Genomic DNA, 122,306 nt, shown 5'->3' on the forward strand with positions numbered 1-122,306 from the left:
CTGTTTCTGAACATGGTTCTTGTGTCTGCACGCCTTTCGTTATGTCGTGGAGTAAGCGTGTGCTTTACGGGCCCTGCGAGGACTTTGGGTTAGTGGCTGTGGTGCACCCTGAGGATCAGGGCTGGTTGTCAGTTCTGACAGGACTGAGAAGAACTGAGCATTTGCAGCATTCATTGAGCTTGTCTGTGAGTATTTAGGACTGAGACTAATACTAGAGTAGGCAGTAGAAGCTATTTTAACATGTACCTTCCACACTCAGTCTGGTCAACTCAAAGCGCTTTACAGATCAGGTCAGTATTATTGTTCCTCTTTCACTGTTAGTGAAAACAGTTGTTGAGATGGAGGGAGTTTCCATTTTACACCAGCAGTAAACCCAGAAACTAGATCAGAGTCCAGTTGTCATGTGTCCCCGTACAGTGCTCTACAGGATGCCGTGCTGGCAGCATTCTGGCCATGATTCTTCCTTATTGGAACATGTAACACAATTTATGTAGTGCAATTAATAAAACTAAATTGACAGGAGACTGAAGAAGTGCATGCAAGTTCCTGGATCTGGGTTGTATCATGGCATTTGACAGACAAAAATCCACATTATAATGGATTTTCTGTAACAAATATTCTAAAATGAAAACAAACACCTGGCAAAGGCTTTCTCAACCTTTCTGTATCTGTTTTAGTAAGACTAGGATTTTTGGGAGTCATGACTGCTCTTTCTGCCTGGCAATCACTGCAGCGATATCCAGTTGGTGAGTGAAGTAATTTGGGGCATCTTGCTACTCTGCTACTCTTGCTACTCAGAAATAATATGACAAGACATATTATTTCTGCGTAAAGAAATAATCTCCTTTTTATAAAGGCATCACACCGATTCTTTAAACCTTTTAATGTCATACTGAAAAATGACCGCTGGGATCAGTGGATGGTTGAATGGGTTGATGGTGGAAATGTGCTATGGTGGGAAAACTGAAATTCTAACATAGGGTTGATAGTTCCTCTGTACCAGAATAGCATGGATGTTTCTGTGGAGAGATGACAAAATGCAGTTTAATTACCATCCAGCCCTCTCCCAGAGCCAGGGTGGCAGCCCATCCCCTGCATCAATGCCGAAACAAGAAGTGCTGTGGGTTTTGACTTACGTATTTATGCTATGCTCATTACTGCGGTATTTAAGTTAGGTCAGTCAGGCTCTTTGGCTGAAACCTCTCCTTAATTAAAAACATACATATGTTTGCGGGAAGCAGAGGGCAGCTCATTGTACTGTGGATGGCCTCCTACCTTTTCCGTACTCCTGCCTTGCACAAGAAAATTGCTAATATTCCACACCTCGGTACGGAGCCAGCAGAGCTCATTAACGCAGGCTTACATCTCACCCAGTAGGCAAAGCTGGCTGGGAACAACTACCTTATCGGCTGCTTTAATGACTGGAAATTAGTGGACTGTAGGTGATCCTGCTTGGGACTGTAAGTCATGTAAACTTCTTTATGTGCTTCAGTTTTCTCCTCTGCAACTTGTTACGAAGATTGCTTCATGTGTGCTTTGGGATCTTCTGGGAAAGCGTGGCCTATGTTAAATTACAATGTCAGTGCCTTTTTGGGGATAGCCTTGCTCTTCTGGAGAATTAAAGGCTAAGAACCCAAAGTGGCAGGGCTGGATGTTTCGGTGGTCAGTGCCCACAGTCAGGCCAGCTGGCCACACCAGCTCTGTGCATTGCCTGCTGGAGACATTTAAAGAGTCTGGCTTTTCTCGAAGCGTCAAAATTGGAGCTTGTTTCCCTCCCCTTCCCCTTCCAAACACAGCTTTGGTTGTAGGTACTGAAATCTTTTTTCAAGTTCTAGGCACAGATAGGAAGCTTTTTCACCCTGGCTCCCGTCCCTCATCTTTGATCTTCTAACACGCTCTGGTTCACGTGAAGGAAACGGGACTCTCTTGCCTCTCACGGGCCCTGTACATTCTGTAGCTCTGGTAGAAAACATCTGGTGCTCCTATTTGGTCTGAAACAGTATTTGTCTTGGGGCCCAAACAACAGGGAAATACTGCTTTTTTTTTTCATGAAGTACAGCTGGCTCCAATTTGTTACAGACCCTGTTCGTCCAGGTCAGAGAAAACAATAACTCTTCACACCCCTGACCACAGTAAGAAGAGTCTGGTGGCGCGTACTTGGAGCAGCAGAAGAGGGGAATAATTTTTTGACATACAGTGCAAAATAGTAAGCGAGTCAGAAGTAATTTTGTTTTGCAATGTGCAAAGACGGAGCTTGGATGGTTTGCAAATGACTGGTGCTGGTACACATGATGCTTTGACAACTGGAAAAATGCCGTTGCCCCATTATGAGTGATCTTTGTGTTTTCCTGAGGAAACACTGAGTTACACAGAGCTATAAAGAGAATTACCGGAGATGTTATAAAATAGGCTGCAGCTTCACCTGATGAATAGGGTATAGGACACCGTGCTGGGAGCTCTAAGGCTGGCTTTCTTGACTTGAATGTGAATGAAAAGGAATGCATGAACTGAGTGAAGTACAACATGATAATGTCCAGAGCCTGGCCACCTAGGTTCTGCACCCAGCTGTGCTGCTGCTTTAGAGTGGGCCTGGGGAAGGTAAACGAATTCCTCCCAATTTTGATTCCCAAGCCTGCAAAATATAGGTGATGTTTGCTCACTTGAGGTCAGTAGGCATAAAAGTTCCTTTATTTTTGCAAGCCTGGCTAAGTGCAACTGTCAATGGTCCCAATCTTTAAAAACGGACTAAGCAAAGGGCAGCCTGATCTTTAGTCTTGATTCAAGACAAGCAACAATCTTTAGGGCAAGAACAAAGAAAATGAAAATAAATGTGTGTACTGTGCTGAGGTGGGAGGGCTGCTTGGAATGGCTTATCCACTACTTAACCTCTGTGTTTTTGCTGTGTTGTTCCCTGCCCTCCCCCCCCCGCCCCGGATGTTTTTAGTGACAAATCTCCCTTCACTCTCTCCATGCTCTTATCTTCCTGTATTACTTTGCTTTTATAGATGTTCGCCACTGAAATGTAGATGTCGACCAACATATTTCTGTTTCAGCTGGATGATCACAGATATGTTATTTTTTCTCTCCATGACTCATTTGCTTCATCGTCAGATGAAAGATCGGCGATAATTTACTGACTTTAAAAAAAGAGCTATTCCAAGTTCTCCACTGCTAGTGTGATCTTGTGTAGGTCATTGGGACAAACATGGTATCAGAGGACAGAATTTCAGAAGGCCTTCTCTTAACAGATGCTGAATTTCTCTGAAAATCAGTTTGCCTTTGGGCTTACGGATAGGGAACAGTCTTTATTATGAGAATTACACTGTTTCTTCGATCATGCAGCATGGTCCATTTTACTGTGTTGCATTTGTGGGGAGTGCTGTCCCACGTTCCTCAGAGTCATTGCTACTGCAGCAAGGAGGTTTACTTTAAAAATGTAGAACAACAGGAGCCAGACAGTGCTAATGATTCAATTATACTGATGGTTGAAGTTTAAGTAACAGTTAATGCACTAATTTCAGTATAGGAAATACACTAAAAAAGCAGTAAGAGCTCCTCTTGATCTTCATAATTAATGAGAACTGCCATGATCTTTCAACGTATTTCCACCCACACTTTCTTTTATGTTAACAAGTGTATAGGAACGCACAGCAGTCGGCCTAGTAGAAAGCCTTCTTTCAGAGCGCTTCCCGTCACACTGTACAAGCCACGTGTGTTCCCTTGAAGGATCCTGGAGCCGGATCCTGCTCCTGCTGAATCCTGGCCAGCAGTTTAATTTCTTTTAGTGAAACAGAACTAAGTCAGGCCTTCCGACAAGAACGGACCTAACATGCATTTGATCTCCGTGCACCCAAATAAGCATCGCCATCTGTGCTGAGCGTTTCTGGAAGGAAGATGAGTGGAATTCATATCACTTAATTTCAAACATCTCATTTGGCCTAATTCTCAACTACCCCTGTAATTCATGGGTGGAAGCGGGCATTGTTAGAGAGCAGTTAATCCATTTTAGATGTTTGCAATATGAGGAGGGGAATTGCAGCCCAGTGCCTGTTTCTCTGCCCTCATTATAGAGACAGTCTAGACAGTTGGCTTGGATATAGATGTCTGAAGATAGATGAGAGGTTTCTTTCACCTTAGGAGGTACAACAGAATCTGCTGGATATTAGAGGCTTTGCAGTGGCCCTTGCTTGGATAACGAATGCCTGAAAACATGACGCCACTTGGATGAATTGTTGCAACTGTGCAAGATCCTAACAATTTAAAAGCTGTTTACAAGATGTTTCTGAACCTCAGTCTTGGCCTACAATGGGTAAAGCCTAAAGCAGTCACTGATCCTCAAAATAAGAAGCTCTTTCAGCAGCTCTGTAATCAAAGGGGAAAAACAGCTTTTCTTTAAATCCCAGCTTTGATCTTGTTTCTCCCACCAGTGCTGGAATTTTGTGCTCTGCCACCAAATGCAGCAGGCTATTTATAGTGTCGGCTTGAATGAATAGTAAGAACTTGCGCTCTTGTTGGGGCTGCATCTTTGAGATGATGGAAATCACCTAACTGCAAGTTGACTAATGAAGTTGCACAGCATTTTCAAACATAGTTGTTTCTGCCACCATTTGGTGCCAACAGTACTTTGTCAGGGCAAAGGGCTATATTTGGCAGGGATTTCTAGGCATGTGGTAGGGAAAAGGCTGAAAAGATTCAACTCTAAAGCTTTTGTTGACTTCTGGGGTCCTGACGTCAGCATTTCATGTGGCCTATACATGCTCTCTGTAGCCTTCAAATGTAGCTGCCTTTGGGGAACAACTGCAGGATCAGGGCTTTAGGAAGTGTAACCTATTGGTACGTGACAAATCAAGTGTCTCATCAGCTTTTTGCGAAGAGGTGCTTCATCTGCTCCGGGTTAATAAAATGGAAAGATACTTGAATGCTTTGGCCATTTCTTACCTGCTTGTCCTTATCCAAACAATATAGATAACAGCAAAACACAACATGTTTGCTCTTTTTGTTTCCCTAGATGCATGTGTGAGTATTCCCTTGGTTTTTAGGTTACTTTGTGTAATGCTTCAGTTTGTCAGGATAATTTAAAAGAAAACAGCTGTGAAGCTCTTTAGAGATCCCAACAGGATCTACAAATACTCACAGGATCAGAATAATGGATCAGTCAAGTGGAGACAGTTTTGACTGTCTGCGAGAAGCCACTTTTCAAAACAAAATACATCTCATATCCATGAAATAGGAGGGTGATATATAGCAAGAGGTTTGTCAGGCAAATGTGATAGCCCGGAAATGTCAGAGATTGCATACCAGCTTTCTACACGTAATGGTCAAATTGAAAGTCATGGCTCTGCTCACCTGGGTAAAAGTGACAAGTCCTCACACGTGCATAGGCTGAAACGTGTCTCCTGTGCTTCCCTGTGTCTGGGGTCATCGGTGCAGGGTTGGTTGCCTGCACGCAGCCCCTGTGAATAAATAAATGGTTATTGGGAAATAGTAGTGCCATTCTGCAGAATGATGGGATTTCAACATTTATTTTCATCTTGAACCTCTGTTTGTGAAAAGCAGGTACGACAAAAGCTGAGGGATAGCTTTGTGGGAGAGCATTTGATGGCAAAGACGCAAATTCAAGTCTATGGGTGACATCACCGCTAGCGCTCTGGCCCTGGATGATCTTTCCTTCTCTCCCTGGAAATTCCCCTGAGCAAGTTTAGTCAGAGAGGCACATTTGTCAAAATGATTCAAAGAAATGACGTAAGAGCTGTGAAATTTTTCCAGCTTCATCTTATTGAAGCCAGTGGGCTCGACTCTCCTTTCGGTTTTGCGTCAGCTCTGCAGAACGCACGAGCGCAAGGGAAAGCTGACTCCATGGTGCGGGTCTGCCTCTTCTTTAGGGAGCGTGCAGCGCCTGGCACAACGGCCTCGGATCACAGGACGCCTCGAGTCACTTCTATGTAAAATATAACAGTCATTACATTAGGTGACTATTTGCTCACCGAGCCCTTGGGACGACCAAGTTCTATAGGAGAAAATAAAATGACTTGTAAAATTCAAGACTTCTGCCACTGAAATGGAGAAGCAAGGAGAAACATGCCAGCTTGCAGCGTAGCGTGTCTGTCCTGGGCTCCTGTCCTACAAAAACTTGAGGCTGAAGATGGGAAACGGCATTGAGCTGCTGCGTGCACCAGGCAGGCAAAATACAACCCCAGACTTGCTGACCTTCTTTGTCATGATGTAGACGTAGGGCTGTAAATTAAACATTTTTATGGAAGTTTTTGTAATGAGAACAAATTAGTGTATATAAGATACAGCATAAAATTCTGCAGCTGATCAAAAATGAGAAGGTTTAACTTATGAGCTTTGAAATCCTACCCTGAAGCACCTGAAAACATTAAAGAGGATTTTTTTTTTCCCCCCAAAAAAAACTTCTTTAAATTTACACTCCTCTTTCTCACAAAAAGCATGGCTGCATGTAAGGCTTCTCATTAGTCTCTCTGGAACTCACAAAGGGAGGTCACCATCATCGCTCCATCGCCGTTTTGGTGAGGAAAGAAATTCGGACCTAAGGATACGAAGCGGCAGAGCTGGCAAACGGGGGGTGAAGCTGGACGGAGAAGCGAGACCTCCCGCTGGAGTCCAGAGTCTGATTCAGTATGCACCTGCTCTTCTCCTGGTGACATGTTGTCTCCCTAGGCAACTACAGGCTAGAGAGGAGACAAAAAATCCTGTATCCAGAACCGCAAAGCAACGACTTGAGCTTGGATGTAGGGAAAATAGCAGGGAAAGACAGTGAACTAACAGTTGAAGCAGAGGCGTCGGAGTCAGGTGCTTCGGGTTCTATTTTTGGCATGGACCAGCCATTTCACTTCGCTTCGCTTTGGCTTCCGCTCTGCGAGACGGAAAATGAAGATGCTTGCGGCTGCCTCGTGGGGCTGGATTGTCTTGCTGAGGCCAGAGCTGTCAAAGCTCATATTCTGGATGATGCTTAGCTGCCCTCAGCTTCGTTCCCTGCTTTGTTGCCTGCATCTCCTTCACCTGCGTCTCCCTTGTGCTTTCCTGGGCCCACACGGAGGGTGTGGAGCAGAGTCACAGCACCAAATATCACGACTGTTGCCGGGTGGGACCCTCTGTCAGTGCATGGCCAGGGACCTTCCGCCATAGGGTCTGATGTGCAAAATCACTGCCTGGAGGGTGACACGGGGCGTCTGTAGCGCTGGTAAAGTATGTTGGATACAAGCGTGGCCCTTGTATGAAGCACTTCCACTCCTGTCCAAAATCAGGATGCAGCCTCAGGGCAGAGGCACTAGCTGTGACCCCACGCCCTGGTCTCCATGTGATGTCAGCCCAGGTACGGCTCTGGGCGTAGTCAGCAGAGGTGGTGAGGGACCGGTGGTGATTTTCAGCTCAGCCCACTCTTCCTTGGGCTTTGCATCAACCGGTTTCCAAGGCTGCAGGTGCTTTCCCTTTGCTGCGTTCCCCAGAAAGTCCCGGGTAATGAGGGCACTCGCCTTTCTTCCAGGAGGCACGTCCAACTCCTCCTGCCCTTCTCCCATCAATCAAATGCACTACCGCCTGAGTTCAGGTGTGCTTGGAGAGCTCCTCCTCTCCAGAGACCAGACCCAGAGCTGTGAGGAAGGGAGGCCGCACCTCTGCCGAGCAGAAGGTGAACTTCGTTATTATTCCTTTTCTAAGGAGTGAGTGCTACGGGCTGCAGGCAGCCAGGAGGAGCCTCCGCTCTGCTATCCACCCTCCCACCCGCCTTCCGGCGGCGGCGGGGCCCAGCAACCAAGAGGATTATCAGCGCGGGGCGGCCGGGGGCCGGCCCCTTTGTTCGCAGGGCCCGGCCGCGGCGGTCGAGAGGAGGGGGTGAGCCGCGCTACCGGCCCCGTCGTCATCATCATCCTCCTCCTCCTCCTCCTCCTCCTCCTCTTGCTGCTCATCCTCATCCTCCGCCAATCCGGGCCGCCCGCCCGGCTCCCGCCTTCCCGGCCCGGCAGGGAGTGGCCCGGCTGCCGCCGGCCAGCGGCTGCAGCCTGCGGCGGCTCGGGGGCTGCGCCAGGGTAAGGGGGAGCGCGGGGGGGGGGGACACGGACGCGCCTCTGTCCGCGCCGTAACACGGGGGCGAATGGAGCCGGGGTGGAACGAGCCCCCGGCGAGCGGGGTCTGGGGCGCGGTCAGCGCGACCCGCCGCTCGGGCTCCCCGGAGGAGGCTCGTCCGCGGCGGAGCATTGTCTTCGCTCGGGGAGGGTCAGGCCGCGTCTTCTCCGGGGCCGCGCTTTGTGCAGGGGCGGGTGGGGGTCCCGCCACTGCCGCGCCGGCCCCCTCGGCCCTTGGAGCCCCAGGGCCGGGCACCCACCCGCCGGTGGGGAGGGAGCTCGGGTGGGCGTGCGCGGCGGCGGGCTCTGCTCGGCTGCCGCCCGGCCGGGCGCACACCCACCCGCGCAGGGCTGCAGCCCTCGCCGGCACCTCCGCGGCCGAGTGCCGGTTCGGCAGTAAACACGGCCGCCGGGCCCAGCACACGGCTGGGAGCAGCCGGGGAAGCGGCGCCCGATGCCGGGCAGAGGGAGGGCAGGGCGGGTGTCGGCATCGGCCGCCCAGTGCCCAGCGAGCTGCGGCTTTGGAGCGGGAGGAAAACCGTCTTTTGTCTCTGCGAAGCTGGACTGCTTGCTGGGCTCGGTCTCCTCTCTGGATATTTATTCTTTAATGATCCAGCTATCGGCATTAACTACGTACTGCAGGATTTGCTGGGGTTTTTTGTCTGTAGCAAGGAGATGTGCTTCTGAGGAAGGCCCGGCTGGGCTGGGCTGCTGGCATCCGCGTCCTGCTCGGGTTGTGCGGGGCAGGCGGAGCGGGTCTGTGCCCCGTGCACCTCCTGAGACAAACCCGCAAGTGGCCTGTTTGGGGGAGCATCCCGCGATGGAGGCAGAGGCACGCGTTGCTGCTCTGGGGTATGGGGCAGGCTGTGGCGGCGTTTGGGAAGAGCCGGGAGACAAAGCACTGTGTCAGCACTGACTGCTGTTTGCTGCCCTGCTGTTGAGTGTCAGTCCCATAGGCCTGCAAACCCTGTCTTGGAAACTCGTCCTGCTGGAATGGATGTCAAGTTTCCCTAGCCCATCCATTACTGTTGGCTGGAGTTTCCTTGAGGGTGACTTGCAATTTGAGGAGAATTGGTCTATGAGTGGACAGAGGTATATTTGGGGTGCCTTGCTGGCCGCAGCCTCTGCCCCGCTGCCTGCTAGGCAGCGTTGCTCTACCCAGCCGTGCTCCAAAAGAGCCCCTTCAGTCAGCACATGTCAGTCCTGCTCCACCGTTGCTGGGCAGGTGATGCTTTAAACACGGTGGGTTTCTTAAACTTAGGTCTGGAATTTGGTATTTTAAGAAATTGCCTGCCTGCTGTTATAGCCTGCTGGGACTAGGAAGGAGGGAGTCTGCATCAAACAGCTGTGTTGTCACAAAAAGGTGTCACAGTGCCTGCCACTGAGAGCACAGGACTTCAAAGGCTCAGCTTTGAGACGAGCCACAAGTTAAAATGTTAGTGCCAGCCATTACAGGCATGCCAGAGAGAAGCTGTGCTGGAACCAGCCTGTCATCTCAGGAGCACTCGTGTGTGAGGCCTGCCTCCAATTAAGGGAAAACCGGTGTGTTTCAGGAGATGCTTTTAAGATAAGTATGGTCTGGATTATCTACTGAGGCCGAGGGCTGGTATGTGCTTCTCTTCTGCTTGGCTTCCTGCCCCTCTAGCCTTGGAGGCTGCCCTAATTTACTCCAGCAAGTAGCAGTTCTGGTGTGTTTCCTCTTTTTTCCCCACTTGTGCTTTTGCTCTGGCAGAAGAAAGGGTGAAGGACCCAGAGGGGGAGTTTCCAGTGTCAAGGGATGCGGCTGTGTGAGGGTGTGATGCCAGTTCTTCTTCCCTTGTGCTCCTGGGTGGTTAAAAGGGTAGGGGCACGGGTTCCACCTCGTGATTGAGGTTGCTGGTTTTATTTATCAAAACGCTTTCTCTATCCATGAAACTCAGGGAAATTAATACAGTTTTTTCAGGAGGAGTCGTAATTCTGGTGAGGGCAAAGGACAATATATAAAGCAAGTTCCATTCCCCTGATATGTGGTGTCGCTACCACTCTGCAGAGAGAACACAATGCGTGGTAAGGCTTATATACTTTTAAAGTTCTGGGAAAGCCCAGGTACAGGTAGCTAGACCTGAACAGAACTTGTTGCTAACCTATGTTAGATGTGGGTATGCCCTTACTTATAGAGCTATATATAGGTATTTATAGAGTGCTCTATTTTTCGTGAATACCTTTTATAAATACCTTGTGACCCATTTCCCCCTCCATCTCCGAAGGGGTCTGAGCGCAAGAAAAAGCAAGAAAGCATGTTTTCTGCTGATCGACTGTCAAGTTAAAGATACCCAACAATCTCTGGCTGTTCTTTTATTGCTGTTCTTGTGGTACTTACAGTAGAATTTCAGGCCATGTTTGCCTGGGAGAGCACCCTGGCTGATAGTACTGGTGATGCCAGACCCCAGCAAGACTAGGGCTTTGTTGTACTGGTCAGTTTTTTAAAACAACCACATTAGGTAAGTTGCTGAATAAAGACGACAAAATGTCTAAGGTCATTCCAGAAGCCCAGCTTAGAGAAAGGAGTTGGACTTGGTCTTCCTGAGTCTTAGTCTAATGCTGCCTTCTCTATGTGGCTGTCCTTCCTGTCCTGCGTGAAAGCTGGACGTGAAAGCTCTGTGGCTGATGCTGGCAGAGAAACACGGGAGTCTGTCAGTGCATCCACGTACAAAGTCTCTTTCTGCAGTACCACTGCGCTCTCGGAGCATTCCCCGCTGCTCTGCTGAGAGGACCCTGTGTGCTGTGTTTGTGTTTTGTACTTTGTTGAGCTGCGATGCTAAACAGGACAAAGCAAATTCACTTTCCTCATAGTGGGATTTAATTTCTTGCTCTTATATGATTGTGCAGTAGCTCTTGCTGTACTTACCAGTGGGAAAAATGACTTCATTGCATGTGACACTGAGTCTGGCACCTTAAACTGCTACTTAACTGCTATTCCTGAAAAAATCCTACAGAAGCCCCATTAAAAAAACAAACAACCCATAATATTTCTGCATCAGACGTTTTGGAAATCATTCCCATGCAGTGGCACTGTTTTTATTATTTCCTTCTAAATGAGTGAAATTGTGTCTGTAAAATAGCCATGGTTGTTTCAGAGGCAGCATAAGCAAAGAAAGGTGTGTGAAGAAATAAAACCAAGTGTTGTCATATTTCGTTGTCACAGTTTACATCTTTTTTTTTATTTCAGTATGATGGAATAAAATATGATGCTGACTTGAATTGGCACTGAAGTTAGGTGGTATTTTCCTTTCAATGATTTATTTTTGTTATGCCAGTGTTTACCCCTGGACAGTTGCAGAGAAATGCCCTGCTGTGGAGTCCGAGCCAGCTGTGAAGTCCCCATCTCCCTGTCCCCAGCTGTGCTGAAGCACAAAGGGAATCTGCAGTTTGTTTGGTTTATTTTGAGAGTTCACGTCTGAACTCTGATGTTTACTCCCTTGATAACTCCATTTGTGCCTGGGAAAGCCAAATGATTATTTTTAAAAAGTATTTATACTCTGTGTCTGTAAAGTAAACACTCAGAAAGACTTCACAAGTCCTTTGATGTATTGGATATTCAGAGAGACAGTGATGCCTAATCGAGTTGGGCAATTATTAATCTCTGCCACTGTCTTTTGAGTAATCTTGGGGAAAAAGCTTTTCCTTCTCTGTATCTCTTTGTCCTAGGTACAAAATGGGTGATGCAGTTTTGACCTCCTTTGAGGTCTGCGAATGAAGTGCTCTGTGGATGTTGGATATTTGGATCTTGGAACTCTTTAATGACTTTTTGGTCCTTTTTAATCCCTCTCCAGTGCTCACACACACAGTTCTTTTAAAAAGGTAATGCAAATAAAATTGTATTGCTTGTGCCAGAGCTCTTGGTCAAAATTAATCCTATTTTATTTTGGTGAATAAGTTGCGTTGTGTAGCAAAGACCACATAGATACTGGTTACATTGAAAGGACTTCACAAAAATCTGGGGTGGCAGAAACTTCAAGAGGTCATCTGATCCATCTGGCTGTCCCAGGTTGGGTCTATCTTCATCTCTGTCGTTCAAGGCAGAGGTTTGAAGATTATTTTATTTTTTTGAAGAATAGTGTGGGCAATGAGGAAGTTTCTGTAACCTCTCTGGACAGTTAGAACTAGTGTTGCAGTTAGAACTGCCTAGCGTGTGTCTTCCCATTTGTTTTATTTGTGGTCATTGCCACTTTGTGTGCCTGCTTGTCACTATGCAAAGGTGTTTCATTGACAAAACCAGCACAATTTCTTTTGCAGCGTGAACTTCTTTTGCAGCACAACGTCCGAAGGGATGGAGGAAGGCTTCCAAATCCAGGCACCAGCTTCTGGCACAGTCGCTAACAAAGGCTTTCTCTGGCTGGTCTGTTCTTTTTCTTCCTTTGACATATTCCACCCCCCCTTTATTTGTTGCATCATGCTCTGAAAACTTCTGTGTCCGCCAATTAGTGCTGGAAACTTTTCAGTAACCCTGACAGGCGCAAAAAGCAGCTGCCTGTTGAGACAAACGGCACTTTCCCATCCCTTGCAAATGCTCCCATTCCTGACCTGCCAGCGTGTCCCCTGGATGCGGAGGCTGTCCTGGCTGGGGAACAAACCTCCCTAGAAAAAGAGGCCTCTCCTGGAAGATGTGGAGAGGCACTTAAGTCATGAGATGTGTTTAGTGGGCTTTTTAGCCTCATAATTGCCTGTCAGATACTGTGTGCTGTACTACCTCAGTGGCTCCTCTCAGCCCTCCGCATGAAGCTTGTCCTGGTGATTAAAGTCTGCTCCTTAGCTATATTTAGCGTATAGCTATTCGTTTTATAACCGAGATCCTTACTGTGCAAACTGGAGTAGGTCGGTCTGCAACCTTGAATAAGTGCTTTTTCTGTTTTCTTTCTTTCTCTGGACTTCTGTTCCCCGGCTAGTAAGTTTGGGAAGTTCTAGCTGATGACCAATCCACCAGCCATTCCTAATGGAGGTTTAGTGATGGACAACGTGGCACAAAAAGGCAGGCTCGTGTGGACTGTGCTGCTGAGGCAGAGGAAGCTGATGTTTTGCCTTGCCCAGGTCATCTTGTATGTGTCCATTTACATAGGCTTTTACTGGGATCTACGAAGTAGCTTTTTGAACTTGCCAAATCTCTTCCATAACAAAAACTTATGCTTATATGTGTATATATATTTATATATATTTCTAGGAAATGATGCTGGCAATAGCAATGCCTCCTGCAAGCTTAATCTTGATGTCTTCAAGGCATCTGCAAGAACTTTTTCCCTTTTTATCACTGAATCCCCTCCAAGCATGTTGGTTAGACAGTAAGATGTGGGAGTACCTGACACACTGACATGGAAATGTCAAATCAAATGGGTGCTTTTGGGTGATCACATGGTTCAAGTTTATGGGCTGCTATGATATACTCTGTCTTAGGGTGCCAGAAACATTGATTGCTATTGTTAGAAGAAGTGACAACTTGGTTTTTGCTCTTCTTTTTTGGTTGAAAGAGGACCAGTCTGCATTGGAGACATGGTGCCAGCGTTCTGTATTGTAATGTACTCAGGCTGCTGCTTGTAGCTGCTCTGTGCCTGCTTGGCTAGATGAGATTGTATCTTGATCTCTGTACAAAGTCACGATTGTGGTCTTGCCTGCATTAGAGGAGAGATGAGTGAGACTTGTGGTACGGAAACAACCCGTTTTGGTAAGAAGTGAAGGAGCAGCTAGGGACACGTGGTGGCTCTGTAAAGCTCCGGTTAGAACATGTAATGCTGCAGTGTTCCAGGAGAATGGTGGGTTGATCCATCTGTCCTGCCTACCTGCATGCAGGCTGGGTTCACCCTGTCAGCATCACTCTTATCTCCAGAGATGCAAAATGTTAAATCCCATTTTAGCACAAATCCACCTAACCAGACCTGTTCCTTTTGGCTGCCGGCATCTATGCATCAAACAGTGCTGTACGTGTGCTTCCCAGTGGCACGGTAGCGTATAGATGGAAATGCTGATTAAAACCAGGCTGTGGGGCCGTACAGCTCTTGCAAGGTCTCGGCTGCTGCTGGAGGAGGCTGGGGTTAACAGCCTTTCCCAGATGTACGCAGCCCGTGTTGTGACAGCCTCTCTTGTCCCAGGTGGCCCAACAAGTCCTGTTGGAGCATGGGCAGCACTTTGAGCATGTTCGGTCTCCACTCCTGCTTTGCAATCTGACTGTGTAGGATGGTGTTTTCTTTTTTCACTCCTTAGAAACTGTAATCTCTAACCTCCTCTAACCTGTAATCTCTGACCTCATAGGTGGCCATCCTATGGTGCTGTTGTGGCTTAGTGCCTAGAGGCTTTGAGCTAGGGTCTCTGTTTCTCGCATGTGGTGCAGCCAAAGTAAATGATGGCCTCTGCAAGGCAGATTGTAGAATCATAGGATCTTTGGGTTGAAATGGTCCTTTTAAGGTCATCTAGTCCAGCCACCCTGCCATGAGCAGGGACATCTTCAACTAGAGCAGGTTGCTCAGAGCCCTGTCCAACCTGACCTGGGAGGGAACAACCTGTGCCAGTGGTTCACCACCCTCATGGTGAAAAATTTCTTCCTTATAGCTAGTCTAAATCTACCCTCTTTTAGTTTAAAACCCTTACCCCTTGTCTTAATGCTACAGGCCCTGCTAAAATGTGTCCCCCCCATCCTTCTTAGCCCCCTTAAATGGGGCCTTAGATGGTAAGGTGTGTGTGAAGGGAGCCGCGAGGCAGGAAGGGATAGCGTAACAATGTTGACAGATAAGACCCAATTTGATATAACTTGCCAAAATGATTACAGTTTTGGTCATTGGTAGAGATCTAATTTGAGTAAGAGACATGTTCCTTCTTGTACTGTAAGGTTTGTGAGCTGTCTAAACTCCTAGCTGTTCTGAGCACCTTCGTACTGGGGTTGCAGGTGGTAAAGTAGGAAACTCGGTGACTAACGCATGCTGTCCGAAAGCAAACTTCCTAGATTGCTGGCCTCCCTGTGTCCACCACTGGTTATAGTGGGAGTTGTGTAGGTACGTCGGCTGAGGTCTGGGGAAATGGCAGTACTTGTAGAGAGGCTCAGGAGAAAGCAGCAATTAGTGCACGTAGCCCAGGGGTCAGCTTCTTAGAGGGAAGCTGAGTGTAGGCTGGTGAATCAGCAGGGAGGAGGAAGAGGATGCTCCAGGGAATAACTGCGTCTGGCGTTGCTCTGCCGCTGCCAGTGCAGTGATGGGAATCAGTGTGAGTAGCGGGGATGGGGCTTACACGGTTCCCTGGTGTTCTGGAGAGAGAGTGGGTTTGCTCCTTCCTAGCATCTTTGGTTTGGTGATCTCAGATCTTTCAACAGGTACCAGTGGTGGAACCCTACCACCCTTCTATTCCCAAGCTTGGTACCGTCATCATCCCTCGATCTGGCAAGGAGATTCCTGACCACTGTGGAAGAAGAAAGCAGGAGTCCTGGCTGTCAGTGCTGCAGTTCAGCTGAGGTGGTGGTCTGTATGTCCTTTTCAGCTTACCTCCTGTTGTAGCTCAGCTTACTCTTACCAGTCAGACCGTGAAGGTGGGTTAGTCACTCTTTGAGCTTTTGGGAAGAGTTGCTTCGACTGAAGGAATGAGATGATGTTAGCTCATAGTATTTGGCACAGAGTTTGTCCAAGACCATCGCGTGGGATGTTGCATGCATTTTGGGTTGCCCATGTTTAAAACAGACTGAATTCAAGTGATGGAGGTTTAGAGAAGGTCTCCTAAGATGAACCAGGAAATGGTGAGTCTTGTATCTCGAGACGTCTCAAAGGAGACCATTGCTTGTTCAGAATGACATGGTGGAGGCAGAGAAAGGGCAAAGCTGTCTCATGGGGGTTGGACACAATGGGAGAGTGTCGGAGTTGTGCAAAGGGCAGAGTAGGTACGTGGGCAGAAGGTTGGCTTGAATAAATCTGGACTGGCAGCTGGTGGGGGGTTCCCAGCCAGCAGAGGCTGAAACTATCACTGCTGAACTTGCAGGAATGAAAAAATCTTGCGGGGTGGTTTCATAAGTAAGCGAAAGGGGTTACATCAGGTGCCGGGTTGGCCCTTCCTATCCTGCAGCCCCACCTGAGGTTTCAGCAGTTTGTGGAGAGGCAGGGTCAACCTTCCCTTAATGTGACATTGTTTGCATTGGGGTTCTGAGGGGTTTCTGTGCCAGACATCACACCGACAGCACCAGTGGCCCAGGGCAAGGCTTTGCTCTTGTTCCTGCTGCGATGACCAGGTTTCCGCTGCATACCGAATTGCATTAAATGTGTGATTGCGTCAACATGGTGTCTTTTCCTAGTGCGCTTGAGGGTGTGTGTAGATATTGGAGCACAGTGGGGGCTGCAGTGGCAAGCCCAGTGTGTCAAAAGGTATTTCCTATTACACCAGAAACAGGTTGCATTCCACTCCCATTTTCTTTGCTTTTAACCAAATCATCTGCAAGTTTAAACTGGTACAAATGCACTACCATCAGACAGGCTGTCATAACACTGCACTGCAAATGAAAACAAAATTCCTAGTTTCAAAAAACTTAAATGTGCAGAGAGAAGGAGAAGAAACTTGCAAAACTAGTTGTTTCTTATTTTCATCTCTCTGTTGCTCTAGCCTTTCAAGTCACAGTCTACAAACCAAGGCTGGCCTGCAAAGAAGTCTTCATTGCAGGTGCAGGCTGTAAAAAGGAGGGACAAAATGGGGGCAGGAGGGACCTATGTCCTGGTTTTGTTTCATAATCAAAGTTGAGGGCAGAGGTTAGATTATCGAAATGCACAGATCAAAATCTATATGTTAACCTGAGCTCCAGTGAGTAACAGATTAAGTGCCAGAGTGACCTTTAATGCTATACTAAATCAAGCAGTCAAAACCCAGTAAATTCCAAAAGTTGAGATCCTTCTGCAGCTCCACACAGGGTGCGTAGCGTGGCTGAGTTATTGTATAGCTCATATTTAATTAAAGAAATTGTTTCTGCAATAGTAAAATACCAAGCTATTTGAATGGAATATGGCTATCGTGTATCACCGTCCTTCCCGCACTCTGCCTGCTCTCCTCACGTTTCTCTTCCAGATACTGCTTATGGTACAGTTTCCAATAGGAAACTTGGATTTTGAATTATAGAGAAACCTTTCATGGGATTGAGTAGCCTTTGGATCAAGTCTGACTTGACCTGGAGCCACAAGAGTTCTGAAATCTCTGTGTATATTCTGTTCCCTTCCCGTGAGCCGTGCAATTTTGGTGTCATGCCCCTATATATTTCTGTAGGAACATTGTCCCCTGCCCCCAGGGCTTAACTCCAGGGAGCAGAAGCCCATATAGATTCAAAACCATCCCCAGGATTTTTCCCACAAATTAGAGATAGTTTTGCTCTGCAATTAGTGCTGAATTGTTGCTATCTACTGTGTCAGTCCTCAGTAGGCGTTTTGCCAGCGTGGGGAGCGTGAGCTCATCAGCAAGCCCATAATTACTCCTCAGTTTGTATATGATGACTTCCTTGGATGTGCTTTTTTCCCCTGCTTTGCCTCAGGTTTTGCATTGTGGTTTTTAGTTAGAGCGCAACGGGATGTTTTTGCACATTCTTCCTTTAATAACCATTGTTTTAGAACTAAATCACAGGGTGATTAGTCTATCATAGTGGTTAGAACTAGCTTAAAAAATATTTAAGTTTTTACATAAAAGGCCTCTAGGCTTTCCTTTTGCATTCTGTGCTAATTATTACAAAACTTGAGCGAGAAAGAAGACTAAACACAGGCTTTTTTAGAGGTTATCAACCTTTCAGACATAAAGGGAGACTTCATAGTAACAACAGAGCTTTACAGCTGAAGAACCTATGTGAATTCTTCAGCTGCAGGGGAGAAAAAAACCTGAAGGCTGACAGGGGATCCCGAGATCCCCTGGTTTTCCCTGTTTTTTAACAGAAGGCAATACGCTCCTTCCTTTCATTCCTGTAGTACTCTACCTCTATTCTCTCTACGGGAGAAGGAAAGGTTTTCTTGGGAGAGGAGTCTGACCTTAATGAAGAATGAGCATCTTTTGTTTCCTCTATACTTCAACTGAGTGAAAGGATTTAATCCTAATCTGCCATGTGCTTCAGAAATGGGTTTCTGATTGCTTGTTGGAAGGAGTAATTAATCGGAGAAGTGAGAAGGCGATGGTATGATTACCTTGGATCGGATGGAACATCTTAAGGAATTAAAAGATAAAATCGCCCTTTCTTCTCAGCATAATCTCTGTCTCTATTAGCAAAGCTGCAGTTTGGCTTTATCAGATCCTGTCTCTGTTGATCGGATTCATTTCCTGTCCCTTTCACAGGAGACCGAGCGGTTTGAGTCTGGCCTTCGGATTCTGGTTTCAAGGCAAAATTCTGGCTTTTTGCCTTCATTCTGTATGCTTATTGAAGTGAGCGAAGAGCTCCTCCAGCGATCAGTGGACCAAATTCTTCTCTAGCGGTTTGTTTTCATGGAGATGTTGGGCTTCAGGTGTGTTTTCAACATCTACAGTGCCTGATGCTGAAGGTTTCTGCAAGCAGTAATGCTGTTTTCAGTGGGAGATTCCGCATGGGGAGTGTGACGTGTGAGAATGAATTGCTGGAACAGGCAGTTGTGGGTCTTGTGGGGTGCGAGGGTTGTTCTCGGGCTGCACTAAGGTAGGTTCACTCTTGTCCAGAGTCCCAGAGGCTCTTGACTGACAGAGGCTAGGGGACCAATCCCAGAAACCTCTCTCAAGGCTCTGTACTCTTTCTGAAATACAAAGCCAGAACATGGATAGAAAATTAAGTTCCTGCATTTATGTTTAACTCTCCTGAACATGGGTGTGTTGAAACCAGAGTGCTGTGTGGCAGCATGTGGGATTGTTTCCCTTTCCTGTAGAGGATGGGGATTTACCTTGCAGGCATAAAATGCACTTCCCATTACTCCATATGGAGTCGCTGTTATTACGTTGTCAGAGCAGCTGCAGACCCAATTCCTGGTCTTTTCAAGCTGTGTCTTTATTACTAATGCAAGAGTCTTTGTGCAGATTCAACCTCACCACCGCATTTTATCATAGCCCTGAAAACAGCTGAGGCTCCGCTTGCAGATGTGCTGCCATAGGCTGCATCCCAAGCCCTGGTGTTCCTCATCCTTGGTATGACCACGAGGAAAGCTGGCACCGTGTTTGAAATAATGGCACAAACAATTGCTTCTCAAAAGATTGTCTATGGGAGTAGCTAAAACCAGAAAGACTTTATTGTGCGAACCTTTCCCTGTCCAAATAGTTGTCTTTGAAGTTACTGATTATTTGCGTGAGTCAAGTAAAAAAAAAAAAGTGTGTTACTGCTTCTCTGCATTGTCTTTGTTTATCATTAACCTTCTGTGCTGCATGATAACCTTGATTTCCTTCAGTCTGGTAACTAGGTACTGTTCTTTACCCTTTTTTATGGGCCCTTGTCCTGAAAAGGTGTGCGCGTGACTGACTGCAAACTTCAAATTTAATTTCTTACATGTGGATTTCCAAATTTAGAAAATTAGAAACCTGAATTTTGATACTCACTTTTTTGGCTATATATTTAATTTTAAGAAATAAGGAGTTATTTTCCCACAAAGTATTGTATATACCCAACTGTTAACAGCGCTGTTCAGCTACAGCTGCTCTAAATTCCACTTGGGTCTGCGTTCAGAACAAAATCCCTGTGCCTTGCCTAGGGTTTTGTGTTGGGTAAACGCTTCTTACATCTAGATCCATCCAGAAGGAAGCACCAGGCACAGGATGGGATTCAGGCCAATTCAGTCTGGTGTCTGGAAACCTGTTGCTGTGTCTTGCAGTTGTTTCACTCAATATGTCGAGGTGAACAGATCCTTAGGTTGGCATATACCCATGAGGGCTTTCTTCTGGGGAGTGTGCCGAATCTGGGAGTCTGCTTTGTTGCTCGTGTCCATCTTGACTGGGAAGGTATTCCGCGTGGCAAGCAAGTACTCATGTGCCTCGCTGAGGGTAGGAGGGATGGCTGAGGCAGAGAAACTTGCAGACAAGCTATATTGCCAAGACTGACAAATTTTGTGTCATTCCTCTACCACGTTTGAGAAATTATATTGCTCCTGGCAAAAGGTGGTTTTTGGATGTACATCTGTACCTAGTGGAGAGCTGTTCCCCTTTTTGAATTTGAGCCCAGGTGACTCAGATCCAGCTGTCCCCTTTTCTGATGGAAAGATGGAGAACAAAATGTTTCGGTCATTTGAAGCAATCTGTCATATTGTGCATTCCCGGGATGCTTTTCTTGGTTGTGGGAACAGACAGAACCATTCATCCCAGTATGAAAAGATTGCAGGGAGAATCTAGCAGAGATCTAGAAAAATCCTTGTAATCTGCATCATCTTGGAAAAGGAAGGAAAACAAAAGCAGCCAAGCTACTGGTCCCGGAGTATCCACGGGGGCAGATGGGCTTCTTTTTACAGCGTGTCTGGAGAAAGTCACATTTCCACGAAGTTTTACAGGAGGGCAAAGCTTACAGCTTGTGCAGGTACTACAGGGAGTAGGAAAGAGAAAATAGCTTATCTGTTTCTTATGCCGCGTGCGGCATCGTATTTGCCGGCGTTCAGCATCTGCTGGAGACGGGTTTTTCAGAGGGGCCCTGTTCATAGAGCCTGCTGGGATGCCGAGGGCACAGCGCCGGAGCCCAGGGCGAGCTGTTCTCTCCAGTGGAGCAGGGCAGGGCCCTGTGGAGGTGCTGGCCTACGTCCCAGCCCGGGGATATTTCTGCAGCGCAAAAGCTGCGTCCCTCGCTTGGATGGTAACGTGGACATGGATGGCTTGGGGCAGCGCTGCTCCGGGCGGGGAAGAGGACCTGACGGTGTAACTGGGAAGAGCTCGGTGCCCGGCGTGCAGAGCTTCCTGAAAATACGCTCGTGTATTTTTATGTTGAAGTGGGTGCGAACCTAGTGACAGAGAAGGAGTATCTGTCCCTAGCAGCAGGCGAAGACTTCTTAAAAAAATATCCCAGATGTTTATTTTTGTGTATATATTTCTAACAAGCGGCGCTTGTAGTAAAACTTACTCAAGTTCACCCGCATGGCCCTGTGTGATAACGAGCGTGTAGGTACCTGCTACGGCAGTCGTCCCTGTTGCCTGGCCTTGGTCAGCCTGCGGCTTGTGGAGGTGAGAATGGTCGCTGGATACGTGAGCGAGCCCCCGTCAGACCTCCCTGCGGACGGTCGTGCCGCGAGCGCCGCTGGGCAGGGGGGCCTGCCTGGCACTGGTGGCCCTTCAGAGGCTTCTGAGTCTGCTGTGTGGCGTGGAGACCCCCGAGAGTGTGGCTGCGACCTACTCGTGGTGATTGTATTTTGGGGTAAAAGCAGCGATCTGTTCGGAGGGTGGCTTAATTAGCAGCCTGTGGAGTTCATTTGTTTTTCAGCATTAGTATGTTGAAAGCAAATGTGTTTGCATCAAGGTTTCTGGCAGAGATCTTTATGCAGTGGGAATGCGCTTCCTCTTAATTCTCTCTCCCCATGTAAAAATAAAATCCAGTCACCCTGAGAAGGAGCGGAGTATCACGATAACCTGTGACTTGTGTGGCCAGCTGATCTTCAGGAATGAGTGGTGGAGGGAGAATGAAGTTCCCTGTTTCTTCGTAGGTGAGCAGCAAAATAGAGGAACAGACTGAATTCTCTGTCTCCCTAAGGTTTATGTGGTTCTGGATGCAAAGTTAGGGATCCAGAGACCCCCTCTAACAGAGGCCTGAAAAACTGCAAGATATTTTTATTCTTCCGGCACCCTTTCCTGCCTAAATTCTTCTCTACTACTGCTTTATCCTTCCCCTGTGTCCTTTTGTCCTTCCTCCATCCACATTCCTGGTTGTGGATTCATGTTTCATCTGGAAGAACCAGCATCCTCAGCTTGCTTAATGGCAAGTACAGCATCAAACCGAAAGGTAGGACCGGGTGATGAGATTTGTAAATCCAGGAGTAAGGTCATATTGTGAGGAGAGCGAACCTTCAGGTCGAAGGTGATGGGGATGGGGCGAGATCTCTTGATAGAGCACATCACCAGCAGAAGTGGGAGAAATGAAGTTGCTCTGTAAAACGAAAGCTAGCCCTGGGCAAAATGTGCCATATGAGATGGAGTGGGTGGGTGGGAGATGTCTGATGGCTTGACAGATAGGAGGAATCGGGTTGATCAGTGTTTCTCACCTCCAGATTCTGTTACTTGTCTCCCTGTTTTATGCTAAACAGAGCTGGAAATGGCAACCTGTTGTCTAGCTCTGAGAGCATCTGGTCCTCGCTGGCTCTGTTGCAGGAAGGCTGTTTTCTCTCTTCCTTAACAAGAACTGCTTGCTCCTGTCCATCGTTCGTGCTGTTGGTGGTGTGATCTGAGCATCCCACTTCTCATCAACAGCCCTGACTTCTGTGTAAGCTAAATACTCCCCAGTTGGTGCTGTCTGCAGGTGTCTGAAGCCACCCCAGGTGTTGAACAACCTTTGTGGGGGATGTAGGGAAGAGACGGGGCTTGATCCTGTGGGTTTTCACTCGGGCTCCCTCCCCAGGCTGTCTCCAAGTCCTCCTTTCTTTGTCTCTCTAAGCTGGGGTGGGATGACTGACGCACTGCTGAAACACTCTTTGGTGTCTCAGGTATTTGTGAGCCCTCAGGAATACAGTTCTGGAATTCTCCTTGTGGTTTTTCCTTCTCTGTGTCTGCAGACTTGATGATCTTAAGGGTCTTTTCCAACCTGAGCGATTCTGTGCTTGCAGCTTTTCCTGGAGCCCTGCCAGCCCTCCCCTCGCTCTGACCTAGCCTCTGTAGAAATCCTTACTCATGCCTTAATCACTTCCCATCCCCGCTATTGCAGTTCTCCCCTTGCAGCATCTGTAACCCTTTGCTACGTTAATTCTCCGGCGTGCTGCCTGCAGCAGGCTGCCTGCTTCCTTGGCCCAGGAGGCAGCTCTGGGTGTCCCCCGGCTTCTGGCTGGTCCTTGGTTTGCTCTTCTTGCAATTCCCTTTGCCTTTATGTTGGTGTCATGCCTGGCTCACTCTGCTGCTATCTTTTTCCCTCCCTATCCCAGCCTGCTTAGCCAGCCAGCCTTAGCTTCCTTTTGGCTGACATCAATTTTTTTATTGTTTTTCTTTATCCATTAGGAATGGTTTTGCAGTTTTTTAAAGCAACTTAGTCATTTCCTTTATTTTTCTTTTCTTGTCATAAAATGTTTTACTTGGAGCTGTGTGCTTGTTAATGCAACATCCTTGCAAGGAATTTTGAGGTTTTATTCCATTTGCCTACTAGGAAGAGAATGGCATAAGAAAGGGTTATGTCACTTCACCAATGAGTAGTTGGTAGAATCATGCTTGTTTCAGGAAGGGGGTTTTTGTTTTTCAATCTTACTGCAAATCCACGGGGTCAGATGCCCTTTTTCTGTAACGAGGTTTTGGATTTGTTCTTAAAGAAAGGAGCGGAAAGTGCCATCTCAGACACTGGCCTCTTCCTTCCTCCGGTCAATTTGGAGAGGCTGCCCTGAAATCTTGTGAAAATGGGGGCTATGCACCAAAGGTCTAGTGCTGAGGGTTGCTAGTGTGCCTTTAGTAAGGGCTCCGACAGCAGAAACGGGGTCTTGGCAGATGCGTGAACTGAGACTTTAGAACTTGAAACCAGTCAACAATTTCAGTCACCCACATCCCAAGGCTGAATTTGGATTCTTGTTTGGTAGTTCTAGGAGGTTTCAGCTTTGGTCAGGACTCCAGGGTATAAAGTGAGACTGCAAGGCTAAAGAGAAGAATGTAACATTGAGATGGGAGAAGGAGGAAATGATCATCTTTGTTTTTTAGGAGAAGGCATGAAAGATCCTGACTCTCCTAGGGATGTGAGGAGGGAGCTGGGCACTGCTTTCTGGGAGCCTGTTTGGTGCTCTCCCACCCATTCTCTGACTTCTTTGTGCTCTTCTGTCCCAGGTCTGTGACAATGGAAGAAGAGGTCCATCATCAAGGAGCCTGAACGGTGGTACCAGGACAGCTCTTTGAGGCACGGGCTATACGAGCCTGAGATACAGGAGACGGCAAACATGCTGAAGCCAAGTGGACTTAAAATCCCCGGCAGGGCTGGGAAGCACTCCAGCCCAGTGGGACGGGCATCAGGGACCACCACAGCTGCTGTCACCACTGGTTCAAAAGAAGGTAAGGACTTGATTTGGCAGGGGCATGAGCTGACCCAGGTGACTACCTGGCCTAAAGGCAAAGGCCTAGAGGTGCAAGCGTTCAGTAGGATGTGAAATTTCCCGTCTGTACGTAGTCTGATCACGGGCATGGATCAAAACAAGTGTCACGGGGTGAGTAAATGGCCTCTCTCTCCCAACTAATGCACAGACCAGGCAGGTTGTGGAGTGGGTGGGAGACAGATGGATCCTCTGGTGTTTAGGGCTGAGGGAGGTGCTGCCTCCCATCTCGCTTGTGTGCGTATGCGTACCTGTACAGACACTAACATTTGAAGAGCTGGTAATAATTAGGCAGATGGGAACCACACCCATGACCTTGTTAAACACTGTCCTATAGCCATTGCTTCTGGCATGTGATAATGCAAGAGTAAGAACTGGGCACTTAAGGTGATTTGTCCCATGCTGATTACCCCAGATTACTGCCTTTGTTTGAACAGAATCGTTTGAAGCAGTGGGATTTGGATAGTGACTTATCTAGACATACATACACATGCTTCACTGTCCATAGATCTATATCCAGTAAATACATAACTATACAGACTGCTATTATGTGGTATAATTAACACTTCAAAAGTGTTTGAGTTGTGTTTTGCTTAGGATTAATTTTTCCAGCTGCTCTGACTGCTGGGTTGATTTTTTTTTTTTTTTATTCGGTATAATTTAGCAAATATTCAAGGTGCAAGTTTTGTATGTAATGTTTTTTGTTTCACTTTGTTAAAAAAATGCTTTTTTTCTTGGTTCTGGGGAAGAACGTCAGGATGGTATGTAACGTATCAATCACTTGTACATTCAGTATATTACACTTTGATTTGAGAATGTGGTTGGTTGCTTCTTGAGATCTGTCAAACTCTTGTCCCATAATTCATGCCCACATGACTGGTTACTTTGCTATATGTTTCAGATGCAACAGTACATAGCGTTTGGCAGAAGCAGGAAAGCCTTGTACCTGTCAGGCAGCATTTTTAGTGTAGAGGATAATATTGGACAGAACTTGCTTTAGCATGCTATGACAAATTAGTCTGTGATAATGACATTGCAAAAATGAAGGTCACCGGACAATGCTCTCTCTTGTCAGAGGAATGCAGAAGCGTTAGTTAAACAAAAAAACCCATCTCTGTGACGTTTCTGTTGTGCTGGGGCATGTGTCCTTGTTCCACGAACACCCTCCATTAAGAGGGCGGTTCAGGCACAACCTCGGCACGGGACGTCCGCACCAAGCCCCCGCTCGCCGCTGAGCAGCCCTGGCTCTGCTCCCTTACCACGCATCACACAGCTCTGCTTCGCTCACGGGCTTCTTCAGCTGAGCTTTCTCTTCTTTCAGCGACTGGTACTGTATGTATCGTCTCTCCCACTCTGTAAATTCTTTCCTTGAACAGTACTGTAAAAGCCATAGCTGTAACTTGGTTTTTTGCACGCGTGCAAGGTCTTGTTTGAGGAGCCAGTCACTGCACGCGATCACGGGCCGAGTTCCAGATCCTTCGGTGTAATACAGCATTGTCGGGAGTGCAGCGGCTGTGCTGCTCCTCAGCTGAGGATTTGGCCTGAGATGTAGAGATAAACATTTGCCCTTTCCTGTGTTTGAGTGGGGTTTAATATTAGACAGAATAATTTCTTAATTTAGTATCGAAATCAAAGATGCTGAAGTCTCATATCTGTTCGCTAAAGGGAAGCGCCAGCTGGCAAAGGAAATTCTTAGGATAAGGTTTATAGGTTTAGCTGTTTATTTTGAAGTTATTCCCCAGCCTCGTTTCTGTATTTCCCCCTTGTTTCTCCTAGCACCTAGCTGTGACTGAGAAATGAACTCGAAGGACTCCAGTGAAGTGGCTATTTAGCTACCAGTTGTGAATCTCTCAAGGCGCTTCATGCTGGGTTTATAATCGTGTTGCGTGGAGTTATTTTCTGTTGACCTTTTTTTTTACCCCTTAAAAAACCAAAAAACAAAACAAACAAAAAAACCCCACAACCCAAAAGGAGGGAAAAGACCCAAGGCCTGTCTTCGCCTCGGAGGCTTCGCCCAGAGGCATCTCAGCGAATGCAGTTGGCGCGTGTGGTGCGGCATGAAAGAGTTGGTCAGTGCCGATGGTCGGCACCGGGGCCCGATGCAGCCTTTCAGCTGAACGCAGCGCTTGTTTGCTGGGGCTTCGTTGTGCCGCGTTCAGCCGCAGCCGTCTGTCGCTGCGATAGATGTGCAGCAAAGCCGGCCGAGCGCGGGCAGAATCTGCAGCAAACGGCGTTTGACCTTTGCCTGAGAATTTCTAAAAGGGGTTTTATTCCTGGAAGAATGTGCGCATGGAGAAGGGGAGAAGTCTCGGGAGGGTGGGCTGGTACTGTGCTGGGAGCTGCGCTGCTGCTCCTCTGCCGCTCGGGATGGTGCGGGGGCTTCGCGGGAGCCAGGGAGCTGCCGGAGCAGTCACGGCACTGAGCCGTTCCAGCCTGGGAGGTGAGAACGGAGCACAGCGGGGCTGTTTACCAGCCTGTGCCAGGTGGGTAGCTGCGACAGGGCTTGTAGCATCATCTTTGATGTCATCCTTCGCATCATCTACTTGCTTTGCGTCCTGCACAAGAGCTATGGCCGTGTCTGTGTGTGGTCTGTACCTGTTCTTCCTCCTGCAAATCTCTCAAAGGCCTGGCCAGCACCTTGCTGCCTGCTGCTCCTCTCCTTGCCAATGATAACCCGAAGCAGTGTGTGAAGTGTGCCTCCCAAAATCCTGGTGACTTGTCTGTGTGCCCCTCTCTGAGAGCGGCAGCATCTGTGCTGGCTGTGGGGCCCAGCCGCAGCACAGACAATCGTGAGATTCAGCCTTTGGCAGGGAAAAACTAAGAGAGAATACTCTTCTTTCCCCCCCCCCTCCATTAAAGTGGTTTAATTCTATTTCAGAGCCAAGCGTCCACATCACTAAAATCCTAACCACAGCAGGCACTGACGTAAACTTTGAGGGTGCCTGCAGCCAAAGGATCTGGTGGTAAATGGCCACGGAGACTGGATTTCATTACCTTTCCTGGGATTAATCAGGCCTGGGCCACAGGAGGGTGACGGATCCGTGCCCCATTCTCACTCTTCTATCTTGCTAACCTGCATCACTCAACTTCTGGCCTCTAAGTGCGTCGCTGCCGTTAATTCACGGCAGTACTGGTAACGCAGCTGTATCGAGAGGGGGTAGCTACGTGCCAGCCTGAGGGCTGTTCGATCTGGTGTGCAGTCAGCGCTGGGTGCTTTCCCAGTGTCACGGCATCGGAGCCTTTCTGACGGACAGAGGGACAAGGGCAGAGATGGAGAGGCTGAGAACAGTTTTCTTGTGTGTGCTTAATGTGAATGCTGCAAAGGGCTTTTTCTGCTTTTCTCCCCTCTTCGGGCACTGTCCAGGAAAGTGCCTTCATGTGATGTACTGGGTGCCTGCTGGGAAGGAAAGATCCTCTAAAGATACCAAGCTTTACGTCAGGTCTTAAAGCTGCGTGAAGGAGGCTTGAGGCACTTGAGAAGCCCTGCAGAAACGACGAGCTCTGCTCTGTGCTGTCTTTGGACGCTTGTGTGAGCTTTGTGAACCGGGTCTGTGCACTGAGGGTGCTTCTGGGACACCATCAGGGTTTGCCTGACTCCAGGGGGATCTGAGTGTACTGGATGTTTATGAACTCAGGTGTTGCCTCCAACACTTACCTGCATCTTGCCAGAAACGGCAGAAGAGACTTCTGTATTTTTGTAGGCGTTTGGTGAACCACCTAAGCCCTGCAGCTTGATGGAATAAAACCAGTGTGCTTTGGATTGCAAACTACAGAGCTGCAACATTGATCTCTATGAATTTTCTACCTTGCGAGAAGACAGAAGTCTCAAAAACTTGAAATATAGTTGCAAAAGAAAACCATAAATCTAATAAAGTGCAGAATTAAACTGTAACAATGTACAGTCTGTTGGCTCTGGTAGCCTGGGGCTGGCTCGGAAAGACCCTACATCAAGGTTATATCTTCCAGATTGGGTGTCAAGAGAAGGTGCTCATTCTCCAGTTGTACCTGAGAGTTGTCATGGAGCCATTAGATGCGAGTGAATTTTGAAAAGCTTCACACTTTCTTCTTCCTACCTTCCCATAAGCTGATCAGTCTTGTTTGCAAAAGTGCAAGTAGATGTGTTTTCCTTTATTCTTAGTCTGGAATACACAAAGATGCTTTGATTTAGTCTTTCTCTTTTCACTGGCACTCTTTATATTCTTTTGTAGAAAGTCAAGTGTCTGTCATCCATCTCTCATCTTTCTTCCTCTCCCAGGTAGTGGAGGTGTATCCGGTTAAACACTTCCATCTGCTCTTGACAACTCACACCCTAGGTAACAGAACAGAGGATTGATGCAGATGTCAGATGCTGTATGTGCATGTATATATAATTTCACAGTTCATGGCTATAGATTTCTATAGAGACCAAATATGATGCAGTCGTAGCATGTGTGACAAGCTGGCTCAGTATAGCACTTATTTTTCCTGAAAACTTAGTTGGAGCCCCTGTTCCCTACCAGCTCACGGAGTGTCCTCTTTGAACTTTCCTAGAGCAAAGAGTTGTTGTGCTTCCTACCTGAGCTGGCATGTTCAAAGACCTGGGAGGTATAAGGGTGTTTTGTGGTGGTATTCTGGGTTAAGTGCATTGGCTTGTTGTGGGTGGGGGCTTTTTTTTTTTTTACTTTATGAAGGAGAGCTGAAATGGTAATTTCCACTGAAAGTCAGTGGGAGACTGGCACCTGACGTGGATTCTTGGAAAACATTAGCCTCGATGAGTGGTGTCCACGCTGACTATCTGCCTCCCTTCTCTCCCATAAAGCTGGAACAATGGAAAAAATAAGCTCTGCTGCTCTGTGGTAACTATTTTCCTTAAAACCAGACTGAAAATTCATCTCTTGCTGTCTCGGGAGAGGATTTCCCACAAATGCGTTGGCTTATTTCCCATGCTTCAAGTAAAGAAAGTTACTGCTCTCAAGCCCATGTGCAAGCGAGGTTGCTGTGCAAAAGGTGTGGGTCACTGGTGAAGGGCTCAAAATAACGTTTGGATTTCTTCTTACTTACAAAGCTTGTATGTCTTTGGTTTCTTTCCCACACTCCTCCTGGAAAAGCCTGCTTTTGCCTGCAGTTGCAAGATGGAGAGAGAATGGAAGCTGTGATGGATGGGTCCACACAGCCCTCCCAGCTGGTGGAACAGGTGAAAGCCGCTGGGAAGGGAAGCGTTCCCATCCCAGAGTGGTTTTGTCTGCTCAGAGCAGCATTAGAGTAACTCGGTTAGAGGAGAAGGTCTTGCCTTTCATGCTGCAGTTTGCTGTCAGCTGGCTCTGGCGTTCATTTGCAGTGCTTTTTATGGTTCTTGAATCTCCTCTTCAATTAAAGAATTCTGGCAAAAGAGGGAGGAGGGGGGGAAAAGGAAAATTAGTATTTGCAGATGGAGCTGGGCAACAATGGGACTTCAGCGCTGGAGGCAAAAAAGCGCAAACCTCTTATATTTTCTGTGAGGCTTAACCACACCCAGTCTGAATCCAGTCTAGATCTTGAATTTTACAGATGGATCCTGTCTTTCTGAATGGGCAGGTGCAAGTATCTGTGACCTGAACATCATGTTTAGGCATGGCTATGAGTATCAAAACTGGTTTTCAGCGGGTGCCCAGTTTTATTGCCAAACTATACTTTGATAGCTAAACTGTACAGCATTGCCAGGAGCCTGGGAATGCTTTCTCACTTTCAAATAAGCGTACATATGTTATTTTTCATGAAAAATAAATCCACAGGACTATTAGTATTTGCTGGCATAATGGCCATTTTCACAAACACTGTACGACGCTTTTGTTGACTACGAATAAAAGCGAAGCGGGCTGGTGCGCTCACAGGGCCATTAAAGAGCGCTAGAGATGGCTGGCTCCATAGGGTGCTTAAACTAAGTAAGTTTTAATGAGGGTTTTATCAGCCTGAGCTGGGCTAGTTACTGGGGTAGGTAGTTGGGCTCGGTTTCTGGCTGCCGGTGAGCTGAGGCTGGTTACCTCCCGAGGGGCCGAGCTTGGCGGGGTTTGCTGGGTGCAGTCGCTGGGGTTGCGTTAGGTGGGATGTGTGATCAGAGCTGTCGCTCCAGCCTGAACGTGGTCGATCGCTCCTGGCATCGGAGAAGGAGGAGAAGAGGCAGACAGAGGGCTGGACAGGCCGGACTCTGTGGGTTACATCCCAGGTCCCTCTTTGCATTGAAAGGAGGTTTCCTTTGAAAACTGTGTGGCATAATCTTTTTATCAGGGTTGAATCTGGTTTTGAGCCTCCCGTGGGGGGAGGGAGGGAGTTACCTTGTTTTCCGATTTGTTTTCTGGAAATGCAGTTACTGTCTGAGGGCTGCTTCTAGTTCCAGAGGCTCAGCAGTTCCGTATGGATAAGCCTCTCTGCATATATCCAGGCCCCGTCATTAATGAGCTATACCTGCACGGATTCTGCTGGATGAGTCTAAATCTCACCAGCACCGTAACTCTTTTGTAGGATTAGTGCTCTTGCCTCCCGCAGTGGGAAATCTTCATTGCTTTTTATTTATCTGCAACAGGGTTAACGGCAACATGTTGGTAAACTGACTTGGAAATCAGTTGTTCACCCCTCAAGTTTCTCAGGATTTTATTGGATTAAGTTGGCTTGGATGCATAGCAGTAAGAAGTCACTTCTGTTGCCTCTAGGATTATTTTGCACTAAAACAGAGGGAGAGAAGTTGTCCTTGATGAGGAATTCATGCCTCAGTAATAAGAGTGAGCTTGGGCAGGTTATTCTCAGGTAATCATGGATGTCTTGGCAGTGTCTTAACACAGTCTTTTCTTTAAAGCTGCAAGAAAGGGTGCTGAGGCTATCTGGGTTTGTATCAATCTATTAATTCTCATTCCCAAATAAATATGAAAGACACTGAACCACTGTTTTGTCTGAAACAAAGAAATGGGCTTGTGGTGTCCGGAGCAGCTGATTGACTGGTACAGACACAGGGAGCTAATTCTTGTCTATTCAGAGGCTTTGAGGCTCTTGATTAATATTAACTTGGGGTGTTGTACCCTGGCAAATTGAGAGAAAAGACCCCACATCGTGGGGCCAGAGGCTGCTATTATTTCTAGCAAACATTTGTCTCTGCTGTTTTGCTTCAGGCCTCATGGAGCGATCGGTATTGTCGGCTCTCGTCGGAGCGCTGTCCTCAATTAAATCCATGCTGCAAGCACGAATGGGTATTCCTCGAGTCGGATTAGTGATCGGTGCTGGAAATGTGTCATGGGTGTCTGTGAAGTTTGATTAGGTCTCGCTTTGTCTTAGTGGGTCTGTGTACACAGCATCTTCCGTTCCTGGGGGAATTGGGAGGATGAGGTGCCAACGAGCATGTTTTAAGATCAAATGCCTCTGACCACTACAGTATCAGCAGATTATCTTGTCAATCAGTAGTAAGAGCTATAGTATCCATGTCCACCGAGGCAGCCATCTGTTCAAGGAGTTATCACGTATCTGAAAGAAAACAAGAGCCTGTTTTCAAGGGCTGCACAAGAAAAGCTGCCAAGGAGAGTTGCTGGTTTGCTGATTTAGGATTGATGTACGGCTCAGACAGAGGAGTGAGGCCGGGAGGGGAACTGTGGTGGCTGATGGTCAGTGCAGCTGAGCTGTAGGATCTGTGACAACCAGCGGAGCAGCTTCGCTGAGTGATCGTTAGAGCTTGAGCATGTTCGTTTGTCATTACTGTGGGGTGACTGAAGTGCCCTGCATGTAGGTCACGTCACTCTGTACAAATCCACTCATTCACGGACACTGATGCTCTCGTGAGACCCTGCATATTTGCTTCTAATCCCCCCTGCGTATCCAGAAGCCGAATGCTTTCTGGCATGGCTGTGGACCAACCGTTTGACTATTTGCATGGGGCTTGTATTCAGCTCACACGTCTCCTTCATGAGTCACTCTGCCATCCTGCAGTCTGAAATATGTTTTGTACTGGGGCTTCTCAGGGGGTTTTGGAGGTGGTGGTTCCTGCATCCCTTCTGGTTCCCCCCTTGAAGAGGGAAAGGACCTTTGGCAGCGTTCTTCTCCCAAGGAGAAGCGGTTTGATGCATTCCAAGCAGTATAAAAGGGCATCGAATCAACCTCAGTTTAATCAGCTTTACAGGTGACAACTGGGAGTCTGATTTTAATTGTCTTAATCATTAGATGCTCTTAGAAGGATTTGATATAGTTAATCCTTAACATTCAGCACGCTCATTGTGGAACGAGATGCGAGTGCACGCTGAAGGCGTATGGAGGTCAGACGCCCTCCTGCTCGCTCGCTCTGTAGCTCCTCGCAGACCAGCAGGGAAAGAAAATCTGCTTCCCACAGATGTTCAGCTTATGGTGGTTTGAATATAATGAACCAAATCCTATCCAGCTGGGCTGGTGTAAGTCTGCAGTAACAGCAGTATGCTTGCGGTTACACCTGTTGGAGTAAGGGTGCAGCTTTGGGGGCAGAATCTGCTCCTGCATGTTCTGCCCTGAACAACTGAACCAATTCTGCAAGAGCAGATTAATTGTTAGAGGCCCGAGATGATATTCATTGCAATCAAAAGAAAAGATTCCCTTTGGCACAGATGGATTTGGGATGAGCATCCATAGGATTACAGTGGCATCAGACTGTTGCTGCATAGTATTGGCTCTCGGTTGGATTTAACCATCGCACACTGCCCCTGCATGTGAGCATCCTCCTTGCAAGCAGTTAAGTAGGTGAATTGGTCTCCACAAAAGCCTTAAAATATTTAGAATGCAGATATTTTTCTCTATTTATTTGGGTTCAGTAGGATATTTACTTATTTATAAAGATGCTTGAAAGTAATATCCCCCTAAAAGAAAGAAATCGATTTTTATGCGGTATTGAGGTCTGTAAGAAAACTCCTTGTATCGCAATACTCACTGTAAAATAATACCAGTTGTCAAAATTGGATTGCCTGTGACTTAAGCAACTCCACTCAGCCCACAGTTGATGGTCTCTACTACAAAATGTGACCGTTTTGGGCAGTGCTGTTTTCCAGCCCAGGAAATGCGTGTCCTGTGTGCTACGTCAGGGTCGTGGATGGCCCCGAGGATGCAGCAGAGCGCTTTACTACGTGGACTTGTTTACAGAATTCTTTGTGAGAAAGGAAATATTTCTGCATGGGCATTGTTAAATGGTTGCAGAGAAAGGCAGCGATGAACTGTTCCACGAGTACGTCTTAAAAACCGAACCTACACCAGGAATTCTGGAATGAATTGGTATGATCTAGCGGGCTGCTCTAGTTTGCAGGGCAGCGTTACGCAGGAGTTAAGGGCTGTGCCAGGCGTTTTCCCAAGCGGCTTTAGGAATTCCTACCAAGCACGCACTGTAAGTCGTTCTCACTTTCTGTAGCTATAAGCCTGCTACGCACATATGGACCCTCTCTGTGGAGGCACTCCGAGTGCTTCACCACCACCTGTGGAGCCTGGGGCTGGCAGGTAGGTCAGTATTACCCGTGTTCACACACAAGACAGCTTGGAGAATGAGGTCTTGCTGCGTGTCATCGTGTGGGTCAGGGATGAAAGTGGGACAGTTACCCTGGCCTTTTTTTGCCTTTTCTGGCCTTTTGCCCTCCTGGTCCTGGGGCAAAAAAGGCCTTCCCTTTTCTTCCCCCTTTCCTCTCTGATGCTGCTTCCCGCAGTCATTTTCATTGACTGAAGTACTGCCCCTGTAAAAATCAGGGTGTTTGTAACTTGGCGGAGGGTGCGCAGTCATTGAGCGTATAGGGCCAGCATCTCAGTCCTGCACTTGGGGTGTGCTTGTCTTATTTCACACTTAAACCTGTGCAGTTGTTTAGGATTCACATCCCTGAAGATGACAGGAGCCTTATATATTGCTGTATAATTTATTTCACAGAATTGCTTATTGCAGAATATTATATGTGGAAGTATTTGCTCAAATAAAAAAAAAAAAAACCACAAACCTGCCAGAAATTAGAAGGGCTTGATGCAAACTTTGAACAAAAAATTTCAGATAATGATAGCATGATGTTGAGAAAGTCCTGACCCCTAAAAGAGGCGTGGGGCCATCATCCTCCCTGATTGACTGCTGTGTGTATTCAGAGGATAAACGCATAAAACTGATCATCTGATGAAGTTCTGAAGAAGTGGCATGAGAGAGAGGGATAGCTCGCATGCGAGCCTTTCAAACCCGTAGGATGCACTGGGGTTGGGAGCACACTGTGTGCTCACGGGTTGCCAGGGTGCCCGGTGGGACCATGTGCTGAGAGTTTTTTGTACAGCTCAACTAGTTAGCTCCCACAGCTTTGTCCATGATCTCTCACTTCACATTTTGGATTTCCCCACCGCCACCACTTCTTTCTTCGCCCACCGTCACCCCTGGAAGGGTATAATGTTTACTTTCTGGTGACCACTGAGACTTACAGCTGTTGGGTTTGAGATAACCTGCTGTGGGTCTCTACGTTCATATCATAGCTCAGATATTTTTTTTAGGGTTGGATTTGGATCGTGGTCATGTTTTTTCTCAATAAAAAAGAGATTAGACATCTGCTGCAAATAGGTGATTTGGATTTTCTGCAAGTAGTGCCTGTTCATGTACAGCTCATTGCATTTTGAATTGGATACTTAGCCGTTTAAGCCAGATATTTGGAATAATGGAAGATGACTCAGTGTTAATCGGCTCTCAAATATCCTTTTTATTAGATTAAGCAAAACAAAAACAGCCCAACAAACTCCGCATTCTGCATAGCATGGATCTGTGTACAATCAGTCTATTGTGTGACTTTCACGGGAGATGTATAGTCTGCGCGATCTGCGCCTGGATGTATGGCTGCAAAAATAAATGGCCAATGAAGTAATGAATCGAGGCTGTGTTTCAGCACAGTGCAACCCTAGGGCTGTGCGCAAGTTTGTTTGGCAACTAAGAGATGTTGTTCTTTACTTCTCCTGCGGTTCCCCTGGGATCCTGGGGATGCTGCAGATGGCCCCTAAAGCGTCCCTCGTTCAGGCAAGTCGGATGGATGATTCAAAGGGCTGGTATACTTGCATTGCAGTCATGTTTCTACTGAGAAGGGAAAAAACCTACATACAAGACAGAAAGCATGGTGCTTGCCTTGCTGCCGATACCATCCCAGTGCTTCAACTGACAGTGGCTTAACTCTCTGCTGTCTTCCAGGATAGCTGGTTACACTGAAAACAAGCCTCTCGGCATGCCGGTAAGGAGCTAGCCAAGCATCCTCCTGCACTATTATATGTCAGGTGTTAAATTTTTTACTTTCTCCCTCAAGACTAGCTGCAGCCAGGGTATGAGAAAGTACCTTTCACAGCTGCAGGCTGTGAGCTCTTGCAAAGAGCAGTTGCTGAGAAGATTTGCCCAACTGCTGCCAGAGGGAAGCAGAGTAAAGTAATACTGGAAACTCAGGAGAAAAAAAAATTGTGCTTGTACCTAGGAAATGTTTCTGAGGTTCAGCGGGTAGAAATGAGAAGTTGTTATCAGTCAAGAGAAAGAGTAGGGGAGATCTTACAGATGTGGTCGATGGCTGTATGTCTAGCCCTTCACAGGGGGAAGACTTCCCAAGCGCCAGCAGAGCACTGGCCACCTGAGCTTGCAACTTCTAGCTGTGCAAATGCACCCCTGGCTTGAACTAAAGGATGCTTTAAGCATGAGCTGGGGGCACATGGGCCTCCAAAATGCTGCTGGTCCTGAGCTGATAGTGCAGCAGGAGCACAGGTAGGAGTGCCACGGCTCACCAGCTGTCGTGCCGGGCCAAGTGCTGCGCTACAGTAGAGCTTATCTGACTTGAATGGGGCAACCAGATCAGCTGAGCGCTGTAAGGATGTGAGAGGTTTATATCATATATAAATTTATATTTTTATATAAATACAAAAATAGATATAATGAAATATATATATCATGCTTGTTATATCGCTGGAGTAAGTACCATGCCCAAAGGCAGTCTGTGCCAAAGTCAGAGTCAAACTAGGCTCTCTCCCTAGCCATTTAACCTTCCTCTCCCCTGGATTGCTAGAGGTACGGCCACTCTGCTTGTGCATGGCTGCTCAGGTTATGTCCCGTGAGTAAATATCCCGAGCTGCGCACACGCAGCAACTTCTCCTGCATCACATTCCCTGTACGGGCTGCTGTTCTTGGAGGTGCTGATCCCCTGGTCTGGCTCCAGTCTGATCATAAAGTACTAATTACTCTCTTGATGGACCAAGCCAGGCTGTTTTTTGGTGCCTTCTCTTACATATTTTACTGGTGGTGAGATAATTCCATCATTTCTGAGTGAGTAAGTCAACGGCCTTTCTGTGTGTAGCTGCTTGAGCAACGCATTGCTTGGCTGCTCATCTCTTTCAGTGAGTGCTGTAGCTGGTTAGGAATGGCACCAGCGTCCATCCGGGTGGGTTTTATGTAGGAATGATGCCTGAGCAAAAAATCCTATGCTTAAAAAGGCTGTAAAGTTTCAAAACCCTACTGCTTGACTGCTTTTCTGATGGAGAGAAAGCGCTATGCTTTGCTTGGCTGCTCTTTACAATGTTTGGTACCCAAGATAAATTTCTCCAGTTCAGAAGGTGTCCTGAGACGACTACTCTCTCTGTGCTAGTGCCAGTGCTCTGCCTGGGAAATCGTTTATAAATGTCTCATTAAAGACCTGTGTCTGCCTCCTTTTCTTTCTTTTTGTCATCGGATCAGCTCACTGAGAGCAGCTGTCTACACTTCCGTAATAGCAGCCCCAAAATCACGCTTGTGCCTTACAAATTCCCACAGCCTAAGAAACCGCAGACAACTGTGCACATATGTATGTGCTGGGGCTTGCAGACATGGTGGGTTTAGACTGAGCTCGTTCCCAAGCTTTTCCGTGCTTCTTTGAGAAGACAAGACCCTAAGAAGTTAGCTTTGTGCTAGATTTGTAAAGAAACAGAACATACGGTGTGACTACAGCGATGCAACCAGAGAGCCGGGGACGCATGTGAGTGCACACTGGTGACTTAAGGGGAGGTTGTGTTACGCGGTGCGTCGCTCGGGCCGCTGGAAGGAAGCTCACCGTGCGGGGTAGGAGCCATCCCGGTAAGTGTATCTCCCCCGGTTGGCGGTGTCGCGCTCGGGGCTGTCTCACAGGTTACCGCCGGCACTGGGCTGCCCCGGGCTGCTTTCTGACGCTTCTTGTTGTCCCTAGGTCTTGTAGTAGTTGCAACGGTCCGGGCAAGGTAACCCAGACTGGGTGTGGGCTGGGGGGACAGCACTTAATGACCCTTTACAGCCAAGGGCTTGTTTAAATGGAAAACTATATCCTCTAGTTAGAACAACCTATGGTGAATAAAGTGAGCAATGCTTCCAAGTGGAATATTCTCTAGTTGAAGTGATTTTATGACTTATTTACAGAAGAGTGAAGCCTGTATTATTCTGTAATACACCAGGACTTACTTAAGCGTAGTCCTAGTTTTCCAAACGTGTCTGTGACTTATTTCTAGAGGCAGAGGGTGGCAGAAGCTGGGGAGGAAGGCGTGGGAGCTCTGTTCTTTTTGTCAAACCTGAAACACCCTGAAAAGTCTGGGATTTTGGTTTTCATTCTTTTCTGGGAAAAAAGGGTGCTGCTCCAGAGGTGTGATAGCTGGGCCCTGTTTTCAGACCAGAAAACATTGAATAGCGTATTGAAACGTGAATGTTGAAAGAATATACTTACGATCTTAAAAATAATAATTATATAAAAATTAAGACTGTAATCTTGAGATTAATGGATCCATCCATATGCTGCAAGCTAATTATCCCTCAGTGAAAGAAACCTTGTGCATTTTCTACTAGTCACTTGCCTCCCTGGTGCCCTGTGCTGCCAAAACCTGTCTGCTTTGCATATTTTGTTGAATACCCTTGTTTATTTGAAAAACTTAAAATCCTCACACATGACAAAGATGCATCTTTGCTGTTTGTTTCCTTGAAGAGTTATACTGGATCTGATCTAGCATAGCCGGTAAACCCCAGGGTCCTCCATCCCTCCCATCTCCAGCGGGCACCAAGAATGCACGTCTCGCCTGTGGCAGAGCAGATTTCGTACCAGTCAGGCTCTTGAATGAGACCTTTATAAGAACTCCTTTGTTCAGTACGACTGAGGTTCAGTGCTCTTCCCAGCTGCCCTTGTGAAGACAAATATCTGCCTCAACGGGCATCTCCTTGCATCCAGGGCAAAGCAACTGTGCCGTGGTCCTCACTCGATTTTGCTTGCTCATTCGTAATTCCTGTTCGCTTTCTTACTGTCCTCTTTTCCTTCCTCCTCATCACAGGTTTCTCCTAGGTCTGTCTCCTCCCTTCAAAGGAGCTAAAGCCAGCGATGCTGAAGTTGTATCAGATCTTAATGCCCACGCCATGGGGGTTATTCCAGGGAACAGTAGGGGCAATAGATTTCCAGGGTGCCAGATGCAGAGCTCGTCTCCATGCCAGATTACAGCCCCAACTTTTCAGCTTTGAACTTGCAGAGCGTTCAGTTGTTGTTTCCAAATCGGCCATAAATCTCTCGGGCTGCTTCCTCCCACAGCGTGCTGCCAGGCATTCGGCTATCGCCTGCAAAGCATTGCTTTCTCTCACAGTCACCTCTTCGCTCTCTATGACTGCCTTATCCTGCAGCTTGCAAGGGCCATGATAAATCTTGAAGAAAACAGCTGCTTCGTTGCTGTGCTCCATAATTTGAATTTGGGTGCAGCAGAGTGGGCTGGCTTTCACTTGATAGCCAGCAGCGTCATGTTTCTGTAACCCAAGCTGCTTTGAGAAGCTCCGATCCCTGTGTGGGAACCTGGAAAGCACATGTGGTGAGGCCTCGCCATCACCGAGCGCTGTGAAGGCAGCCAGCCCGCCTCCCACGGGAGTCCCCGTCAGCCTGCATGGCGGCCGCTGGTGCTGCCGAGCGAAGCCCCATCTCCCTGCCTGCCCAGGTGGCAGCTCCTGGAGGTGCAGCAGGTTGTCCCTCCTTGGCTCTTGCCTGGTGGACCAGCTACTGTAGTCGATGGGGATGCTTTGGACTGTCCTTCTTCGCCGTCTCCCCCCTCCCGTAGGGGAAGCTCTCATCAGCTCTGCTCTCCATCAGTTAGTGCTTTTCTGTAGTGTTATGCTCGCAGGTGAAATGCATTGCAGACCTGGAGAGGCTTGCAGTAATTGCGGTGTAAAAGCACGGGTAAAAAACCGGGGAGCTGGGAGCTGGTAGGTACTTGGTTGTAAAGACAACACGCTGCTGTTCTACACCTCCGGCTCGCAGTGGAGGGTGGTGGTCTGTTGAATGGGAAGGTGTCATCCACCGCAGACGTTTGGGTGCCCCGAGCACAGGCTGCAGCTTGCGCAGGGGCGGTGTCTGCCGTCCCAGCTGAGAGCACATCCCCACGCCATCGCCTGAGCATTGAACCAAGCAGCGAGCCAGGCTGCTCTCATGCCTCTTAGGCTCTTACCTAATCCTTTGTGGCCGTAAAAACATTCATTATTCCTTTTAGCTGTCACCTCTGTGGCCAGCAGTGGGGTTTTCCAGCTGACAAAATCTGTCTTGGCTTCAAATGAGCGTTGCAAGGCCGTCCTAAAGCCCTGCCGAAAAAACACAAAGCCTTTTGACTAGTTCGTTGGGTCGCAGGACTGCGCGTCGGGAGATGCTCAGGAGCTGCAGGGCATGCCGTCGTAGTGCCGTCGGAAGCGCGGGCCAGGGAGCTGAGGGTGTGGTGTCATCAGGTCTAGAGACAGCGATGCTTCTGCCAGGCTGGAGCAGCTTTTCTTGCCAGCTAGTGGATGAGAAGCTTATTGACTGCTGCGGGGAGGGAATGCAGCCCGGCAGTGGACAGGCACTTCTGTGCTGTGTGTCAGGCTGTCTTGTGTTGGGATGGGATTTGAGGGTAAAAACCTCTGAAAATTAAAATGGAGAAGGAAAAACACCTTTCCTAGGGGCACTGTAAAGCTCTTCTGTAAATATCACACGTTTTCTCATTTCTTCCTCCCTTCTTCCTGGCATGAAATGCTACTCTGGCATATCTTTTTTTTTTTTTCTCTTTCTTTCTCCCTGTCTTTCTTCTAAATCTAGTGTGCCTCCATTTTATCAATTAACTGCTGGTCTCCTGATTCCCATGGCAACACAAACAGGCTGTGGCATTTCTGATTCCTTTGGCAGTCGGCATGCCTGGCATGTGTCTCGGGAGCAGTAAGATCACAAAAGGGAGTAGGAAATACATGGACAACACTCACTATGCACCGCTTCTCCTGCTAAGCTATTTTTTTCCTCCTCTTCCTCCTCCCCTTTAGAAACAAGTTTCCTTTCCCCTTTGTTTCAATCGCCTGGCGATAAGAAATGAGCAACTGCAGTGCTGTGGGAGGTCGAAAGATGTGGAGGGAGTGAGGGGATGTGTAGTTGCGCTGGATGTGGACGGCACTTAAAGGTAGCGCGAGGCTGAGCATCTCGTCGGGGGTCCTGCAAAGAAGGTTATTCCTGCTGACACTGCAGAGCAAGTACTCTGTTCCTCCTCCTTCAGCTTCCAGAGCTTACTTGGAGGGAGCGTTTCTTGCTCCTGTACTGTGCGAAGCTGTTCACCTCTTCCTACCGCAGATGTTTCCAAGAGCTGGAAGAGTCCGTCCCCTGTCTGCAAAAGTCCTTGCGCTTCCAGGGATTGCAGACACATGGCTTTCATTGACACGGTAATGAGAGCCACGTGAACAGGCTGAAGCTTCAGTTAACACCTTTAACCTCTGCAGCTCTTGGCTGGTAGGAATTTGTTTGGCTCCCAAAGTATTGGTGCCCTGTCAGTGTGGGGTACCCTGTCACCATGGGCTCCTAAAACTGATGAATTTGCAAAAAGGGCCCTAAGCTCCAGGTCTGCTGTGGTTGTTGTTATAACGGGAAAATAGAGATTTAGAGTTGGATAAGATTTGCATTTAGCGGATGCTGTGCTTGACTTTGATTTAGAAGTTGTTGTTCAGCCCTGAAAGCTGTGACCTACAGGAAGACCTGACAGAATGAGCCAGCTAATGAACACAATAGGGTTGTAAAGTTGGAAAAGCCCACGTGGAAGAGATCCTGCTTACTGCTTGTTGTGTCTTGGAGCCTGGCCTCAGAGAGAGGGAGGAGCTGCTGTTGCAGTCCTGTCTAGCAAGCGAGGTTTGTGTTGGACAGAGCAGCAGAGGGAGATCCTCCTGGACCAAGGAGGAAAGAGCTTTCCTCATCACTGGCTTCCAGGTGAGCTGCTGAGTTAGTGACATCCAGAGAGTTTCTGTGGCTTCTTGATTGGCATTGCCAGATAACGGGGGGATTGGAGTAGGAAATACTCAGTCTACATTTTGTTGGGTTTCTTTTGTGTAACCCTGTTCTCAGCTTGGTACCCAACATCTGTACCCTCAGTTTGCTCTTACTGAGTTTCTTGGAACTTGTCGGTGTTTAAGTGGGGATTCTCACTAGAACAAGGTTTTTCTTCTCCAGAAACAGCAAAACCAAAGGACACAGGCATAGACCAGCTCTTTAGGTGCCTGTAGGCTGGAGAAAGCTCAGGAGTTCTGGCCATTTGGGTGGCTTTCCCCTAAGCTGGAAGAGCTGCTTGGAGAGCAGGTAACTCCAGATCTCATATCTTTGAGAGCAGTACTGTCAGATGATGTCTGTTTTGGGCTAAGATACTCATGGGATCGAAGACAAGTTGCTCATCACTACTTTTTGCCTTCTGAAGGGCTGGTGACCAGATACCTACCTGGGAGGATCAGAGCTTAGTCTACTCAAACTTCTCTAGATGTTGTCTGGCTATCTAGTTAGTGGGTCCATCAGACATGAAGCCAAGAAGAAAGGATTTAGCTTGATGATAGTGACTCTCGGCTTCTCTGAAAACATAGTGCACAAAAGCCTGGTAACTGCACTGTAGGAAAATCAGTGCCTTAGTTGTTATTTTTTATACAGGTAATGAAGATCATGTAAAATACCAAGTTTCTCTGGCATGGCCATAATGAAGAAGGTGATCCTTCTGGCGGTTCCTCACTTAAATCCTACCTTTTTGAATCATTCACCTCATGCTAAAGAACAGTAATGCTTCTGACTGCACTGCTCTGCTCAGGAGCCTGTAATTAGACTGTTTCCCCGAGATGGAATAATTACTGTAGTTTGGCAGCCCTGCCTGTCAGACAGGCACCTAAAATGAACAGAGTGTATAAAGTCCCACTGAATTTTTGGCTTTATGGGGAACGCAGTGTTATACCACGAGTCCAATGAACTGTTCGTTTTTTTTTTTTCTAGTCCAAGTCAGTTTTTGAAGGTGTTTGCTCTTGCAGTGAAATACGGTGAGTCTAGACGTGGCTTTAAATCCTGCTGCGTTGTTTGTTCAGCCTTGGGCAGCCTTCCTGCCTTTCTTTGCTTGAGCTTCGCTGCTGAAGGGTTTGCTTATCCCAGCCATGTTGCAGAGGTGTTTGTGAGAGCTAATATAACCTGTATCTTGATCATTAACAGCCACAATAAGGACTGCTAGTGTGCTGAAACTCAGGCTCCAGTATGGCTAGAAAAACAGCTTTGATCTTTTGTAACTACAGATGCAGAGCTCCCCCTCCAAATTTCTTTGCTTATAGTTCCCTGTACAGTAGGGTTGAAGTTGGTTATTCTGCTTGGCACGTTGCATATATCTGCTGCAAACATGTCAGCAGCACGAGATCCGTGTGTTATGGCACTCTGCTGAGCATGAAACCGGGATGCAAGTTGTGTTTCTAATTTAATTTTTTCTCATACCCATGGAAGGAGAGAGATACATATCACAGACGTTGTTGGTGATGAACCCCTGTAGCCATCTCTGGTTACTAAACTGAAAGACTTTTTTTTAAAACGTAACTTGTTGGTTCTTAATCTAACTGTTTTATTGTCTTGTGCAATTAGCATTGAAATTAAAATGGTGGCCTTATTTTCAGCTTATCATTGTCTTTATGGTTCACATGGATGGAGCCCTGTTCCCCCAACCCACCCCGCTTTTTATTTAAAGTCTTTTGTAAAGGTCAAAAGCTCTAAGCATCCTTATAGTCTCTTGTTTTTCAGTTCTTGAAGTGACACTGGTTCTTGGATGTAATGCCATACCCCTACCGGAGCCCCTTTTGAGGTACTATCTTTTACAAGATTGAGAGTAACACAAGCTTGAAAGTCAGGCAATTGCAAAAAAAAAAAAAAATAAAAATTAGTTAATGAAGAACATGTGAGGTTGAGGAAGCTTTCAGAGCGGGGCCAAAACGCCGAGAGAAGGCGCATCCCTTTCTCCCAGGGAGCTGGCCGAGCTTTGCCGGCAGCACTGCCGACTGGGTTGCTGCTAATGGGTTCAGCTGGGAACAGTATTTCTGTCACTGCCCGTTCTGTGCCCACCACAGGAAGGGCCTCTTGAACACGCCCCATGTGTTGTGCTGTGCGTTCCCTGTTTAGCTAAATTTCTCAGGAGTTGCTCCAGCTCCAGCCCATGAAGTCTCTAGTGAGCAGGTTGGAGGCGGTTCTGTTCATAAGAGGAGTTTGTACGATTGTGCCTTAACCACTGCTCTGTCCTGGTTCAGATCAGGTTCAGACCAGGCAGAGGTACTGCTGCCTTCCAGGAGCCACCAACAAACTGGTACAATTGTGGCGTAGAGATTTGTCAAGAGTGTTGACTCTGGAGTCTAATGAGAACCAAAGTGTCAATGTTAATCCCTCTTAATGCAGCTGGTTTAGCAGAAACTGTAGGTTCTTTGTACTAGCACTGAAGCACTGGTGCCCTTTTCTTTCCCCTCACACTAGACCTTTAGCAAAGCTTGAGGTATCTGTGTTTGAGAGTTTTATATTCTTCAGGCTTTCTAGGAGCGGAGCGTGATCTGTCAGGCCCATTACTTCTGAGAGAGCTGTAGAAATGGTGCAGGCTGAGCAATAGTGATGGCTGAGGCTGAACAAGTTTCACAGTTCGTTTCAGATAAGCACTCCAGTTTGACTTGTCTTTGCAGCTGGTTAGACTTTCTCTGTCAGCTTTGTCTGGTAGCAAATACAATTTTCTGCCTGGGTGTGCTCTAGGCTTTTCTGGTTGGTGGCACGCAGAAATTTCAGCTCAAAGCTTGGGTGAAGAGTCCAGGTAGCTTTCATTGAGCGCAGGACGTGTTGAGACCAAGCCTCAGGCGCACACTCCCTACACCAGCCGTGGGTAGAAGCACACTCGGGACCTCAGTGCTACCAGCAGCTGAGGATGACTGAAGGTCCGTGATGTATGGCTTGCTGGATCTTATTTTGCAAGCTTATTTCCTTAATCTCCTGTAATTTCTTTTAGGGCTTTACTTAACTTCCCCCTTTAGTCTTCAGAGTGTTTTAATGAAGTCCGTGTGTCCTTTTCTTTCGTTCCCCTGGGGCCGAGGCTGAAAGCCCAAAGTTTGCGATAAGGGAGTTGGGCACTGGGGTCAGCAGGAGCGGGGTCACTGCTAACTCGTTTGCTGGGGTTGCCTTTGTTCCCCTTCAGACGCCAGTCGCGTTCGGCCAGTCCTGGGTGCGTTGGAGAGAACGAGTGGGACGGTGCATTTCCAGCTCACCTGTGGTTTTCCTTCTCCCAGCGCAGCAAAGCGTTGCTGGAGGTCTGGCTTCGGCTTGAGGGGCTGATGCAGGAACAAGAGCGTTCTTTATTGCAGGTTCCATTGCGTTCAGTGCCCGGCGCGTCAGCCCTGGGAAGGCCGCGCACGCAGGGGTTTGTAGATGCTTCCTGTTTATAGATATGCTGTTTATATGATCATAGCCCAGGTGTCTGCTCACTGCTTGGTTCTGCTCCAGCAAAGAGCATGGCAGCAGCTGGGAAAACGCAGTAGTTTGCGCAGGCAGCTGCGTGGTCCCATGGGAGCTATTAACGCCCTTGGTGGGACTCTCAATGCTTGGACTGTTTGCCCGTGTCCAGAAACGTGGAGTGCTCACAGTGCCAGGTACTAAAACATCAGTACCTCACTCACTTCTGGTTTTATTTTTTTTTCTTACTTTTTATTTTTGGATGAAAGGCTGACTTTGGCATTTTTCTTCAAAGCAGCAGTTCATTGGTCCTCTCCTAATCCTTAAGCACTTGCCACTGCTCATGTCTTCTTGAGCTTATGCCTGTTAGTGCTGCCACACAAAATACCCCTCGGTGCTATGATGGGACTGGGGGTAAGTGGGCATTATAAAGGGGGGTGAAGACATGGGGTCGGTTCTTTATGTTGTCTGTGAGACCTGCAGAAAGTGGGCAGCATACGGGGATTTGTGTGCAGATTGCTTTCCTGCTGAGGAAGATGTGTAAGTAATGGGATCGCTCAGGTTTTAACCTTAACCAAGTGTGAACCTGCAAATGAAGTTGTGGTCCCAGATGTTTCCTTTTTGTAAATGCCCTTTCCTGGTGTTTTGGCTGCCTTTTAGGATTTCTCCTCATATCAAAACCTCTTTTCCCTTGATTCACAGGCTCACCTTTACACAAGCAGGGTACCACCTCCACCGCCAGCGCCGAGAAGTCGGGTTCAAAGGTTGCCGAGGTGGGCGATGATTTCCTGGGAGACTTTGTGGTGGGCGAACGTGTCTGGGTAAATGGAGTGAAGCCAGGTGTGATCCAGTATCTTGGGGAGACGCAATTTGCTCCGGGCCAGTGGGCAGGGGTCGTTCTGGATGACCCAGTGGGTAAGAATGACGGCTCTGTTGGTGGAGTACGTTACTTTGAATGCCAGCCGCTGCAGGGGATTTTTACGCGACCGTCCAAGCTGACGCGGCAGCCGGTGGCCGAGGGTTCGGGGAGCGACGCCCCCTCCGTGGACTCCCTGACGGCTCAGAACTTGTCACTGCACTCGGGGACGGCCACGCCACCTCTCTCCACTCGCGTCATCCCCCTGCGGGAGAGCGTCTTGAACAGCGCCATGAAGACGGGCAACGAGTCTGGATCTAACCTCTCGGACAGTGGGTCTGTGAAAAAAGGGGAGAAGGACTTGCGGCTTGGAGATCGTGTGCTGGTGAGTTGATCGTGGGGTCCCCCTAGAAAGGCAAAGGACAAGAATTTGTCCCCTCCCTAAAGCGCTCCTGGTCAGGCTCGGGACAAGATTAAAAAGAGGACGGAGTTGGTGGTGAGGTGTGGGACAGAGTGTGGTCTTGGAAGAGGGACGCCTGCACCAAGCAGGCATCAGACTTATGCATTCACTGTTATTTGGGATGCTGTGTCTTCTGGACATGTCTCTCTCTCTCACATTGATGCAAGACAACATATTTCAGAGCATTTCTTGTCTCGGACAAGTCCTGAGCGGTAGAATGAGGTCAGAGAGAGAGCACCTCAAACATGAGAGGGAAATAGAAGAAAAATCATTGATGATTATTTTCTAATCCTGTGATGCTCTCCGTAATGGTGTGTATCAGGGTTTTCAAGGAATTTGCAACAGAGTGCGTTGTTTTCCATGAGGTTGTACCTACTCTGCAAGTATTTGCAAGAATCTCTCCTAGCTGGTCGCTCCCCTTTTGGTGCTTCAGTTTTTATACGTTGGATATGACACTAACTCCTTTCCTGTACAGAAAGAAACTTGCAGTTATTTTTATAAAAGGGCAGGCCTTTGGGAGAGATCACTGTACTGACACATGGGTTCTCCACACCTGACTTCTGTTGTTGTTTTCATTATCTAGAATACAGTACCTGATGACTTCAAGGTGCTAAGAATGGCTTACTGCAAGTTTGCCATCAAGCTTGTCACCATTTGTGTCCTAGCAAAGGGGTAGTGCTTTCAGTGGAGGTGGAGAAGGAAAGGAAAGATACCGAAGCACGGAAAGACTGACTTTTGTTCTGCAGTTCTGTAAAAGAGAGTTTAGTTTTGTTTAGCGTGTATGATACGCAGCCCACGTGAATCGGGAGTGTGTGCAGGGGGGTGTCAGAGGCAGTCCCAAATGTCCTCCGTGGTCCGGAGAGCGGGTTTTTCCGCTGGTGATAGCAGCAACCCTGGGCAGGCTGTGGCTCAAGCTGATGGAGTCGATTCCTTTGCTCTCTGCAGCCCCACGGCGACCCTGGGCAGTTGGCCCGTGTTGGAGCAGCCCTAGGTGGCTGGGCAGCACCGAGCGGCTGCGACGGGCCACGCGTGTCCTCCGAGTCAAAACTTCACGTGGGACAGTCTGCTCTGAGGATTTCGGGATGTGTTGTGTCGAAATGTCAGGCGCCTCTGGCATTGCAAATACCCTTTCAAAGCTAGCGATACACTCGCACACCAAAACGCTGTTGGGTTGTCCGATAGTTTTCATTTTATTTAAATAAAATATAAACAATTTAAAGTTGCCTCATTTTCAGAGGAGGAAGAGTGAGGATGGGTTCTGCTTGTGCCCACTGGATATGACACTTAGTAAATCTAGTGTGAACACGTGGGCTTCTAGACCTAGCTGTAGAGGTGAGAAAGTTTTACATTCTCAGATTTTCCCCAAAATATGCATTGCATTCTGTATTGTGGCAGGAGCTGACAGCTGCTCAAGGGTCTGTCGCTTGTCTGTCGTCTTCCTTTCGCCAGAGTCTGCCTCTCTTCCCTCCCCGTGCCGGCTGTCGGCAGAGCTGCTGCTGACCCTGCCGGTGCCAGGGCCAGGGGTGGGCAGGGAAAGGCGGCAGAGGCGTTCGCTGCTTACACACGCACTGATGCTTCATGTTGGCGTGTTTAAAGCAGCCACACGTGGGGGGGAATTCCCCCCCACCTGGGGGATCTCTCCTTTGAGTTTGTTTGCTCCCGTTTTCTCCTTTACCTGTTGCAGGCAGCGGGGAAGAGTGCTCAGGTGAGAACTTCCCATTTTAGGAGCAGCAGTCATAGAAGGTAAACTGCAAAATATAAAATCTATGGTGAACCTGGCCCTGTTCTTTCGGGACCAGCCAGGCAATGGAATAGCATTCTCCAGACTGAATTGTTTAACCTCTCTCTTCTCCTGACTGTAAGCTCACCGAGGCAGGGTCTGTCCACTTAAAACTCGGTGTACCGTGGTGGGGCCCACACAGATGGAGATTTCAGCATCTCCATGCTAGCATCTCTCCGCTTGGCTTCTGTTGAGTTGTTTTTTGGGGGTTTGGGGATGGTTGTGTTTGTGTTTTTTGTTTGTTTTTAATGAAGGTGCATCCTTAAAAGCCTGCCCTCCGTCCCTGCTAATTTATCCACCCCAGATGTTATAAGATAAAATTTGTGCTATGATTTGTTAGTGTAATAAACAGCTCCAAAAAGAGCAAATCTGGAATGAGCTCAGCATCCCACTGGCTCTAGCAGGAATGCTCTGCATACGGAAACATGAGGAATTGTTTGCATGTAGTAGCAGAGCTCCAGGAAAAGAACAAATAATGACAACAAGATGAAATAATTTGCTGTTATGGTTCAGTGACATGTGCTTGGCTTGGCAGATGGCTCTTTTTAGTAACGGAGATATCAGTTAATCATTTTTGGTGTTCGGATACATAAACAGTAATTCTGGGTTAACCTGAGTTGCCTCAAATTCCCTGAGTAAATCTTTGTTCTTGTCCTCTATGGATTGGCACAGTTTTAATTGTCTTTATTACTTTTGTAATGTTGTCCGTGCTTTTCTGAAATACTATCTTTTTGTTTGAGAATGACTTTTAGGCAGATGGCATCCACCAAAAGCTTTCCAAGTGAGGAGGACACGTGTTTTCTGTAACTGCTCAGTGGATGGAGCCGGAGGTTGCAGAGGTCCCTTGCAGGTCTGCGCAGACTGCAGCTGGCTGCTCTGCGTTCTGGTCGTTTCCTGCTGGTGGTTTTCTTTAACTGCATTAAAGTCCATTATAGCTCGAAGACATTTTTGCTTTTCAATGACTTTGTTCTGAGACCTTTTCTGACTCTGTAGCAGTTGCGAAAAGTGACTTTTAGTTTTGCATTAGAAGAATTAGATAGTATTTGCCTCTGGCACTTTCTAACTCGTACTTTTTCCCAGAGAGTCAAAAATTGCATTAAAGGGATTGAAGCCTCACCCTAACATTGTAGAACTCATCTCTTGAAGTCTGGCAAATGAATGTGGAGCAATTAACCTTTGCTTTAGTAAGAATGGAGCTTCCCGAAGTATAATAGTCGCTGGAGTGCCGCTGTTAATGTGCGGCTGGCTTGTTGCCTTCCTCCAGGGAAAGAAGGGATGGAAACAGAGCAATGGAGCAGTTGAGCATTTTCTGCTTGGGAGGACTCTCTGCTGTGGTTTTCACCTAAGAAAATGTATTTTACATGCTTTGGGGGGAGACTTTCTCAGCAACTGAACTCATTCCATCCTAGATGTAGTTGCTTTCTTAAAGGTGGGAAGGAGGTGGCTGATCTCTATGTGTCAGTCTAAATAAAAAATAATTATTAAAAAAATAAAAATAATCCTCTTCGTAGAGGTATTCTGCCCTTTAGCCAGCCTTCTGTCTGCTCACTGGGATTGTACTCTTCAGTACTGAAATGCAAACAAGACTGTTTAAGGGCCAGGTTCTGTCCCAGTGACTGATCAACTCTATTGCTGTGGGGTGTTGTCCCGGATACCCTTCGGGTGGATTCTAGGCTTGTGATTTTGCTAGAACTTGCAGGTGGCCAAAACCAGAATAGATGCTGGAATAGCAGCAGCGGCGCTAGCAGGGAGATGATTACGACGGAGCGGCGCCTCGGCTGATGGGGACGGGCAGGGCTGCGGCGGTGGGCTGGTTAGGCTGGTGGAAATACACTCTGGGCTCCCCCCGAGCGTGTGAGTTTAATCATTTTCTCCTCTGTATGCTGCAAAGTATTTTTGCCCGCGGTGTGTTGCGACCTCTGGCTACTGGCAAATGACAGAAAATTCTCATGAATAAACTAATCGCGTCCTTTTCTTCAGCATCCCCCCTGCACACCCCCGCCCCAGCCCTGCTCTGCCAGCCTGAAGCTGCAGAAAGCCTTTAACCACCTGAGTGAAAAAATCATTTCCATTAGAAGCTCCCCAGCGAGGAGACTTGCAGCCTAAGCCCTTCCCCTCGGGCTCCGCTGCTACCAGCTCGCTTTGAGCTATTTCGGTACCTGGCACTGAAGCCGTGCTGGCGCGAAGACACGTGAGGGGTTACGAAGGAAGGATTCGTGCTCTTTATTTTCCCGGTTAACCATCAGAGCTCTCCTCGCTTGCTGGGGTGTTGGCGGTGCAGCAATGCTCCTGTTATGGGCTTTACAGACTAACGAGCACAAGACTTCTTTCCTTATTGCAAATCAGGCAGTAAAAAAAAGAAAAAAAGATCCTATTCTGTATTTCTACCAAAGTAGTATTTTCAGGGGAGGTTTTTTTTTTAGTATTTCTGTGCCTGCTTTCAGCTCGGTCCATAAGGAGACCAGCAGTTGCTGTGTCGTGACCGGAGAGCGTAGCAGAGCCCGAGACCTCGCACGGGAGCGTGGGAATCGTGGATCTCCGTCCCGATGGAGGTTTGTGACGGGCAGTGGGAAGTGCAGTCTTCCAGTTGTTTTCAGGATTTAAGAGGCAGGAAAACATCTAGGTCTCCTAGCCCAAGCTCTTTCCTCATATAAGGCTGTTGCCCTTGTGTGACGTGAAACACAGCGCGACCGCTGTTGTCACAGGAGCAAGTGTTCCCAGTCACTAGTGAAACTGAGAGGAAACTAATAGCCCAAAGCAACCGCCCTGCCCTGCTGCCACATTAACCCTTGAGGCTTTTCGTGCACGCACACGCCCTTCCTAACCCTTCATTTGGGCTGATGCACTGGCCAGTCCTTGTCTTCTGTGTGCAGTATCTGTCATTAAATAGTTGTGAGTGGCCCGTGGTGGAGCAAGCTGTATCATTAATGTGGGCGGACTTTGTATCGGAGGCAGCCTCCGGAGGGGATGCTGTAATTCTAGGCTTTCCTCTTACACCACATCCCTAGGACATTATTTTCTCACTGGTGCCTGAAAGATAAATGTGCACAAATGTCTTGCATCAGCCGTGCTGTCAGACTTGTCCCTGTGCAATGCTGACTTGTGCTGTGGGAATGGGAAGGCACAAAGATAAGTGGTTGGATTAAAAGAAACTATAAAAACCCCTGTAACTTCACACAGGGAGGACTGTCCTGTAATTCCTGGCTGTCTCTTTCTCCCCTCACCTTAAAAGCCAGTTCTGGCATTTGCAGATGACATAGTGAATATCTGGTCAGATGAAACTGCTGATGGTCGGATGCCACCTGAAGTAAGTTGTATTTACAGACAAACCTGACCACAGGCCACATCTCCACCTTCCCACAAGCTTGCTGAACGCTGTCCCTGGCTGTCAGCTGGGACGTGGCCCCAGTAAGTGATGGCATGCATTTCCCACAGGTATGTGCATTTACCCCCTGGTACTTACACATCATTATTTCACGTCTTCTGTAATGGCTGGACCCACACCCCCATGCTGCTGTACACCCCAAGCACCCTCTGTAAATCAAGTCTTGCACAATAATCTTCTGCTATCAATACTTGGAAGAGCTAAATTCTGTGTGGTGGGAAAACACAGCTTCTGCCTCTCTCAGCTTGGGTGGAAATAGGCTCCAGGTTTGTGTGGATGAGTGTAGTGGGGGAAAAAACCCCTTTCTTCCCCAAGGGAAAGGATGGCTGCTTCAGTTTACACGCTGGATACAGCCTGCAGCTGCAGCTCAAACTGGGGCAAGCAGCCCTCGTCCCATAAAGGTGAGCTCCAATTTTTTGTTAGTGTCGTCCAGCTGTGTAGGGTAAGCTTATGTGCTGCACATTAAAGTAGCTGAAGGTCCTCAGAGTAAAGACAGTGTCCTGTGCCTGCCCTCTCCCCACCGTCCCCTTCCTGCCTCCTCCTGCGGGCGGGCACGGGGGAGTCCGGCGGCCCCCCCAGGACCCAGCGTGAGCCCTGCAGAGTGGGCACGTCGGTCTGCTGTGCTTGGGCACTTGCGTTCCCACCTCGACCCTCCGGTCAGCAGCGCTGTCTTGTGGAAATGCTTTGGAAAGCAGCTGGGAAAATAAATTTAGATGGGTAAATGAGAATTTTAAGTAGACTGCACAGCATCGCCTCCGTGGTTTCTGCCTGGGGGTGTGCTCAAGCAGGTGACTACAGCCATTGCCGACCCCGGAACCCTGCGTGACGTGGTGGGGAACAGTCCCCCTTGGCCTGAATGATACTTACAATTTTATTTTTCTTTTCTCCCTGAGCAGTACTGGAAAGCATTGCCAGCAGTGCATTGCCCCCAGGCCCTGGGTTGAGGACAGTTGTTAAGAGGTTCTTGCTGAGCGCAGGGAAGTGCTGTGGAGCGAGCAGGAAGGACGCAAGGGGACAAGAGCAAACGCAGGCTGGAGGGGGTCTGACTTGCAGCAGCCGGATTGAGATATGGCCTGGTGCGAGTTCGGTAAATTGTTTAAATGATATATTAGCAGCTGTGATGAAGACAGTGTCTGGAAGGATTAGCATCATTGTCTTTTCAACCCTGGGATACTGGTCTGGATCCAATATTGTCATTTTGATGAGAAAACCATGGTAAAACATGTCGTCAGCGATACTGCAGTTAGCAGGGAAGGCGTGTGAATGTCCCTCTTCTATGAGTGCACACTGCCCTTCTGGCTCACCAGTTAGGGCAGAGACTTGCGAAATAATCCTGGCTTCATTTTGTTGTGAAGGTCGAGCTCAAGGCTGTCAAGACTATTGGAGATCTTTCATTGAGGAAAAGCCAGGTCAGGAAGATGGTCTTTAGCCAAAGGCATGAAAAAGGCATCGGAGCTGAGGCAGAGAACTTCAGGCTGGCGCTGAACTTCCCAAGAGGTCAGAGGCATGTGGCTCTGGGGCTGCGTGAATCCAGCTGGAGAGGATGGACCACCAGGAGCTTGAGTGTTTTTATCTGAAGCAGAGAAACGTGGAATGTTGATGCTGGTCAAAATACACTCCAAAACAAAAAACCCCTATATTGCTATGCCAGTGTCGTTGCTGTTTTTTGGAGCTTCAAGAAAGAGCTACTTTTAGCTGCTTCTTTCTATTTTTTCCAAAAACAGCTACAACTAAAAACAGTAACACTTTATGTTTGGTAAAATCCCATTCTCTTGGACATGAATAATCTCAGTAATAGTTTTGGTAAGGTAACTATTAAAGGCTTCTCAGACAAGCTTTGGGCATTTTGCTCATTTTTGAATGAAACGTGCCAACTATAAAAGCCGGGGCACGTCTGAACTGCCGGGGTGCAGCTGAGCTCGCCGGCAGCCTTGTTAACCCTGCGCTTTAGCGAAGAGGCGAGTTGCCCTGTCCAGTTTGTCTCTGCTTAACTCCGCACACTCGGCATGTGAAGGTGTGATCGTGGCTCTGATTGACGTGCCAGGCTGGGAGATGCCGGCAAGTTTTCCACAGGGAACCTCGTGGCTGCGGGTGGCACCGATGCTAGCGGCAGGCCGAGACGTTCACAGGATGGCGGTCCTCCGGTCGCGGCGGGCGTGTTGGTGCGGTAGGAGCCATCCGCGCCCGGCTTTCACGCCTGGGTTGTGGAGCGTGGTATCAAAGCCAGGCGTGGGCAGAAGGGGCGGCTGTGAGCTGCCGTGGGTTACGCTGTGCAAGTGCTACCCGCCCTGGCTTTCACAAGCTGCCTCGTACCCTCCTTCCACGGTGATGCCTCGGAGCGAAGGGTCTGATAGAAGCAAACACTTCTGTTCTGGTGAGCTTATTTCATGCGCTGGTACGACCTGCCAGCCGACTTTTTCCGAAACGCGTTATTTATTTTAGCAGCATTAGCAGATTATCGGGGCTGAATAAATCCGTGTGTCTGAGTCGGATGGATTTCCTAGGCTCTCCGTCCATAGGAGTTTCTGTGTGCCTGCCAAAAGAGGGGAAGCTCAACGAGAGGGCCGAGCGCTGGCGTGCGAGTGCGACAGCCCCGTGTTGGCTTCTGACTGTACCACCAGCCCTGCCGGGACGCGGGGAGCCCAGGCTGCTGGGGAGCAGACGTGTCCATCTGGCTTGGGGGAGAAGATAATGCTGTACGGCGAGGGCGTATTTTATAGAAAAGGTGGCAGACTAATTAATGCTTGAAAGAGAAAATAAAATCCGTTGCTTTGGAAGCAGAGACTCCCATTGCCGTTTGGGGGAGCGTTAGACCTGCTCTGCACTTAGCCGCTTCACTGATGTGCGGCTTTTGGGCAGGAGCGCGACCTGCTCTCTTGCCGCACGGTGTTGGTATTGGCATGATTAGATAACGCGAGTGTTTAAGTCAGTAGGGCTAGTTGTTTTTGCTCCTGTTTGGAAACGGCTTTCTCAAAATAAGCAGTATCTGTGGGGACGTAACTACTGTTTGTGTGGATGGAGGAGTGTGACCCTCTAGGAGATGCCCCAGAATAGCAGGTAAGGGTCACGCTGATGGAGGGAGCTCACTGGATTTTTAAGGTGTTTACATGAGGCTCTGTGAGGTCAGGATCCCGCGGCTTGGCAAAGGAAATGTGGCTCAATATCTGTAATTAAAACTCAATAAAAATAAAATTGAGAGAGCTTACCGCCAATGGTAACTTCCTATAAATGACATTAAGATGAATTGCACCTACACCGAGTTCAACTTGCAGCTAAAGAAATATATTAGAATGGCATTAAATCATTGCATTAATATTAAGAGGCTAAATCTGTACAAACTCAAATAAATCAAAAAGGGGTCTGCCATTTGACTGTGAGTAATAGTTAAAGAATTTCACTGCAACTGTTCAAATCTGCATCTTGCCAAGTACCTAATACTGAAATTGAATCATCTTTTTACTCCTGGACACAGTGTAGGACCAGAAAGCTTTCTTCTGATACTTTTCCTGCTGGCAAATATTTTCCCGCTTCCTGATATGACTGATAAAAGTCATATTTTATGCAGAAAGAACAACATCAGCCAAGGTTTTTCCATAAGCAGCATTTTGAATCCCTAGCGAGAGAAATCACAGACTGACCCGAGCTGCATGCTGCAGCACAGCCTCCCAGGACTTGAGGTGGACCCGGACTTCAGAGCTATGTTCTCTAGTCCGTTCAGGTGCGGCTATTTTTAGGCTGGGAAAACTCTTTCTCCATTGCATAAGCAATTTTCAGAATTTTGGGGGATTCGGAATTGGTAAATCTGTAACATCCCTACCTCAGTATACACAAAACTGGAGATTTCATTCAACTCTCACTCTTTTTTATAGGAGAATATTACTCTGTTGATACCCGTTTATGTAAAATTTAGTGTTGAGAAAATTAATAACAGCATATCGTTCAAGATAAAGCTGCAAATTTAATTTTAAACTTCTTTAAGCTTTCTTCCTTGAACCTAGGCTTTAGCAAAGATAGGATTTAAACCTTTTTTAGCCTATGCTGATTTACTTGAAGTACGAACCTTTAGAACCGCCCTCCTACTTCTCCGTCTTTCTTTTCTCAGCACAAGTATCTAAGCAGGAGCTTTTAGTGCAGAGGCAGCTGCTGCCCCGTGCAATGTGTTCCCATAGCAGTGATCAAAACCCAGCTTCGTACGTTCCTGACGAGTAGGTAAAAGCGGAGGTTTTTGCTGTGCAAAACATCTCTATTTTGAGAGGTTTGCAGGGAGGGCTGTTCGCTGCGTCCTAGCAAGCCCTACATGGGACAAGCTGACGAGTGATGAGTGCCTTCCTGGCTCGGCTTGTCCCTTTTGATGTCCTGTCCCAGTGTTGCTCAGAACTGCCGGCTGAAAGAGCACAGGACCGAAACCCCATTAGTGCTCGTCTTGGTTCTTTACAGAAGGCAGGTATAAGCTGCGCTTGGAGGGCTTAAACTCCTTCACGGCCTCAGAAGTAACTTTGTACAATTAGTTGACTCCTTGAAATATGTCTTCATTATATTTGTTCCGACATCTTCCAGGCAGGCAGGTCCAAAAGTGGGAGTTTGTCACTTGGTTGTAGTTACTGGAGAGACATCTTTAGTGCTAGGAGAACTTGATATGAAAACTGTCTGTTGCGATTTCATTAGATAGGAAACAGAAAATACTGATGTCTCTTCCCCTGCCCCTCCTCTCTCCATAACTGTCCCAGCTTCAGTCCCCTCATGGCAGTCCAGTGCCGCCATCTCTAACCCTCGGCATCTTATCTCCAACAGGTTGGCGGGACGAAGACAGGAGTTGTGCGCTACGTGGGAGAGACGGATTTTGCCAAAGGAGAGTGGTGTGGCGTGGAGCTGGATGAACCGCTGGGGAAGAACGACGGAGCGGTTGCTGGTACAAGGTGCTGTGCGTTCTCCCACCCAGCCCGGGGCATGTAGGGTCCTACACGCCTCCAAGTGTGGCTGGGGGCCAAGGGCTGCTTGGACCTGGGAGGAAGAGTTAGGGCTGTGTTTGGTTGGACGCTGTGGGCCGGGAGGAAGAGTCCAGTTTTGAGTCTCTTGGGCTTTGGGATGGCTTTGCAGGGAGATCAATAGAAACCTCATCACTGGAGCATTTTAAAGCAGGATCAGATAACATCCGTGAAGAAGTAACCTGGGTGGCTTCAGGAAAGGGGAGAGAGTAGGGAGAGAAGATAACTTACTTTGGGTTTTAGTTTTTGCTAGAAATTGATTCTGTGATTGTATTAGCTCTGCTTTCTACCACACGTTCCTTTCATAAACTTTCTTCTTGCGCTGTATCTATAATTCACCCTGTCAGAACTATAGAAGATGAAGGTTTGACTTGCTTTTTTCCCCTCAGCTTAATGTTATTTGTTCTGGTCTTTCTGGGGACAAATTTCCAGAGATCTGAAAGAGCAGTTGGTGGTCGTTGTCTGTCCTTGTACTAATTCTGTAGTGTGACAGCTGTCTTCTGATTGATCTTACCACTTCTGACTCCATAGGCACCTCCACTATTTTCATTTTCAAAAAAAGCCCTTGTTAGTTTCTGTAAAACTGGGCGGGGACATCTCGCAGGCTTGCTGAGAAGCTGTTTCTGTTGAGGTGGAAGTTAGGTAAGGGAATGACCCCCAGCTTCAGGTCTTGAGCTTGGGGATGTTCAAATCCGAGTTATACAGCAGCACTTTGACCCTGCTTCAAATACAAGTGGAACTGATTCCTTGCCCTTCAACAGTATTTCCCACTAAAGGAACAGGTGATTTCTTGGAGCTTCTTAAGGGAATCCTGCATTAGAGGTGAGATTTAACTTTGAAACTGAGGACCTGAGAGTTCCTCCCTTGTTAGATCTCAGGCTTTGTAACGAAGGTTTCTTGTGTTGGGTCAGCCTCGTTTTGTCCAGCAGCCATGTGTTTTCATTTAAAGTAAGAGAAATGCTGCCTTGTTCAATGTCAGGACAAGAAAGCAGTAAATGATTGGCAGCAGATGGCTGAGCTCCGACCTTTTCTCAAAAGAAAAAAACTGGGATGGTAGAGAATAAGTCATGGAGTGAATCCAAGTCCCTGCTTTCTTTATCATACACTACGAATTATCTCTAAGTTTAATCTTCAGGGTGCTCAGAAATTATTTATTGTCTCTGTGCATGTGAAAGGCAGATGTGAGTGCAAGGGGGTGCTTTCTGCCTCTTGTCCTTACGCCTCTCGTCCTCACACTTTTCTTGCTGGGAAGTCATTTATCTCCTGAAACTGCTACATCTTCGCTGAGGTTGTTCTGGATGTGCCCTGTCTGCGAGGCTTCTCCTTTGTTTCACGCTTTATCAAGAGCAGGAAAAATTGAGCTCCACAGCAGGGATCGGGGAGCAGGAGTGAATTAAGAGGTTTGGATTAAACAGGGGAGGCTGAGGGAAGTCTAGGGCATCCCTGCCCCTTGCATCCAGGCTGATTTTGCAGACCTCTAGTGATAAGGGATACTAGCTGATACAGCAGTGGTGCACATGGACTCTCCAGCTGAAGTGTGCTCTGGCCACCAAGCATCTGGCTGCAGCTTTGCAGCATTGTCCCTGTTTGTCCTTTGAGCCTTCATCCAACCTTCTGATTTTCTTATAGCATATGCCGATTCCAACAGCAGTGTTCTGGAGGAGAAGCAGACATAGTAAGACTAACTCCCTCGGTGCCTGCAGGCACCCCTCAGACAGTCTTTCCCCATGTTTGCCATGGCCACACGGGATTCCTGATACTGCTGTGAGCTTGTCCTGCCAGAATCGGTCTGGGCAGAGAAGGTCCAGGGACTGGAGTCTCTCTGCTTTGGTGGTTGTTGCCATCTAGTGAGCATCCCTGGCCTGGCTGCCCGAGACCAGCGCTTGCTGCCGCAGCGGCAGTCTGCTACAAAGGGAGAGTTGAGTCCAAAGAGCTGACTCTGAGACAGTGGAGGCTGGTGGAAGTAGGAGAGGCAACATGTAGGCAAATGAGCGAGCGAAAGACATTGTCACCGCCTTTGCTGCTGTGGACAACTCCCGTTGAGTTGGTGGTGAATTGGCTGAAATTTGTCAGGGTCACTCGGATCTTCCTGCAGGTTCAGGAAGGGGGTCCGGGTCTGGGTGTGCATCAAGGGAAGGTTGAAAGGCCAGGCTTTCCCGAGCGGCTTGTGGCTCTCTGGTGGAGGCTGCCCACAGGCCATCGTTCTGTGCCCAAGAGGACAGGGTATCGCCGCTGAGCCCCGCTCCGTACATCAGATGGGTGCTGCTGAGACACTGAGCTTTGCTGCGTCCGCTCTCCTGTCTGTGCAGGAGACTAGAGAGGTGCTGGTGTGGGGTTTTTGTCTCTTATCCACAAAGTTAAGCAAGTTCCACTTACTCATCTCTAGTATATTAACCTCTAACTGTTCTTCTTCTATTTTACTGTTCTTCCTTCTCTGCTTCTGCTCCTATGGGAGTCTTTGCCCACTAAACTGCTCATACCTTTGCTTTCACATAGTCAGCCTTGGACACTGAGGATTTTTTTCATCTATTTAAAAATTTTCTGTGCTGTTTCCCGCCTGCAGTTTGCATTGCCATCACACCACCACTTTTATTCCCTGTTTCTGTTCTCTAACGTGAGTATAGAGCAACTTAGCACTCAGTGAGAGTAGCTCCTGGTTTTCCAGCAGATTTTTTTCTGCCAAGTGTTCTGGACCCAGTTCCTGCTTCTGAACTATAAAAGTTAATTGCAACCACTTCCAGTTTGGATTAAAAATGAGCATAGTGATGCAAGTTTGGGCTTGCTAAGAGCTGTCAGGGGGCTTTTCAGGGACTTAGCCTTTGGCATTGTGCAGCCACAAGTACCAGTCTATGCTTAAACCAGATCGACCTGTGGAAGGGGCTGTGCCATGCTGTTGATCTGCCTGGGCCTACTGCAGTTTGAGAATATGATGCAGGGCTTTGGCTGGTTTGCAAGAGGTGAGACTGATTTTCTTCCTTGGGTCCCTGTTCTGAGTGAGGTCAGCCTGCGATATGGCTGGTTTTCCAAACCCAAGGCAGCAAGCGGAGGGGGCTGAGTGATTTTGGGTTGTAGGGAGGGTTTAAAGATTGTTATAGAGAAAACTGGGCTTGAGCAGATGTTTGAAAATGAATCACTTTCTCATCTGGCTGGAGATCAGGCTGTTCTCTGGCCTCCCAAGCACACAGAGGTCTGCCTGTGACACAGCAGTGTGCTTGCCAGCACTTAAAAATAAAAGGGAATTGGGGAAGCAGCTGCTCACATCTGGAGAGAGGACTAGTGCTAGCAAAGCTGGATTTGTGTCATTTATTCATTAGGACCTGTTTTTTATGTTAACATAGGACAGGCTATTATATGGCCAATATTTAGTCCTAGCCTTGCTACAAGGCCTGTGAGAAGGAACGCTTAAAGGAGATAGTTTTCTGTGTTTAGCTACTCCCTTGAAACAAGGGGATGCGACGCCGGGAGATGATCCGGTTTTACTTGCTGCAGTGCAGCTGGCCAGCAGCAGATAAACCCTGGCTTGAGCCGGTCGGCCCAAGCTCTGAAGGGGTTTCCAAGGTTTGATGCTATGGGTTTTGGCTTATTTGTATTCTGGAAAAGGGCTCTAGGGAGACATAATCACTGGGCTCGCTGCAATTGTGGAAGAGAGCTTGCACTGTAATTATCTGATCCTCCCTTTTTTACGCTTGCTTCTTTCTAAGTTTGTTTGCGTGGGAACTGGTTTCTCTTTCTCTGCAACCCAGAGGAGGTGGCACACGCTGGAGTTTGCTGTAATGGTATTTTAAGCTTCAAAGTTAGGGGCTGCCATTTCCCCCTCTGTTTCGTGAGGAAAGATTTTTACCCTATAGAACATTTATACAGAGCTATGTGATTCACTTCTTTTTATTTGACATGCTTTACTACGTGACTTTCTTGCAAAGGAGGGTAGAGAACGCACACAAGTTTTGGGAAGGTTGGTTTGTAAGGAAGGAGCGCATGTGCTCTCGCTGTGTTTCTGTACAGGGATCTTTGTGCCATCCAGGCTACCAGATGGGTCTTTGCTGGCATCCCATCCAGGTGTGCAACAACTCATGCATGGCGATTATCTCTGGTCTCCCTGCTTAAGCACCACAAGTGAAACACGGAGATTGCCACTACTCTTAAGTGGCAGGTAGGGAGAATAATCCAACCACTTGCGTGCAGGAAACAATGTCACAGCAAAGCACCAAGAGATGAGCTGAGGGCCGGGGTTGCGTATTGCTTAGCGGTGTCATTCTGCGAGGCTTGGGTGAGATGGGTGCTCTACCAATTCTGACTTGATGCGTCTCCTGTATTACAGGTATTTTCAGTGCCCTCCGAAGTTTGGCCTCTTTGCTCCCATCCACAAGGTGATCCGGATCGGGTTCCCATCAACCAGCCCTGCCAAGGCAAAGAAGAGCAAACGAATGGCCATGGGAGTGTCTGCCTTAACCCACAGCCCCAGCAGCTCCTCCATCAGCTCCGTCAGCTCAGTGGCATCGTCTGTTGGGGGCAGGCCCAGCCGCAGCGGGCTGGTAAGTGGCTCTTTCTAAGGACCGTGCAGCCTTGATCCTCTTCTTCTGTGACCTGGCTCTACAAAGTGGGAGAGTTGGGGTTTCATTTCAGCAGCTGCACTGGGGCAGCTACTCCTTCACCATCAACGTGATGGGGATGTGGAGTGTGGGATACTGCCACCCACCTTGCAGATAGGACTCCCTCCATGGACGCAAGAGTCGTAACAGACACAGAGCAGTTGTGACCATTAAGGAGCCTGAACTACTATTTCCAAGGGGACAAATCTGAGCTCCACTGTCAAGAGCTGGTTTTATGTAGGATCCCTGCAGAAAAATGCCATTGCTTCTTGTCCCACGTGGTTGTGTAGCAGTGTGCTGCTGTCTTGAATAGCTACGCAAAAGCTCCTATAATGAGTGTGTTTTACTGTGGAGGGGTGGCACTGTCCTGGATCACATGCCTTGTGCTTTGGCAGCTACTCAAGAAAGCAGACACCAGAGAAGGCAGCAATATTATTAAAAGCTCTGACTCTGCCGTAGTGTTTGCTGCATAGCACCTGCAGTCATCATGGTTGGGGACGAGGGTGCAGTATCCAATACGAGGAGCGGTTCCAAGTAGCCCATACCAGTCTCCAGTTGAGCTCAGTCCTCCCAGCTGAGCTCCCTGTTTGGGGCTGCACCAGTGCAGGTCATCAGTAAAATGTATTTGAGAAAGCAGATGGTACAATACATGATAATTTTTCCTGACCTGTTCCCACCCTACATCCTGTCCTTTGGGAAATGGTCCTTTCATTGCAGTGTAGAAGAGCTATTGAGCTTGTGAGAGGTGTCCAGACATTTTGCAGACTTGTTAACCCCACCTGTAGGGTCCAGTGCTGGAACTGCAGCTCTAATAAATGATCAATAGGTGAGATCCATTCCAGATTTAACATGAGACTTCAAACTGTGCTAGACTGGGAAGGACATAGCTTTACCAGTCATTTTTTAACTCTCTTTCCAGCTGACAGAGACCTCTTCTCGATATGCCCGAAAAATCTCTGGCACCACAGCTCTCCAGGAGGCACTGAAGGAGAAGCAGCAGCACATCGAACAGCTACTGGCAGAGCGTGACCTGGAGCGGGCTGAGGTTGCCAAAGCCACTAGCCACATCTGCGAGGTGGAGAAAGAGATTGCCATCATGAAAGCCCAACACGAGCAGGTAGGAGGTGATGTGGCTTTATCACTAGCACTCAAATATCTGGCATCCTCTGAAAGTTTCAGATCATAATGTTACTCCTGTATAGCTTCCTGATGTGAAACCTGGGGTCTGAATTTCTGCCTTTTAAGTGGAGATAGCTTCCTGCATGGTGGGTTAAGCTGAGGCTCTTTCTCCACTCCTGCCAGTGTGACATGTGCTCTCTCTGCCCCAAGCCAGGAGCAGAAAAAAGGGCTGTGCCAGAAAAAAGACCGTAGATAGTTTGTCTCTGTTGGATCAATACATTTGAATGCTGAAATGCAAGTGGAGGGCAAACTTGTGCCCTTAGCTACCCAACCTGGCCTTGGCCATGACTGCATTGCAGTGTTTTTCGATGCTATCGGGCACTGCTGAGAGTATCAGCTCAGTTCATAGGTCACTGCTTTCCTGCCAGAGAGGATGTTTTTATCACATTAATAAAGTCAAGAGATCCGTAAGGAAAACGGGCTGATCATATTAGCTTTTTTTTGTACAAGCATTTGTACAAATTATGTTTTATGCACCTGAATGCTTAGAGAGGAGTTGTAGTTGTGCTATTTGTCAACATGTGGCTCTTCAATGACCGCTGTTGCCCTAAATTCCTTGCTCATGTTTATAATCCCCCATCAGCTACTAGGGAGCAGGGATGGCACTGTATATCTTTGTATGGTGGGCCACACCTGCCTGTCAGAAATGCAGGAGAAACTGGCAAATCGACTGCTAGCTGACATCCTCCTTGTGTATAGTGTTTTCTGGTAATTACCATTAACAAATTAATTAACTCAAGTCTGAAATGTCTCTCTTGCTTCATGACGAGGAATGAATCGCACCTGGTAACCTCATACCAGAATTTCAAAACTGTTCAGGCTTCAAGTTCTGCACTCTTAATCAGAGCTGGATTCTCCAAAGGGTTCAAGTCAGAGAGGCATTGAAGCATGGATCAAATTTACAGCTGCTGGAGACTGAGCAATTTTTTCTTCTTCATACCTACATACTGGGCTCTTTGGAAAAATTTACCTTCTTACCTTAGCATCCTCTGAAACAGATCATCAAAACCTTCTGTCCCCTTGTTCTGATCCTTTTTTTAAACAACTCTGTACCTCAAACATTGTTAACTTTTGTGGCTCGGGCTCTTTTTTTGCTGCAGTACGTCACAGAGGCAGAAGGAAACCTCCAGCGAGCACGAGCCCTAGTGGATGGGATGCAGAAGGAGAAGATTGAGCTGTTGAACCAGCTGGAAGAAGAGAAGAGGTAAAGCAGGAGCGGATGGGTGTGGAGGAGGTGAAGTCATGGGGGAGATGAGGCTCTTGCCTGAGAACATCGTTCATTGGGCCTAAGGAGAAGAAAGTGGCTGGGAAAGTCATCTTTGGATGTCTTCCAGTCCTTCAAATATGCTGTGTTTCACTCTCCTAGCCACTGTGGTCTGCCTGCATGTAGGGAAGGGGTGTGCTGCTTCAGGTAACGGGAAGTTTAGAATAATTTTGCTGCAGTTACGCATCTGATGTGACTCTTGTCTAGGGTTGGGCATCCAGTACTGTGACTGTGCCTGTTTGCTGACAAACTGCTGTTAATCATGACTGAACAATGAAGTATTTACAATTAGTCTTGTACGTTCCTCTGTCTTACGGCTCTTAGAGGAGACTCGGTGCTATATCATTCGGTGGGGTTGCAGTGAGATAATTTTTGTGACGTGAGCAGTCTCAGATGTTCTGAATATGCTCAGCTGAACCTGCCCTGCTGTTGCAATGCAACTGAAAAGCAGAAGGCAAACAGCCAGCCAGGGCAGCTCACACTTGGGATGGGGCAGCTCTGTTTTGTTGCCAAAGGGAGTTTCATGATTTGGCACACTTTCCTGCCAAATGCATGTAACACTTTTTAAGGAAAAAAAGGACACCATCAGCTTCCATTCTTGATTAGGACTTTATAAGTGCTGGCACTTCTTTGATGACCCTGATAAATATTTGACAGGCTGCTTGCATGTTCAAGAGCATTTGACCACGGCACATGTTGCACTGACAATACGGTGGTGGCCAACAGTTGATCTACCACTGCCAATAGAAGGCCAAATGGTCTTGGTCTCCTGCTGGGCAGTGAAGTTACTGAGGGTTTTCAGCCATTCCTTTTCAGGGAAAAGCTGCATTATTTGCCCGAAGGAACGAAGGGATCCAGTATTATCAGTTACTCTGAGATTTGATACCCTGACCAAACTCGGCCGTGTCACTGTGTAAAATGGAATTACTCGGTAAAGGTGGGATTAACTGATGGCAAGGGTGTGGACAGTGACAAAGCCTTGTCTTTGGACGTTCTTGGCTAAGGATACAGTCTAAAATAACAGTACTAGATAATAAACAGAACTGGGCCAAGCTGGGCCATCCCAGACCCCTAACCTTTCTGTACAACCTGGCTTTGCTAAAGACCTCTTCTTTCCCCTCTATTTGTGATGTGCTGATCTTGAGGACATTCCTGCTGAGGAAGGGAAGTCAAATTGGAGTATAGCCTTACTGTAGCGTGATTCATCATCTCCCCCATCCCAGAGGCCCCATCCACGTATATATGATGATGCATACATTTCCTCTCTGGATAAAAGTGAAGATCTGCTTGTCGTTCTTGGAGTCCGATTGCTCCATATATATAATTAAACTCTTCAGTGGGAATAGAAAGGCATTTCTGTGTGTTAAGTAACTGAAAACAGTGTTGATTTCAATTGAATGATGCCCCTCCTAAGGACGAATTGTTCTTTTGTGCATAAGTCTCTCCATTCTTCTGGTAGGCAGTTCACTTTCCCAGCTCCAGGAGGCCCTTTAACCCAAGACAGCTGAGTTCTTTCCTAAATATCAACAAATGCTTCCTCTAATTAGAGGAGGTTTAGACAAGGAAGCTTGTTTATGAAGTTAGATATGTACACTCACAGCTATTTTTGTCTGCATCAGAGCCCTTACATCTGGCTACCAGCTCAATATCCTCATTATTGCCTCTTCTTTAAAATCAGTAGAGAGAGCAAAGGGGACTGAGTTCAGCAGAAGATTGAATTATTTTTTTATCATTACTGGATTTTCTCTTCAGACTTTGCAAACGAGTTCTAGGCATGTCTGCATTTGTGCCTGTGACTTTGCTGTGCATTTATGCGTGACTGGCCTATACAATCTCTGGTGATGGTTTTTCTGCCAGGGTAACTCGCCATTTCCACGTTGTGGAAACATTAAGCATTGCCCACTCCCTGCCAAGAAGGCAGAGCCTCCGATACCCATGGAATATTTTGTATGGACCCTGTGCATTTGGCACAGGAGTTGCCCAGCGATCAGCTGCAGGGCAACAGAGTCTAAGAAAACCAGTGAAAACTGGTTGTGATTTTCATGTTTTCTGGGTCCCAGCGTTAGTGAACAGCCCTTGTGCTTGCTGAGAGGTGGTGCGGTAGAAACAGCACCTTGCGTGAAGGCAAACGTTTGCTCTGTGGGAAGCTTGCTTACTGTCTTGTTCCACGTGTCTTGCTGTTTGTCTTCTGCTGAGCTGTTTGTACACGAAGTTTGTCTGTATCCCTCTACTCTCCGACTTCGGTTGTGCAGGGGAGGCCCATGTGCAATGGCTGCTTAGAAATGGGATGCTGATCTGGGTGTTACTGATTGCTATTTGTGTCTTTTCCCCTTTCCAGGAAAGTGGAGGACTTGCAGTTCCGTGTGGAGGAAGAATCCATCACAAAGGGGGATCTGGAGGTAATTCCTAACACCCTTACCAAAACGTGGGGTTAAAACCTGAAATTACATGTGGGGCCTCACCTGAGTAATTTCTGCCACCTTTTGCTCAACTCTAAACAAGATGCTATCTTTATTGATGGCTTTGGACCTGCTGCGAGCACCGTGGTATAAACTGTGAAGATGGTTCTTTGGTATGTTGCCCAATGACTAATAATGCTAGGAGCTGCCTAGAATTAATCGCATGCAGCCAGCCTGGCTTTAAAAGTTGCCATGAGTTGCCAAGCCGTGTTAAATCTGACTGTATCTGAATCCTTTTCAACATATGTTTTTTCCACTGTAGAAATAATTTGACTGCTCAGTCACTGTCCCTGCAGTGTCCTGTTATTAGCAGCGAATTGGCTATTCTGTCAGATGCTGTTCTAGTCCGTGTGTCGTCTGACCTGCAGTACCCTCATGTGGAGTCCTCTGCCCACAAGCGTGGGGTTTGACACTAGAATACTCTTTTATTTGGAAGGGCTGTCGCTCAGAGCGATGCTGTTGCACTGATGTTGTGCAAACTGGAAGTGGTGTTGGGAGCTTGCCCTTCTAGCAGGAGGTTTTTCTGGGGGTGGGGGGAAAGGAAAAGAAAATATTTCTGTGAAAGCAAGGCTCTGCTCTACATGTGTAAATCGGGACCTTCCCTTATCTTTAGCTGAAGTGCTAGGTTAGTACAGCCAGAAAGGTCAAGGGACCTGCTCCTGTGCTTCACTGTCATCATCTCAATAAAAAGCCCGGAAAAATGGGCAAATGAGGCAGTGGAGTATGTTGCTGTGGCTTTGACCTTCTTGGCATAAACCTCTCCTCTTTAACCAGAAGCTGAAGCAGAGTAATGTGTTTGACAGGGTATGAATCGGCGACGCACAGATGGCAGACCTTGCTAAAGGACAGCAAGGGCAGTTTCTGCATAGTGTGGGGGTGCAAAATCAGGTTTCTGTTGACTCCTGAGCTTAGATGATAGGTTTCCCCAGCGCTTTAGAGAAGTGATTGATCCATCACTCCCTTTGACAGCAGTGAACTGTCCCTGTGTAAGCTTTACGTGTTTAAGCCCAGCTCTGAAGTAATGGCAGTGGGACCAGGGTTAGCTAGCAGGTATATTTAGATATATTTAAGAAAAAAGCCAGCACGTTTTAGCCAGGTGGTGAGCTGCTGTGATGTAAGTGCTCCTGTAGCTGCAAGTCCCAAACCGAGGACAGATCTGATTTTCATTTTCACTGGGAAGGAGTTGCTTTTGCAATGGGGATATGGCCAAGCTTCTTGCAGGCTGCCAGGGTCCTGTCCCCACTTCCATGTTCATCTGTACAGAAGAACAAGTAACTTCTTAGGGAAGAGTCATGGAGCAGCTTGGTTTCCTGCGATCCAGAGAACTGGGATGTTTCCCTGTGGGTCCAACACCAGTGACAGCACAGACACTGTCAGAGGACTTTACTGTGGTCAGTTTTTACATTCTGTCCTGTCTAATTTGGATGCTCAGACCGAATGATTGACCCACTGGAGTTAATGCTTAGCTTCCTGCTTTGGTGTGGAGACAGTTAGGATTTCCAGAAGCAATTAATTCACTTAAAAAAGTGTCTCATTGGAAATCGGGGGGTTAAGTGCTCCTTCATTTTGCAGTATATTTCCTGGGAAACGGTTGTCCCTGATATCCTGCATGTAAAATCACAACAACATCAACCAGCGGGTGCTAGCACCGCTCTTCGCATCCCTAGCTGGAGCTCAGCTAACCACCCAAATACCAAAAGCAAAAGCCAGCGACAGTTGTCTCCCCTCCTCTGGTCTTGTAGTCCTCTTACACCAACTGCCCTCTTGAAAGTACTCAGAGGAGAACGTTTATCTTGCACTTAACAGCCAGTAATGGACACGATGGTAAGGAAAGATTATCTCCTCTGTGGTCCCTGGATCTAGGGTTTCTGCTGAAGGCTAGGCTAAGTCCCATGGTATTTCTCATAATATCATGTTGTTTTTGAACAAAGCTGGGACTCTCCCATGTTGGGCATGGCAGGCAGCATCCTTAGAAGCTCTTTGACCAAAGAAATGAATTCGTCTGAAGCCTGGAGATACGGGTCCAGTTTTTGAACCTCAGATAAAGAAGGAGGAACTGCAGATTTTTGCCTTGAAATGTAGTTGTGAATTCACCTCATTTTTGATCCTGGTGGGCAATGCTGATGCTATAGGGCTTTGGAATGCAAAAAGCAATTGCAGGAAAACAAAACCTTTTAAGAAAGGCTTTTTAGGGTGGAAGACTCTGTTGTTATAGGAAATATTAACGCCTTCAAGGAGCTATCTCATGCACATCTCCTGGAATGTACCTTCATATCTTGAACAGCAGTTGGAAGTCAGTTTGTAATTTGTGAATAGTAATTTAAGGCTAATAGCGAGAAGTCTGTCTAAAATTCAGATCTGAACCCTCTCAAAGTGCAGGAAAACCTTGGATTTGAGGCTCTGAGTCATACTGGCTAGGCAAACCGATTTGCATAAAATAAGAAACAACACAGGACTTGATGCAAATCTTAAGTGAAGCTATATTTAAGGACTGTAAAATAGTTGATATAACTTTCTTCTCTGATTATTTTTCTCCTCTGTTTTCATGTGTTTTTTCCAGACTTGGAAAATAGCAGGATTGGTAGATACTGAGCAAGCTTGCCTGAGTGTCAACCTCAGGAGTCGTGAGAGGGTTTCTTTGGGAGATTCAGAGATTAGTTTTGTAATAGGTCAGCGTCTTCAGGTAGCCAGTGTCTGATGTGCTGCCACCAGTTCAGGTAATTTCAAAAGTTTGTGTTGCTGAAGTTTCACTTGGGGATTTTGAGCTAGTGTAAACTGAGGAAAATTCATTAGTATCAATGGAATAATTATCCCTGTAGATAAAGTCAAGCCTGGAGCTCCACCTTGAGATGTGGATCTTCAAGCTTTGCAGAGAGCAGGAGAAGCCACTCAGTAAAAAAAAATTAAATTTCTTCATTTTTCTTATTAGGATGCATTCAGCCAACTTTTGCATTTTAGTGATATTATTTTGGGATTTTGATAATGTTTGGGTTTTTGAGACTACATCTCTTTTTTTTTTTTTTCCTCTCCTTCAGAGGTCAAATAGACCACATAAAATATGGAGTAGAATGAGGGCATCTGGCGGTTGAGATCTTGACCATCTATGAATACATGTATAATGATACCTTTCAAGCCATAACAGAGAACTGATTTTTACAACCTTCAGTTTCCATCGTTTGTACACAACTAACCAAACCTTCCTGTATTGTAGGAAAGGGCAGAAAATCCCTAAAACTGGTTCCAATAGAAAGAGGGGGAAGCCAATAATTATATGGAAAATGAGGGTTAAAAAAAAAATGGTTCTGATTAGGTTTGGTTTGGGTTTTGGTAGGTCTGTTTTAATTCAAAGGAAAATGTTGGGTTTGTAAGCTAAAAAAAAATATGAAAGCCAGAGATCTTCATGCATTTTCCCATGTCTCCTCTCGTCTTTTATTGATGGGAAATTTTACATGATCTTACAGCGGTTGTTGTAGAGTCCTGAGGTTTGCCACCAAGTGGTGGCAAGCTATATGGTACTTCTGCTTTAAAAGTGGAGGGCACCAAAGCAATGCCCTGAGTCAACGTTCTTGGATTTGGCAGGTTACATAAGCTTCTTGTGCTTAATTTACTCATCTGTTTTTAAAAAAAAAAAAGGGCAAAAACAGAACAAAAAAATAGTTCTGTTTTGTGTGTCTTAGTGTGCAAAAATCACTTTGAAATTCATAGCAGCCCTGTTCAAACCTAAAGCACTAATATATATATAATGGTTTGGTATCTAAATTTCTTTGATTTGCTTTCAGTGCAGTATATTTTTGGTTTTAGCACCATGCTGTGTACAGTATGACCTGCTTTTTTTTTCCCCACCTAGTACAGGGTTCAACCTGTCTCCGGAGCAAAAAGAGGATGGGAACTTCCAACTCTTTTCAGTCTACCTTGTGATTCTTCTTGAGGAGAGATGCAGAGAATCACTGCAAGGTCTTTGCATTCTCTTATGTGGTGCAAGGGTCTTGTACTGGTGGTCTGCAGCAGTGGGAGCTTTGCTTTTTAGGAAGTGTCTTCGGGATAGTCTTGATGCAGGAAAACACTGAAGCAGCTTTCTAATGCAGAGGGATGTTTTCCCGTCACAGATTCCATTTCCTTATGAATAGCCACTACAAGTACCATGTAAAATCCCGTAGTGACCATTTTCTGTTCGGTTGGAGTTTTCCTGCTTGTTTGGATCTTTATTCTCCTCCTGTTGTGAACTGCCTTTCCTTGTCTTGTACACTGAAGATGATGTTGCAGCCTTCTCTTTCCCTCTCTTTCTCTCTCTCTCCCCCCTTCCCCTTTTCCCATCTCCACTGTTCTTCTTTTTTCCTTATGTGTGACCAGACTCAGACGCAGTTGGAGCATGCCCGAATACGGGAGCTCGAGCAGAGCCTGCTGTTTGAGAAGGCACAGGCTGAAAAACTCCTCAGAGAATTAGAGGACACGAGGGTAACGGACCCCCACTTGCCCTGCCTGCAGAACGGCGCGCTTGCCCCCTGCGTTGATGCTCATGATGCCTTGCTTTGGGTTTCTTCTTTTTTTTTTTTGGTTTGTGGGGTTGTTTGGTTTTGGCTTGAATTTAGGCTTCCCTGATTTTTTGGTTTGGTTTTTTTTTTTTTTTTCCTTTGCTCTCTCTCCTGGAAACGGTAGTACGATATAATTTCTAGCTTTGCTTCTTGTGTGGGGACTGGTTTCTCAGATTGAGTTTGCTTCTCTGCCCCATGCCACCATTTGACACATGAGCTCTTCACAATTCATCTTTCAATTAACATGCCCAAATAATATCTGCACCTTGCACAGTTCATTCTGCCTCAAGGCTCCCCCAGGCTGTAATAGAAAACAACATTGCAATCAGCATTCCCTTTGTCCTTCTCCAGCTGTGGGAGCTGCCATCCGAAATGGAAGATACTGGTGAGTGCAGGTGGACCAGCTCTGATCCTTGGCCATGCCTGCAAGAGAACAGGCTGCCCGGATGAACAACACACCCCATCCTAAAAGCAGCCAGATGTGGAAAGGGCTTTTTCATGCTGGTGTGGTGTGGGAAGCGGAGAACTTGCCTACAGTGAGCTTGCTCCTCACCGGTGAATTTCTGTAGAAAACACAAACATGAGGTTCTCCAAAAGGGCTAAACGGTTTGAATGCCCCTGTGCCCATCTAAAATAAAAAACACACAGCCTCCCGGGCTGACGGTTAGTGGGGAAAATGGCAATTGAAATGAAACGGAATTGATCGCTTGTGTTTTGGCACTGGAAGATCTGCTTGGTTTCCTTGTTTCTTCTGCCTTTTTCTAATATTTCATCTAGTCACATCTCCTCTTCTTCTCCATCCATAGCTGCAGCACCCTGAACTCCCTGTGACTAGCAGGTAGTTCAGCCCTGTTAGGTTACATTCAGATCATAAGACATTGATCCATAGCCCTGATGCTCAATATTAACCACAGCCAGATTTATTGTCTTGCATCCTCTAGCCTTCTACGTTATTTTTACTTTGCTAATAAACTCTAACAAGTACTCACGTGTAAAAATCCCTTTGCCTTTTTACACCAGGGTAAACAAATTACGACGCAGAAGAAAGGTCTGTAGGCTGAGGATTGCGGAGCAATAAAGGAAACATGATACGCTTAATGCTGGTTTCAGTGCTTGTGGTATTCCTGCATGTGCAGTCACATTTCCTCTGTGCATCATCTGGCACGATGCCTAGTCTGGAAGTATAATGCCCTTTTCAGGACATTATTTTTCATAAACCGCTGTTGCTCTCTAGCAAATTTCAAGGGTTGTTTCAAAGGTGGGTGTTTCTCTGTGGAAAACGAAAGGTTCCTATTAGAAAAAAACAAATTGCAATTGGCACATGGACATAACTGTTGGAGTTATTGGTGATAGTTACCCTGGTGCAAAACTGTACTCAGACTGGAGGGCGCTGGGTATTCTTGTCCTGTTTATTTGAACTTTGACTAATGTACTTTGGATTTACTGCCACTGGAGCACACTTAGTAAAAGGAAGGATGCAGCAATGAGAGATGGGGACTGACTTTGTGTTCTCTGTTGTGTTGCAGTTAACCACGGTAGCGGAAAAGTCCAGAATCCTGCAGCTGGAGGAGGAGCTGAGCCTCAGGCGCAGCGAGGTGGATGAGCTTCGACAGTGCCTCAGGAGCTCTCACCAAGCAGAGACCCCTGAGCATAACCTTGGCTTGCAGTCGGAGGCTCTTCGTCTACGAGATCAATTGCTGTCTGCCAACAAGGAGCATCAGAAGGAGAGCAGCCAGCTAAAGGAGAAGTATGAGAAGACATTAAAGAAGTACCAGCAGGAGATGGAGAAGCTGAAAGCCATCAATGAGAAGTATTCACAGGAAATCGTTGACCTAAAGCATAAAGTTCAGCAAGCCACTAATGAGAACATGGGGCTTATGGACAACTGGAAGTCCAAGTTGGACACGTTGGCTTCTGACCACCAGAAGTCTCTGGAGGACCTCAAAGCCACGTTGAACACAGGCCCCGATACCCAGCACAAGGAGATCGTGGAACTGAAGGCAGTGGTGGAGAGTATAAAGATGGAGCACCAGCTTGAGTTGGAGAACCTGAAAGCCAAGCATGACATTGAGACAGCTGTTCATATAAAGGAGAAAGAGAGCCTCAAACTGAAGTTGCAGGAGGCTGTGGATGAAGTGGAAAAAAGCAACAGCAACTGGAAAATGCAACTGGAAACCAAAAGCAATCAGCACCTTCTTGAGCTCCAAGATGTGAAGGACAAGTGTCGAGATGCTGAGCTGAGGGTGCTTGAACTGGAGAAACTTCATGGTGAATATAAAGATCAGACACAAGCAATAGCTTTCTTGAAAGAGCAGATTTCTTTGGCTGAGAAGAAGATGTTGGACTATGAAACACTGCAGAAAACAGAAGTCCAGAGCAAACAGGAGATCCACAGATTGCAGGAAAAAGTGCTTGTCTTAGAGAACAAGCTGCAGTCCATGGAGGCCCTGCATCCTTCTCAGCATGCAAACGTATGACTTCTGAGTCGTTCTGCTTGTTTGTTACCACTGTTAGTAACTCTTCCTAGGAGTAGCCCTCGGCTGCTGCCTTGGGCAATTTTCTGAGCTTTCTATGCCTCAAAGTATCCGGATGTTTTTTACCTTCCATCTCCATGCTGGAGGTGTCTTCCTATTCTTGAAAGCCAGTACAGTGGCACAGTTAGGAGAAATAAGAGTCAAGAGAAGCAAGTGGGCCACGTCTGGGCTTGAAGGCAGACGAGTGCTATGGCAGCAGAATAGGACTATCGTAGTTTGTCGGGGTGGGCTCTCATCCCGAGCGAGCAGGCAGCGTTCGTAGCTGAAAAAGCATCGTTTCTACAATACAGCTGTTGTCGCCCGAGGAGCTGCAGCAGCCTTAGTGTATTATGGAGCGAGGCCCTTTAGGGGTGGGTGGAGGACAGGGTGGAAGAAGAGTCGCTGCCCACGCTGAGATAGAGCACGTAGCTTGCTCAGCACCTGGAGCATGGCTTGAGAGCCTCGGTTAGGGAGCTGAGCTGACGGCACAGGGTGGGAGGTGCGCGCCAGCAGTGCGGCAGAGGCAGCGGGCAGGCTTCGCCGCGCATACAAGAGAGATGGGGAAATGCTGCCTTTAAGGATTGTAGTGGAAGAGCTGCTAGCAAGGGTCAGGATGGCACCAGGCTGGGGAAATAAAATGCCTGGTTGAATGCGAGTCCTGAGGCTCCTCGGGAAGGCTAAAATAAGAACAGTAATAATCTGAAGGGGTCAGTTTTCTGTGTCCTTTGTGTCTTTCTAAGTCATCCCCCCTTTTTTTTTTTTTTACTATTTGCCACAGGATGCCGTCCTGCCTTTGTGCATGGCACAGGGACGTGTGGCTGGCTTTGCACTAGAGTGAGGTGGGGAGATTGCTACTCATGGCTCTAGGCTGGACCCCGTTTGTGTTTGGATTTTGCATGAGAAATGAGCAAAAACCCAACTTACACCTTGTCCCTGTAGGGATGCAGAAAATTAAAATAAGCTATGAAAAGCGCACATTTTGAGAAGACTCATTTGAAATCTGTCACTGGCAACGTTGTCACCGTTCCAGCCTTAGGTGCCAAGGAAGCGAATACTGTGCCTATGTTTAATTTGCCAATGTGCACAGCCCCATTGAAATTGGTTGCACCTCTAGGCAGCCAAGTCAAGCCCATGAATTCCTGTTGGCCAAGTCAGAGCTTCATGCCTGCTGAAAGGCACACTCAACTGGACAGGAGGGGCAAAAGCCTGAGGAGGAATCTACAGCATTAATGGTGTTTCAAGGGTTGTTCAACACATTTCATCTAGTAAAGACAGTCATGAACAATAAGTACAGCCAGGGCCCTGGGAAAAGTGCGTTGTTATTACAACATGTCACACGTTATAGCCAATATTCAAACAGGAATGAATGTAAAATAAGAAGCTGGAGGTTTATTCCTGAGCCCTTTAAATAACTGAGGGGGCTCTGGGGGACATTGATATTGGAATAGAACCAGGGAGTCTTGAAATAATTATTTTAACTATGTGTTGATTAAAATCATGAAAATGTGGGAAGAAATGCATGGGTGAAAGCCTTTGAGTGTCATAGGGGAAATTCTATTTTTAAATGTCTTGGCTGATTGAATGTGACTGCAGTATTAACTATCCAAATGTTTTAAACAAATGTGTCTTGTGACCATGAATGTGCCATCTTGCCTAGACCTTCAAGCGAGAACCACAGCTGTGCTTCCCAAGAGCAATTAAACAGTTTTTTCCATACCAGAAATGCATCAGCCAGCGTATTTCCCCCTCTTGGCGTGCTCCTGCTTCTGTTCAAGTACCCTGCAGCCCACTCAAGGTCTTGGGGACTGACCTCAGGGCTTTCAGCGGTGGTGGCCGCAGCAACTGCTTGATCTGGGGTGTGTGCTGAGGTCTCACCGAAGGCTGTTGGACCTTAAGAGGCTTGAAGGGCTGAGTTGTGGCTTCTGCAATAGAAGGCTTGGCAGTGAGCGCTGCAGTCTCTGGCTTTACACTTTCCAGTGCAGTATAGAAAAAAGAGGATGGGGAAGAGGCAGAATCCTCTATGTGGATCGGCATTTGCTTATTTTTTTAGTAATCATTCTGTAATAACGATTATTTTATCAAGGTTTTATTACTGGTGTTATAACTTTGGGCAGAGTTAGATTCTTCAGAAGTTGAGGAACTTGTTGCCTGATAGGTCTCAAGTTGAATGTTAAAGAGCATTTGCACCTGAATATTGGGTGTGGTTTACCACAGGAGACTGGTCCAAAGGAGAGCAGCTCTTCCATCGCTCTGCGTGCGTGAAAGCTGGAACCAGAGCTTGCGGGGAAAGCCTGATCTCGTTTTCCCTCCCGGGTGAATCTCACTGTTGTGCTCAGCTGCCTGTTGTATGTAGGCACCCTCAGATGGTACCAGTTAACCTTCAGTAGTACCCAGCTGTAGGTGTGACTCCTCAGAAGCTTTTGTTTCCCTCAGGAAGGATATAAAACATCGTAACTTGGGTACCGGATACACTTCTGCTTTGGATGGGGCTTTGTGGTTGTTAACTTTGCTTTGAATCTTTGGGTGAAGGGCTGGTTTATATCTCCTCTTTTACATTTATTTCAGATGATTGAAACTAATGATATTTCAGAAGAAAAGATGAAGATGAAACAGACTATGGAAGGTACGAAACATTGTTTTGTCTTGGAACACTGTGTTCTAGTGGCTCATGTGCCTTCCCTTCCTCTGACTTTCTACTCTTGCAGGAATGGCTGTGTGGAAGGGGCTTAGGAAGCCATTTCATCTCTCAGATTTTGCTGGATGGCATTTGTTGTCTGGCTTTTCCCCCCCTGCCCCGAGTCTGGCTGAGCGTGTGCAGGGGTGGATGTTTTTTACTGGTATTACACACTCACCATGCAGATGGTGCAGCTTGGAGGCAGATCTGGGGAAATGAGCGCGCTTCTGTCCCTTCACGGGTTGTTACAGCAGGTCAAATCCAGACGTTAAATGTAGTTTGTTCATAGGAGACGACTGCTAACGGTAGATATTAATGGAACCAGCTTAAAATAATGGGGGTTACTTTTTTTTTTAATTAAGCTTCCTATAAATCAAATCTGCCCTTTTAAAAAACCCCAGAAGTTACGCACTCAGAAAATCTGTGTAACGTAGCTTTGAAACTGAATTGCTCTCGCCCTCCCTCACAAAGAGGGTAAGCTGTAACCCCTAGTCTGAGCCACCGCAGACCTGGAAAGGTTGGAGCTGATGGTCTCTGTTGGGAGCGATGTCCTACCACATCACTGCGCGTGGCGTACGCTTTTGGGTGTCCGTGAAGGCTTCAGGGCTGTTCCAAGGTGCGCAACGTGCTTCCAGGTCACACCTTCCCTTGCTCGTTCCTAGGAGACTCGTATTTCTTCATTCTTCCTTAGGGTTGCTTTTCTTCAGCAGAAGATGGTCTCAGTGTAGATCATAAGGGTGATCTCTAAAGAACTAACTTGTCACTTCTCTTTTCAAGTGGCATTTGGCTTGTGGTGGCATAGCTTTGCCTCAGTTACTCACCTCTAAGGAGTCTGCTCCCTCTAAAGCCCTTGTTAAAGCCCTGCTGAGGATGTAGCAATCTAAACAGAGGTTACTGGGGAGTTTTGCAGGCTTAAACTTTACTTAATAGAAACGTTCTTCGGTTTGAGTGTCCTTCCCGCTCTTCATGGATTCAGAGGTGTTTTGTCCTGTTCCCATCTGCCCTCGCTGCCAGCTAGGCCTTGCCAGTCAGCTGCGTCACTCTCTTTGCAGGTACAGGAATACACACGTGTTGTACCAAACTGGATGCTGATTGACGGGTAATTTCTGCCTAGTGAGGGCAGAACATAAGTAGGTCCAGCAGCCACTACTCTTAAAATGGCTGCTCAGTCCACGTGCGTGTTTTGTCCACACCGAATAAGCCATATATAGGATGTACTAAAACCAACAAGTTCATACTTGAGCCACAAAAGCATCGTACTTCAAATCTATGGCTCTGAGTGTGGAAGAGAACACGTATGTTAAAACTGTTTCTGCCTCCCAGTGTGGGAAGTAACACAAGGAGGCAGTTTAAAAGCCAGTGCGCCCGCCATTTCAGTGAAGCCACCGAGGCGAAGGGCTCTGGGGCGAAGGATCGCGCCGGGGGACCTTTCCTGAAGCGGCCAAACTGCGAAGGCGGCAGCACAGGGAGAGAGAGGGTGCCCCAGCCCCCCCCGGCCGGCAGAGCGGGCTCCTGGCGAGCGGCAGCTCTGACTCATATAGACATTCTATAAGCGACTGGCGGAGCTCTTGCGTTCGCTGGCCCTTGTTCTTGTGGGGGACTTCAACCTACCAGACATCTGCTGGAAGTGTAACACAGCAGAGAGGAAACAATCTGGGAGGTTCCTGGAGTGTGTGGAGGATAACTTCCTGACACAGCTCGTGAGTGAGCCCACCAGGGGAGATGCCTTACTGGACCTGCTGTTTACAAACAGAGAAGGACTGGTGAGAGATGTGGTGGTCGGAGGCCGTCTTGGGCTTAGCGACCACGACATGATAGAATTCTCAGTTGTGAGGGAAGTAAGGAGAGGGGTCAGCAAAACTGCTATCATGGACTTCCGGAGGGCAGACTTTGGCCTGTTCAGGTCACTGGTTGAGAGAGTCCCTTGGGAGACAGTCCTGAAGGACAAAGGGGTCCAGGAAGGCTGGACAGCCTTCAAGAAGGAAATCTTAAAGGCGCAGGAGCAAACGGTCCTCATGTGCCGTAAGAAGAGCTGGCGGGGAAGGCGACCGGCCTGGCTGAACAGGGAGATTTTGCTGGGACTCAGGGAAAAGAGGAGAGTTCATCACCTCTGGAAGAAGGGGCAGGCAACTCATGAAGAGTACAAGAATCTCGTTAGGTCAAGCAGGGACAAAATTAGAAAGGCAAAAGCCCAGCTAGAGCTCAGTCTGGCCACAGTCGTAAAGGATAATAAAAAATGCTTCTACAAATATATTAACAACAAAAAGAGAGGCAAGGAGAATCTCCATACCCTACTGGATATAGCGGGGAACATTGTCTCCAAGGACGAGGACAAGGTTGAGGTGCTTAATGCCTTCTTTGCCTCAGTCTTTAATAGCCAGTCCAGGTATCCGCAGGGTATTCAGCCCCCTGAGCTGGAAGACGGGGATGGAGAGCACAATGTACTCCTCATAATCCAGGAGGAAGCAGTCAAGGACATGCTAAGCCACCTGGACACCCACAAGTCTATGGGGCCTGATGGGATCCACCCGAGAGTACTGAGAGAGCTGGCGGAGGAGCTTGCCAAGCCACTCTCCATCATTTATCAGCAGTCTTGGTTAACAGGAGAGGTCCCAGAAGACTGGAGGCTTGCCGATGTGACACCCGTCTACAAGAAAGGCCGGAAGGAGGATCCTGGGAACTACAGGCCTGTCAGCCTGACCTCCATACCGGGGAAGATCATGGAGCAGTTCGTCTTGAGGGTGCTCACAGGGCATATGAAGGACAAACGAGGGATCAGGCCCAGCCAGCATGGGTTCATGAAAGGCAGATCCTGCTTGACCAACCTGATCTCCTTCTATAACCAGGTGACCCGCCTAGTGGATGAAGGAAAGGCTGTGGATGTTGTCTACCTGGACTTTAGTAAAGCCTTTGACAGCGTCTCCCACAGCATTCTCCTGCAGAAACTGGCGGCTCGTGGCTTAGACAGGTTTACTCTTTGCTGGGTGAGGAACTGGCTGGATGGCCGAGCCCAGAGAGTTGTGGTGAACGGCGTTAAATCCGGCTGGCGGCCGGTCGCAAGCGGTGTTCCCCAGGGCTCGGTTCTGGGGCTGGTCTTGTTCAATATCTTTATTGATGATCTGGATGAGGGGATCGAGTGCTCCCTCAGTAAGCTTGCAGACGACACCAAGTTGGGTGGGAGTGTTGATCTGCTGGAGGGTAGGAGGGCTCTGCAGAGGGATCTGGACAGGCTGGATCGATGGGCAGAGGCCAACTATATGAGGTTTAATAAGGCCAAGTGCAGGGTCCTGCACTTCGGCCACAACAACCCCATGCAACGCTACAGGCTTGGGGAGGAGTGGCTGGAGAGCAGCCCGGCAGAAAGGGACCTGGGGGTGCTGGTTGACAGCCGGCTGAACATGAGCCGGCAGTGCGCCCAGGTGGCCAAGAAGGCCAACAGCGTCCTGGCCTGTATCAGCACTAGTGTGGCCAGCAGGAGTAGGGAAGTGATCGTGCCCCTGTACTCGACACTGGTCAGGCCGCACCTCGAATACTGTGTTCAGTGTTGGGCCCCTCACTACAAGAAAGACGTTGAGGTGCTGGAGCGTGTCCAGAGAAGGGCAACGGAGCTGGTGAGGGGTCTGGAGCACAAGTCTTATGAGGAGCAGCTGAGGGAACTGGGGGTGTTTAGTTTGGAGAAGAGGAGGCTGAGGGGAGACCTCGTCGCTCTCTACAACTACCTGAAAGGGGGTTGTGGTGAGGTGGGTGTTGGCCTCTTCTCCCAAGTAACCAGCGATAGGACAAGAGGAAATGGCCTCAAGTTGCGCCAGGGGAGGTTTAGATTGGATATTAGGGAAAATTTCTTCCCCGAGAGGGTGGTCAGGCATTGGAACAGGCTGCCCAGGGAGGTGGTGGAGTCGCCATCTCTGGAAGTGTTCAAAAAATGTGTGGATGTGGCACTTCGGGACATGGTTTAGGGGACATGGTGGCGCTGGATTAATGGTTGGACTTGATGATCTTTAAGGTCCTTTCCAACCTTAGTGATTCTGTGAAATGTGCTGAAAGTTCCTTTCTTTGTTTTTATTAATGTTTTATTCCCTTTTTTCCCCTTGTGGTTGCTTTCTTGAACGTGTCCAGTATGGCTTCCCAGCTGTGTATCCTGCCTCCTGATACCTGGATGGTGGTGAGATGCAGTGAGAAACACCCGCAACCTGTCTCCTGCTGCTTCTCTTGTTGACAGAGGGTACCACTGCCGTGCCCCTGTCGCACCCCACCCCATGCCGTACGCTTGATGCCGTCCTGATTTGCACAAAGCATTTTCCAAGCTTCTAATCTTTGTCTTTTTCTTTTCATTCTCCCGCAGACCTCCAAGACAAGCTGAGTAAAAGAGACAAAGAGGTGTCATCACTGGTATCCCAGACTGAAACTCTAAGGGCCCAAGTAAGTGGTAAGTTTCCCTAATCCAGTGCTGGTGGGAACTAGGTGTTTCCCTGCTCATCCTGTGTACTGGTGTTATTCAAGAAGGGTCTAGGTGCTGAAAGGGGCAGGTATAAAACATGGCACTGCCTGTCTGTTAGTGGATGTTGTTGATAAAAATTTGTTCAGGAGTTCTGGTCTCTCTTCAGGAGGCATATACAAACCCTACAGAAGATACTTGTGTCCTGTGAGAAGGGGTTTTTGGGCTCATTGAATGTCAAAAGTTGAAAGAGGCAGAAATAAATGGAGCTGGGCATGTTGTTTCGGAGATCTTCCCTTAAACAAGGCTAGATCCAGAGCTAATCAGACTTGTGCTGCTAGAACTGGGAATTGGGAAAAGACCAAAAGCAGGAATGTAAGTAAAGGACTAAGTGACCTTTCTTCCCCCTGTATCCTCTGCTTCTTGTAGCTTTGGAAAATAAATGCAAAATGGCAGAAAAGAAGGCCGATTTGGTGTTAAAAGAAAAGAAGAGGCTGGAAGGTGAACTGGAAGCCTTGACCAAGAAAACACACGATGCTTCAGGGCAACTGGTCCTAATTAGCCAGGAGCTACTCAAGAAGGAAAGGTCAGTCTGCAGGCCTGAGGGACGGAGATGGAGACCGGGGGCCGTTTGTGTTCATGTTTGTTCAGGGTGTTATAATTCACCGCCAAAAGAAATCTAAAGGTTGAATTGTTGAAGTCCATCCCCCAGCTTTCCTGTTGTTTAGAGATGCTCATGTGGGAATTCGGTTAATATTAGGAGCTATGAATTGTCAGTGGGGCTGCCCCTTCACTGCTCGCCAGGAGCTGCAAGACAGCTTGGTGCCCATGTAGATGCTGAACGAAGTCACCTACAAGCCAGCTAAGCTGGCTGCTGCCCTGCTCTGAAGCACAGTGCCCTGTGCAGGTCCTGGTCTCTTTACAGCTGGTGCAGGGCGGGGGACAGGCAATTTGTAGCCCCCGAAGTGGTGGGAGTTGGGTCAGGTTTGCTTGCTGACCTTCCTTTGGATCTGTAACAAAGGTGGGAGGGAGCGTGGCAGGACTCCAGTGGTGTGTGGGCTCTGGAAGTGTCTTCACCTTTTTGTGCTGCTTCTTCCAGGAGCCTGAACGAGCTGAGAGCGCTGTTACTGGAGGCGAACCGGCACTCGCCTGGGCCAGAGCGGGACCTGAGCCGGGAGGTGCACAAAGCTGAGTGGCGGCTGAAGGAACAGAAGCTCAAAGATGACATCAAGGGACTGCGAGAGAAACTGGTTGTGCTGGTGAGGACACCAAAACCCGTCCTGGCCTTGACCTGGGGGCTGGGGGGCTCTGTGTGGCTCGGGGGGCAGTTCTAGCCCTTCACCCTTACTCCAAGTCTTCATGCTTTCTTTTGTGCTACTGAGCATCTGATGGGATGATGCTTCCTTGACAGCGCCTGTGAGCTGTGGCCTGGCTTAGCAGCACCTTATGAAGCAGCAAAAATGTCCATCTGTCCTTCTCCACTCTTCTCCTGTTCCCACTGGTTTTAGATCCATGGCTAAATAGGGCTAAAATTTGTGTGAGAGACTGAAGGTCGGTCAGCTACCCCACATTGTTTTGCTTATTCCTAGATCAGTGAATGTGTCATGTCCTCTAATTCCAATGTACTTCAGTGTCCTCCAGTGGTTGAAATGTGAATAGTTTATTTGAACTCTGCAGGGAACAAATTGGAGCTGCTGCTGGTTGCATTCGATGCGATTGCCTTCAGAGTTGTGCTCTGACCCCATCTACTGTTGAAATCAAAACATGGTTATATGAGTTACTGTGGATTTCTACTTTGCTTAGTTTCTGTAGTTATTGATTTTAATCTAACATGCTCCTATTTTCCCTTTGCTGTATAAGGACAAGGAAAAATCTGTAACGGATCAGCGGCGATACTCCCTGATCGACCCCTCGTCAGAGTCAGAAGTGATCCGGCTGCAGCACCGGCTCGTCAGCACGGAGGATGTACTGCGCAACGCGCTGGAGCAGGGCCATCAGATGGAGAAGCTCATGGAAGCGATGAGGCTCTCCTCTGAGAAAACACAGGTAGAACATCGGCAATTGTTTCCCGGGTCGCTCAGCCCTCAGCAGTCATTTCTCTTGAGCAATCTGCTGGGATCTTGCCCTGTGCCGTGGGGGTGATGCTGGGTCCCTTTCCATGCCTGCCAAGACTTTGTTCCGTCAGGAAACTAGGAAAAGCCTTGCTAATTGGTAATTATGAATCCTTTTGTGTTCTGCAAGAACGGTTGCTAAATGTGGTGTTTTGGGGAAGGTTGCAGTGTGACTAACTGTTCTTTATGTGTACGGTGACGTGTGGCTGCATATCCTTGCGGTACAGGCACTTTATAATATGAAAGTTGAGGGTTTCTGCCATCCCTGTTCTTTGACAGGTTTATTTCCTTGCAGTCCATAAGTAGAGGGCGTGACTGGGAAAATGTTTTCCATTTCTCTAACCAGTTTCTGGAAGCATCTCTGTATCTGATCTGGGTTTCCTGATGGACCAGAAATGTTCCCATTCGTGGTGCTGTCTTCTCTTCCCAGCTTCCTCTGGTCTCCCTTGTTTCTTCTGACAAAAGCAAAACTGCTTCTGTTGATTGTATTGCAACCTTCTTTCTGAAATTGAAGGCTGCAAATAACTTGCCTCTCCTTATGTAGCTTTTTCTGTCTCATACCAGTGGTGTCTCAGCCCTGACTGATTCTTCCTGTGAAACGACCTGCCCCTTGTGGCAAGCTTCATGCTGCATGTCCTTTTTAGCTCTTCTAGTTGTATTTGCTCTAGTGTCTGCAACCAGCTCGTGGCTTCCAGAGCCCAGATGCACCAGTGCTTCTCTCGTACTTGCTCCTTTGAATTCTTAGCTGAAAAATGTCTTTCTCTTTGCAGTAATGAGCTACAGTTCACATTCAAGCAGGTACCTTAGGATAGTACAGAACAAGCCACTAGGCATGGAGAATGGGCAGAGAGCTTGTTTTCCCTGATGCAGGTGCAGATATGTTGTGGTAGGTAGTCTGGGGATATGAATTCTTCTCCTCCCATGACACTTTCTTCAACACAGTTTGCAGATACACCGAGTGGCTGTTTGCATTGCAGCAGTACCTGCAGGGAGGCAGTCAGGAGGAGGGTGCATGGTAAAAATTGCAGCCCTGGAAGCTCTGCTGGCTCAGCTGAAGCATCTGTGTGTTGCAGACAGTCCCTTTATACCCCACAGTGTCTGTCAGCACCAGACAGGACAGCTGTAGTCGTGATGACAAGTTTGTGGCAGTCCAAGGCGTACTATAATCCTGTCAGTGTGACTTCAGCTTCTGCTGTAATTGCTGTGTGTCAAATGAAAATGCATCGTGACAACCTCGTCTGCTGTAAGCTATGGGAGGGGTGGGGAAAGTTATTCTCTGTTTGCTTTAATGCTAAGTCCCTTGAGAATAGGAAATCTTCCCTTTTGCATTCCTGTCTCCAGAGGTGGTGCAGGTGGTAATTATTTCTTCCCCAACTGTAGAAAATAACTAATCTTGCATAAACTGAGTTGGAATGAGCCTTATGAGGTCAGCTAATCTATCCCTGGTATTACTTTGATACTTCCATGCTTAAGAAATCTTAGAGATACGACAAGATAGTATTATGCCTTCAGCTACAAACCGTGGTACTAAGAGATAGACAGAGGATTATTGCAGGAAGCTGGGCTTCAAATTTCTATTGATGTCAGATTTCTAACGTGCCTTGTTACAAGGAAGTCTGGATCCAAGCTCTCTAGTTTCGGTGCGGTATCTGTTCATCCTTCCCCTTATGAAGGGGGTTGTTAACCAGGGGCTTTCAGGCTGAGCCTGAGGCTGTTGTTGGCCTAGAGAGATCCTGGTGCCACAGTTAGGGAATTGATGGTTCTTCCCCAGAAGCCACATTTCTGCTGTAACCCGTTCTGCACTACCCTCTGACCTCTCGCCTCCGCTCTGACAGCAGCAGCTGCTGCCCAGGCATCTGCCTTGGCATCGCTCTCCCTTTGTCTGCAGAGCCTGCGCTTCGCAGCACGCTCAGGAAGGAAATCTCTAATTGCCACAAGCTGCTGCTGCTCTCCCTTCGCAGGCTTCGTCAGCCACCGCGCTCTGCGGTCCGCGATGTGCGTGGCTGGCCTTGCTGTTAGACGAGGAGGCGCAGGCGCTGGGGAGCGTAATGGCACTGTGTCTTCGTCTCCTTGTCGAGTAATTGCCTTGCTGTTTCCATGCCTGCAGCTGCAAAGTACTTGTCCTGTAATAGAGGAAGAGGATCTTTGCCTTCTCCACGTCTTGGGAGACCTTGATGTTGCAGCTTTGCAGGAAGTGACAAGGATTTGGCACTCAGGCCTTTTTTTTGGAGAATTTGCAGTGATTGCTCTGGGAGCTTTTTTTATTTGATTTCGAGTGAATTGCACCACTTTGTGTTCATTTTAGTGACCGTGTACCGAGACCAAATTTCAAACCTAGTTGCTATTATCTGATAGCTGCTTAGTGCACAGATCAGGTGTGCTGCAGGTAGGATAAATTGCCTTGCGTAAGGCCTGAATCGCCTGTGGGCGTGGGTGCAGACCCAAAGCCGAGTCACTACAGCGGCACTATTCTGGCCATCCGTCCCGGTAGGATTCACTGCCTGGCAAACACTTCAGGCTCTCAGAGCAGAGCTTGGTTTGAATCTCTGCCTGCTTTTTCTGCCCAAACTAAACCTCTGTCCCATAGGGTTGATTATGCACCTTCATGGTCACAGTGAGAACGGAAGCTGGGACTCCTCTAATGATGGGCTTTAAACCTTGCAGGCTTGTCTCCCCATAAGGTCTGGTTTTGCTGCCATCAGCAATTCACCAACAACGGTGAATGTCATTGCCAAGACCCAAGCAACTGACATCTGGCATGCTGTGACTTCAAGCTGCAGCTTTCTCCTCTTGTTTGTGCCAGTTGTACTGTCATTTTGAAGATGAAGGGCTCCATATTATCCCTGCTAAAGAAACATTATAAATGTTTAAAAGTTCTTGCGCTTTCTAAAGATAGAACAGCCTGTCTCGGCTGCCAGACTTGTCCCCAGAGACGGGAAATGGGGAACGGCAAATGTCCTTTTCACTGCTGGGATGTTCACTGTGCCGTGTTCTGCAGCTAACGCTGCCCTTGGCTGAGGGTTTGTTTATCCGGATTTAAGAGTCGGAAGTGAAGAGTGGGTTTGTGTCTGTAAGGGACTCCGGGTGTTTTGTAGCTGGGAAGGATGCAATCTGCCACGTGGGGATGGGTGCAGAGGGCAGGAAGCTTCTTGCCAAAAGTGGGGTGGGATTTTTGCATTCTCCTTTCCTTGTGTGGAGTGGGCACTGCATGCTGGGCTGCCAGGAAGGAGATGGCAGTCTTGCCAGATCTCAGCACCTATAGGCAAAACCACTAGGCTCCGTGTCCCTCGTCAGTAAGTATTGTCCATTCTCCATTGCAGAGTGGTGGAAATTCTGGGTCGGCTAATGGGATTCACCAGCAGGATAAATCCCACAAGCAAGAGGTAAGTTAAAAGCAGAATGTTGTTTGAAATGGTGACTGCTTCATGTGGTTTCTTGCCTGCTGTGCTGGGGACGGCGCTTGGATGGAGGCAGTTTGGCCAGGCAAGCCTGACTGCGTCATTCCCAGAGAGAAAGCAGAGGGCTTTGCACAACTCCGGTTCCTGTGCATGGAGGGAACCTCGCCTTACCATTAAAACCACGTGAAGCCATCAGGAAGGTGCTCCTGAGATGCACACTGAGGTGCAACGGGTGCTTGCTCTGGGAGGAGCAGTGGGGAGCAAGTTTCCCTTCAGACTCCTGGGTCAGTGTCTGTATGACTCTTCTCCTGGCAGCCCCAACTAGAACCTGCTTGGTCTCAGATCTCTGCCATCCCCTTTACGTAGGTGGCATTCATGGGACATGCTGTCTTGGTCTCCTAATGGTTGTGATGCAGGGCAAGATCTGTTAGCCTCAGACTTCATTTCCTTGCAGGCAGGATGGCCAGCCTGAGGAAGAGGCAATGTGGCTTACTGGGCAGAGCAGTGGGTCAGGACATGGCAGGCCTGGTGGCATCCCACTCTGTGCCTCAGTTTCCTCTTCTGTAAAAAGACCTCTGTGCTTGCCCTCATTTTGCCTTACACAGTCTCTTTTCTTCCAGGAGAAGCTCTGATGGAGAAGAGGCGAAGAGGATCATTTCACGCCAGTATCAACTCCTGTGCACAGTCAGGAAAAATGATACCCCATCTGGCTTTAGCACCTCCAAAAGACTGGACACAGTATTTTCACTTTAAAGCAGGACAATGTTTATAATATACTAACTGATGTAATCAGGACAATCCTGGAGACCAGTTTTCCGAGGCGGCCGTTGTTCCAGGAGGGAGCAGAAGGATCTCTCTGGGTTTGGTTTTCTTACCTGTATTGGTTTTGACTCTGGAATTTGTATTGCTTGACCTGCCCTTGTCCCACCAGCTGATGTGGCTGCCCAGAACGGTGGCTGAAGTGTTGGCGAGTCCCAGCAACCCCACGGGAGCCGCAAAGGGATTTGCTCATGGTGTTCAAATCTGAAGCACACGCCCAGAGGCTGCACACTTCCCACGCTGTCTGTCCCTTCCCTTCCACCCACCCCGGTGTCTTGAAAACCCGCACAAGCAAGTGAAACGTGCTGGGCTGACTGTTCACGCTGGCCCGTGTAGGCTGAGGAAGACGGGGTGTGGGGACGCCTTTCCCTCCTCGCCTTGTAGAAGCCATCACTGTTCTAGAGCACGGAGGCTGCACTTAGTACTTGTATTATAGCATGTCATGGGAAATAGTCTGATTTCAGAGGGATATTTATTTTGTTTCTCACCCGTTGCTGTTTAGGGAAGGAGCTGTAGTAGCTCTGAGTTTGGGGGCAGGCACACCTCGCTGAGATGTGGTTGGCCTTTCTTCCTGCAGAGAGATCGCTGAGCAGGCCTCTGGTGCCCAGGGCCACCACTGGTCTGCCCAGCCTGGTTCCCCTGACTCGTGTGTGTTGTATTGGGTCTTCTTTGAGCACAGGACTCCAGACGGCTGCATCTTGGCGTCACTGGCCCGAGGGCTCCATGCTGGCTGCAGTCAGTGTGGGACAGATGCCTTGAGGAGATGGTTCCCTCCTTGCCTGTTTAATTGAACAGCTAATCAGGGATATCCAGAGATATCCGTGGCTCTCCAGTATGATGTCCATCCCCTGCTACTGGGAATGGAGGAGGCTAAGGCGCGGCTGTGAGCGTTCATGCAGTAGTGGCTGTCTGTATTTGGTGGGTACAGCGATCCTCTGTGCGTGACCCGAGTACGAGGATTTGGAACAGAAGGAATCCAAGACTGGAGCCCGCACAGCTCTTGTGTCCATACACAGCAACGCAGACCCAGGCAAGGGTCTTGTTCCTTCTTCTGAAGGCTTTTCTCTCTAACTTTGCACCACAGCTCCCAAGGGACATTAGGGTGGAGGAAGGGGACAATAATGGTCTTAAATGTGTGTGAGAGCCCAGGTGAGATTCGCTGTTTGGTACCAGGGGGAAGAGTCACAGCAATATTTTACCAGGCTCCCCCCTAGTTAGTGCCCGGCTCCTCCAGTCTTCAGAAGCTCTTGTGTTACAATGAGGTATCTGTGAAAGCAAAGACCGAAGAGACCACTGAGAGAGGAGATCTGAGCCAGACCACAGGCAGGTGAACATCACGGCGTGTCAGCTTCGTTGCTTTTTACCCTGATTTCCTGCAAAGTTATGTTAATTGTTATTCCTTGAATAATGGGCAACCAGGAGCAACCTGGGAAAGGCTTGGGCTTCCTGGCTGCCACTCTGCCGTGAGGAGGACATTGTGAATCTAGGCTGCAGTGCAATACTGGACCCTGCCCACTTGGTGCAGGATTGGTGATCTCTCCCTCCATTCAGAGGGGGGATGAGAGAGGAAGGTGACTTCAGGGGAGAAAAGCAGGTCAGAAAACACAGCTTAAATCTGGCGCATGGCAGGGGCGAGCAGAGCTTGGGATCTAATTGGCTGGGAATAATTCGAGCAGGACCCCATCCTGCCTTCTAGAAGTGTTCAGTCAGCTCTTACTAATCACCGGGGAGGTGGCTGCGTCCCTGCCTCGCACTGGGACTTTCCAAGGCATCATAGGGATGGTCTCCAAAATCCTTCTGGTTGATGTATTCATCTCCTAAGTGATTTCGGAAAATCCCAGAGGGAGTGTTTGTTGTTACAGCCTGTGACAGTGAATACCTCACTGGGAACTGCTGTTTTTAGGAATTTAGGGCTGGTGTTTCCCAAAGTGCCTCTGTTGGCTGGACGGTCTCTGAAGTCACTGCCGCAGCTCCCGCTGGCTGGAGCGGAGCTAACAGAGTGCTTCTGCAGGGCTGCCTGTCCCCAAGCCCAGGGCTTCCCAGGCACCTGCAGGTGGGATGGTCTGTTTGCTTTGTAGCTTCTTTTCCCTGGTAGGTCTTGTAGTGACTTGTGACCAGCTGCCTTCATCTACGGAGGAAAGGCGCCGGCATTTTCCACCTCCCTTGGTGAACCTCTGGCTCCGCACAGGGTGGGATCCCCCAGGAGTGGCTACGGGGACCACGTGTTTGGCTCTGTTGAACAGATCCAGAGTTGTCAGGGTGGCAGTGGTTCAGGCTGGGGGAGTCTCTGGCTCCTGGCTCCTCCCAGGGACCGTCCCCTGTGAGGGGCTCAGACCTGTGGCTCTTCCCGCTCAGCTTGGGTGGGAACGCGGAACCGTGGCAGGTGGGTCCGAGCGGGTGTAAAGTCAGTACTGATGGTCTCCTCTGGCTGTACGTAGCTGCGCTGCTCCCCGAGGATCGGCCGGGAGCCGATGGCACTCCTTGGCTTTCTGTGGAGGCTGTGCGGCCTTTGTGTTACAGGGCCGTACCGAAATGGGCAGGGGGGCACAGTCAGGCCCCCCTGTGTCCCCACCACCCTTGGGGTGCAGGTCTGTGGGAGCTGCTCCCCAGGCAGTGGTCAGCAGAGCACATTATCCCACCCGTTATCTGGGTTTCAGCTTAACCCTGTAAAGGGGCCAGGAGGGAGTTTGGACACCAGCCGTGTCTTCCCTCTCCAAAATTGGCCTGGGCTCCCCAAGGGCACCTGCCGCTGGCTGCCCCTCTGAGGCTGTAAGAGCCCGAACTAGGGACAACCGTGGAAAGGACAAGGAGGAGATTCCCCAGCCCCTCTATTTATTTGTAAGTTTAATTGCTATTTTTGCCTATGTGGTGGTGTATAAAGTACTTCACGATATTTGGTCTTACTGGCTTGGTTCTTTGGGGGAGAATTTTCAAGGGCATTGGAGCAGCAACGCACCCATCTCCTGTTGTCGGTCAGGGACCGGTTCCTGTCTGTGCCTTCACTCCCCCTCGGCTTCAGCCTTGCTCTTACTTGGACCCCCAAGAGCCGGTGGGGGGCTGCGCTCTCCCAGCCCCGCTCCTGCCCGCTCCGGGCCGTGCTGGTTGTGGGGCTGGGGTGCACCACGCCTCCGCACCGCCGCGGCGGGGAGCAGGAGGCAGCCACGCGCGCGCTCGGCACCCTGCTGGAGCCCTCGGCGCCCGGGGGAGGACCCGCACCCTGCTTGTGAGACCGTCCCTCCCGGCCAGCTGCGCTCCCCCCACCGTTAGGGATGCTTTTCTGCTGAAGGCTGAGACGTTACCCGGCAAAAAAAGTCTTTGAAATGGAGACTGCGTCATGTTTAGTGGCTTCTTCTCTAACCCTCGAGACCAAAGGGAAAAGAATCTGCCTTGGTTGGTGATTCCAGCTTTATCCCTCCTTGCAGCATGCGGAGAGCTGGAGCAAGGGGCCGCGCCGTCCCCAGCGACGGGTGCCGGGTTGCCAGCCGAGGCTTTACTGCTCTTGCCTACCCCCAGCCGCCAGCGGTTCCTCCGGCTTGCAGTAGAGATGCATGAGGGGTTTATTAAAACCATGCAAATGACACTAAAAGTCTTAGCAGAAATTCCAGTACTCTGCTGTTTGGCAGCTTTAGCGGCTCAACACTATCTTGTAGGGAATCACTAATACACTAAGATCCTATAGGCCTCCTGTAAGTTACCAGAATAAAGATGATACTAGATGTATAAATGGATGATAACCTTTTACCCGTACAGTATGTATTACAATTTTGTAGCTTAGTAATTTTTTGGCTATCGGATTTTGTTAGTATGATATAAAAAAAGACAAAAAAAAGGTTTGACTGCTAAGGTCTATTTTGTTATTTGATTCGTTTTATTTCTTCCTCTGTACAAAAGCTGTACAAATCTCCGTCTGTGTAACTACTCCGGATATGTACTCATGTACCACCAACCCCTGTCCTGGCTTGCTGGTGTGGTGAGCTCGTTACTAAACAATAAAATCTGTGGCTGAAGTCGGGCGCCCGGGGCTGCTGGGGCTGTCTTAAGGGTGCTCTGCAGCGCACGAGCCCCGCGGGGGTGGCGGGGGGGAGGCTGTGGCAGCTCCCCCTCGCCCTGAGCCTCAGCGGGGCCCTGGGGCCGTGGGCGCTGCGGGGTTTGCAAACACCTCCCTGCCCACGCGGCCTTTGCCTCTGCGCACCCTGCGCTGGCCCTGAGGGCCACCAGCTCAGACCGCGGCTCCTTCCCGCGGCGGCTCTCCCGGCCGCTGTCGGGCGTCTCCCGCGCCGCGGGGTGATGGTGCTATTTATTATTTCCCCTCCGTTAATCTCCCCGGTCCCTCTCGGACACTGCGCTAGCTCCCCCCCCCCCCCGCCTTCACCCCCCCAGCGCTGCCACCCTGGTTTTGACGGCGTTTGGCTCGCCCTCCTCCCTCCCAGCTCGCTGCGGAGCGTGGGGCCAGGGAGATTGCTGTGGGGCGGCCCCCGGGGAAGCTGTGGTTGCCACCAGGGTCGGTGCCGGTCCCCAGCCCCACCTGTGGGTCAGGATAAGCCAGGCTGCTCCCCCGCCCGGCCCCATGTCCCCATCGTGCGTCCCTATGGATGCTCCGAGCGTCGTGGGGTGACGCGGTCCCCAGCGGGGCGGCACCGGGGCCAGCCACCCCCCGGCCTGGCACTTGCTGATCGTGGCACGGCACCGTGGGGTTGGGAGTTGCCGCGATGGCCCCTGGCCTGCGCCCCGGCTCAGCAGCACCCGTGCAGCGGGGAAACTGCTGCTGGAAAGCTGCCCGGCGGAAAGGGACCTGGGGGCGCTGGTTGACAGCCGGCTGAACATGAGCCGGCAGTGCGCCCAGGTGGCCAAGGTGGCCAACAGTGTCCTGGCCTGTATCAGCACTAGTGTGGCCAGCAGGAGCAGGGCAGGGATCGTGCCCCTGTACTCGGCACTGGTGAGGCCGCACCTCGAATCCTGTGTTCAGTGTTGGGCCCCTCACTACAAGAAGGACATTGAGGTGCTGGAGCATGTCCAGAGAGGGGCAACGAAGATGGTGAGGGGTTGAGGAGCGGCTGAGGGAACTGGGGGTGTTCTGGAGTCTGGAGAGGAGGAGGCTGAGGGGAGCCCTCATCGCTCTCTACAACTACCTGAAAGGGGGTTGTGGCGATGAGGGTGTTGGTCTCTTCTCCCAAGTAACCAGCGATAGGACGAGAGGAAATGGCCTCAAGTTGCACCAGGGGAGGTTTAGATTGGATATTAGGAAAAATTTCTTCACTGAGAGAGCGGTCAAACATTGGCACAGGCTGCCCAGGGAGGTGGTGGAGTCGCCATCTCTGGAGGTGTTCAAAAAACGTGTGGATGTGGCACTTCGGGACGTGGTTTACTGGGCATGGTGGTGTTAGGTTGGTGGTTGGACTTGATGATCTTAGAGGTCTTTTCCAACCTTAACGATTCTGTGAAACATCCATCTATCCTCCTGCGTTTTTCTGCGCCCATGGGCTGTAGATACTTTCCAGAAAGGCCGGTGCCTCCCAGTATTGCCAGGCACGGGAAGAAACGGATGCTTTTTTATCTTGCTTCCTGCTTCTCCTGCACGTCTACAAAATTCTCTATTACCAAGATTACCTGAAAGCTTTAAACTCTTCCCGAAGAGCTGGCGAGGTTTGCAGGCAATGGCTTGATTCCAGAGTGAGGCCTCAGGAAAATTCCAGGTGACTGACAATAAAACCATGAAAACTGGCGACAGCCTTACTCCAGAGCTGTAAAAGGGCCTGTACAGCGCGGTCCCTGATATCCCACTATTTTATTTTTCCGAGCTGTGTGAGTTAAAAACAAATGACCTGAGACTTTCTGTTTCTTCAGCAGCTCCCCGGCCCTGCGCGCTGCAGGGTCTCGGGATCTCTTACAAGCGCTGGGTGGGGACGGCGGGTCCCCGGGTCACCGCGCTGCTTATTTCTGGAGCAGCTGCCGCTGCTCCACCGTCCTCCAGCGGCTGCAAGGAGAACAATTTATTTCAACTTCGCCTGGGAGAAATCTCGGGGCGCAGGGAGGCCCGTCCAGGCTCAGCGCAGCATCCCTGCTGCGGAGGGAGCTGACGAAGTCCTTGTTTTCCCTGCCCTTTGCTTTACAAGGCGGCTGCCGCTCGCTCGCATCGGCCCTAAAACGCTGCCGCTGGGCAGCGCCGGAGCGTGGGATCCTCTCCCAGCCGGACGGCCCTGGCGCGGGGAGCCGGGCGCCCCTGCGGGACCCCGCCAGCCCGGCGCAGCCCTGGCCCCGGAAAGCTGCTTGGGGGTTCGTCGCCCCCCGGCTCCGGCGGTCGCCTCTTCGCGGCCGCGGCTGCCTGCGAGGTCACCGAGCGAGCCCCCTTTTCCAGCCGGCGCTCCGGAGAGGGATGCGCCCGGGAAGGAGGGGTTTTGGGGAACAGGAGCCTCACCCCAGGACAGCTGGCAGCAAACTGCAGGTTTCCCATCGTGCCGGCCCTTCCCCGGGCAGGAAGCAAAGGCCGCAGGCACCAAGTCCCTGCCAGGGCAGGTGACTCCAGCTCCATCTTTTATTCAGTTCCACTATATAATTCATTAACGTGCGTATTTACAATCAAGTGCCCGAGCCCCGGTATCTCGTCGAGATAACACTGTAGCGCACGCCTTTGTTTGCAGACATCACATCTCAGTGCCGTTAATCTTACGGTGAGGATTAATAAAACATGAAGTTTAAAGATGCCTATATCACAGCGGGGGAGCCGGTAATCTCTGCCAACAATAATATTTGCACTTTATTTTCATCCCAGCACCCAGCCAGGGAGCGGAGCCCGGGCCGGGGAGCGGTACCGCTGCACGCAGACGGTCGGGGTGAGGGCGTCACGGGGACCCGGACCTGCTCCTCGGCCGTCGTGGCCGGGCGGGACATCCCTCCTCGCCCGTGCTGGGGACCTCGCCGCGCTGGGATGCTGCGCTCCCAGCTGGACAGGTGCTGCAGGGAGGGGTTTAATCCAGGAGAGAGGTCGTGGATGGGACGTGAAGTGGTCTCTCTGCGTGCGGAGACATGCGGAGGTGACGTCTCTGGATGGACGCGGCCGTCCCACGGCCACCCGTGGTCCGTGCTCTGCCAGGACCTGCCACCCAAGGGCTTGTCCCTTTGGGATGTCCCCTCCGGAGGGGGCGGATGTACCGGGTCTCCGCTTGGTGCTGGGAGTCTCGTGGGCCACCGAAACTGCAGTTCTGCTTTTGCTGGGGCTGCCATGTCCCCTTCTCGCTGCAGCCCCAACGCCAGCGAGCCCGGCTCGAAGGGGCACCGCAGCCCGGCAGCCCCCGCGCCGAGAGCGCAGCCAGGAGCGTGCCGCTTCCCTGGCAAGGCCGATTCCTCCCCATCTCTTTGCTGCCTAACAAGCATCCTTGTCAAAATAGCTAATTTCCTTCCAGAACAAAAAGTCACCTGAATACATTTGGAAGCTGTATTGCACTATCAGGGTAATCAGAATTTAATTTGATGCAGTCAAGGCTCTAAAAAGATGTTATCAAGGGGAACATCAAAGCTGGATTCCTGCGCTTGGAAATGCAACTGGAATGCTTAGTCCAGATTTCTTGTTTTATCAGAGACTTTCAAAATACCAGTCTAAATAAGAAAAAGATGAATATTAAGAGTATTTGCAAATTAATGTCTTTTGTAGCTGAACAAAGGCCACTGTCTAACCTACTTCTTTTGCATGTCTGGGGCAGTCTCTCATTAAATCCTACTAATTATACAATTTTGTTGTGTCTAATCATTTCTGCACTTGCAGGAATTAAAACTGAAGCTCATTTCCCCGCGTGCGGCGCACTGCTCTTCAGGGTCCTGATCCCGCCGAGTGGGGCAGCTCCCACTCAAGACAGGGAGACCCCGTGGGGACAGAGACGGGGGGAAGGTGCGATGGGGACCGGGGCTTGTTCTTTCTCTCCGGTGCCTGTGTTACATCCTTGGGGCTTTGCATCGTTCCCAGCTCTTACGAGTGAACGCAACTGTGTGGTAATTTCAGGTTTTACTTTTAAAGTACAAGCAGAAAGGCGTCTCTGGGCCTTTTGGGTGTCAAGAAGGTTGAAAATGTGTCCAAAACGTGACCCCGGAGACGGAGCGCTCCTCCTTGGAGAGGTTTTGCTCGGCCCGGGAGCCACGGCTGCGTCGCGGCAGCAGCTGGTGCTGGGGCGGGGGACGGCGGAGCGGCCGCCTTGACCGTCTTCGCTTCAAACACCGCGGCCTCTGCGCCAAGCTCGGGCCCGCTTCCCGCTTCCACGGCGCCCGATCCCAAACGCCGCCATCCCCCCGCGCCGGGGACACGGGGGACAGACCTGTCCCCGGCTTCAGCCCTCAGAAACGCGGCGGGGGAGCTTTGGGGGGAAGGAGGCTCAGTCAGCTTCGTTAGGGAAATAGCACGGATCTTGCGCCCAAACCTTTGAAGTGTTAATTAAAAAGAATTATGCAAAGGAGCGAGGATTTGAAACATTCATTTGAATCTCAATAAGGCATCTGTGTTAAAAATAGCAGCGGGATCAACTAAAGATACAGCGGTTTTGGAGCAAAACGGTCCCGGCGTCCCCGGCGCTGTCGGGCGGCGGGTTTCTGCCCGTTCCCTGCCCCGAACGGGCGCTGCGGAGCGTGGCACAGCGAGAGCTTGGGGAAACACTTCTTGCCTAATATTTAAAGATCTCGAAAGCATCTTGTTTAAAAAAAAAGGCCCCCGTGGGGTCCGGCGTGGCGCTCAGCTGTAGCGCGTGGGGAGGGAGAGCGGGGTGCACGGGCTGGCGAGGTGGGTGCAGGGCTGGGACCACCCCGGGGGCACCCGGCGTAGGGCACAAGGCACCCCACGCAGACCGCAGACCCCCGGCCCCAAACCACCCCCCCAGCCTCCCCCCAGCACAGCCCCTTCCAGGGGAAACCGGGGCGACGCGCCTCTCCGGCCTGGCCCTTCATTAAAACCCCCGGCATGTCCCGGCCCTCGCTCGTTCCAATAAAAAGCATCCAGGGTATTAATTACCAGATGAGCGGATAACGTCGTTAAGTTTACTTTCGCGCTGCGCGGATCCAGCGGGAATGTCAATGCCTCCTGCCCTTGGCGTCGGCGCTGCAAGGGCGCGCGCGGGTGGGTGCCCCGACCGGCGCTGGGTGGGCTGTGCCGCGGGGGCATCGGCACCGAGACCCCGTGCCCGCAGAGGACCGATGCTCTCGGTTCATCCCCAGCGCGGCAGCGGCGGGGCTGGGAGGGCGCAGGTCCTGTGGTGGGGACGGCTTTGCCGGGCGGCGAGTCGGGGGGTTGCGATCGTGGCCCCAAGGCAGCCTGGGCAGGCGATGGGGTCGAGGGGCTCCGCCGGGGCCGCAGCCCCGCGGGGAAGGTGCTGGCGGGCAAAGACGGAGCCTCGCCGCGGAATTACGCGGCGATTTGAAAGGCTGGGGCGGGTTTGATTAAAAATATATGAATATCAGCCCGGCCTTGGGCAGGGCTCGGGGCCGGCGCTCCCCCGGCAGCCCCTCGTCCCCCACCAGCGGGAGGAGGTGATTCTCTCGGCCGAAACAGGGCGCAGGGGTAACCCCAATGCCTGCCTCCCCCCCCCGGGGAGCGGGATTTCCGTGGATGGGGCCTCCCCGGTCCCCTTCGGATGCCCGAAGCCTGCAGAGGGGACCCCGGGGCCAAGGGCCGGGCTGTCGGAACGCCCCAGGGGTGCTGCGGGCACCCGTGGCAGCGCTCCGGCCCGCCACGGTGCGCGAAGGATTCCCCGTCCCTCGCGCTGCTGAGCCACAACCCCCCGTGACAGCATCAGCTTGGGAAAGGGCCTGTCCTGCTGCCGGGAAGGACGGCGGGGTGGGAAAACGGCGATTTCCCGGCTCCGCTCCCCAGGACGCCGTCCGGAGGCCGCGGTTCGGACGTGCCTCAGCAGGCCCTGGTCGGCGTGGAGGTAATTCACGCACGACGGGCGCAGCGCTCGCGGGACGGCAGGCCGGCCGGCGCCGCGGGCGGGAGCGCCGAACGCGGGCGGGAGCGCCGAACGCGGGCGGGCAGCGTGGGTGTTCGCTGGAAGCCGCCGCTGCGCCCCGGCAGGCGGGGAACGGGGAGAGGGGGATGTTCTTTGACCTTTCTGCAAATCTGTTGGGGACCGGTAGGTACCGGCTTGGGTTTTGCGGGGAGTCCTTGCCCATCGGTAGCGTGTATGGCGCGGAAGGATTAACAACCCTTTCGGCTGCCCCGGTGCGCAGCCCTCCCCGCAGTAGCTGGTTTGGTGCAGGCTGGACTCGCTGCAAATACAGCCGAAAGCCCGGTGGTTAATTTGCCGCACGCAAAGTCTCGTGGGTCCGAGGGCAAGGGCTGGGCTGAGAAGCTCTTTTATCCCCCCCCGAGCTCCCCCCCAGAGCCGCAGACCCCGGTGCTTTCCCCTCTGCTTTTTCCTCGCCTGATTTCTTGCCGCGGACCTTGCGTCTCCCAGCCCTGCTCCGGGTGGTGCCGGTGCCGGAGGGCGGCACCGCCAGCTCCCCGCGGCCGCACCGCTCACCCGAGACGTGCCCGGCGGCGGCGGCGAGTTGTGGGGGGCTTCCAGAAACGTCCCGCTCTTTGATCTATAATTTAAAAACCGTTTTGTTTTGCCTTGGTCGTTTTTACCGGCAATTTGCTCTAGCGAAAGAACACAATGCCCCTTTAGGAGAGAAGAAATAAACTCATTCTTCCAATTAATTTTCTCCTGACCTTACTAAAACTTTTCCCCCGTTCCCTCTTCTAAAGAGGCAGCTTTTCTTTTTTTATTTTTGTGATCTCCAATTCCACCGAGAGACAGAAGAAATCAGCATATCAGAGAAAACAACGATTCTTGTGATGCCCAGCAGTCACTAATTAACAAATTAAAAAAAAAAAAAAAGAAATCTCTCTGCAGATAGGATTGTTTTCTGGCGATGTTGCCTTTTCTTTTGTCGGTGCTGTGACAAGGAACTTCTTTATTGCTGCAGATAGAGCAGATTAAACCATCCCTCTCACGCCGTTCGCCTACTTGGATGGGTTTGTGCGGCTCATTGTTTCAGCCCCCAAAGAAAATGTCTTGTCTCCGCTTTTACCCGGCTGCGCTGGGTTTCCTCAGACGTGCACCGATGTGAAAATTGTTTGAGCCGTCGCGCCCGTGCCCCGGCTGGACCTGGTGACCTTTTAGTAAGCGTGAGCATCCCTCGAGGATGGGGGCTCGGCGGGGCTGAGTCCACCTGTGTGGAGTCAGTCCCAGAGGAACATCTGAAGAACATCTGGGGTTCCTCCAGTCGGTCCACCTCACCCCGAAGTCCATACCCGCAGCCGGCACAGCCCCCGGAGGCCGCCCCGAGCGGCCGAGCTGCGGCTCAGCCCGTCCCTGCCGGCACGCGCAGTTCAGCTTGCAGCCTGCCCTCCTCCGCCACACCTCCCCAGGCCGCTCCACTTCCAAATTTCAGGGTCATTTCTCCCTCTCCCACTCCGAAGCGCTTGCAGCCCTGCCTGGGGACGGCGCCCGGCGCAGAGGCTCCGTTGGGAGCTGCCGCTGGCCGCGGGGGCTGAGCTCTCCATTCACGTACCGGTGACCGAAGTTGGCATCTGTGAGTCTCCAACCTTCTTTTAGTTCACGATCCCCAACGGTGAGGAGCAAAACGGGACCCCGAAGCCGGCCGGCGCAGAGCCGGGGCTCAGCGCTGGGGTCCCAGCCTCGCGACCAGCTCTCGGGGGCTTTGCTGGAGCGAGGCAGAAGGGCAGGACGGTTCCCCGTGCTTTTGGAGCGAGCCAACTGTTGGTCTTTGGCCAAAGGACCTTGGGAACCCTCCTTGCCGAGGTCCCCTCCGAGGGCCGGCGTCCTCAGCGGGCTGCGAGAAGTGTCGCCCTGCAGCGTGCTTGCAGCGGCGACGGGCCGGGCTCTGCTTAACTCCCCGAACACCAACACCGTCGTGTTTCTCTGACCGGTCCGTAAAATGTTCCCCTGAGGCTGCTGGCAGCCCCCGGGTGCCCCGTGGGGCTGGGAGCGTGGGACCGGCCCCGGGCAGGGCAGGTTTTGGGAGCAACAACCAGCACAAGCCTGATCCACGCGCGGCCGCAGGCAGGACCCCAGCGCTGCCCGACGCCTCTGCCCGCTGCGGCGGGGCCGCAGCCCTCCCGGGGCGCAGGGCGGGGGGACGCGCACAGCCGTGGCAGCTGGATGTTCCGTCAAAATAGACTTTTTTCCCCTTTTTTTTTAAATCGCACAGCCTTCCCCGGTCAGCGGCCGCGGGTTTCGGCTGGCAGCGTGCCGCGGCGGCGGTGGAGAGCCACGGCGAGAGCGGGGCAGCGGAGCCCTGCGCAGAAACCTGCCTGTCCTTTGCAGGCAGCTCCCGTTGCTCAGCTCCTGCGCTCGGATGACCCAATTAAATTAATTTTGGTGGATTTTTTTTTTGTGTGTGTGGGGGTCTGGCTTAAAGATAATTAGCCAAAAGATGCCCTGATTTCCTTCTTTGGAGTAAGATCTTCCACTTAATTGTTCAGCAAGCGCGCTCCCACTCCCCACTTACGCTCCCAGGGACAGCGATGCCGGGTGCGAATCGAGGACCGGCTCCGGCCGCCCCGGTGGGACCCATCCTGCCCCGAGGAGCCCCGTCCCACCAAACCCTTCATCCCTCTATTGGGGTTTTGCTGGGACCCCGCGCCGCCCCCAGCCTGCCGCTACCAGCACAATGAGTTTGCCAGGCCTGGTGCCATGGGGAGGGAGGCGGGGGTGCCGGGTTCCTGCGCAGGGCTCAGCAGAGCCGAAACTCTCCTTCCCGGCTCCTCCAGAAACTGGAAAAAAGTGTTTTCCCTTAAAATGTTTTCTTCTCCCTGTGGCCCCGGAGCAGTAATAAATCATCACTTATTTAAAACAAAATCCAGCTAATGGAGCAGCTGCATAATGCGTGCTTCAGAGGGAAAAAACCGTCAGCAGTTTCCCAACTTTCGAGGTTAAAACGCTGTCAAGTTATTTTTGATAGTTTTTCATTTGTTTTAATTTGCCGTTCCTTAATATGCAGCGAGGAACTCGGAAAATAATCACTTCTTCCGCAGGCGGCGTCTTCCCGGCCGGCAAACGCAGCCTGGGCCTCTGTGCCGCCGGCAAGGGGTGGCCAGGGACAGCGGCAGCGCCCACGGGACGGACGGGACCTGCCGGCACTGCTGTGCCTGGCTCGGGTGAATGGGGTGCTCTGAATGGGCGTGCCGGGCTGGGCTGTGCCATGCCAAGTTGGGCCATGCCGGGCTGGGCTGTGCCGAGCCCAGCTGTGCCGTGTCAAGCCATGCCCTAACGGGCCGTGCTGAGCCGGGCCGTGCCGAGCATGGGCCGTGCCGAGCAGGGCTGCGCGGTGCCAGGCTGGGCCATGCTGAGCTGGGCCGTGCGCCGGTGAGCTGTGCTGTGTGGGGCCTGGCTGTGCTGTGCCATGCCAAGCAAAGCTGTGCTGAGCTGTGCCGAGCTGTGCAGGGCCAGGCCATGCTAAGCTGTGCTATCCCGAGCCAAGCCATGCTGAGCTGAACTATGTGGGGCAAGACTGTGCTATGCCGTGCCGTGCCATGCCATGCAAGGCCAGGCCGTGCCAAGCCATGCATGCTGAGCCAAGCTGAGCCATGCGGGGCAAGGCTGTGCCGAGCTATGCCATGCCACGCCAAGCCATGCAGGGCCAGGCCATGCCAAGCTGTGCCATGCCAAGACACACTGTGCGGAGCCAAGCTGTGCCAAGCCGTTCTGTGCTGAGCTGAGCCGTATGGGGCCCGGCCATGCTATGTCAAGCTCTGCTGTGCTGAGCCAAGCCAGGCCATGCCAAGCTGAACCAAGCCGAGCTACTTGGAACAAAGGCTGTGCTGAGCCGTGCAGTGCCATGCCGTGCTAAGCCATGTCACACTGGGCCGAGCCACGCCAAGCCACGCTGTGCCGAGTTGTGTTACACCATGCTGCACTGTGCAGGGCCAGGCCGCGCCAAGCCAAGCCAGGCGGGGCAAGACCTTGCCAAGCCATGCTACGCCACGCCGAGCCGTGCAAACCCATGCCGCGCCAAACCGCGCCATGCCTCGCCAAGCCTAGCCAAGCTGTGCCAGGCCATCCCAATCCATCCCATCCCGAGCCATCCCGTGCCAAACCCTGCCAAGCCCAGCCATGCCAACACCAACAGGTGGCGACAGGTCCCCCAGAACCACCAGTCACCCCACAGCAGCCAACTGGGCGACAGCGCCGGGGCCGTTCCGGCTCGGCGCGGCTCGGCGCGGCCCCGGCGCGGCATGAATGGATTTAACACAGCTCTTTACCCCCCCATGGACCCCCCCCGGCCGGTTATCGGGCTGGTTAATCCCGTATGTAAATGGCAGCCAATGGATGGTGCCGTTGAGCGGGGTTGGGATTAGCGGCGGGGCGAATGGCTGGCACTTTTACTGGGATTACAGAACAAAGAGCGGCTCTCCCTTCCCAGCTCGGGGTGGGGGGGGGTGTTGTTTTTGTTTTTTTTTTTTTTAAAAACAGAAAAACATATACACCCCCCCTTCCCGTCTGCCCTTCGCTCCTCTCAGCCCCCCCCGGAGTCAGCGGCTCCGCCCGGGGAAGGCGGGAGGCGGCGGGAGGCGGCTCCATCCCGGCCCCCGCCCGCCCCCGCCGCTCCCGCGCAGCCTCGCCGGGGGAGGCAGGAGCGCCGCGCCCCAGACACCGCGGTAAGGAAAAGTTTTACCCCCCCCATCCACGCACCCCCCGCTTTCACGGGGCGGGGGGGGCTCGTGGTGGGGGGTGTGTGTCCCTCCTCTTCGGTCCCGGTCCTGGGGGGTGGCGGTGGGGAGCGCCGGGGGGGGGGTGCGGGGGTTGGGGGATGCTAGGTGCGATGGGGTTGGGGGATGTTGAGGGGGTGTTAGGGCTGGGGGGGTGATGCTGGGGTCATTAGGGCTGGGGGAATGCAAGGGTGCATTAGGGCTGGGGTGGATGCTGAGGGGTGATAAGGCTGCGGGGGTGCAGGGGGGCATTGGGGCTGGGGGGCTGCTGGGGGGTGATAGGGCTGTGAGGGTGCAGGGGGGCATTGGGGCTGCTGGGAGGGGTTAGGGCTGTGGGGGCTCAGGGGGACATTAGGGCTGGGCGGCTGCTGGGGGGTGATAGTGCTGTGGGGTGCAGGGGGACATTGGGGCTGCTGGGGGGTGATGGGGCTGTGGGGGTGCAGGGGGGCATGAAGGCTTGGGGGATGCTGGGGGGCAGTAGGGCTGGGGGTGTGCGGGGGACACTGGGGATGCTGGGGAGGATAGGGCTGGGGATGCAGCCGGGTTTGAGGCTGGGGGATGCTGCAGGGCAATAGGGCTGGCAGGGGTGCTGGGGGTATTAGGGATGTTGGGGGGCTGTAGTGCTTGGGGGAGATGCTGGGGATATTAGGGCTGGGGGGGAGTGCTGAGCTCACTGGGACTGGTGGGGGGGATGCTGGGGGTGACAATGGGGCATGGGGTCACTGGGGTCCACCAGGGCTGGGGGGGATGCCAGGAGGGAGTACGGCTGGGGGGGCGATAGCGCTGGGGGGTGCTGGGGCAGCTGGGCAGGGGACGTCGGGCTGGCCCTCAGTGCCCACCACCGCAGCCACATCCCGTGTCCCTAAGGCGGCTCCAGGGCCACCACCTGCCCCGGCCGCGTCTGGTGGTGCCGGGCGGGAAGGGGAGCCGCAAGCAGGGCTTTGCCGGGGCTCGCTTCCCTCTCCGCCGGCGCGGGCAAAGGCGGCAGCACGGCTGGAAATAGAAACGCAGGGTTGAGCCGACGAAGCGCTCGGGGCTTCGGCTAGGCTGGTAACCCGGCCTCGGCACCGCGGCCCGTGGGGTGGGGGACAAACATCCTCTGCGCCTGCCCAGTGCTGGCGGGGGCCAGCGGAGGTTTCCCGGTGCGCGGCGACAACCGTGATGGGGAGAAAGTTGCTCCCGGGGGAGCCGGTGCCCTTGTCCTTACAGCGCACGGGGCAGGCGGTGGGTTTATCTGGGATAAGCTGTAAATCAGAGGGATCCTATTAATGCGTCTTGTGCCGGAATGAGCTTCGGACCCGGTGGTGCTGCACAGGTAATCCCCGGGCGTTCGCAGCGGGCGCTGGGCACGCCTGGGCGGGAGCGCTTCGGGAGGCATCGGTGCCGCCGAGCATCTCTGCAGAGCCACGGCGCTGGGTGCTGCGGGCGCTTCGGGGTCGGTTGCTTGGTCTCCTGCCACATCCATTGCCCGTCGGTGTGTAAGCTCCGGACAGAGGGATCGTGTGGGGAGGTCGGCACGGAGCCTTGCATGATGGCAGCACCCGGCTTTGGGGTGTCTGCTCCCCGCGTTGCTCCTGCCGGGGGAACTGCTGCAACTGGGGAATAAGCCTGCGGACGCAAGCGCCTTTAGTTCCGCAGGATCCCGGGTCTCCGGCTCCCACTGGCACAGCCGGACCCCGCTACGTTGGCTGTCGCCCGCCTGAGCCCGTGGAATTTCCTACTCCTGTGGAAACCACCACAGCACTCGCTCTGAAATGAGGAAGCCGTGCGGCAGCTGCCGGCATCAGACCTGGCCCCGCCGGCGGCCGAGGGGCTGGGATGCTAAAGGCCGCGGCTCGGCGCCTCTGCCGCGTCCCGCGGGCCCCTGCCGCCGGAGCAGCGAGCCCTGGCGCAGCGGCGTGTGCCGCCGTCGCGGCGATGGCAAGCAGCCGGTCTGGTGTCAGGGTTGCTTCTGAGCCGCAGCAGCGCGGAGTGGCTCTGCGGCCGCCCGTGCGTCCCCTCTCCCTCCACCCCCGCAGAGCCGGGGTCCCGGTGACTGCCGGGGGACGGGGTGCCCCGGTTTGGGGCTGTGCCGCTGGCTTTCCCGTGCGCCGCTGCTGTCCGAGCTGCTCTCCAGCTGCGTTTTCAGGGTGAGCCCTACCCGGGATGCGTCGCCCCTGGGTGCGGGCAGGGAAGGGGTCAGGCAGCTGCCCTCGCAGGCTGCTCGCAGGGGCTGGGGGTGGCAAGGGGACACATGCCGGTGGCCACCGCCGCCTCCCTCTGCCGTCCCCCCCGGGAGGGCTTTCACATCTCGGCGGAGGAGCTGCTGGTGCTGCCGCGGGTTGCTGCTCATTTAGGTTTGCTAATGAGAAGCCGGGAGAGGAGGGAAGGAACCCGCTCAGGGACGCATTTAGCAACCTGCCCTACCAGCCCAGGCGAGAGACGCGGTGCTCTTGCTGGCAGCCCGGTGCTGTCCTGGCAGCCCGGCACGATGCCGGCAGGCGTCCGGTGGGACCTTGCTTGGGGCAGGAGGTGACAAGGAGGGTGGACTTTGGGGACAGGTCTGGCTGTCCCGCATGATGTGCATCACGCGTGAGTTGAGCGATGCTTTGCTTAAAGGGAGGAGAAAGAACCCCAAAACCCCAAAATCCCAGAGCAAAACAAGCGACCTCTCGCTGTTGGAGCTAATGGGGGATTCCCATCTGCTGCTCCCGCAGGAAATAGCTCAGATTTTTTTCGGCAATTATCAATGCCCTGTACTTCCTTTGGGAATTTCGGCGGCTGCACCCCAGCGGCCAGGCCGGAGGAATGCGGAGGGACTCTGGCCAGGCTGGTCCCCGGCCGGTCGCCCGCTGCGGGGCTGACCCCTGGGGTGGGCGCAGGGCTCGGTGCCGGCCGTCGCCCTGCCCTGCCCGTCGGCTGAGGGCTGCGGTTATTGCTTGTGCCGCTGGCATCCATTTGCGGATGCCTGTGGCGGGTGGACCTGGTGGTGGCTCATCATGGAGGAAGAGGTGTGGATGGGGACTGCCGCTCCCAGGGTGGCTGGGCTTGGGGGTAGGTGGTGGGTGATGGTTTGGGGAAGGGGATGCGTGGGCGAGGGGCTGTGTTGGTGCCTGTGCTCTGGCCCTGGCCCTCCAGCCACGTCCGCGGGTGTTGCGCCTTGTCGGCGAGGACAAACCTCCTCTGAGGCTTCGGGGGGAGCAGAGGCAGATGCTGAAGGCACATGGGGTGGGTTTGCCACCACCAGCAGCCTTGTGCTCGAGGACAGGGAGGAATAGAGGAAAGGACCTCCTGGGAGCCCCTTCTGAGGATGGAGATAGCCATCCAGGAGCTAAAGATGTATTCATTTATTGGGAAGAGCCCAGCGGGACGCTGCAGAGAACGGCCTCTGGTGCCCATCTGGATGCTGGCCCAAGCAGGGGGGCTGGGGGCAGCGAGCAGCCCCGGCCAGAGGTTTGCTGGGGAGGTGACGGGTCTTTGCAGGTTGGAGCACGGTTTCCTGGGACCTTGCTCTGCCCCGTGGCAGCCTGTCCCTCCACAGGGCATGTTCTATTTAAATCTCTTGAAGCATCACCTTTAAAAAGAGGTCAGGAGCCCTCGGTCTGGTGAGAAGCTGCGGGAGGCTCGGGGCTGCGCAGCGGCTGGGGTCCAGGTGGGCTTTATGGATTGGGGGTTTGGGGTTGGGTTTTGTTTCTGCTCGCGCGTTCCACGCTTCGTTTCTCAGCGCAGCCCCGTTGGTTGCGTTTGCTTCAAGCCCGAGAGGAAAACATGTCAAGTGAGTCCGTGTGGGAGCTCATCCCCGCGGCGCGCCGCGCCCGTGGCGGTGGGGCCGTGGGCTGGGCCGGGGGACGCTGCCGGAGGGCATGGCTGTGGTGGGAATACCCCCGCACCTCGTCCCGGCGCCGCTGCCAGACGCCGCTTTACGAGCGCTTTGGCAGTGGTTTCCGAGGGACTCCCCGACGGCAGCAGCGAGGCTTTCCCGGGGTAGGACGCTATGAAGAGTCCGGAGACTCGGTCCGGAGTGCCCTCCTCAGGAGCTGGCGGAACCGAGGTGGGATTTACATTCCTGCAGGCAAACAGCTTCTGTCTGAGTTTTCTGGTGCCTTGTCTCTGTCCCGTGCTGGCCTGGCTGGTTTAAGGACAGTATTAAGCTCCGCGGGATGAGCAGGGGACCAGCGAGGAGCATCGCTCCGCGGCTGCGTGTCCGCGCAGGGTGTCACCACCCTTTACCAGCGCTTCCCCCCTCCGAGCCGAGCTCCACCTCGCGTGAGGGATGAGGTGTCTGTCTTCCTTCCCTTTAAATCTCAACATCAAAAGGAGCAAGTGCTGGTGGGGACGTCGGTGCAGAGCCGGGAGAGGCCTTGGAAACGTGTCGTCCAGCGCCCGGCTGTGCGCCTGGGACCTCTGCCCCGGCGGCTTGAAGGGGACAAACCCGAATGTCCCCTGCCCGCGGGTGACGTCCCCTCGGGGCTGTGCCAGGGTCTGGCTGCGCCCCGGAGCCATCCAAGCAGCGAGTGCGAGTGCTCGTGGTGGGCACCAGGGACCTGCTGCTGATCCTGGAGAACCTGGGAGCTCAGAGGGTGCTCTGGGACACAGACCCCTCTGGAGATGGCGGGGGGGAGCTGGTGGGCGCGATGGTTTGTAACTTTTTTTTTTTGAGGGGTCTTTCTTGCACTTTTTGGTGCTTGCGTGCAGGTGCTGGTCACCGCCAAGGGTTGTGTGTCCTGCTTAGCTGGGGGTCTGATGTTCCTGGGGGAGAAACCTCTCCCAGTCATGGGTGGAGAGAGGTCGGAGGGATTTGTACGCTTCTGAGAGAAACGTGTGGGCCCTGGGCCCTGGTATCCAGCAGCTTTACGGGCAGATTGAAGGGCGGCTGAGAAATCCCTTTACATGAGAAGGGGTGTTTGGTAGCCAGGTTGGAGCTGAGCCCCGACCCTGGCCGAGGCAGGAGATGGACGCGTGGGATCCCAGCCACGGGTTGTGCCAGTGGCCAGGCCATCGAGGAACCCTTGGCTTCCTTCTCCCTCACTAAAAAAAAAAAAAAAAAAAAAAAAAAAAGGAAAAAAACCTCAAAGCCTTCACTCTGGTAACTGCTGGTTGGAAGCACATAGAGGCGGCTTAGGGAAAACTTGTGGTGAGTGGGGAGGGAGTCCTCCGGAGCAAGGTAACGCTGGGGAAATGAAACCATTGCGGTGGGCGAAGTCGCCCTCCGCGGCTTTGTCTGGTTGCTGTGTGAGAAGGTGCTTTGCCCATCTTTAAAGGGCGGCGTGCGGGGACACGTGCGTCTCTGCGCCCGGGTTTCGGCCGAGCTCGCGTCTTGCCTATACCTCTGGCTGCGTTTGCGTGGACGTGTCTCCTGGCTGGAAAACCACCCACTCCTTAGTGCCTGTGTGAGGTGACCTTGCCTTGGGACACTGGCCACCGGGTTCTTCACTTGCTGCCGGAGCTCCAGCCTGGTGGCACCAAAGGGTTGGCCCCGGGCGGTGGGGACGGCTCCGGCCATCGTGCCAGGGATGGAGGTGGCTCCCCGGCGGTGGGCAGAGCCCCCTGTGCCAGCACACACAGATGAAAGAGGCAAACCCAGCCCCGCTTCTAATTAGCGGCAATCCTCGCTCCTGAAATTAAGCCCGGCCGCTTTATAAGGGCTCGGCGCTGGGCGCACGCGTGGCACGTCGCATCGATGACGGCACCCGGGAGCTGCGCCGGTAAGGCAGGTGCTGCTCGCCCCTGCGCGCCTGCCGTCGGGGTGAGCCTCCGGGATGCCGAAAGGTTTGGGACGAGGCTTGAGATGAGCTTTCGGGCTGCTGCTCCGTACCCCGCTGCGGGACGGAGACCCCAGAGAGACGTGCGATGGCAATGGTAGGGTTTTCCCTGGATGGATGCTGCTGCTTGGACCTTCCCGAAAGGGACTCTGAAGGGTGATTTGCATTCGTGGCCGGTGCGGTGCCGAGCTCCCCGGGACGGGTATTTTGGCATATCTCCCCTGGCACGGGCAGGACGGGGCTGTGCCCGCTGCGGTTGGGCGTTGGGACCTGTTCGAGGCTCCCATCAAAGCCACGCTCCTCCCCATCGGGTCGATTTTCTGCTTGTTTCATTGCAGGGTAGGAGACAGGGATGGAAAAACCTGTAGGAAAGGCAGGATTATGTCTCCCTAATTAGTAGGGCCCTGATTATCATTTCTACCCAGAGCTCTGGTAATGATTAAATATGTGGCAATTATCTTCATTGCGTTAGTATTTAGCAGGCTAGGACCCCGTCGGCCGTGCAAACAGCGAACGATAGTCCTTGCGCAGAGGAACGCCGTCTCTGGCGTACCCGTCGCGCGTCCTGGGTTGGGTAGATTGGGGTTTGAGCCCCGCGCGCTCGTGGCATCGCCCAAATTGCTACCGCAGCTCCGCTCCCTGGCGCTTAGAAGGATTTAAAGCATTGAATTGTACATCTTTCTTGGTGCATACTAGTCACGTGTGTTTGGGGGGGGGGGGAAGAAATCAGCGTATTAACATGACCTCCGAAATAATGATTTATTTATATATATGTATAAAATATATATATTTTTGGCAACTGGGTTGTCGAAGCCTGGGAGTTGGCCGCTGCCCTTAGACTCTCTCGCTTTATCGTTGGAGGGCTACAATAAAGCAATCTCGTTAGGTAAATATAAAGATGTTACGATCCGCCATCTGCTAAAGCGCTGCTGCGCGGCGCTGGCGGGGCGGTGGGAGCTGCCTGCCGCGCCGCTTCTCCCCTGCTCCTTCTTGCCGGTGTCCGCTGCGGGTCTTGCGTGTCCCGGGAGAAACACGAGTGGTTGGTACGGGTGGAGAGAGGGCTTTTTCTTACATTTCTTCCCGCGTAACCAGCCGGGGGATGAGCTGTTGAGCCCTTCCAGCTGATGAGGACCGATTCCCATCGGAGCGCGGTGGGGCTGTTGGGGTGGCGTTAGGGTCACCGGCAAGTCCCCCCAAAACTGGGTCAGCACGTTGCCGAGCTGCGGAGGCCCCGATGTGTGGGGATGCTCTGGTCTGCGAGGACACCCCAAGATGCCGCCAGGACCCTGGGTCCCACAGCATCATCCTTGCTCCCATCCGAGCAGCGGGACAACCCTGTCCCGGTGGCAGCAGGGACCCCCCGCGCCCCGCCGGGCGCTGGAAGCCCTTTTGCAATCGATGGGAGAAAGGATCGCGCTCGGTCGGCGAAATACGTGAGGGACTCTGCTTGTTTAAAGTGCCTTTGGGGTTTTGGGCCTTAAGTAAACATCCTGGTTGGGGTTTGGGTTGGAGGTTTTTATCCCGGGAAAGGCAGGCGGGGGGAAGGGAGCCGTGCCGGTGCCCCAAGTCTGCGTGCGCCTTCTGACAAGGTTATAAATTAGCTTCATTAGAGGAGGATCACTGAAAATAAATGGCTCCACACCCTTTAGGGGCATCACCGGGCTGTAATTTCATCTCGTCTTTCAGGGCAAAACCGCCTAGAAACGCCTGAAGTGAAATTACAGCATTTTACCCTGAGCTAGAGCTTGGTATTTCGGCCCCCTCAAAAACGCAAACGCCCCCCATGCCCCTCAGTGAAACTCGGCCGGGGGCTTGCACGGAAAGCAGGGGGTCATCTGGGGATCGCCGCAGGGTTCTGGCACACGCCGGCCCCCGCCGGCCCTGCCCGCGGCTCCTGGGGCCGGGCAGGCAGCGTGCCGGGCGGCGGAAGCCCGGCCAAAGAGCGCGGTTCAGAGCCAGCGGCCCGCGTGCTGTTAATGCAGGTCTGCGGTGGGAGCGGGCGGCGGGCAACCTTTAACAGGACATTAAACATTTATTAAAACAGTTAGAATTAGTGTCAGGTTGTATTTATTTATTTTATTTAAAAAGGCGGGGGGAGGGGGAAGACACGGGAGAGGCGAGCGTGACACGAGAGTCCCGTGGGATGGCCGATCCGGTGCGGTGCGTCCCCAGCTCTCCCCGTGCAAGCTCCTGGAGCAAGGACCGGGCTCCGGGATGGCTCCAGTACCCACCCGTGCCCTTCCTACGGCTCCTTGCTGGATCCTGCTGCAGGGAAGAGCAGGCACCCGGCGTCTGTCATGAAAAATCTCGCCTCCACCCTCGGCCCCTCAAATACTTATTGGTAGGTTCTTTGTTTTTTTCCCCCATCTACCCAAAGGTTTATTCCTTTACGGGGAGGTGGGAGAGCACGAGATTAGCCCCGCGTCTCTCCCGCATCCCCTTCCTGCAGCTGCCTGTCGGCTTTCCCCGAGCCGCCCCTCCGAGGATTACGCGCTCTCTTGAAAACCTCTTTGTTTCCCCATGTTTGCTGTTGTAATTTATGTACGATGCCGCTGCTTGTTGAAAAACAAGGTCTTTATCTCCGTGGGAATTACACCTGCAGAAATCCAGCCCTATCACTGCCTGCGTGCGAGGCTCTCCATGATAAAAGCCGGCTCCGGCGCCGCCGCAGTGATGCAAAAGTTTCCTCTACTTCAGCTGCCGGCGAGAGTGATGCTTGCCTCCCCTCCGCACCTTGTAGTGCACAAATCCCCCCATCTTTAAATGCTCTCTGAAAGCAGGCTGCTTGGCTTGTGCCTTCATTGCTGATAAATTTTCTTCCCCCTGATTTATTTCTTTCTCCCCTAGCAGCATAGGTATCGTTGATTTTTTTTTTTTTTTTTTAAATTCTGGTTGATTTTTTTTTTTTTTGGCATGTACGATGCGTATTTCCACGCTCACTGACCTTCTGGCGTGCCGAGGACCTGACGTGGTGATGCCGATGGACGGAGCGCAGAGCACGCCTCCCGCGGGGCCATGGGTGCCCGTGGGTGGCTGGCAGCCATGCTCCTGCAAAGGGCTATTTTTAACAGCTGGGATCATGCCGGGCTGCCGATGTGCCGGAGCACGTAGGCATCCTTTATTATTTTAAACCCGATAATTAAAAATAATGCGGAGTTGTCTCTGCTGTGGGTAGCCGCTGCTGGGGATGCTCCGGGATGCCGGCTTTCCCACGTTCCGGGGGTCTCATCCACACCCAGACCGCTGGGTGGGCTTCGCCGCGGCACACGCCCCAGTTGCTGTCCCCATCGGCGCAGGGAAGCCGATGCCCAGCGGCAGCCGGAGCCGGCCCTTCGGAGGTGCGGGAGGTGCAGGACCAGAAGAGCAGGAAGAGATATGGCTGCCGTTGGGGCTGTGGGCGAGGAGCAGCGGGAGCACGGCTCTCCTTCCCGGTGCCGGCTGACGGGCTGTCCCCGTGCGCCGCCTCCCCGCGGCTCCGCACCCCCAAAAAGCAAAACGGCAGCAGCTGGGGTGCATGCCGGCGTCGCCCGGGTGGCAGCCAGGATGCAGTGCCGGTGTCCCCCTCCTCTTCCTCCTCCACCTAACTCTTTGCTCGTGGTCGGATCGGGCTCAGGGGGTGCTGGGCTGGGTCTGCACCCCGCTGCGTGCTCCCTGCCCAGAAACCGTCAGTGATGCCTATGGAAAAACCTACAGCCAACGCCGTTCCTCTAAAACCCATGTGCTGTGGGGGTGTGGGCGGGGGGTTCTTTCCTCTCCCCTCCTTCTTCACTAACCTGCTTTTGGCCAGCGATGCTGCGAAAGGCGTTTAAGACCAGAACCTTCCTTCTCAGTATTGATTTTGCTTTCTGCTTGAGTCTCCCTGTATTGCCCTTGGTATTTTGAGTCGCTGGAAAGATGCTGGGGAGAGCCAGGCTGCCTGTTCGGGGGGCTTCGTGTCCCCGGCAGCGAGGCGATGGGCAGGGGGCTGGAGGAGGCGTTTGTGGGGATGGAGCGGTACCTCTCCTTGGAGGTGCTGATATCCTGGCGGTTCCCGTTTTGGGCTGCAAGGAGCGCTCCTTGAAGATGCCAGAGAGATGCGGGATCACGCGCAGCGCCCGGGAAAAGCCTCTCGTAGAGCGGCCGGGGCCATTCCTCCTCCTGGTCCCAGATCACTGGCCTTGGGGAAGAGGTTAAGGCGCTTCCTCCCATCTTGGGGAAAAACAGCATTTTGCTTTTAATCAGGTTTTTGGGCTCCTCCCGGGTCAGTGGCTTCCCAGAGGATGAGGCACGGTGGCAGAGCAGCTGAAATAAGCCCACCTATTTAAATATTTACTTGCCCATTATAAAGTAGCTCCGAGTTTACCCGCTCTGCGGCTGCGTGTGGCGCGAAGAGCTGTGCTGAGAGCTCGCCCGGGCTCGGCACCCTAATTGCTTGCCTCCCATTTAAGGGGAACTGATTAAGAAATGAATTTGCCATCTCTGGCTCTGTGGTCCCGACCTGAATGCTTTGATTGCGGCGGAGCGGGGACGGATGCGGGCGAGCGCGCTGCTTCCCATCCTCGAGAGATAACGAAGGGACTTTTGCTGTTGGGGTGATTTGATATTTGAAAATTCTTTTCTTTTCTAATGCGTTTCGATAAGTTTTGTAGCATATGAGGTTGTGTGGGTCTCGGTGGGGTTTGGGGTACAGGTCCATGCTCAGCAGTATCCTGAGTTGGGGTGGTGGAAAGCCTGCGCCGGGCCCCGGCAGCGCAGCCCCTTCTTTCCCATTTCATGGATGAAGACATCAGAGGGTTTCCATTTGCCACCATGACAAGTGCATGTATGAAAAATAAGCTGTGAGCCTGAAAAATAAGCTGCGTGCCCTCTGCCTTCTCCATGACAAGCCCCAAAAAACTTTTTTTTTTTTTTTTTTTTTTCTTCAGGGGCCAGTCCCCACCCCTGCTGACACCCTCTCCTGGAAGCATCGTCATCCCGGAGCATCGAGCCGCTCCCACACCCAAACCACAATACACATGTATTTATTTTCTGTTCTTTATGGGGCGCCTGAGCCAGGCTCTTGCTTTCCCCGGTGGCGAGGAACGGGGGCTGCCTTACCGCCGCCTCGGCACCCCCGAGCCCCCCCGGGCACCCCGGCGGGCGGCGGGGGCTGGACGTTGGGTGCTTATTTCCCTGCCCTCGCACCGAAAGCCGGCTCCGAATTTGGGACGCCGCTTCTCTCGGCTCTTCGTCGGGCGCCGGAGCTGCCGATTAAAAGAAATGTGCCACGAGGCAGGTTTTGCTTTGCAGGATTAAAAGCAAATAAATATTTATGTGCTATGCAAAGCAGGCCCGATAAGATATGCGTATCATTGGGAATTTGAAGCGGTTTCGGTTTGGGCCCAAGATGAAGGGGTGCGCGTGTCGGTGCGTTATGTGGGCTTAAAGGGATGTTTTCTTCTCCTGCCGCACGAAAATAAAAATAGAGAGGGGGGTAAAAACAAGGTGTTTTTGCTTCTCGGGCTGCTCTGGTCTTGGGTTTCGCCATCTCCCCGCATCCCCCCGTCTTTCACTGCAGGGATGGGGCAGAGCCAGGGGGAGAGGGCAGCGCAGGCGGCATTTCGTATGCAAATACAATGCTGGCCCCGTTCCTAATATTCGCTGTGTTTACACGTAAATGCAAACAACTGTTGACTTAGTTTCAACAGATAATGTGTTTCATAACACAATGGAAATGAGAATTAAGCTGGAATTTAGCAGGGGGGAACACGTGTTTCTGCAAGGCCTCGGGCTCCGCTGGCCCCGTGCCCACGTGCCGTGGCGTGGTCGTGGCGGTGCCGGCACCGTGGGGGCTCGGGGCTGGGAGTCGGTGTCCTTGGGGGGCCCTTCTCGCTGGCGTTGGGGGATGCCTCTGCCGACCGATTTGCCTTGCTAAAGCCCTGAGGTGGGGCGAGCGAGACAAGAGGGCCCGGCTGCTCGGCTGCAGGAGCCGTGAGTCGAACCGGCCCGCCGGCCGGGCTGGGGAGGGGGCCGGCGTCCCCCCTGGGGTGTAGGGACCGGGGGTGATCTGGGGCCGGTTCTCCCCTGGGAAAGAAGGGGCCTGTGTGCTTCGTGGGGGGGCAAGGCCACCGCGCTGGAGCCGGAGCGCCGGTGCGTCCCGGGGGAGAGGAGGTGGCCGCGCCCGGGTCACCTCGTCCCGGCGTGACTGCCAGCGGAAGCACGCGGGACAGGCCCCAGCTGTACTTTCGGGCCGGATCGCGGCCAGCCCGGGGTGGCCCTCACAGGGCTCCCCGGGGCCAGCCCCAACGCCAGCCCGGGTGGCCTTTGAGTCACAGCTCAAATCGCCGGCTACCAGAGCCGCCCCGCGCCTGCCGCCCTCCCCACGAATTCCCGAATCCCGCCGGGGGGCAAGGCGGGACCCCGGCACCGCCAGGGCCCCCCCCGGGACGCTGCGTTGCCCCTGCTGGGTGAAGGCACCGATGTGCGCAGGCAGTTCCCCGGAGCCCCGAGGAGCAGAGGCATCACCAGGGAATCGGCCATTTGGTAATCACCGTCTCTGGGCGTGGGTTTGTCCCCGTCCGTCTGTCTGCCTGTCCCTCGCCTGCTGGCTGGCTGCCACCCAGCGTGGCAGGGCTCGCCGTGCTCAGGGCTTTCGGCGTTAACGAAAAGCCAAGCCCCGGTGAATATGGTGAGGGGAAGTTTTGTGGTGTGCACCCGAGCTGTATTAGACGCTGGTGAATCTCCCTGTGCGAGCTGTAGGGACGGTCACGCCGGTGCGGACATTGCAGCTGGAGGTGCATGGCTCCATCAGCTGCTGGGGAGCCCAACTGCAGGCTGGGGACCCCTGGGGACCCTCCCAGCCATGGGGCTGCTGCTCCCGGGATGCTGGAGCAGCACAGCAGGACCCGGCGTTGCAGCCCTGGCCGTGATGTAGGGGCCCGGGGAAGCCAGAGCCGTCCTCGGCTGGGCCCGGTGGCTCCTGGCGCGTCGGCTCACCGCAGAGGGTGATGTCTGCCTGGGGTGGGTGGGGGCTGTGCGGCACCCGCGGCTGTTTGTGTCTGGCAGCCGGTGGTGATGCCAAGCCCTGATAGCGCCGCGGTAATGGCGGGGTTCGCATGAGAAACAGCAGGTTTCGGGGCTGGTGCCGTGGCCAGAGGCTGCCCGGGAAGGAAATGGGGATCCCGGCCGGCCAGGGCGGGTGTCTGCCGACAGCATCCCCCCTCCCCGGCGGCACTGCCGTGCTACCCGGCTCCCTTGAAGGGTCCCACCGGGGTAGGTGCACGCTCAGCTTCACCAAGATTCCTCTGTTGGGGGCAGCGGCAAGTCCCGGGCAGCACCGCGTCCCACTGTCGCCGCGGGACGCCCGGTTCTGGGCAGACGTTGAGGCCGCGGGTGTCGAGGTGCAGCCGGTGCCAGGTCTCGGCACGCGCGCTCTCCGCCGAGGGGCTGGAGCAAGAGGGCAAGCACCAGGGCAACCCGGGACCTGCTGTCGCCTTTCCAACCCATCCCGTAAAATAAAACGAGGGAGAAGGGAGTGGGCAGGAGGGGGGAGCTCGGTGCACGGGACGCTCCCATCTCCCAGACTCCTTTCATCCCCTTAGAAAGCTTTTTTTTTTTTTTATAGAGTTTATTTATGTGGCGTAGAGTCGGGCCTGGGATTAACAAATAGCCCATCTCGTAACACGGGGAATACTCAATACTGAGACACCAGCAACCAGAGAGAAATATTAGAGATAAAATTAAAACATAATGAGATTAGGCAGCGGCTTTCTATCAGGGCCCTCCTTACGCAGAGGTAATTACCTGGGCAGAGCAGAAGGTGCGTGATGAGCGATGGTGGCCGTGGGCTGGGGTCGGCGTGGCAGGAGCAGGGGGATCAGTGCCATCAGCAGCAGCTTTGCAAAAGAAAAAAACCTCGGGGTCGAGTGTTGAGGAGCAAGACAAGGTGCCCGCCAACATCGCTCCGGCAGTGAGGACCAGAGTGGACCATCCTCTGCTGAGCCCTTGCAAACTCATTGCCCCCAGCCTGGGGTCTGTGTCTTTGTATATATGCAGTTTGGGGATTTTTTTGCTAGATAATTCAGAATTGTTGTTATTGTTGTTGTTATTATTATTATTGTTATTATTATTATTATTAACTGGAGCAGCAGCCAGTTAGACAGGAGGTGAGCGGGCAAACTGGGGTGGCAGCTGGGATGGGGCATCGGGCGCCGTCTGGAGAAAGCAAACCTCGTACCGGGATGTGGGGCCGGTGCTGCAGCACCTGCAGGCACCGTGCACGTGGGATTTTTCTTTAATTTAGAGGGGGAAAGAAAAGGGAGGGAGGGAGCAGAAAAGCATGTGCCTGTGTAATATAAAATTCGAGTTAGGCTCTTGGTGACTGCATGGAAAACAACAGGCTTTCTATGTTGGCTCTTGGGGTAGGAGGAGAGCAGGCTGGAATAAAGATTTACAGTGTTTGGGAGATTAAAGGCCCTTGGTACATTGTTCAAATACCACGAGATTAGTTTCCAAGGAGACGGATACCAGTTGCCATAGGCACCGGGGGGCCAGGAATTAGGATTGCGATTTTTTATCCTGATCACGCAACCAGTAGCTGAACGCTGCTAAAACTCGGGCTTTAAATAACCCCAGCGTTGGCTTACGCGCCGCCAAACGAGAGGCTGGAAACTGTATCTCCCTTCCATCCCCCCGCCCCAGCGCCCCTTCGGGTGTGCAGAGTTGGACCCAGGTAGCGATCGAGGGGTATGAGGGGGTATGAGGGGGTACGGGGCTGGGGACCGAGGTTGCTGCAACCCCAAGACCTGCCTTGCAAGTCATCCTGTGGCTTTTGGGCTCGTTTCATCTCGTTTTTTTCTCTACGCAAGGGATTGCCGGCACCTTCTTGCGATAACCAGCAGTCACTGCGGTGCAGGGACAGAGGATGTAGCGAGGGGCAGAATTAGTTGCCTGCTAATTTTGGCTTCCCCTGGTCACCCGCTTCTGGGAAGTGCAACCCGAGCCCTGGCACGTGGGATGCCGGGTCCGTGCCCTCGCTGCCCACCTCTCCTTCTAGGAACTGCAAAGCACCCGGTTTTGCCCGGGCTGCCGGCACGGGAAGGTGCTGAGCTCCCCGCCGCGGTGCTGTGGGATGGGTTCTGGGGCTGGATGTCCCCCCAGGGAGGGAGGCTCAGCCCTGGGAGCCATGCGAGCACCCAGGTCCCTTCGCTCACCCATCAGGCACCATAAAGCTCATCTCCAGCTTTGCCGCTGGGGCAGGAATCGGCTCAGCCGCGGCCGCTTTCCTTGCACGATGCTCACAGCATCCTTCCCCTGCAACAGGGGGAATGCTCTGATTAACACTTACTTCACCCCCCCCTTTTTTTTTTCTCTTTTCTTTAATAAATGAAGAGGCAGTTGCTTGAAGCGAGAGCTTCTGCGCCTGCCTGCCATGAGATTGCGGCGTGGAAACTTGTCTAGAGCTGAAAGCTGCGCTGCTCGAGCTCCGCGGGCAGAGCGATCCCCCCCAGCAGCCGCCGTGACATGAAAGTGTTCATCCTGGGGGAGATGAGACGGCTTCTGAAGGGCACTTGATCCTGATCTGTCTCTCTTTGCACTAGACAGAAGCCTACTATAATTTTACTATATTATATTTGTGTGTGCACCTAGGCCAGGCTTAAGAAAATCAAAGCGACAGCAACATGCAATGCCTTGGTTGGGGGGGGAAAGCTAAATTCCTGCTGCGGATACGTGCCCCTGCAGGAGCCCCCGGTTTGCTCTTTGCTTCTTTTATAAGCGGGTCTAAACCGCGGCAGGCGCCGGATTATCTGGGGAAGCGGAGCTGAGTCGGTGATGCTGGTGGATGTCATTGTGCCGGAGCGTACGTGAGGAGCTTTTCCAGCAGGTGCCCTGGGTTTTGTCAGTGGAATAAAACAGGGGAGGAGGTGTCCGGTGGTGGGAGCTTGTTCTGCCCGGTACTACCTGGCTGGAAAGAGGGGGGAAATACAGGGTTTGGGGGAGCCGGCAGACCCAGCAGGGTGAGGGCTGCCAGCACGGCGGGGACGTGGGCACAAGTGGTTGGGTATGCCAGGCTGTGCCGTGCTGGAGGCTGTTTGCTTCCAGCTCTGCTGCTTTCAGACTTTTGCAAAAAGGTATCGGCTTGAAAAGTAGCAAAAAAAAAAAAAAAAGGTGAATTTGTGGATGTGGGAGAGATGTGGCAGCGGTTGTGGGGCAGCAGTCGGACCAGGTTGTGGGTCTGGGGGTGCAGCGGCATCCGCCTTTGGGGTGTTGCTGATGTGGCTTTGGTGGGTGCTTTTTCGCAGCAGGTGCATCGGCAGGGCGGCACCGGGGGTACCCCAAAACCCAGAGCCGCCCACCTGCCCCAGGAGGGCTGCGCCACAGGGGCACCCGCGGTGGCACGGGGCAGGGATTAGGAATCTGGGGGCTTTTGGGGTGTTTAGACTTTTGAGGGTATTTCTAGGCATTTTGTGAGTCCCGCAGACCGCGGTTATCTGCTGCACCGCTGGCATCGGTGCCACTCACCAACCGCCCGCTAGCGAAGCATTGCCGGTGCAGCAATGAACCGCCGTGGCACGAGTTGCATGGCTTCGCCCTGCATCAGCTTGGGACGGAGCGACTGCGGCCACGGGGGCCGGAGCCTGGCACTGAATTAGGGGTAAGCGATTAGGACTTAGCCGCGCGGCACGGGTGGGTGAAAGCCATCGTGCCATGAGCGAGTCATCCGCGTGGAGCAGAAATCTCCACCGCTGCGGCAAAAACCGCGGGGCTGGTTATTCGGCGAGCGTGGGGCTGTGCTGCGGGGCTCCTGCACCCGAGATGGCTTCGGTCACATCCGCCGGCTCTGCTGATACCGGTGTTTGCTTAAGCGATTAGAAAAAAAACGCAAGTTGAAATTCAAGCCTGGTCCCTAGCCCTGGCTTTCGCCCCGCTGTGGTTCATGTGGTTTCCAGGGCTTTTTGCTCAAGCGGCTCCAGCTCGCCAGGCACCTTGCCGCTAACAGCCACCAGCCGAAAAAGGGACCTCAAAAGTCCTCGAGATGCGGCGGGGCAGAGTAATACCTTCCAAGTCGATGAGATAACCCTTAGCGTGGGTCCTGCCCCAAAGCGATGTCCCCTGCAGGGACACGGGGGACGGGCCCCTTGCATGGAGCGGAGGATCCTGTCCCGGCACTAGCAAAGGACATTATTTGTTCCTCTGGCTCCTCTCAGGATGACTCCTGATGGATTTTAAAGCGTGTTTAATGATAGCCAGGACTAATTGCTTAAATATCCTCCAGGGCTGCTGTAATTTTTAAAAATCTCCTTTAATGTGCTGTCCTGGAGTAAAAGGCAATTGCAAATATAATCACTATCGTCTCGGCGTTTCGTGCAGGTCATCATTGCGTCCATGTGCTGGGTGTGGTGTCACGTCCCCCTCCCACCGGAGGGGCTGTGGGTGCCGGTCCTGCTCCCTCAGTCCCGGGCAGGATGGAGGCATCTGAACGTGGCACCTGATGTCCCGTTGGCTCATTGAACATTTTGGGTGGCCAAGAAGCCCAAATGCCACTTTCAAAAGTCCTTTTGGTACCTGGTAGCCTAATTGCCCTCCACGCAGCAGTGCCTTCCCCTGCTCTAGTGCACCCCCAGGCTGCCCCTCCTCTCGCCGGGACGGGAAACGGCCTGTAAGTCCGTCTCAAGACCTACCTCTAATTTATAGATAGATAGAAAATAGAATATTTGAATATCTATATTCAATATTTATTGATTTTTTTTTAATATTTTGCTGGAATTGGGGCTGGCTCACTTGGGCTTCCTGTGGTCTCACCAGCACTGCTGAAACAACAGGCAGAATTTTCCTGGAAAAATGAATAAGCGGGTAATTTCCAGCCACTCTTGTGTGGAGCTGCAGGCAGGACCAGCGCGACGGTCATTCTCTTTTTTTTTCCCCTCCCTCAATGTGCTGAACAGTCAAAGCTCTCATTAATTTAAATTCCTGCTTGGCTCCCTGAACCGGGAGCCAGCCCACGCGGTCGGAGGCTTTATAAACATCCCGGGCGGGCGCACGGGGGGATTTCCATGGTGATGCTGTGATATCTATAGGGCAAGAAGGCAGCAGTGGTAGCATCTGTCAGGGGTTCACCGTGCTGTTCCCCTGCTTTTCAGTTCTCCCGTGCTGCCATCAGACCCCGACACACTCTGTGCCGGCGGCGTTTCCTTGGTGCTGCGTCTGAGCCGGTGTCCTCCGGCGTGGCACCCTTGGGTGCAGTTGGTGGTTTGAGGGCTGAGCTGGAAGACGCTGCGCTCACGGCTTTGGGTCGGGGCACCGGCTGCCGGATGCTTTGCCCTGCAGTGGTTTTGAGCGGTCTGACGTCCGTGTTACGGGAGATGCTTCATGTGGTGAAAATCGCCGGGGTTACATTTTTAAGATACGGTAGAGCTGCAGGGGGAAAAAAAAAAAAAGTCACTCAATTCAGTTTAAAACCAGTATAGGCAGAAAGCAATGTAAGAAGCAGCAGATGCAGGATGTCCTCAGTTCCTCCTGGGCGTTTGGCTGTTCCTATCTCACAGTCTCCCATTCTGCACTGGGTTTGGCCTTCCCAAAAAAGGCTTTATTGCCTTTTTTTCCTGATGGCAAGGGTGGCCCGGAGGAGCAGTTGGGCCTGGGAAGAGCTGGCAGCAAGTTCAGCCGTGTTTCATGAGTCGTGAGTCGTGTTTGGCTCACTTTGGGAAACTGGATTTTGGGGTTTATACTAAATAGGGCTTTCGTACATGGCAAGGTGAAAGCGGTGGAGAGGACGTGGTGGCAGTGGAGCTCCTTCTTTGAGCTCCACCATAGCAGAGTCGAAACACCATCTCGGCTTAATAAATAAGATACTGTTGCTTCTGGTTGTGGCGCAGGACTGGAAATGACTTGAAAAGATGAGCAAGAAGGGGATGAAAGCTCTCCTGTCCTAAACCAACACCAGGAGCGTACATCACCCATCCTTGCCATGGACCGAGCCCCGGGCCGGCAGGCGATGCCGGTGCTGCGCAGCGTGAGCTGCTGGCTCGCATAAACTCCCTTCGGTTTCTCCTAATCCAACCTGTTTATAATTTGAGGGATATAACAACACAGTTTTGTGCTCGGAAATTTCCTTTGGGGGGTTGTCATTGGCTTTTTTTTTGTTGTTTTTTTAACTGGTTTGTTTGTTCCCAACCCTTTGGAAATGGTGACGCAGCGCGCAAGACTGGAGGATGTTTATTTTGGGGAGAGATGCTGCCCCACGACAGCAGTCGGGGGGACGGAGGGGGGATGCTCCTGCCGCGGGGTTGGGGGGACCGTCACCGTTTCTGCAGGGCTTTGGGAGCCTCCCCATGCGCCTGGGTTTCCTTTGCTGCAGCCCAGGTGACTCACGAGTGAAACTCCCCCAGGGCCAAATTTATAATCTTTCCCAGGATTATAAAGGGAGGCGAGGAAGGAGGTGTTGTAAGAGCCGAGCAGGCGATGGCCCGTGCGGGCTGCCTGCCCGTGTCCCGCGCCAGCTGCGGCACGTCACCCACGTCCCCGCGCTGCTCGTCCCGTCCCCGCAGGACTTATTTGGGGAGCGGGAGAAATTAAATAATAATAAAATTAAATAATAGAATGTGTTTTTTTACTATTAAGAAAATTAAAACCAATCTGCAAATGTTTGCTTTGGCCCCATGACAGCGGTGTTGCAGCCCTTGAGTCACCCTGCGCCCCTGGGGATGGGCTCAACGTGCAGAGGTGGGATGGGGCTGGGGCTGGAGCTGAGCCCCGGCTGCGGGCTGGGAGGGGGAAGTCAGTCCCTTGGTGGGTGCCCGGGGTGGGATTTCAGCAGGATGGGTGTATGGAGCCCCGGGAAGGGGGGTGGGATGCTCTGCACCCATCCTACCCACCTTGCTCCCTGCCACCGGCCCTAACTGCTATAAGAATGGTTTACCCCAGTTTTCCTAAAGATTACTTTCCCTTTGATTGGACAAACAAGTTCAAGCCGTACGTCTTAATTTGATTTGAATAAGCCTAGCACTTGCCGTGAAGTTTTTTTCTTTCCCTTGTATTCCCCCTGTTCTAAATCTGCTGTCACTGCTCTTCGTGACCATGAATGATTAAAAGCTTTACAGGAATATTGTCCCCCCATCCCTTAGAGTCCTCTTGTATTACTTGGGTCATATTTTTATTAGGATTTTTTTTTTCTTGTTGAGTGATTCTCCCTTTTCCTTATTAAACGATTAGCCAGGTGAAAGGGATTATTTTTGTCCTGATCTCCTGCAGGAGCAGGTAGGGAGGGGGTGCAGGGACCCTGCCCCACTTCCCACTGATGTTATGCTAGGCTTTCCCTTCAGTTTTCCCTCTGGGGCAAGATCCAGCTCGTAGCGTTGCTTTTTGCAGCCGAGGGAGGAGCATCTCTTCTCCGTAAGTGCCGCTTCCCATGGGAGGCCGTGGCTGAGCAGGTTGGTGCAGCTTGAGCTCTCCGAGGGGCTGCCACCAGTCCCACCGAGGCAGGGACCAGCTCCCCAGAACGCTGCTGGAAGGCGTTAAGAACATCCATGTCATAACAGTCATGTTTAATAACAATTAGGGCACTCAGATATATATACAGGCATCAAAATAAGGCTGTTTTGCAAGCAAGTGCTTGTGGGGGGGTGTTAGGAAGGGAGTGATGCTCTCCCGGACCGAGTCCTTTCCTGATGGGAGCCCCCAGGCGATGGCTGGTCCCCAGCCCGGCGTTGCGACTGCCCGGTGTCCCGCAGGCCGGGAGAGTGGCTCAGGACCGGCATTGGTGCGGCTGTTGCCTCGCTGCTCCCTGCTAGCTGCAGCAAGGCACCTCTTATCAACGCAGCATCAATTAAACCCAGAAATCTTGAGTTCGCTGCACCCGCGGGGCCGTGCACGGACCTGCTCGGGAGCTCGCACGTGAAGTGGTCCCTCATCAGTCTGTCTGTCCATCGTCCATCCATCCATGCCCGAACTGCAGGGCTGGAGCAAGACGGACAGTTTTTCGGCGTTGCTGCAAGCCCTCGTGAGGGCAAAAGCTGGAGGTGCCTGGCAGAGCCCTGTCCCCAGCGTGGGGACATCCGGGGGGCCGTGCCGGAGGGCGGTCGCGCCCAGGCTGTGGGACTGTGCATTTCGGTTTCCTGCTTTGTTTTCCAAGCTGACGTGGTTTTGGGGATTTTTATCCCAAGATCATCCTGGGGGACTCAGCCGTCGGCTTCGTTTAGGCAGTTGGTGCTGTTACGAAGCACTAAGAGCCAGCCTGGGGGTCCCAATGTGTGATTTCTGAAATTCAGTCATGATTTAACGGAGTTGTCGCCACCCTCGCTAGCTTGTCGCATGCCCAAATAACAGCGAGGCTTTGCAAGACTGAGGGCATGTTTGTCAGCCCGTTGCCCTGTGGGCGCTCGGGTACCTGCAGTGATGCCCACATGGGGGTGACTTGTTATTTCAGGCCAAAATCCACCATTTCCCCAATTGCATGGGGCAGCACGGCCCCGCTCTGTGAGCAAATTCCTTCTGCTTGGACACGGGTGCGAAGCGGGGCAGGAAGGTGAATTTGGGGGTTTGCTGTTGACTTTTAACCCGTGTTTTCAGCAGGG

At 51.2% G+C, this 122,306-nt stretch overlaps 1 protein-coding gene across 1 annotated transcript; it reads left to right on the forward strand.

The window, feature by feature from the left end:
- Positions 1-24,094: 24,094 nt before the first annotated feature.
- CLIP2 (CAP-Gly domain containing linker protein 2) lies at positions 24,095-85,621 on the forward strand (the record flags this gene model as incomplete). The annotated part of the gene is made up of 15 exons (XM_082008793.1): positions 24,095-24,206; positions 45,607-46,145; positions 56,177-56,301; positions 60,689-60,902; positions 61,879-62,076; positions 63,239-63,342; positions 65,741-65,801; positions 70,212-70,316; positions 71,920-72,864; positions 75,472-75,529; positions 79,923-80,006; positions 80,445-80,601; positions 81,115-81,274; positions 81,876-82,061; positions 85,447-85,621. 15 exons carry the CDS (start codon positions 24,095-24,097, stop codon positions 85,516-85,518), a joined length of 3,120 nt encoding a protein of 1,039 aa, XP_081864919.1. The 3' UTR covers positions 85,519-85,621.
- Positions 85,622-122,306: the final 36,685 nt, after the last annotated feature.

Source organism: Phaethon aethereus, assembly GCF_964289735.1.
Source record: "Phaethon aethereus genome assembly, chromosome: 19".
Classification (NCBI taxonomy): domain Eukaryota; kingdom Metazoa; phylum Chordata; class Aves; order Phaethontiformes; family Phaethontidae; genus Phaethon; species Phaethon aethereus.